This window comes from Hibiscus syriacus, unplaced genomic scaffold (genome assembly GCF_006381635.1).
Source record: "Hibiscus syriacus cultivar Baekdansim isolate YM2019G1 unplaced genomic scaffold, ASM638163v2 tig00110050_pilon, whole genome shotgun sequence".
Lineage (NCBI taxonomy): Eukaryota > Viridiplantae > Streptophyta > Magnoliopsida > Malvales > Malvaceae > Hibiscus > Hibiscus syriacus.
This window is the reverse complement of record NW_024062576.1, coordinates 239,897-381,183: the sequence shown is the minus strand read 5'-3', so window position 1 is coordinate 381,183 and position 141,287 is coordinate 239,897. Positions and strand designations below refer to the sequence as shown.

The 141,287-nt window shown below is 33.8% G+C and overlaps 4 protein-coding genes, 1 long non-coding RNA gene and 2 pseudogenes across 5 annotated transcripts; all 7 read right to left on the bottom strand.

Annotated features, from left to right (window-relative positions):
• Positions 1 to 39,870: 39,870 nt before the first annotated feature.
• LOC120214022 lies at positions 39,871 to 60,486 on the bottom strand. Its single transcript, XR_005524825.1, has 5 exons — positions 60,423 to 60,486; positions 59,889 to 59,919; positions 59,680 to 59,803; positions 52,438 to 52,442; positions 39,871 to 39,881 (listed from the first exon to the last, which is right to left on the bottom strand). It is a non-coding gene; the product is annotated as an uncharacterized LOC120214022 (long non-coding RNA).
• A 2,103-nt stretch (positions 60,487 to 62,589) lies between these two features.
• On the bottom strand, positions 62,590 to 64,397 carry LOC120214036 (glutamate decarboxylase 5-like). Its single transcript, XM_039212036.1, has 5 exons — positions 64,076 to 64,397; positions 63,786 to 63,986; positions 63,247 to 63,715; positions 63,110 to 63,162; positions 62,590 to 63,021 (listed from the first exon to the last, which is right to left on the bottom strand). Exons 1-5 carry the CDS (start codon positions 64,358 to 64,360, stop codon positions 62,590 to 62,592), a joined length of 1,440 nt encoding a protein of 479 aa, XP_039067967.1. The 5' UTR covers positions 64,361 to 64,397.
• Positions 64,398 to 65,249: 852 nt separating this feature from the next.
• LOC120213993 lies at positions 65,250 to 68,928 on the bottom strand. Its single transcript, XM_039212011.1, has 6 exons — positions 68,833 to 68,928; positions 67,512 to 67,569; positions 67,066 to 67,131; positions 66,434 to 66,799; positions 65,631 to 65,965; positions 65,250 to 65,523 (listed from the first exon to the last, which is right to left on the bottom strand). Exons 1-6 carry the CDS (start codon positions 68,926 to 68,928, stop codon positions 65,311 to 65,313), a joined length of 1,134 nt encoding a protein of 377 aa, XP_039067942.1. The 3' UTR covers positions 65,250 to 65,310.
• A 202-nt stretch (positions 68,929 to 69,130) lies between these two features.
• LOC120214035 lies at positions 69,131 to 94,325 on the bottom strand (annotated as a pseudogene).
• Positions 94,326 to 99,609: 5,284 nt separating this feature from the next.
• LOC120213987 (kinetochore protein SPC25 homolog) lies at positions 99,610 to 102,482 on the bottom strand. Its single transcript, XM_039212009.1, has 8 exons — positions 102,299 to 102,482; positions 102,161 to 102,226; positions 101,878 to 102,024; positions 100,878 to 100,991; positions 100,704 to 100,793; positions 100,494 to 100,616; positions 100,012 to 100,286; positions 99,610 to 99,720 (listed from the first exon to the last, which is right to left on the bottom strand). Exons 1-8 carry the CDS (start codon positions 102,465 to 102,467, stop codon positions 99,709 to 99,711), a joined length of 996 nt encoding a protein of 331 aa, XP_039067940.1. The 5' UTR covers positions 102,468 to 102,482; the 3' UTR covers positions 99,610 to 99,708.
• Positions 102,483 to 103,477: 995 nt separating this feature from the next.
• Positions 103,478 to 106,344, bottom strand: LOC120214034 (tryptophan aminotransferase-related protein 2-like). Its single transcript, XM_039212035.1, is given in 6 exon segments — positions 103,478 to 103,860; positions 103,930 to 104,225; positions 104,307 to 104,550; positions 104,553 to 104,586; positions 104,679 to 104,982; positions 106,130 to 106,344. Coding segments are annotated over 6 exon segments (1,257 nt in total). The 5' UTR covers positions 106,330 to 106,344; the 3' UTR covers positions 103,478 to 103,681.
• Positions 106,345 to 135,105: 28,761 nt separating this feature from the next.
• LOC120213985 lies at positions 135,106 to 136,956 on the bottom strand (annotated as a pseudogene).
• Between the last annotated feature and the right edge of the window lie 4,331 nt (positions 136,957 to 141,287).

The following is a 141,287-nucleotide window of genomic DNA, read 5'->3' as shown; positions in this document are numbered from 1 at the left end:
TTTCAAGGGGAAGGCATTCATCTGCAAATCCCTTTGACCTTAATATGGAGATCCCATCGACGCAACCATCTGAGCAGTTTTCATTTGACGCGATGGCTTCAAGCTCTAGGAGGAGGCATGCGACTGCGAGCTTTTTCAATCTCAATGTCGATATGCCTTCCAGTTCAAGGGGAAGGCGTGATGTAACACCCCCAACCCGTATCCGATCCGGATACAAGTCTGAAGTGTCACATTGACTTTTCAAACATTTATTCGTATAAAATAATGAGTAATTTAAAAACTTTGATAACATTTAACTTATTCAAAACGTTTACAAAATATATATCAGAGTTCATACAATTTATATCTTTAGACTACATGCCAACTACACTCTATATACAGTACATATATTTTCTGATCTGACATTTGGTAAGGAGAACTGACATGTCTTGCTCCGCATTACTCTTTACTCTTCTCGAAACCTACGTGTGAAACAATCACACGCTAAGTCGAAGACTTAGTGAGGCATAAAGAAAACACATCTAATGGAATTCATACCCACTAATCATGCATGACTGTTTTATGCTATCAAATTATACAACTCATTTACATATACATCAACATATATTCGTGCATATTATGTAACAGATACCATTACCCCTATCACAGATATATCATATCATGCACATATCATATCACAAATCATATACATATATCACATACATTGTTCTCATATCACCAATATCCATACCTGTAAGCATATTACTTTAACATTCATGAATTTGTATTAATGAGTTTATTGGCCCATGATATCATATTGAGAACCTAAGGTATCTGAGTATTGTGAGGTTGTGCACTATGCTGTCACCACAGCTCGTATAAATGCACCGAAGTGCCGCGTAGAATTGCACCGTAGTGCCATATAATGATGTCTATAAGGACCACATAGAATTCCTTAAGAATCATATACATATGCTAGGGATCATATATGTGTCTCACCAGACTTCACACATGTTCCAAAGAATATATATATATCCCGAAGGACCGCGTAGAATATTGTCCCGAAGGACCGCGTAGACCCTCTACTCTTGGCATGCCAACTATACCCCTAGCTCTCAAGACACATAACATGGGCATTTTCTTTTATACTTATCATTTCACATAACACATAGTTCAATTACTCATAGAACATTTTCATATGAGTCACATTTACATGTCACATAGCTTATATACTTTCTCACGTAGTTACATAGATCCATATCATATAACATATCTCACAAAGTGCACATAATCACACATATCATATTATATAGCTTAGATCATTTCTCAGATATTCATATAAACATACATATCATATCGTGTTCACATATGATCATATATGCTTCATATAACACATAGAACACTTTCTCCTAGCTTATATCAATTTTCAGAGTTCTTCCATATTACCTGATGACATATATCATATAGATATATAATAACGGATATCATATATCTACCTTATGCTCTATTTCTTTGTATTCCCATAGATTATAAATTATGCTGTATTCTAAACATATATCATTTAATAGTATTTTTATTTAGGTACTAATTTAATCTCTTTACTTAATTCAATTTCATATATTCATTATAATCTTTTCATATAGCTCCATTATACTAATTCTCATAATAAATCATACCACTAGGTACTGGTCCAACTCATGTTTCCATGATGCATATACTGTTACCCATGTTTACCTAGTTCATATCACTTCTTATAAACTCACTTTCATCATATTTTCCTATTATTACATATTTTATCTCATAACCATGTATCCACATAGTCTTATATTTCATTACCATATTACATATACTTGTTCTCCTATGACCCTTAATAAACATATATTTCTATTTCCCTACATCTCTCGACTTATCTTCTATATTCCTATAATTTCATAACTTATTTTATATCATTTTCCCTTTTTATTCACATAAACCATCTATTTATTTAGTTCAATTTCTCATGACTTCCACAATACTCTTTAATAAAACTTTGTAGCTCTTCATAATACATAAACCATAGTTTCCTTTAATTTATCAATATTCCCTATATTACTTATGTATCCTTATTTATGCCTTCGAATTCATACTATTCTCTTAGAGTCTCCTAACATTTCTCGTATAATCACTTATACCATATCATATAACTTATACTTGATTATCTTATTCTCTCATGTTCATTTCATTTCTTATGACTCTATCATATAACTTATCTCATGTTCTTCCATTATTACATATTAAAGTCTTACATACATCATATAGCATATACAAAGCATATCATTATCTTTAGTCATGCATACATACAATCAATGTAATACAGATAATCACATATAATTATAACCACACATAATCATGTCCATGACTTCATGCATATTACTCTAGGAAATAGACTCATCACAAGTCTTATTTCCATTAAACACTACATATCACTAGTATGCACTCACCTGGCCTCACTAGTCAATTTCAATCTCTTATCTTTCCCTTGATCGATCTTACTTGCCAAATGTTCCGGAATTGCTTTACGCGCAGAATCTACATAAATGTACATTTTGAGGCAATCATTAGATACCTACACCTTGTAATTAGATACTAGCAACTTAAACGAACTTATTAAACCCATATTCACAATTTCCTTTAGGGGGAATCGGTTCCCTACTAAGGGGGTATCGATTCCCTCATGACATTCTGGAAATTTGTGTTCGTTTGAAGGGGTATCGGTTCCCCTTGAATGGGTACCGATTCCCCTTGCCCAGAAATCATATTTCAGCCCGAAAATTACTTCATTTTCTCTCAAACACTTAATATATCATCCCCTTTTCATTCTTAACTCTAGTATACATACTTAAACCAATCTATATTCATTTATTTCATCTTAAACCTTAAAATCCTATCTTCCATATGAGATTCAAAAATCATACCAAATTTTCAATGTGTTCTAATTCCAATTCTAACACTTCATACTTCTTAATTAGATTGATGACAAGTCAAATTCATCCATAAAACTTCAACAACCATACCATATCAAAATTTCATCTTAAAATTCATATTACAAATTCCTTCTTAATTCCTTTATCTTATTGTTTAAATCCCATATAAGCTTTCCTTAAGCTTATTTAATACCCAAAGAATCAAAATTAAGCTTAAAACTCAAGAATTAACCAACTGAAATTAAACTTACCTATTGTAGCTAAGCCCCACGTGAAGAAGAGAAAGCAAGAAGAAGAAAGCTTCCAGATAGCTCTCTTCCCACGTTTTTCACTCTTATAAAAGGGGGAAGAATATCTTTTAAAGGAAAAGACCATAATACCCTTAATTTCCTTTAATAATTACTAAATAACCTTCAATATATATTCAAATAATCATTGAATTATTTTATTCTTCTACTTTAGTCATCAAATTCTAAAACTTTACAATTTGATCACTAACCCGGTATTGAGGATGTTACACGTGCAAGTAGTAGGTTCTTTGACCTAAATGTGGAGAGCATGGAGGAACCATCATCTCCACCAGAAGAACCGCTTCGTGAGCCTGGTGCGGATGGTGCTGAGACTGGACTGTTCATTGACCCAGAATCACCGCAATTCAACTCCGATGATGATGAAGTTCCAGGAGATGTGGCACAAACTGACCCTCCTGCACACATGTATAAAGGTGATTATGGTGCAATGTACGGGCCAGAATTTGCAGATATGCCTCATCTTGGTGACTATGAGTATTACTCATCAATAAATAATGGTGAGTTATCTTTAGGCATGGAGTTTTCAAGCAAAGAAGAAGCGATGATGGCTATAAAAAATTACAATATTCGTAATTCTGTTCAGTCCAGAGTAGACCGCTCCACGACCGAAAAATATGTATGTTACTGTGCCCAGCGCAAAAACGGATGCAATTGGATGGTTCACGTATCGAAGAGGAAGAAGAAAAACAACAGATAGGAACTAACAGTATACAACGGTCCTCACACATGTTGTACTGGAGGGGTCAACCAAGATCATCCCAACTTGGACTCTAAAGTGATATGCCAAGCCATCATGCCCATGGTCAAAGCAAGCTCTCATATAGTTGTTGCAATGTTGATTTCAGCTATACAATCGCAGTATGGGTACACTGTCTCCTATAAAAAAGCTTGGTTGGCAAAACAAAATGTCATTGTCAAACTTCATGGGACAATTGTGGAATTCGAAACCTCCTATGCATACCATAATGATCGAGTTCTTCGCGATCGATGCCAATTCTATCGGGTTTTTTTGGAGTTACCCACAGTGCTTTAATGCTGTCAAATTCTGCAAGCCTGTGGTCCAGATCGACGGGACTTTCTTGTAAGGAAAATACAAGCAAGTTTTATTATTGGCAGTTGTCCAAGATGGCAATCGCAACATTCTTCCAATTGCTTTTGCTCTTGTCGAAGGAGAAGATACAGCTTCTTGGGCTTTTTCCTCCGAAATTTACGTGCACATGTTATCACGAGGGAAAACATCTGTGTCATTTCAGATCGCGGAGCTGGGATCAAAGCAGCAATGGAGTCTTTGGGTCCAATGTGGCAACCACCCTTTGTCCAACATAGGTATTGTCTTCGACACATTGCCGCGAACTACCATGGAAGGTACAAGAAGAATGGTGAGCGTCAATTAATTGTGCGCATGGGTAAGTGAAACTTAGCAAGTTTGTTATCTTTCGATTGTTTTAATTTTGCAAAGACAGCAAGTTAGTAAGTTATATATTTTTTGATCAGGTTACGAACTACTTCCTTTAACGTTTGAATCAATGTTTCAAGAGTTGCGGGCGAAGAACGAGGAAGGATATGATTACATTAGCCTCATCGATAAAGAAATATGGACGAACGCATATGATGGTGGATATCGATATGGACACATGACGACCAACTTGGCAGAGGCAATCAATTCAACCTTAAAGGGTGCACGTCACTTACCTGTAGCGGCTTTGGTAAAGACTACATATTTTCGTTTGGGGGCGCTTTTTGCGAAACTCAGGGGACAAGCTCAAACATGGATGCAAGGCGGTCATGTCTATCACCCTAGATTAGTTGCAGATCTACAGAAAAAAATTGATGCATCAAATGGAATGTCTGTAACAAGCTTCTCTAGAAGGCATGAAATGTTTCGTGTCACAGAGTTACCGCGACCTCTTCAAGGAATTGAAGATGTGTCGTTAAGAGTAAATCTAAGGGACAGAACGTGCGACTGTGGGGTTTTTCAAGCTCTGAAGTATCCATGCTCTCATGTGATAGCAGCTTGCTCGCATACACATCAAGACTATAATCATTTTGTGGATCCCGTATACCTACTATCTGAAGTTTTTAAGGTATACAAATTTGAGTTTCCCCCCATAGGTAATGACAAATACCCTAATGAGGTTCAAGATTGGCTTCCGATTGTACCAAATCCGAGTTTATTGAGGGAGCGTGGTCGTCCAAAATCCAATCGAATTCATTGCGAGATGTATATTAGAGAAAGATCTAGACAAGATAGAAGATGTGGGCATTGTAGAAACCCAGGACACACTAGAAAAACATGTCCACTTCTATTGTCATCAAGTAACAATTGATGAGGAAATGATGTATTTTATTATCAAATAATAATTCTTCTACTTTAATTTGCATTTACTTCAAGTTAATGTCATTTGATAATCACCGATGAAGATTAAAAAAACAAACACAATCATTAAATTTTAACAAACTAATAACAATAAGTATTAAATGGTAAATGATAACCAAATTACAATAATTGATATTAAATGGTAATAAAAAAAACGAACTGAAATACATTAAAAAACAAAATAAAGTAAGTATTAAATGAGAAATAAAAAAAATTACAATTTAACAAAATAAAGTAAATACAAATATAATAAAAAACAAAATCTATCGATGCATGCGACGCGAATATGTTGCGCAGGGCGGTGGCTGTCGGTCTCGAGGAGGATTTCTTCGTATCACTGGTTCTGACTCCTCGCTGTCATCATCATCACCATCGTCATCGTCGTCGTCGTACATGTGGTGTTGATGACGATGAAGCACCTCCATAGAATAAGGACCTTGGAGGTGTATGACTGACTATCCCACCGGCCTGCGAAAACTGGGAAAAGTCATAAAACCCAGACATCGCTGAGTGTGAAAACTGTACAGGAGGCGGTGTCTGTGCTGCGGCCATGGGTGATGAGGCTGAACCCGCCAAATATCCAGCATATGAACTCCAAGTCGGGTATGTAAACATAGGCCCATAATAGCCTCCAGGAGGGGTCATCTATGACGATGGCGGTGGCGGGGTCATAAAACCGGGTGAAGGCGGCGGCATCTGGTAATGGAAAGGCGATGGCGGCATCATATATGGTTGCGGTAGCTGCTGGGAAGGTCCTGCTGGTGCAGCTGAGGATGAGCCGGAAGCACCTGCTCTCCGTCCACGAGTCGGGGGACGATGGTACTGTGTCGGTGAACGTCTCTGTCGACGTCGTGGAAAGGTCTGCCCTCGTACATCCTCGAGAAGTAGAAACGGTTTCCCGTTACTATTGAACCACTCATAATAATCCTCAGCATACATCAAGAAGTCAGTAAAAATGGGCTCTCTACGTGGAAGGCGCCGATGTCGATCCTCCCACAACATGACTCACTCATGATGCCTCATCAGCCAATATGTATCTGTCTTGCCGCGTCTATCTAAGCTATACAACTCATCCATATTACGAGGTGCTTCCGGAATTGGTTGAAAACAACCAAACTGTCGGAGCACGCGATCAGTGGAGTACTACTCGACGGTCGCATAACAAATCAGAGGGACCATCGCCATCCAAACATCTAATGGATCCCTCAACTCAGGTGGGATCACCGCCCTCACATCATCAGTAGAATATGACACCCATTCAAACTAAAACAAATAATATATAATTTTTATCAAAATAATAATCTAATTATATAACTATAATCTAAAATCAATTTTTAAACATTAAAATTCATACCTGTGTGCCAGCCTTCTGATCGATTAGCACCCTAATCTTTTCTAAATCATCAGGTAGCTCCTGATGATTTTTCCTATCAGTAGACCACCTATTCAAGGAAAAAAATTTGTTTTACGCTGTATAAAATTATTAATATACAAAATCAGTTTTATAATTGCCTCAGAAGTAGTGGAAATACGAATGGGTTCTTCACAACGGGACATAAAAAGGGCAATCGATACCATGCCTAAGACAGCAGCAGAAGGAGACATCCGCTGATAGCATTACGCCTGTAGTCAGTGGCTCCACACATCTCCCTGTACAGCAAAGCCAAAACTACCGAGCCCCAACTGAATAATTCAGCGAGACGAAAGTCTCTAAGATGTCGCAACCACATGCAATGAACTAGGTTGCGCGATTTGTCCGGCATCAGTAACCCTCCTATCAGCTGCAGTATGCATGCCCGTGCATACATCTTAACCTCATCCTCAGAGCCGTCTACGCTCAACTCCCGAAAATTGGCATCTAACCAATTTAACGGTATCCTACCTCCGATAAAATTTTCCGGGACACGTCCTAGACTATCCCGACACAAACCAGTCCAAGAACCGGAAGCTATCTCTGATATCACATCTCCATCCACCGGAAGCCCCAGGTGCATAGAAACATCCTCAAGCATGATCGTGCACTCTCCGCACGGAAGATGGAATGTGTGGGTCTCCGGCCTCCACCGCTCTACTAAGGCAAAAATCAGGATTTGCTCTATCTTACAGTGACCCTGATATCTACCTATGTAACCGAATCCAGCCTCTACTAAATACGGCAAGACACGACTGGGTATCACTAACTTAAGATTCCTAATAAAAGGATCTAATACATGGCCCTTCTCCTAAAAATAAATAATTACAAAAATTAATTCTTAATCTAATAATCATGCATTAAATGAATCAACTAATTATTAATAATAATTTAAATTAAGTTAAAACGTTAAAATGTTATCGTATTAGCAAAGCGTCGAGATATTTAATTATTAATATAATAATCATGCATTAAATAAATAACTAAATATTACTAATAATTTAAATTAAATTAAAACGTTAAAATGTTACCGTATCAGCAAAGTGTAGAGATATATGATTTCCATCCGAGCGAAGTAGACTGCCTTCCATTATATATCTGCAAAAGAATTATATTAGTAAAATATTAAATAAAGTACAAATATAATAGTAAAAATATTATAAAATATACCTTAAAAAGAGAGTATTTGAGAGAAATTTAGAGAATTTGAGAGAATTTGGTGTGATAAAATTGATTGAGAATGGAGGTATTTATAGGGAGGAGGGGTCGGTAGTTAGGGTTATAGCGAGCCCCCTGCACCGCACTATACCCCACGTGTCAGATATACAGGTATAGCGCACTGCAGGGGCCGCGTTATACCCACGTGGCACTAGCTCACCGTATAGCGCGGTGCAGGGGGCGCGCTATACCCCACGTGGCGCCAAATCATCGTATAGCGCGGTGCAGGGGGCGCGCTTTACTGCTAAGGGTGTTAGATCGGGAAATATAATTTGATCGGTGTTAGATCGGTAATATTACTAAGTTTTGGGGGTGTTAGGGTTCTGGTCGAAGAACTGTTCGGAAGGAAGTCAGATAAAAAATGTGCGTTTTACAGATGGGGTTAAGTTTAAATTTAAAGCACGACATTTTTCGTTATAAAATAGTTGAGTAAACTACAACATTAATCACTCAACTATTTTGTTACTACTATTTTTGTCACTAAAGTTTAATTTTTTAAATTTAAACACTCAACTTTTATATTGTTCATGTTTGATACTCTACGACATTAATTATTTTATAAAATAGAGTAAACTACACGTTTAGTACACTGATTATTACTTTTGTTCTGTTTTGTTCACCTAACTATTTTTATAAAATTATACCTAACGTTACATTTTGGTTTCATTTTGATCATCCATCGTTAAAATTTAACAGTACTGTTGACATGATATTTTTCAATGATGTTTGTCACATGCATCATTCGGGTGGGCCCAAAATTGGGCTTCGACTTGAATTAAAAGTGTTAAAGCCGCCTCCGATCATTTAAAAACAATGTTTAGGTTGATCGGACACCATTTTACCTGATATATCTTTTAACAGAAATGTGTCAGGTTCGGGAGTCGGTTACAATCAAGGAAGGATTAGTACCCTTGTACTTCCCTTTCGGTATCAATTAATTTTTCGGTTGTCTTAATTGAGAAAAATTAAAATTAAAATTTAAAAATTCAATTCGAATCGCTTACCTTTGATCAATTGAAATTACTAGTGAAAAAAAATCGAAAATATGTTATAGGGTAAAATAAAAGAAATATCGAATAAAAATTAATTAAATAAAAAGAAAAATAAATAAATAAATCAAAGAAGAAAAAAATGTAAAAAAATGTTATATATAAAAATGTTAAAAGAAAAACGTAACAAAAGAGGAAAATGTTAAATTTCAAATGAAACAAAATAAACAAAATAAATGTTAAAAGAGAAAAAATAATAAATAAAACAAAACAAAAATGAAATAAAAAATTAAAAAATAAAATAAAATAAAATAAATTAAGGTTAGGATACTTAAAATAGCATAAACAGAGAGTTGAAGGACTAATATGGTATTAACAGAAAATAAAAAGACTAAACAATTATTTCAAAATAAACCAGAGCTAAAATCACAAACATTAAAAAGTACAGGTACTAGAAACGCAAATAAGTCATTAATAATGTTTAGGACTAAAATAAAATCAAAATAAACATACATGTTAAATTCAAGATTTAACTAAAAATGAGAAATAATGACCAAATTGTAAGATTAATAAATACGATGCATGAAATACAATTTAAATAAAATACAATAGGTAACCATAACATGATATATAAACACATAAGCCCCAATGTTTAATTTACCCACACTGAAAATACACATAAGGTCCCTAGTGAAACGACTTCGTTTTACTGTTGATATATAAGCCCAATCGAAGGGCTTATTTGCTCCCATTTTCTCATTTGCTTCATTCTAAAAAAACGAGAGGGCTGAGGGAGTTTAAGAATTCTCTCAACTCCCTCATCGGAGAAGCAAGAGACCCTCTCCGCCGGTGGTAGCCACGGCGGCTCACGGCGGAGCCGACGGTTGCCGGAGAGAAAAATATCCCCAAAGTGCTCCTCTTTCCTTCCCCAACCCGAAAACCAAATTAGTTTCACCTAAAAATTACCCTAGACTCGTAGATCTAGGAAATACCTTTCGGAAAAAACCGAGAAACCGGTGACCTTTGGCGTTCCCGATGTTACTCCGAACCTCGGTAAGCTTCTCCTCTCTTATTTTCTCTTGTCTTTCTTTTTGGTTTTGTTCTTTCTATTTCGCTTGTTATTTTTCTCTCGGTTTTTCCTCCGATTTTTTTAATCTCTGTTTGAATCTCACCCCAAATACTCTATTTTTTTCTCCAAAATCTCCCGTTACCCTGGCTCTCCCCTTTTTCTTGCATGAATTTATAGTTTTACAAACACATTATTTTCGGTTAGATTAAACTCCTAGTTGAACTAGGATACTAATTTTTGTTTATGTTTTTTTGACTTGGTTGTGTGCCAAATTTCTCGGGGAGGTGGGTTGTTGCTACTGAGACGAGGAGTCTTCAAAGTTTGACCCGCAGCTGGTTGAGATGTTGGCGGCGGTAGCTTGAGAGTGGGGTACCAAACCCTCAACTGGATCCACTTAGACCGTTGGATCAAATATGATCCAACAGTCATAGAGAGGCGGCTGGCTGCTTGGTATTTTAGAACCCTAATTCTAATCCGGGTTACTGAACGGGTCGGGTTCAAATCCCATGTTTCTGGGCCGGTTTGGGTTAGACTGTTGGGTTTAGTGTGAAATGGGTCAATAACTTTGTAATGGGCCTTGAGCTGTTTGGGCCGTACAAAATAAGTAAAAGTGTGTTAGTTTAATAAATAATAATAATAATACATAATAATATATGTATTATGCAATGTAAATACAATAATAAAATAATAAAAATGACACGTGTGTCAGACGAAAATGAATGTCTATAATGATATAGCGTTATCTTATGGTGACATGTCAGCATCACCATTAAATTAACAGTGGATGAACAAAATGAAACTAAAATTGAATATTAGATATGATTTTGAAAAAAAAAGTTTGATTTGACAAAATAGAACAAATGTGATAGTTGGAATAATAAATGTGTAATTTTAAATTTAAAATCCTAAATTATATTCTAAAACTTTAGAACCAAACCCTAAACTCAAATCATATTACAATCTCTATATCAAATCTTAAATTCCAAATTACATCCCCACTTTTATCCTCGAACAAATCCCATGACCACAACTTGACAAGCTTATATTCCAAGGATGCTATTAACATGGTTGAGGTTCTGGTTATTGAGGAAGTCGAGACCACCCTTAGAGAAGATTTGAGAACTAGCCTTGAACTAAATTGTTTCTCTAAACTTGACACCATTCTTTGGAAGAATTTTGGGGAGAACACAGTCGAGAGATATATTGCACTGATAAGGATACGGGGACGAATATGGAGACGGATACAAGGACGAAGACGGATACGAGAAACTACAATTTCTAAAATTACAGGATATGAAAACGATAAGGGTATGACATATAAAAAATTAAAATTATAAATAGATGTAAAAAATCGTAAATAAAGTCAATACTTCATAGAAAATTAGAAAATAAAATTCATAAGTAAATACCAATATTAAAGTGTTAAGTCTCAATACTCAAACAATAAATTAAGTATAAAATAATATTAAACAAAACAAATCAAACATTGTTAACATCTTCCATGATCAACTCACTCTCCATAAATTAACCATAAACAAATCTCAAGACTCAAACCACAATATTAAATCTAGAACAATAAAATTCATAAACAAACCACAATATTAAGTCTAGAACAATAAAATTTATAAAACAAACCACAATATTAAAATATCCAATCTCAAGATTCAAATCACAATATTAACCCTAGAACAATAAAATTCATAAACAAACCATAATATTAAGTCTAAACAATAAAATTCATAAACAAACAATAATAGTAAAGTGCCAAATCTCAAGACTCAAATCACAATATTAAGTCTAGAACAATATTAAACAACACAAATCAAAAATTGTTAACATCTTTTGAGATTAACTCGCTCTCTGAATGCAGCTCATCAAGCGAGAGTTCGACAAACTCTAAAAATTCAACATCTCCTGATGAATCAAAATCATCTCTACCAACATCCACGTCTTGATTTTCTCATCCTCATATTGACTAGAACTCCTTGATAAAAGACGAAGATTATAGTGGATGTAAACTAAATCTTCGGCACGACTCAAATTTAACTTATTCCTCCTAAGCGTGTGGATAAAAGAATAAGTACTCCAATTTCTTTCATAGTAAGAGGATGATGTAAGTTGTCCAAGCACTTTGAAAGCCAAAAATTGGAGCAATGGAGTTTCGGCACCAAAGTTAGCCTACCAACTTTTTGGATCCGAAGAATACCTCTTTGTAAGAGAAATCAAATCTTCAAAAAGCCCACTCTTAAGCATGAAACAAATATTCACCAAGACTTAGTCATAATGATCATCATTTGGAAATAACTTATGAAAGCACTTCATTATCTTCATTCTCTCTCGAGATATTTCACCATTTCTATGAGGAGCAACTCTGTTAGAATCCTCGGTTCGCCAACCATCACCATAAAACCTTCAACATATTAAAAATAAAATTACACATATATCAAATAACTAGGAGTTGAGAATATAAAACTCAAAACTAACAAAGCTATGTACCTTGGATTTAGTGAATGAGCTTGACAATGAAGATGAGTATAACTCTTTGTCTAACAAGCTATAAGAATCCCATAAACAACATGATAAAAAGGACTGAAGTCTAAAAGAGAACATTTTTCCTTCTTGTAAATTTTACACTTCACTTTCTCAATCATGGAATCTCACATCTCATATACCAAATGAAGACATGGCTTATCAGTATCACGTACTCTAAACATGTTATAGATGGGCTTTGTGAAATCAATAATGTAAGCTATTTAATCCACCAATCATCACTCACAAGTTTTTCCTTCAAAAGTTTGATTTTTTCATGTCATCCTCTCTATAAGAATTCCAATCATCACTTATGATCATTGCTTGAAGTCCCTTCTTGATAAGCTTAAGCCTCTTAAGTATCACAATGATTGAATCAAAAAGAGTATTGACAACTAAAACTAACTTAAGAGGACTAAATCTTTGGAAGATTACCAATTTTATGTTGTGGTTCATGATGAAATTCTTGATTTCTATGACATCCCCATTAATTTCAATAAACCAATGGCACAAGTCATATGTTTCCTCATCTCCCTCGATATCTTTTCCAAAAAAAATGTTCTTCAAGGCAAGATTAAGTATATAACAACACACTATGTGTGTAACCCCCTAAATTTGACCTAGAAAGAATTAGGTTGAATCTAGATAGTCATGTTAAAATTTATCCCTCATAAAACCCTTTTTGATTTACAACTTTAAAACAACCATTTAAAGCTTAGGAGTATTTCGATTCCAACTTCAATAAATATTATTAAAATAAAGGTTGAGGATGAAAAAATAAATATTTAAAACATGTATAGCTGACCAAATTAATAATATTGTCTAGAGTCCCAAATATAAGTGAAAAATAAACCCAAAATATTGTAAATAAAGTCCAATAAAGAAAAGTCAATAAAATTCATAATAAAATAAAGTTTTATTCTAAAAATTGAATGTAATTCTCCAAGTATCGATTCTTTTAAGTTCAGGTATCTGAAAGAAGAAATGATGGGGGTAAAATATAAAGCTTAGCGTGTCTCTAAAGTGAACAAACACAAGTAATAACATAGTCTAAGTCAAATAGTAATATCCATAATTCAATTCATTAGTGATAAACATAAGCTTGAATGTTATGCAAATGATAATGCACCCATTGACAGGCGTCATTTACTATCAAATATATTTCTTTATCTCAAATAAAGAAAAAATAGTGTAATATAGGGAAGAATGGTCGATTGTAGGGACTTTGAAAATTCTGATGTTGATTATTCTTGATTATGATTTTCAAGAAAATAAATAAAATATGGTTTTTTAATGTAAGAATAAAATAGAAATAAATAAAATGATTATGTAAAAGTAAATATATAAAAGTAAAATGTGATGGAAATTCAATCTAAGTAAAAATAGCCTCAGGCCTCGGTTTGCCTCAATTCCAATTGACCTTGAATAAGATTTTTACTTCGGATTAATGTCAGTTACAGTCTAAAAGGTGTAACCCTTGTAATTTGTTTTTCTCTTTAGTAACCAACAATCCAAAATCAATCTTTGAATCTCAGTCCTTATGTGGACTAACTATGACAATCGTCGCCAGCGCCAACTCAGATTAAGATTTGGAAAAACCAGACTCGGACCATGTTGTCTTAATGAGATTCGAATCCGATCTCGATTTCCCTTAGCAAACTGTCGCTAAGTGTGTTCTTATGAAGTCAAAACTGCTACCCGTCGATTCTTCCTTTCAATTTTAAATCGAAACAACAATCAAGCCAACAAGCTCTTTTTGGAATAAAATCATTTTGATTTTAAAGGAAAGGTTGATTGTCAATCAAGTTTGAAGAAAATTGAGAATATAACCCGAAGGTATTACATGTTTTTCAATTCTCACAACCCTAATTGAATAATCGCTTCAGCCTTTGGCTTATTGGAAAATTAGCTAAGCATGACATGTAACACCCACAGACCAATGCGGGTGACCTGATTCGATCTAAGGTGTCACATTAGGGCCACCGAAATGACCCACAATAAGAATCCAAGAAAATTTAATTTTTTTGTTAAAATGTTTAAAATCATAAAACATTTTATAAATACATAAAAGTTCCAGACTCATTATAAAAAAAATCAAATGTGACCTACATGCCTCCTAATTTAACTTGTATCGTACTCTGCAAGCAAAGTCGAATTGAACTCCCAAAACTGAAGTTGATAGTTGCACTGGATTAATTCCTTTAACCTGAAATGGAGAGTAAAAAAGTGAGCTTTGGGAAACTTTTTATACAGTACTACCAAGTAATGCTGAAGGACATGTAGATAAATGGAAAAGCATAAATTCCTTGTTGATTCAGACGTCTACAGGTTTTGGGATGAGCTGTGGTTCCACTGATATTTCTTCGAGTAAAAGACATGAAGATTTCAGTTCAGAGGAAACATTCATAGAAACAATTTCAGGAGATCGGAATAGAATGTCTAGTGTATTCCAATAAAATAGGGTAATGTATATAGGTCCTTTAAAACGTTGGTAGTTTAAAACATATTTTATAACTAAAGTAATACCCTCCAACTGAACACCTCTATGTAGTTTCTACAAAACTGCATCCATAAGGACTTACCCTAAGCACACAACAAAGATGCCACCCTAAGAGAGTGCCTTAAGGCCTGAGAGCCTACCCAAGAAAGTTTCTCGGGGCCTTGGAGCCTACCCAATGGTCACCTTAGGTCCGTAAAGAATTAACAGCTCAATCGGTCTGAACATATATAAGGAATTATTAGTTTGAATGAGCTGAACATGCATACTCTAGCCTACCCATACAGTCCCTAGTAGAAATCAGATTTAGCAGTACCTATAATATCAAAATCATGATCCAGTGGTATATTGTAAAAATTATCATGTAGTTATTTAAATCACATGAATGCCCTCCACCCATACACCATATGCAATCCAATGATTTACCCAAGGGAGTGCCTTGGGGCCTGAGAGCATACCCAAAAAAATTTCTCGGGGCCTCAGAGCCTACCCAAGGGTTACCTTAGGTCCATAAGGAATCACCAGCTAGATCAGTATGAACCTATATAAGGAATTATCAGTTTGACTGAGATGAACCTCCATACTCCAGCCTACCCAGATAATGCCCCAATAAAAACAGTTCAAGTAGTAGCCAATAGATCCCATGATCCATAAATCAAGAACGATTATATTTTCTAGTGAAAAAAAGGTAATCAGAGAACACATATCATGTAGCCATAGTTCCTTAATAGTAAATTAGAATATCAGTAAATCCAAAATTTTGGAAAATCACGTTTTAAAATAGGTAAAACGATTACATGTCACATAGGGAACACACTAGAGGATCTAGTTATTCTTTTGAGTTACTTGGTATTTATCAGGTAGGGAACCATGAAACTTTTGTAATTTAATAGGATTTCAAAATCAAGATCCCTATAAAAACGGGTTTGATAGCTAAAGAATTCATTAGTCATTCGGGAAGTGATTTATCAAGATCATGAAGGAAAAATGTATAACTTCTATAGATTGATGAAAATCAGATTCGAGGTCCCTATAAAAAGGGTTCATTCATTAGTAGATCTAATCAACATTCAGAAACAAGTGTTTCAAAAATCATTTAAGATTCGAGTGTATTAAAAAGCACTCAGGAACCATTACATCAGAATTTTGAAGATCAAGATATAATATGAGTATTTCCATTATTAAGGTAATTAGGGTTATTTCGAACATTTTAATTTATGATGACTCCTTAGAAACTAATTTAATAAGGGTAAAATGGTAGTTTGCATTATTCTGAATTTATATTGCATCATCATGACTTCGAGTCAAATCGTACTAATTGATCTTCACCCTCTAAAACTTGTCAATAATCTAGACTGATATACTTCACGAATAATCATTTCTTAATATTGATTACACTGGTTGAGTCGATCACTTTCAGAATCACCACTGAACGAAACTAGAGGAGACGATTAGGAATTCGATTGTATTATATTTTTATGTGATATATCAGTATCTATAATACCTAATATACTTGAGTTATGCTCCATAGCCTTTAGAGATGATACATCATAAGTTTATTGGTGTTCCTAGAATTTATCCAAATATATTCATTTAATCCAAGTTCGTTAGGATATTTTGGTCATTTCAACACTCGAGATTACTTCAGTCATCTTGGAGTTTAAGGTTTTTAATCCTTTGGGGTTTAGGATTATTTCAGTTATTTGAATATTGGAGGTTAATTTAATTATTTTTGCAACTCGATGATATTTTGGTAATTCCTTTCAATCTAAACATATGCAATTTTTTTATAATTGGTCAAGTATGTCATTTCTGGGTTATTTTTCACCTTCAGGGGAAATCTTTGTCTTTTTGCAGTGAAAGGGCATTTTGGTCAAATTACAATTCAAGGTTATTCTAGTCATTTTCTTCCATACAATATTTCTACTTCAAACATATAGATGTTTGCGGATAAATCAATAATTATAGGCCTTGTACCTTATCGAATGTCAGGATATGATTATCAGCGACATTTCGATCAGATCAAGAATTTAACAGGTGGATCAATAGCTTGTCGAATTAAATACAAATTCTCAAGGTATTTTCGCTCTAAGAGTTAGTCTGGGTCATTTTTACCTCATAGGGGCAATTTTGTAATTTTATAATCAGGTAATTTCAGTATTAAAGTTTTTAACGATAATGAATAGAATTTAGAGATTCTGAGGTTATTTTCTCCTTAGACTAATCATTGTACTTGAAATCATTTTTATATGTCTTCTTGTGTCTATGCATGTAGTATGGATCTTATTCAGTTTAAATTTACTTTATTTCACATTTCCATACAGCTTGCATAAGGTAATAATGTATTACCTCAATTTTCGTGCTCTACTGATCAAACATTTAAACTCCACTCGATCACTCTCGATCTTGAATCCAACGTCCAATAATATCTCGAATACATATAAATAGAAATTACATCATAAATGTGGCTTAATTGCGAAAACGGATCGAAACGAAAGGTAAAATGCTAAAAACAGCTTACCAAAATTGAATTTGGAGAAACAGACTTCAGATTCAGACTCGAGACGTTGAAAAACATAAAATATGTCTTTTTGAAAATTTTGACTTTTCGGTCAAAGTCAACAAGTCAAAGTCAACAGGTTGACTCGAACAAATTGACCTAGTCCAGGTTGACTCAGGCGAGTTAACTCGGTTCATACTGGTTTGACTGGACCAATTCCAGAAGCTTCCTAGACCGGCGGACGAATCCCACGTGCATTATCGGTACGTGAAAGAGCGTACGGCGACGACGAGGACCATTTTGAACGGTTGATTCTCCCTTGAGCAACAATACACTTAAAATAATCCACAATAGCCCAATATTCAATCCAGAACATCTTAAATCAACTGAAAATAACATTTGAATCCATACCCAAACTGACGATCGGCGAAGGAGCAACGATGGGCAATGATCTCGGTCGGGTTTTGGGCGCACAACAGCGAGGAACCTAGCTACAATCGTGGTGAGGCGAACCACTGGTCGAGGTGGCCTAAAAACTCAAGAAATTGAGGCAGAAGAAGTCAGGTTTTCGACAAACTATCAAACATTCCTCGACGGTGGACGGTGGGGTATTCCGACGAGTGATCGGCTGGGGTGGGTCGGAGCTTGATGGCGCTTCCGTTGGGCAAAGCGGTGACACCTACCGACGAACCATAGCGTCGAATCGAAGAGGCAAGCCCACGAATTCTTCTACTCCTACGCGATGAATGACGATCGGTTGGATTCGGTGACGGTTGAGTTGAGGTCATCGATTGCTGCTGAGGCCAGTGACAACAATGGTACACTCAACCCCTGATTGAAATGTTGGCTGAAGGTGCGACTGTGGGGCCGTTTGGTTTGGGTTTGGTTTACCAACACATGTGGGTTTCTCTGATTTTATTTATTTTTCACTGTCAAGGAAAAATAGAAAAATTCATGGTTAAGTCCCTAAACTTCCTAGAGTTTCAAAATCAAGTTACAAGTTTCTAAAACTTTCACTTTAGCCCCTTAAATTTACTTAAATTAATTTGAAATTCTAAATTTTCTTTTATTATTATTATTTGCCCATAAATTAAGGTGTGACATGATAAAAATCATAATTAACATATTTTAAAGAAAGAAAATAAACTTAAAAGTAAGTAAAAAGCAAAATAGAAATAAATAAAGAAAACTTTTATAAAACTAGAAAGTAAATAACAATGCTAAAATCGAGATATGTTTCATTCTTACCCCGAGGGTATATTTATAGTTCTCAAAAACCCCTAAAAACGAAGAATAAATGACAAGAGATAATTCTTGGAAAATATTCAAATTAAATCCTAAAAATAAAAGATAATTCCTAATTCAAATTTAAAATGCATCCGAGTCATATGCCCTTCTAGAAACGCTGACTGGACCGTCTTCTAGAAGCTACTGACTGGACGCCACATCGATGTCATATCGGACGTTGTCATGCCCCGAGTCATACCCACTATTGCAGACTTAACTCAAGAAAAATAAAATTGTAGAATTTCGCCTTTTAATATTGTTTCTGTAATTCAATGTCCTACATAGAAAACAAAACAAACGAAAACACTCAAATCAACAACATCACTTAACCAACAAGGAGTTATTAAAGATGAAATTATAACTAAACAAATCACTCATCACCTGTACACATGTCATACTATCCGAAAAGTAGGTTCCCCAGAACTACACTAACTACAATCAAATCACACCATCTGAAGTGGAGTCCGCCACAAAGGCAGAGGCTATAAATCCGAAAGTGTCATTCACCTCGTCAAGTGGATGCACTGCACTTACTCTATCAAATTCCAACCCAATATGATATGCATAATGACATAAAAATTCGAATTTTGATTTGATCCGAATAAATAAAAAAAGAATATTACATAATTAGATATTTTGAAACATATAATCTGATTATGAGAATTCCATACAATCACATATTTTGTATGCACTTCACCTAATATGCTTCCGACAATTCATCATGCATCACATAGTATTTTCTGAATTATATTAAACATAATCAATTTCACATTCAAATATGCTTTTAAATATTTTATCAAACAATTAAGCAAACAAGCAATTAATCAAACATATGTAGAACCGATAGAGACACACCTCGACAGATAACTAACGTTGATGATAATGTTTTCCACGATCGACTCAAATAGTGAATCGATCCGAATCAATACCTACGACAAATATTTAATATTTAATAAATTATTCTAAATTAAGGACAGAATCAGACGTACTAAATATTATCAATTAACACTCACAGTTAACACGAGTTAAACGGGCCGATTCAAAATATATAGGTAACAGCGAAGGGGACGATAACTCGGTTCCCCGTTCGATTTCTCCTGCAAAATTTCATTGACCGATTTAAAATCCCAATAAACTAATCTTAGGATGAAATAATAATTTACGAAGAATAAATAAAATAAATTTCATATTTATTTGGGGAGCTGGTACCGGTTCTATTCGAATAAAAATTTTGCCAGTACATCGAAGGGGACTGCCGGCAACGAAGATGCACCAGCAGCAGTCCCCATGGACTGGAGACGACACGGCCAGCCTTGCTACGGCCTTAAACGGCTGGAGACGACCTCATCAAGAGTTGGCAGCAAACGGCAACCCGAAACAAAACCAACGGTGGTGTTTTTCATAGCCAACGACACCACTCAACTACGACTCAGGCTACTTGGACCTTCCCCGGTGAAGGTCCGACCTTACCACGGCCATAAACGGTCGACGCGAGGCCACCACAGCGGCGAGAATGAGCCAAGGCTCGCGGGTTTCATGATAATTTGCTCCAACGACGACGAAGAAAACAAGGTTACGATAGGGAGGCTTAAGGTCGAAGATCGACGACGGGATTTTCCGGGAACGACGTGAACAGTGGTACGACGGTAAGGGAGGGTTATAGCAGCGATGAGGGTTTGTGAAAAATAAAAAGGAAAATCGAGAGAGGGAGCGCTGCACCACTTAAAATCTGCCATGGTTAGAGTTATACTCTAAATAAAATTGGTTTATTACAACATTGGTCATCGTACTATCCAGAATTTACTAATTCGGTTCAAACTTTATAATTTTTTAATTAGGTCACCAGAAATTGAATTAAGAATTTAAGAAAAATTCTCAAATTCTAGCATTTTTTATTTGGGCTTATTTTGGGTGTTATAATGTGCAATAATAATGAGGATACATGCTCTCAATAATTTACCCTACCCCTTACAATTAGTTGCATTATCAGTAATAATTTGTACCACATTTTGATGTCCTACCTCATCAATCACTTTTTTCATGAAATTAACAATGAATAACTTATCTTTAACTTCACCAAAACAATTCATAACTTTAAGAAGCATAAGCCCAATATTCAAAAGTAACCAAGAAATTAATAAGAGACTTTCTCGTTAGATTACTCCAACCATCACACACAATAATCAACCTTTTTTTCTTGCAATGTTGTTTCAATCGGTTGCACAGTTTCTCAATATTATTTTTTCTTGTTGGAGCAATGTGGTTCTTTATTATAACCATGGAAACATAATCAAATATATTGTTAGTAGCACCAAAAGTGAAAGTCCTGTGATAATGAGGACTTCTAACAAGATTAAAGGGCAAACTACCATGATAGAGCATTCTTACAATTTCTATATCTAGTTGGGCCTTAGTATTCATGTCGAATGATCTAGCAAGAGGTGACAAGCTGGGTTTTCTATTCTTAGAAGACGAATCAATCTCAAGTTGGCAAAGAAACTTCTCTAGTTACTCTTAGTTTCTTTTTATTCTCTCATTCCTCTACCAACCTTACCCTTTTAAGTTTTTTATTTTTAGTTACTTTTTTTTCCTTCAAATGGCAACTCCTTCACCTAAAATTTGAAGCAAATATGTCTTTATCCTATTTTTATTTTCATTACGAGTTTCACCATAAATGTCACATAAGTAATTTCAAGTTTCTTCATTAGTCTCATGTTTTTCTATCTTTGTCACATAATCCTACAATTGAGATAAATTCTCATTTTAGAATGATGAAATTAATTCACTCCCACTAATACTTCCAGTCCCACTATCACCTTTTGTAATTATCTTTGCATTAAATTTGAACTATACTACTCAATAACACAGGTTTTTTCAGGCTAGAAACAATAGATTTCTTAACTAAATTTAAATACCCAAAATCAATCATTTCAAGATATTTTCACTTATTATAATTATCCCATTAATCAAGAAATGAAAAATTCAACTTGTTTTTGTATGGAACATAGTTTGTAATAGATGAATACTCAAAACTAAAAATGTAAACTTGATGTTTCAATCCAACTGATATCAAACAGGTACAAAAGAGATTGGAAAAATATCCATCAAAATAAGAACAAAACCATTTGTTTAAAAAAAAGAAATAAAAAATAATAGAGAGAGCGAGAGCTTACATGTAATGAGAAATGGGAGTTGAGCTTAAGAGTGAGTGTTGAGAAGAGAAAGATAAAAGAGTAAATATGTGATAGTCACATGTCATCCCTGAAACGTCCTCAAGTAAGCATCAAACGTCTCCGAGTTCGTTCAATCGTACCCCACCACTATGACACATTTCTGGTATGTACCCCAGCTATCATTGTGCCGAGACGTGACGGGTACTTAAAACAAGATTCCTTTATCGTCCCATGCTTCATAGGTCAAGGGCACCTAGTACAGCCCACCTGCAGCGGATCACCTCATTCTCACGATTCTTAGTAAATGTGTTGGTTTCATTTGATAATCTAGTGGTGTTTCACTTGTAGTCATCGGAGAATTCACTGGTTAGGTATGATGGGGTATGGTCGAATAATAAACCCATATACCTTGGAAACACGGTGGAAACGCGATGGCCATCGACGAGGTTAACAGTTCTATGTTGGTCAGAGATAAAATATACTCTCAAACTTGACCAAAAAAATTAACTAGGTCCTCAAACTTAATTAAAAAAAATCAATTCATCTCCTCTTTCATGTTATTATTCACACATAGGTTGTCATATCAGTATAGTAGACTGACGTATCAATATAATTTTTTTTGAAATAAAGTGGACCTCTCTAAAACACCTTATAATCGTCATTAGAAAAAACCAACGCCGATCAACGGAAAGAGGAAAAAGTACCCAAATGATATTAGTAATAGTGCCAATGCTATCCAGTACAAATTCGTTAGACATTTCAAATACAATGGAAACCCTGGGAAGACAACCGAACCTCATCTTTAACAAGAAAATTCTAAAAATTATTCCGTTTGCCCGACCTCTAGACTACTTATGCATACATAGAAGAACAGATCATTACAACCAGGAGCTATAAGTCGACCAATACCCACCTTAGCGAGGCCATCTTCTTCAATGTTTAAATACCTCAGAATATGATGAACAATCAGCCATGACCCTGAAATGTATTCAAATATTTGCAGAACCTCCTGTAGGACAAAAGAAGGGGCTTTAATGAGGTCTTCAATCCAATCAACAATAGTTTTCGAGTCACTTTTTATGATAAGTTTGTATTTTTCATACCACTCCGATTTCATGAATATACTCAACCCATGTTTAATGGCAAAAAATTCAATCAAAGGGACTGAACTAGCGCCAACACGATGCGAGAAAGACAGCAAAGATTGGTCATTTTCATTCTTAAAAAGATTTCTCCATTATAAAAGAATTAATAAAGCAACTTTTTCTTTAAAGTAATTGTTCGGTTGAATAAAAATGTAGAGATTATTTCAAAGTGACGTAATTAAGAATGATAATGCAACTTGTTAAACGAAAGATAGATTCGTTGATTATAATGCCCAAGCAAATTGAGCATAAAAGGAATTATGAAAGATTCATCCAAATAAATAATAAAAATTTAGGCAGGGTTATCGCCAGCTTTACTAGTCATTTCGTCGTGCCATGACTGTTGTATTTGAAAATTTCCATCCAAATTAACCTTAAAAACGGTATGCCCAATTGATTAAAAGTTGGGCTGTTTTCGTACACAGATGCTTCCAAGAAAAAAAAATTAATGCATGGAGGTCGAAGTTTGATATCTGACCACATTGATAGTAAATTATTTAGTTTGACCCCTACTTGATTAAATTTTTTATTATTTAAACTTACAATGACTTAAATTATAATTAGACCAAAAAATTGAGAACACATGCTTATATTTTTTGTATTTAATAAATGTTTATATTTATCAATCAATGCAGCAAAAGCCTCTCTTATTTCGGCCAACAAGAGCATGAAGGCCCAGGTAATTTTCCGGACAATTTGAGGTGCTGACTCTCAGATCCGACTAACATCACTTTTATTTGAGTCGAACTCGATCACATTCAAGCCTTGTCAAAATTTACAAGCTGGCCAGAACTCTGAGCATAGACATGCCAAAGATTCTTTGTAGCTGAAGCTCTAGTGGCGTTTACTTCCCAAAAATTAAACAATCATCCGTAAACAACAGATGAGTAAGCAAAAGAGCTCCACTGGAAACAAGAATACTAGTAAGATTGTCCAAGGAAGCTGTATTGTTGAGAAGTGTGGTTAAACCCTCTGTACAAATAAGGAATAAATATGGATTAATAGGATAACCTCTGTGTAAATAAGTGATAATATTACTCGTATTATCTTTATTTTTAATTTAAAAAGATATTATATATTTAAATCATTCAAAATTATAATTTTTTAAAAGTTTGTAAAAAACTTAAGTTTTGTTTTCAATATTTTTATCGTCTCTTTTTTTTCCCTTTAATTTTTGTTTAGTCTGCAGTTACATGAATCTTAACATTGGTTGTCGATCATCGGTGATTATTATTTTTCTTGTTCTTTTTCATATTATGTCTTTTGTTTTTCTTTTTTCCTTTTGAGTTTTTTTTTATTTTAAATAAGAATTTGTCCTTGTGACACGTTTTCTCTGCTCTTATGGCATGTTCCTTATGACTTTTGGTATGTTTTTTTGTATACCTTTATGGTTGTATTGATGGTTATACAAAGATCCTCACGACATTTATTTTCTAATTGTTTTGTTGATGGTCATGTATTGTCAGATCCCTCTTTTGTTAAAAGGTTGTTTCTCGATATAATCATAATTGTATAGCGAAACAATCTTTCAAATTATTTGGTTCGCTCACTCTTAGATTAAAATCCATAATTATGGGCACATATTTATAATAAAATATGACATAAATTAAGTGACCAATTATGTTATAAAGTCATAAGGTATTAGAAGTGTAATGAAAATAAAAGTGTAAATGATATTAAAGTTGTATTTATAACTTGATGAGGGATATAGTTATAAGTATAGACAATAAATGATTCTTAAATCAGCTATATAAAGTGGTTATGGTCCCAAGAAATAGACAATTTCGTATTTACTCTTATACCGTCAGAGAATTTATATTTAAGGAAACTCTATCTTCTTGGAAGATCACAACCAAAGAAAAACAATCAATTTAGGTACGCTTCTGCATCAAGAAAGGTTCTACAAATGGTATTATCATCTTTCGTGTTAAATCATTGAGAAATAATTGATTTTAGGGTTTATGATTTAGGAATTAAAATTATCGTATAAATTTTTTTGTATAACTCTTATAAATCTTGATCGTTTAACATTTAGGATTTTATATTTCTTATTATAAGATTATTTTAGTAGTTTCATTATAGAAACTATGTGGTTATTTATGATGAAAACTGTTGGAAAATAAACAAGTAATTTCCCTATAACCATATTAGTTTGGAATACGAAATAAAAGCAGAAAAATAATACCTGAAATTGATAACGGAGTTCAGCCAATTATGCCTACGTCTCCGGACTGCTGCAGATCTTTTACTAAAGAGAGAAAATTTACAGGTGTTTACAAAACACTCACAACTCACAAGAAAGATCTCTAGTTTTGGGAGAAAAAAATGATTTGGGATGATTTGAAGCTAAATCGGTTAGGGTATTTATAGTTGAAGCTTAAAGACTAACCTTGTAATACCCTAAAGTGTGCATGGACTAAAATGCAATTTTCCCATTTCCATTTTCAATAGAAATTAAATGCATCAAATTCAGTGCCCCCTTAGCCCCCTTAATTGACTTTTCTTAACCCCCTTAATTGACTTTAAACAATCTCTCACTTGAAGACTGATTTTAATCTGTCTTCACACCTCGATCGATGCAGCAGTATTTCTGGTCTTGTTACTCTAGCATGCCAACTGAAGCTGAACACAACTTCAGTTTGTCCGTAGTCACCGTCCTGTAAACCCACTTGTTATTGGGCAGTTTCTCCGTGGTTGCCTTGTCCCTCAACGTCTTGACTCCCTTAGACTCTTGTCCATTAGTCTTTGAAGGATTGTTCCTCACTTGAACATCCTCGGTGAGCCCCTGCTTCAACCCTTCTCTTAAGATGGTCTCTGAAGCCATGTTCTCTACACGAACATACTCGACAAACTCTTTGGACATGGACAACTGTTCATGCACTTGGCTTCTACTCGCCTTGGCAGAAATGAACCTTATTGAGCCAACTCTCAACTCATCTTCGATCCTAGGTTTGTCCTCTTCTCTGGACAACTCGATCTTGGGCTCATCCATCACCTTGGATGACTCGGCTCCCCTCGGGTAATTTTGCGACACTTCTGGCATCTTAAGTCTGCGCCCCCTCATTTTCTCGACTCTTACCTTTATCTTAGCATCTTTGACACTCGAACTTGTGCCAAGATTGCACACATCTTCCCCAGACTCACCATCTGGTTAATCATTGAGTGGATTTTCTCTGCCACTCGAGGAACAATATTCCTCATCTTCTAACTTGTCTTCATCACGAAATCTCTTGCTGCTATCCTCGGCTTTCGACTTTGCTTTAGAAGTCTTGTTCTTCTTGACTCCAAATTCTTTGATGGACTCAGCGGTTGTTAAGGCTTTAGATAACTCCTTGACTTCCCTTCACTCCAACACTCTCTTCGCCTACTTCAATCCGAACATAAAGGTGAAGAATCCATCTTCTTTAGTTAAACTTGGGCCTTTGACTCCTTAAGTGTCCCTTTATGCCTGAGACGCCTCAACTTGGACTACGCCTCCATCCTGACATAATATGAGCAGACTTATTAACTTTGCACCATTGCTTGATGACTTTATCTCTTGTTATCGCACCGGGTCCCTTCTTGTGCTCGACTGCTTTGACACCTGCAGTCTCGTCACGTTTTGATCCTGAGTTGACTACTTGAGAACTTGTAGTCGCACCACTCTCGCTGCTTGATTCGGCTACTTTGGAACATGTAGCCTCACCAAGTCTTTCCCCTGTATTGATTGCTTGGATACTTGCAATCTCGGGCTTTCTTCCAGGTTCGGCTGCTTCAACATCAATAACCTTACCTCGTCTTGATCCTTGGTTGGTCGTATTGATCCCATCAATCGGGCTAAGTCTTTTTCTTGGCTTAATAGCTTTAACACTTGCGACTGCGCCAATTCCTGCTACTTCTCCTTCTTCCATCCTCTTCATGATGGCTATAAGGCGACGCTTCTCGGGATATCCTCTAATCAAATGAGGACCATCACAGAAGTAGCACTTCAATTTTTCCTTACTCGCCTTCTTCTTTGCACCGGACTTAGCCTTGTCATTCTTTCCCGATGGCTTTCCTTTGCTACGAACAGTCGATGGCTCACCTTGGCCATTCAAAGAGCTTTCTCTACATCTCCCTGCTACACCTTTTCCTGGTCTCCACTACTGTTGCCACTATCTCTGGGCATGGGCCTGGTGTAACACCCCAATTATTAAGGCCACATGTATATTGGCTGGTAGTGCTAATTAGTTAGGTGTGTTAGGCAAAATGTCATTTTTAGACACCTAAGGCCATATAAATTATTATGGTTGAATTTAACAACTTATCAATCAATCCCAGAAGTGGGTTTTGTTTTTCAAATTCTACTTTCTATAGCAAACGCACTCTATTTTCTATAGCAAACGCACTGATCAGTACATGCCCTTAGACTGCAATCTAACCTCTCTGAACCGGAACTCCAAGGTTGAGTCCCTATTTGTAATAAGCAAATCTAAGTTTTTATCCATTAGGACTTTATCGTTTTATAAAGGAATACGAGTAACGTCTGTTTAAATTCTGTAAAGTACCACACGAGCCATGTGAGATTTACTTATCTGAGAAATTCTGACCCGACTTTAGAAAGGAAATTAGGATATGTTACTGCACTATGAGCCTATTCTCGTAACCAAGACTGAATTGATTCTTCAAGGAATTTTCGTTAGAATTCCTTTATTAGAATAAGACAATTTCTGATAAGAGTGTATACTCAACTGGTTAAGGATTAGTAGAGGACAGGTATTTTTTAAGAGCTACTTGAAGATATGAAAGAACTGATGAAAGTTTTATTTATCCAATTATGTGACATGAATGAAATTCAAGGACAGAATTCTTTTAAGGATGGCAGAATTTTAACACCCCAATTATTAAGGCCACATATATATTGGCTGGTAGTGCTAATTAGTTAGGTGTGTTAGGCCAAATGTCCTTTTCAGACACCTAAGGTCATAGTAATTATTATGGTTGAATTTAACAGCTTATCAATCGATCTCATAAGTGGGTTTTGTTATTCAAATTCTACATTCTATAGCAAACGCACTCTAATTTCACTTCCATTCAACCGCTCCTTCGACATCATTACGTTTCTTTCATCTTATCCTCACCATGGAAAAATCGCCTTCGTCGAAGCCACTTTCGGTCGCCAAATCTCGTTTTTCGGAAGTTTGACGAGTGGTTGATTTCGTTTCCATGTGTTTATCGGGTTTGGGTATAAGGTAAGGCGACGTCATTCTAATCATCGCACTGAATTACATCTTCTTCTCCATCGTATGCCTCTCCGTGATACATCTTGGAGCGGTTATAACCACCGATCAACTCGTCCCGAATCTGGCTGGTTCAGGTATTCTCGTCGTACTTTTTGACGATGAGCCAATGACGATTGAAACCGCCAGCCAAGTTAAAATATTAACTACTCCAGAGAAAACCCATATTTGCACCGTTCCTATGTTCCACATATATGGATTCGGAGCTTTCGCCATCGGGAAAATCGTGAATGGAACCAAGGTCGTGATTTTATCAAAGCTCGACATGAACGGAATGATGTCGGCGGTGGAGAAGTTTCCAATGGTAAATATTCATTAGGGGTACGCTTTAACAGAGACAATAAGGGTTGGAACGTCAATGCTTACGGCAAAGGATGGCCGGAAGTACGACAGCGTAGGGTTGTCGCTGCCGAGCTTGGAAGCCAAAATTATGGACCCTGTAATCGGTAACACCTTGACAATCAGAGAGGTGAGCTTTGGCTAAGGGGTTCCTCCATTATGAAAGAAGAAAGGAAATAAGAAAGTATGAATGATATAGAGATTATGTGGGTTTTAGAAAAAATTAATAAAAATTTAAGGGTAAATCACAACATGAGTCATCCAAGTTTGGTGAGAATTCAACCCTGTCTTCTAGTTTTTATGTAGTTATGAATATTTTCTAATGGTTTGAATAAGATTATTTTGGTCACTTACCTTGGTAGCTAAGTATTAAATTGGCCCTTTGAGTTCTTAATTTTATCAATTAGGCCCCTCTTATATGAAAAAAGGATTTTTAATAAGTTATTTTTATGGCGAGGAAATTTATTTTATATTTGGGTTTGTATATTTGAAGGTTCGGGTTCTTGAGAAAAAGATTGGAAGCTAGAAATTGAGTTGGTGAACTTGAATTCAAGAGTTATTGTTTGGGTTTTATCGACGTTCTCAGTCTAAATATGAAGTTCGTTTTGCAAAAATTCGAACCCGATAAGCTGCTTTCACTAATTTATCAACCGATTCGATCCATTTTTTGGAATTAAGCTCCGTTTTTTATATAATTTATGTTGATATGTATCTGAGGAATTATTGGAAGTTGAATTAAAGATCGAGGGCGTTCGAATAGAATTTTTATGGTCGATCAGTATGGCACGGAAGTCGAGGTAATACTTTACTACCTCTTTATGCTTTATGGAATATGTGAATATTGGTAAAAGCATGAATAAGATAATATTGGTCTCATATGTGTAGTTAATTAATTTCTACACTCGATCCGAATATGATAAAAATTCGGTAACTGATTATGGTTCAGATGACTTTTATAAGAAATTGATGGATTGTTAGAATTAAAATTACTAGTTATGTGTTTAGTCATAAAGGAATCAGCTTGGATCTGTAACATATAAATGATTTCATCAAAGGTACTTGGATGGGAAATTATGAGAATATTCCGATAGGGTAAAATTACGGAAATACCGTTACATTGTAAGATGACAAGAATTGTCCCTAGAAGTTGACTAATAACTCTGAAAGGATATATTGATCTGAGAAAACTACAGATGTGCATAAGAAATGCTAGTTTGCTTAGAAAATTTGGATAATCGGGTTTTAACCCAATAAGGTTTATGCAAGATACTAGAAGTCTGTTAAGGAATCATTTTGAGAGCAAAGAATGTTTGGGAAAGCAATTAACCATTGGATCTATAAAGTATAATTATTTTTGTTAAGAGTTAATACCGAAATTATCTGGTTAAAAAATTATGAAAATGCCCTTGAGAGGTATAAATAGTCCAAATTGACTCTAAATGAGAAAATAACATGAGAATTTATTTTTAAACCGATAAATTACTGATTTGATTGTTGAGATCCTATTTTTGTATGGAAAATTCCTAATAATCCATCAGTAACATCTGAGAAAGCATTTAACCTGGAAATCTCTGACTTGAGTAAGTACATGAAGAATAAAAATTTATCGATGGTGATATTTTGTCAGAATAGTTCGAAGGGACTGATATAAATGATAAGTTTGAATTAAATAATAAGACCAGACGGAAGGAAATAATTGAAATATTCTAGATCTATAAGATGACCAAAATACCCCTGTAAGGGAAATGATTAAAGAATATCACCAAGACAGGAATGAATGAATATCCTCAAGCTTTGAAATGAATGGAAGATCATTGAGCATAAAAGGGACCAAAATACCTTTATGTCCTAGACTAAATAAATGTCTTGGATTATTTAAGAAATTCAAATAAACATGGATGTTGTACTGCTCTTAAAGGTTATAGAATGCAACTTAAGCTGGTCAACCAATGCTAGTGTTGTATCAATACTTGAATGGCATAGGGATCACTTGAATGCTTGTTCGTTTCCTCAAGTTTGAATTGATGATAATTTTGGAAGTACTCAACTCAACTCAACTCAACACTATAGCATATTCAATTGTAAGTAATGGATATTCGTTAGACAAATTTTCCACGAAACCTATGATGAACTGGACGGAAGTACTATATGTATTCGAAATTTAGAAACATCTGAATTACTTTAGAAAACTCTGAAGTAACTGAGATAACTTTATTTCTAAAGGAATTAGGTAATCTTTATGACTGAGGATTAAATAAGTGATTTGGATAAGTCTGGGAACACTAATGAACTTGCATAATGTATTGTTATTATGGTAACGAATCACAAATCAAATACGTCAGCATTTTTTTGATACCGTTGAAACGTGGAAATAAAATATAGACTATTGGAGAATATATTCAGCGATGATTCTGGAGATGATCTTTGTATATATATTTTGGTATTAAAGAGTTAATACCATAGAAGGACAATGAATTGAGCAGTCGACAAGTATCAGTTATAGAGTTGTTTAATAATTCGATCGATTATTATAAATGGTAAATGTCCTTAATCTTCATTTAGTCTTTATCAATTCAAATCACTCCAAGCGTTCTTGAACACTTTCCTGATGCACATGAAAACATAGTGGGATTCTAAGTATCAACTCTGAGTGTCCGATTAGATTGGTTAGTAATCAATCCTCTCCAATGGAACCTCGTTCTTGTAATCCGATCAAATTGCACAAGCTTTATGTTATCCATACTGATAACTATAAAATGCCTCTGAAAAATACTTGGATACTCTAGTGTGTTCCACATGTACTACATGACTGTTTTATATGTTTTGAAATGAGTTTTAACAAAACTATTGATTTACTGGTTTATGAACCATGGCAACATGGTATGTGATATCTGGTTATGGTTTTCATCGAAAACTATGAATTGTTATTGATTTATAGACCATGAAATATACTGGTTACTTATGGAACAGTTTTATTGGGATATTATATGGGTAGACTGGAGATACAGCTCTGATCAAGCTGGAAATTTCTTACGAACCTAAGGTGATCCTTGGGTAGGCTCTCAGGCCCCAAGGCACTTCATTGGGTTAATCATGGAACTACTTATGGTGTACATGTGGAAATCAGTCATACGATTTATTTCATTATTATGATTATGACATATTACTGGATAACGGTCCAGGTATTATGATTTATGGCTAAAACTGATTTCTACTGAATTTTTATATGGATAGGATTCTAGTGTATGGAGGCACAACCCTAATCCAGCTGGCCTTACGAACCTAAGGATACCCTTGGGTAGGCCCATGGGCCCCAAGGCATATCCTTAGGTTGGCTCCCTTTGCTGTGTGCTTAGGGTAAGCCCTACGGAAGCAGTTTTGGGGAACTGTATAATGGAGTTTGGTTGGAGGGTTCCACTATGGTTTTGGAAAGAATTATATCTTTTCACTGGTTTTGATTGGAACACACTAGACATCCTATTCGATCTCCTGAAAACTTCATACCATGAATACTTCTTATGAACTGAGATCTTTATAGCTTTTACTCGATGAACTACTAATGGAATCCCAGATTATTCCGTAAACTGGTATACATCTGATTCAATAAGGAAATTATATGGTTTCTCATTTATCTGCATGTCATGTAGCATCATCTGGTAGTTATATATTACTGAGCTTTTCGAAGCTCACTCTATTACTCACTATTGCAGGTTAAAAGAATTGTATCAGCGCAGCTATCGACATCAATAAGGGAGTTCTTCCGGCGTTGCTTACAGAGTATGTTACATATGATTAGGGGGGATGTAATTGTAGTTTGTTATATATATGAGTCCAAAAATCTATTTTATTTTGAATAATGATAAATTTTATTTTATATTCATAAATGATTTTATGAGTTTACATGTTTTAAGAAAAGTTTTAAATTTTTTGCTATTTTTACGGTGGGTCGCTCCGGTAGCCCTAATGTGACACTCCAGATCAGATCGAGCTACCCGTATTGGTCTGAGAGGGTTACATTTAGTGGTATCAGAGCTATGGTTGAGTCAAAATTTTCATGATAGATCGGTCGGTCGAATGTCAAAATATGTATGATCAGTACATGCCCCTAGACTGCAATCGTACCTCTCTGAACCAGAACTCCAAGGTTGAGTCTCTATCTGTAATGAAAAAATCTAAGTTTTTATCTGTTAGGACTCTATCATTTTATAAAGGAATACAAGTAACTTCTGTTTAAATTCTGTAAAGTACCACACGAGCCATGTGAGATTTACTTATCTGAGAAATTCTGACCCGACTTTAGAAAGGAAATTGGGATATGTTACTGCACTATGAGCCTATTCTCGTAACCAAGACTGAATTGATTCTTCAAGGAATTTTCGTTAGAATTCCTTTATTAGAATAAGACAATTTCTGATAAGAGTGTATACTCAACTGGTTAAGGATTAGTAGAGGACATATATTTTTTGTAAGAGCTACTTGAAGATATGAAAGAACTGATGAAAGTTTTATTTATCCAATTATGTGACATGAATGAATTTCAAGGACGGAATTCTTTTAAGGATGGGAGAATTGTAACACCCCAATTATTAAGGCCACATGTATATTGGCTGGTAGTGCTAATTAGTTAGGTGTGTTAGGCCAAATGTCATTTTCAGACACCTAAGGTCATAGCAATTATTATGGTTGAATTTAACAGCTTATCAATCGATCCCAGAAGTGGGTTTTGTTCTTCAAATTCTACTTTTTATAGCAAACGCACTCTATTTTCACTTCCATTCAACCGCTCCTTCGACATCATTACGTTTCTTTCATCTTATCATCACCATGGAAAAATCGCCTTCGTCGAAGCCACTTTCGGTCGCCAAATCTCATTTTTCGGAAGTTTGACGAGTGGTTGATTTCGTTTCCACGTGTTTATCGGGTTTGGGTATAAGGAGAGACGACGTCGTTCTAATCATCGCACTTAATTACATCTACTTCTTCATTGTATGCCTCTCCGTGATACATCTTGGAGCGGTTATAACCACTGGTCAACTCGTCCTGAAGCTGGCTGGATCGGGTATTCCCGCCGTACTTTTTGACGATGAGCCAGTGACGATTGAAAATGCCGGCCAAGTTAAAATATTAACTACTCCAGAGGAAACCCATATTTTCACCGTTCCCATGTTCCACATATATGGATTCGGAGCTTTCGCCATCGGGAAAATCGCGAATGGAACCAAGGTCGTGATTTTATCAAAGCTCGACATGAACGGAATGTTGTCAGCGATGGAGAAGTTTCCAACGGTAAATATTCATTAGGGGTATGCTTTAACATAGACAATAAGGATTGGAACGTCAATGCTTACGGCAGAGGAGTGTCGGAAGTACGACAGCATATGGTTATCGCTGCCTAGCTTGGAAGCTAAAATATTAGACCCTGCAATGGGTAACGCCTTGACAATCAGAGAGGTAAGCTTTGGCTAAGGGATTCCTCCATTATGAAAGAATAAAGGAAATAAGAAAGTATGAATGATATAGATATCACGTGGGCTTTAGAAAAACTTAATAAAAATTTAAGGGTAAATCACAACATGAGTCATCCAAGTTTGGTGAGAATTCAACCTTGTAGTTATGAATGTTGTCTAATGGTTTGAATAAGATTATTTTGGTCACTTACCTTGGTAGCTAAGTATTAAATTGGCCCTTTGAGTTCTTAATTTTATCAATTAGGCCCCTCTTATATGAAAAAGGATTTTAAATAAGTAATTTTTATGGCGAGGAAATTTATTTTATATTTGGGTTCGTATATTTGAAGGTTCGGGTTCTTGAGAAAAAGATTGGAAGCTAGAAATTGAGTTGGTGAACTTGAATTCAAGAGTTATTGTTTGGGTTTTATCGACGTCCTCAGTCCAAATCTGAAGTTTGTTTTGCAAAAATTTGAACCCGGTAAGCTATTTTTCACTAATTTATCAACCGATTCGATCCGTTTTTCGGAATTAAGCTCCGTTTTTTATATAATTTATGTTGATATGTATCCGAGGAAATATTGGAAGTTGAATTAAATATCGAGGGCGTTCGAATTGAATTTTTATGGTCGATCATTATGGCACAGAAGTCGAGGTAATACTTTACTACCTCTTTATGCTTTATGGAATATGTGAATATTGGTAAATGCATGAATAATATAATATTGGTCTCATATGTGTAGTTAATTAATTTCTACACTCGATCTGAATACGATAAAAATTCGGTAACTGATTATGGTTTAGATGACTTTTATAAGAAATTGATGGATTGCTAGAATTAAAATTACAAGTTCTGTGTTTAGTGATAAAGGAATCAAGTTGGATCTGTAACATATAAATTATTTCATCAAAGCTACTTGGATGGGAAATTATGAGAATATTCTGGTCGGGTAAAATTACAGAAATACCCATATATTGTAAGATGACAAGAATTGTCCCTGGAAGTTAACTAATAACTCTGAAAGGATATATTTATCTGAAAAAACTACAGATGTGCATAAAAAAATGCTAGTTTGCTTAGAAATTTTGGATAATCGGGTTTTAACCCAATAAGGTTTATGAAAGATACTAGAAGTCTGTTAAGGAATTATTTCGAGAAGAAATAAAGTTTGAGAAAGCAATTAACCATTGGTTCTCTAAAGTATAATTATTTTTGTTAAGAGTTAATACCGAAATTATCTGGTTAAGAAGTTACGAAAATGCCCTTGAGAGGTAAAAATAGTCCAAGTTGACTCTGAATGAGAAAGTAACATGAGAATTTGTTTTTAAACCAATAAATTACTGATTTGATTGTTGAGATCCTATTTTTGTATGGAAAAATCCTGATAATTCATCAGTAACATCTGAGAAAGCATTTAACCTGGAAATCTCTGACTTGAGTAAGTACATGAAGAATAAAAATTTATCGATGGTGATATTTTGTCAGAATAGTTCGAATGGACTGACATAAATGATAAGTTTGAATTAAATAATATGACCAGACGGAAGGAAATGATTGAAATATTCTAGATCTATAAGATGACCAAAATACCCTTGTAATGGAAATGATTAAAGAATATCACCAAGACATGAATAAATGGATATCCTCAAGCTTTGAAATGAATGGAAGATCATTGAGCATAAAAGGGACCAAAATACCCTTATGTCCTAGACTAAGTAAATGTCTTGGATTATTTAAGAAATTCAAATAAACATGGATGTTGTACTACTCTTAAAGGTTATAGAACGCAACTTAATCCGATCAACTAATGCTAGTGTTGTATCAATACTTGAATGGCATAGGAACCACTTGAATACTTGTTCGTTTCCTCAAGTTTGAATTGATGATAATTTTGGAAGTACTCAACTCAAGTCAACGCTAGAGCATATTCGATAGTAAGTAATGGATATTCGTTAGACAAATTTTCCACGTAGACCATGTTGAACTGGACGGAAGTACTATATGTATTCGAAATTTAGAAACGTCTGAATTACTTTGGAAAACTCTGAAGTAACAGAGATAACTTTACTACTAAAGGAATTAGGTAATCTTTATGACTGAGGATTAAATAAGTGATTTGGATGAGTCTAGGAACCCTAATGAACTTGCATTATGTATTATTATTATGTTAACGAATCACAAATCAAATACGTCAGCATTTTTTTGATACCGTTGAAACGTGGAAATGAAATATAGACTATTGGAGGATATATTCAACGATGGTTCTGGAGATGAACTTTGTATATACATTTTGGTATTAAAGAGTTAATACCATAGAAGGACAATGAATTGAGCAGTCGACAAGTATCAGTTATAGAGTTGTTTAATAGTTCGATCGATTATTATAAATGGTAAATGTCCTGAATCTTCATTTCGTCTTTATCAATTCAAATCACTCCAAGCGTTCTTGAACACTTTCCTGATGCACATGAAAACATAGTGGGATTCTAAGTATTAACTCTGAGTGTCTAATTAGATTGGTTAGTAATCAATCTTCTCCAATGGAACCTCGTTCCTGTAATCCGATCAAATTGCACAAGCTTCATGTTATCCATACTGATAACTATAAAATGCCTCTGAAAAATACTTGGATACTCTAGTGTGTTGCACATGTACTACATGACTGTTTTATATGTTTTAAAAAGAGTTTTAACAAAACTATTGATTTACTGGTTTATGAACCATGGCCACATGGTATGTGATTTCTGGTTACTGTTTTCATTAAAAACTATGAATTGTTATTCATTTATAGACCATGAAATATACTGGTTACTTATGGAACAGTTTTATTGGGAGGTAGACTGGAGATACAGCTCTGATCAAGCTGGAAATTTCTTACGGACCTAAGGTGATCCTTGGGTAGGCTCTCAGGCCCCAAGGCACTTCCTTGGGTTAATCATGGAACTACTTATGGTGTACATGTGGAAATCAGTCATACGGTTTATTTCATTATTATGATTATGACATATTACTGGATAACGGTCCAGGTATTATGATTTATGGCTAAAACTGATTTCTACTGGATTTTTATATGGATAGGATTCTGGAGTATGGAGGCACAACCTTGATTCAACTGGCCTTACGGACCTAAGGATACCCTTGGGTAGGCCCATGGGCCCCAAGGCATATCCTTAGGTTGGCTCCCTTTGTTGTGTGCTTAGGGTAAGCCCTACGGATGCAGTTTTGGGGAACTGCATAATGGAGTTTGGTTGGAGGGTTCTGCTATGGTTTTGGAAAGAATTATATCTTTTCACATGTTTTGATTGGAACACACTAGACATCCTATTCGATCTCCTGAAAACGTCATACCATGAATACTTCTTATGAACTGAGATCTTTATAGCTTTTACTCGATGAACTACTAATGGAATCCCAGATTATTCTGCAAACTGGTATACGCCTGATTCAATAAGGAAATTATATGGTTTCCCATTTATCTGCATATCCTGTAGCATCATCTGGTAGTTCTGTATTACTTAGCTTTCAGAAGCTCACTCTATTACTCACCATTTCAGGTTAAAAGAATTGTATCACCGTAGCTATCGACATCAATAAGGGGGTTCTTCTGGCGTTGCTTGCAAAGTATGGTACATGTGATTAGGGGGCATGTAATTGTATTTTGTTATTTATACGAGTCCAAAAATCTGTTTTATTTTGAATAATGATAAATTTTATTTTTTATTCATAAATGATTTTATGAGTTTACATGTTTTAAGAAAAGTTTTAAATTTTTCACTATTTTTACGATGGGTCGCTCTGGTGACCCTAATATGACACTCTAGATCGGATCGGGCTACCTGTATTGGTCTGAGAGGGTTACACCTGGACGACATATCACTACTTGGCTTGTCACTTTTAAGCTCAGTCAGTTTTCCAGCTACAGCCATAGCCTCCGAAAGTCTCTGGGCATCACCTTGCTCTCCCCCGAGCATCGCCCATGGTCTAAGTCCTTCAAAGATGGTCTTGAGCACACCCCATTCACTCATTTCTCCCTTGCATATGAGCATATCCTTCTTGAGCTCATCCATTTCGTTTCTCAAAGCCATCGCTCCCACTCGAATCTGGCTTCTTTTGGATCGTTTCTGACAATTCTTGCGAACCACCGTGTATTAGAATACCTTCATCGACAAATTCTTATCACCAACCAAATTTTACTATTCATGAAATTCACTATTCATGTAAATAGTAACCTCGTAGAAAAACTGAAAAAATTCACCACCAAAAGCTCCTAATACCAGTTGTTGGGAAATAAACTTGTACGAGTAATTTCCCTATAACCATATTAGTGCGAATGCGAAATAAAAGAGGAAAAATAATACCCGAAATTGATAACGGAGTTCGGTCAATTATGCATACGTCTCCAGACTGGTGCAGATCTTTTATTAAAGAGAGAATTTACAGATGTTTACAAAACACTCACAAGAGAACTCTCTAAACTCTTTAGTATTGGGAGGAATAAATGATTTGGGATGAATTTGAAGCTAAATGTGTTAGGGTATTTATAGTTTAAGCTTAAGGACTAATATTATAAATACCCTAACGTGTACAGAGACTAAAATGTAATTTACCCATTTCTATTTTTAATAGAAATTAAATGCACCGAATTCGGTGTCCCTTAACCCCCTTAATTGATTCTCCTTGGCTCCCTTAATTGACTTTCAACAAAAACTCTTCATGATTTTATTATTAAATTTTGATTTTTATTACCCATAAATATTCGTGTCGTACAGTTGAATTTTTTATTTAGTTACAATTGGTTTCAAACTGTGACAAGAAAGGCACATGTTTTTAGTTGTGAAATCATGCCGTCATAATTTCTTATGGTTAAGTTATTTGGCTGTTAATTGATATTTTATTATGAAAAAACTTCTTAAGATTCTAATTTGGATTACTCGTAATATTCATATTAAAGTGAAGTTAAGCAATTTGGTTTTTTCTATTAAAAAATGAGGTATATGTTTAAGAATAGTAAATGCTTTGTATTTAGTTAAAGTAATTGAATTTGTTTTCAATATCCTGTTTGAGTTTAATTCAATGAATTCATTTTTGAGGAATAGTCGAAGATTTAATTTTTTTATAGTTTCTAATAACATCATTTAGACAATCATATTATGAGTTACTTAGAAAATCATGACGTGATTAGAAAATTTAGTTTTGGTTTTTAACTGTTACGCATAATAATATATATTTGGTATTGATATATTCGATTCAGTTTAATTAAAGTTTCAATTTACTTCGACTTTGACTCTTGGTTAAATATTGATTGTTTTACATTCAGTTTGTCTTTGATAATTTAAGAAGTTATGAATTGATTGCTTGTTTAAGGAATTCTTCAGAAACAATCAAAGACTTGAGTTTTTTTATTTTTGATAGCACCATTTAGGCAATCTTATTTTGGGTTATTTCGAATATTGTAGTGCAATAAAAAAATTCAGTTTTGAACTTTGATTGTTATAGAAATATTAAATTTGAATACTAACATTTGCTTTGAGACAACTTAATTAAGCAATAAGTCATTAAAGTGACATCAATTATGAAAAATATTTTATACATGTTTTGTACATGTAACTTAGGATATGTTAGTATTGATCGATCCAGAGGAAGATTAATACTTGACATAATCACATGTACAACTTTGGTAATAAGCATGTTATAATGATTCGGTTTGATGTGTGAGTAACAAATAGGCCCAAAGGAAAATTTTTGCTTGACATGTTCTTATTATTAGTGTTTGGTTACCGCATCATATATCACTTAAAGTGAATATTTTGTCTAAAGATGAAATATTAATGGAGTATTTGATATCTTGAGACAATGTTTTAATTATATTGTTAATGTAATATATGCATATTGTAACACCCTTAATCCACATTTATTTTCGAATACAAGTTAAGGATGTCATATGTTTCTGTTTAACATATATTGTTCGAAAGAGGAATATTTTTTCTTTTAAAATCTTCTAATTTAACATTTATTATCAGACTATTTAACCGCGTAAAATTATGGTGTTATATTTTAATTTCCAATTTACATATGCTATTGCTTAACATTCAGTTTGAATCCATATCAATTACTTCCACATTATTTTCAATCTAATGCATTAAGTTATATATAATTATCATTTTACCACCAACTTTTCTAAAACTTACGAATTGTACCTCTATCTTATACAACTTTCCATATTGATCTAAATTCAATCTCTCATCTTTTAATTATAATTTTCAACATACAAATTTTCCAACATTTACATATTAATTCTTCAATTTCTCAAGTAATGTAAAAATGTCATTTACAACTTAACCATAATTTAATTTACGTTTCAAATCCCTCTAATAAACATTTATTATTACTATTCACTTAAACCTCTCGTATAATCTTACACTAAATTTTTATTTTGATCCGATAATTTCTCCACCTTTTCAATTTGATCATTTGGCTTATACATATTTCCAAATGAATCTCAAATAATACTTTAATATCAGAGTCACCATTCTATTATTTACTGCTCAAGTACTTTAATTATTCATATTTATTATGTAACCTTTAAACTTGCCATTTAAGCATTTTATGTTTTGGTTCCCAAACTTTAACAAACTTACAAACTAGTCCAAAATCAACATTTCAATATTAAATCAATATTTTAATATTTGATTCCAATATATTATTTAAAATATTTTTTAACAATTATACAATTTTCATTTAAGTCTTCAATCTTTTTCTATTTTGTGATTTAACTCTTATACTATTACAACTTTCAAAATTCAATTCTAAATCCATTATACCATAATTTTAATCATAGGATAAATTCTTTTTAAAATTTCATCTCAATTTTTCTAGCATCATAAAACAAATTCAAACATTCCAACAATATGTTAAATTTTCACTCATTAACTAATACCAAATTTTTGTTTCAAATCCACAACTTATAATTTAATCATCAATCTTTCAAAAAAAAATTACAATTTAACTTCAGTTCAAGATTCACTTAACATAATCAAAATTTCCAACATTTAATTAGAACCTAATACCTCAATAATTACAAAATTTTCACTTAAGTCTCTACTTTTCCATAATATACAAATTAGTCCACAAACTTTATCAAATTTTCAAATTAGTCCAATTTCACATTTTAAGATTGAATTCAACATTCTAACATCTAAATTCCATCATATTACTTCAACTATTAAACGATTACATTTAATCTTCATATTTCACAAAGTATGTGATTTAGTCCTATAAATTTTATAAATTTCCAATTTTAACCCAATCAACATCCTAATGTCAAATTTATCATTTTAACATTTTAATTAAACATAATGCAACACTTATTAAACAATTTCACAATAATCTCCATGTTTCTCTTTTCATACAATTACGTCCCTATACTTTCACAATTTTATAAATTGGTCCATATCACATTCCAAAACATGTAGAATTATTTTAATATCATTTCTAACCCATAGGAATTTTTTATAATTTTCCCTAATTTCTTTCATCATGATCGAATATTTTAGGTTGTGGATTCATTAATTTTCAACTTGATTCAAGTATAATTTCAACTTATCAACATCATTTTCAGGCAATTCAAATTAATTCCATATCAATTCAATCCAAAATCAATCTTTCCATAAACCCTAGGTTATGGCCAAATCCTTCTCTATGCATTTTCAATTGATTTTAATCATCATCCAAGCTTGAAAACATCTCTACAATAATAACAACATAAAAATCCATCCTTAAAGCATTAAAATCCTACTTATTCATCATTCACTCTAACAATCAAACCATTGATTCAAGCATGGAAACCATATAATATTCTTATCAATTGATAGAGAACTTAATATAGATTATTTTTCTATTTCATAACTTAATCCAAAAATCAAATGAAAAAAAAGACTAAAATGAAGAAAAAGAAAGAAAACATACATTGTTTCTTATTTTATTTATAGTGCACGAAATTTATAGGGAGAAAAAGGAGTTTTATTGATTTTTCTACAAAAATATCTATGTACACTTGTTAACATATTAATTAATATTAATTTAATACATAATTACAACTTTGTCCTTTAAAAATCATGATAATTACCATTTGCCTGAATAATATATTCCATTTTAATAATTAAAAGGTCAAACATGAATAAATATAATTCACTTTCCGCCTTTGCCTTTTGTAATTTTTGAAAATTACAATTTAGTCACTAAAATTTATAATTTCAACTTATCATGGAAAATCCATCTAAATTACAAGGATCCATGTCAAATTTCATCATTCTAAAATATAGAAATAATATTTATAACTTTTTTCTTAAATACATAATTACAACTTTATCCTTTAAAAATCATGATAATTACCATTTGCCACAATAATATCTTTCATTTTAATAATCAAAAAGTCAAATATAAACAAATATAATTCACTTTCCACCTTTTCCTTTTGTAATTTTTGAAAACTAAAATTTAGTCACTAAAATTTATAATTTCAACTTATCATGGAAAATCCATCTAAATTCCAAGGATCCATGTCAAATATCTTCATTCTAAAATATAGAAATAATATTTATAACCTTTTTCCATCATCCTTCAATTTTTGTAAACTTTTGAATCGATTTAATTATCCAAATACTTTATCAAACTTTATTGCTTCATAACTTTGCATACAAATTTTGGATCAAAATATGAATTTCATAGAGAAATCATTCTTAAGGATAAACTAATTATTTGTGGAATAAAATTTCTTTCGAAGAAAATTACCACTTTGGTCTTTAAATTTTTCCCAATTTTTTACTTTAGCCACCAACCTTTCAAAAGTTACATTTTATTCACTAGTCAAATTTTTAGGGTATTACATATATATTCAATTCGGTTTTTTAGTTTTGATTGTTGGTTAATAGAATATATATATATATTAAAACAAATTAATTCATATTATGACTATGTCTTATATTTTGATAGATTAGTTGAAACATAATACTGCCAAAGTGACCTCTTTTGTGTAAACTAATTTATTTAGAATATCAAAATGATTATGTGTTTCTTGTAATTTATGCGTTTATTAATAGAACCAAAGGAAAGTTAATATTTGGCCGAATTTCAAGAGATAATTGTGGTAATAATATGTGACAATTATAAGGTACTTTATGGGAGCATTACATTCGTCTATTGTTCGACATAGTTTATTGTCAATGTTGATTACTACAACAAGAGTATCGTTTACCGTTAATATGATTGTCCAAAGACTTAATATTGATATAGTGTTTGGTATCTTAAGATGGGAATTAGCCATAATTTTAAATTTATTTGTTTACTTAAGATGTGAGCTTCAATTTTATTTATGTTTTGTTTAGTATTCAACTAATTATTTATTTATTTCCATAAAAATATTTGATATTATACATTTCCTGCTCATGCTTAAGAAAATGAATCTCAAGGAATGATAAAATGCACTTATATAAAGTTTTTGGTTGTATGAACATAAACTTTGCACTAAGAAAAGAACAATTTTCACCTCTCATGGGGGATGACATCCTTAATTGGTATAAGAGATTTTGAGAGGAGAAATTTTTAAAAATTTCATAAGTTTAATGGTCATGAAGCACACTATTTAGAAGCCTTTAGGAGCACATAATCTAAAAAGGTTACTAAGGCTAATGGTTTCCTTGATGAAATTGAAAAATGTTTTCCCAAAAATAATAAGGTTTAAATGACATCGTTTTTTTAATTTTTTCATGTCAATAAAGTATAAGGGTCAAGGAATTGTGAGGGAGTACATTATGGATATGTTTCCTATTGCTTCAAGACTTAAGACACTTAAGATTAAAATTTTCTAAAGAATTACTCATTCTTGTGATTTCACTATAGAGTTTAATAACCTTAATGGGAGAAATGAACTCTAAATTAACTCATTTTTCATTGTGTGCAAGAGGGGAAAAAGGAGTTATGGTTCTCAAGAAATAGACAATCTCGTATTTATTCTTATCTACGACAGAGAGTTTATACTCAAGGGAATTCTACTTCTTGGAAGATCACAATCAAAAAAAGATTCAAATATTTCAACCTATCAATTAATTCAAGTACGCTTCCGCATTTAAGATTTTTATTCTTGATGATTTGACATGAATAAATCATGGTTTTTATTTCATATTTATTATGATTTGGTTCTAACACTCACCACTCGTTTATCACTACGTAAAGCGACCCATTTGATAGAGATAAGGAATTTTTTTGAAGGTTACTGGATTTTCTTGATGTTGGATGTCATTCTCAATGAAATGTTTCATTTTTTTCTTCACATTTCTGTGTTATGTACGAGTTTTGGGTAACTGTTGTCCTAATTTTCTCTTTGAATGCATTATAGTTTTAATTTCTTCATTATTTTTAATAATAAAATCGAGTCGTTATTGTTGAAATAAAATTGTAACAACGTCAATACTAATCACATTTAATCTACATTTAAACTCAACTTTAAAGCATGATACGTTGACTTAGAATTCAAACCTTATCAAGGTCAATGTCTTACCGGTTAAATGTCCATTATAAAACTATTAATAATTCATTATTTGGTTGAATAGAAACTTAAAGATTATTTCAAAAGTAATTCAATTTGTTAAATGAAAACATAGATTCGTGGATTATAATCTCCAAGAAATTTGAGCATTGAAAGAAGTTTGAAAATTTCCATCCAAATTAATTATAAAAACGGTATGCCCAATTGATTAAAAGTTAGGCTATTTTCGTACACAGATGCTTCCATGAAAAAAAAATTAATGCATGGAGGTCGAAGCTTGACGTTTGACCAAACATGAATAGTACATTACAACCATACATCATTTATAAATACTTTAAAGCAACGTACTGAAATGATATCAATTATTTTAGTAGCTTTTATTGAGTTGGATTCCCTAACAACTTCAATGGCATAGATGGTTCAATTATTTTAGGAGTTCGGATGGTTCTTCTATCTAACCCAAGATAATGCCCCCTCTTCTTTTTCACCCAAAATGGAGTCCGAATGGGGGACCTTACCACCCTCTTTTTTTTCTAGCATAAATGGCAAAGATAATGCCCCACTCTTCTCTTTCCAACCAAACCAAAATGTTATTCAACCTGTTTACGTGCACATAATATCCCTTTCTAAATTCATCCACTCACTTCACTGTCTAAAAAGAATATTTTTTTTCAAGTCATGAATTCGAGTAACTACATCTGTAAAGTATTTAGACGTTGTAAATAATTAAAATAACTTATAATCATCTCAGACTATTAAAAAACGATCCTCGGATAACAATCATTTAAATTCAACCCAATCCTTTCTAATTAAAATATAGATAAATTATCTATTTGGTCACACACATGTTATTTAGTTTTGATTTTGGTCATCCAACTAATTTTTTTAAATTATACTTAATGTTATATTTTAATTTTGTTTTGTTCATCACATGTTAAAAAATTAATGATCATGATGATGTATCATCATAAGATAATATCATATTAATATTTAAAACTAATTAAAAATAGAGAAAATAACCTCAGTGACTAAAAATGCCTTATAATATACGATTTTAACCAACTTTTTTTGGATTTGCCAAAATGACCAACTAAATCGCAATGCGATCGATAATTCGCAACGCGATCTCTGGTATCGCAAATCAGTTTCCAGATTCGCAACGCGATTCTGACTATCGCATTGCGATTTCCCAAATTCGCGTTGCGATTTTCCTAATTCGCAATGCGAATACGTAAATCGCAACGCGAATACGTAAATCGCAACGCGATTACGTAAATCGCAATGCGAATACGTAAATTACAATGCGAATCTGACTATCGCAATGCGATTTACATAGCGCCATTCGTATTAACGCGTATTTTTTTTTTCAAATTCCAAACACGAATATATTAATATATCGGAACACTGAACCGTCCACAGTATATCCCGTAATCGTAACTCATAACCTAAAACCCTAAATCACAACTCAGTCTAATCTCCATCTCTCACTCTCTAAGGCAACATCCGTCCCCATCTCCAACGAAATCAGTCCCCACGACGATAACAGTCTCCATCTCCGGCGAAATCATTCATGGTCAGAAATGGAAAATCAACCAAATCAACCACCGAGGGTTAGTTTTTTTAATTATTTTTATTTTGAAATTTTTGCATTATTATTAGGTTTTTCATATTGAAATTGATGATAAGTTTACTGGTGTTTTCAATAATAGATTAACCATTTCACTTAGATTGCTTATTATATTCATTCGATTGCTGCCAATACTGCTAAACTGTTTAGTCTTTAACCCTGTGAAGTTAGTATTTATCTTTGTTTTGTCTTTTGGTTGAAGTAATGCAATCTATTCAAGTTTCTTTCAATTTTAGTATTTGAAACCGAGAATGACTATCGCAACGAGTGAATCGCAACGCGAAAATGACTATCGCAATGCGAATTTGACTATCGCAACGAGAGAATCGCAATGCGATTTTTATTTCGCGTTGCGATAGTCAAATTCGCGTTGCGATAGTCATTTTCGTGTTGCGCTTTTCATTTTCGTGTTGCGATTTAAAGTTTCAGAAACTATTCTTCTTCTGCAAATTGAAACTTGAATGAATTGCATTACTTCAACCAAAAAACAAATACTAAATTCACAGTGTTGCAAATTTAAGTTTGAAGAATAAACTACTACTCTTTATTGTTCATATCTTCACAGTGTAGTTTTTGGTATATCTAAATTGGTATGTTTATTGTTTTTTCAGAACTTTTATTCGGCTCAATTGACCTTAAGAAATAAAGTAAGCCTGGCCAAAACAATTGCGTCGAAGCTTTCACCTGCACAAAGAAAAATATTTGAGGATACTTGCTTCGGGCCATGGCTGAAAGTACAACATCCGGGTGGAGATGCTATGTTGACCCATCTGTTTCTTCAAACCATGACTAGCGATCTACCAGAGACTATGCAACGTCGTGATGAAGAGATATGGTTTAATTTTCTACCGGCGTATACGTGTTTTGGGCGGGAGGAGTTTTGCTTAATCACCGGTCTACGCTTCGGACACGATGATGTAGATCGGTACACTAGACATATTACCCGCCTATCATGGTTTTCCCGGGTTTTTCCTGAGCAGTCAACGGAGAAGTCGAATTTACACGTGGAAGACTTGACAAGATTATTGAATAAGAAAGATGGTTTTACTCGGATGGATGACGTCGATGTTGTCCGAGTATGCCTTCTAATACTTTTGCAAGCCGTCTTTTTAGGCAGAGAGGCCCGACAACCTATTCCTAATGATCTAATTAAATTGGTAGAGGACCTAAATGCATGGAACCTGTTTCCGTGGGGTTCGTATCTATGGAGAGCTATATGGAATAAGTTGTCGTCTGCCTTTAATGATCGGAAAAGTTTGCGTGGCGATGGTTCCAAATACACTTTGTCAGGCTTTATTTGGGACTTTAAGGTAATAATTTTTATATAATGTTCCAAATTATAATTAATTCTTTAACAATTACTAATGTTTGTTATTATATTGTTTGTAGATTTGGATATTTGAGGCCTTTCCCGCCATGCAGACATATGCATTAAAAACTTCTAATGATATTCCTAGGGCTATTTCCTGGAAGAGAAAACGGTCCTTGCAGCAATGGGAAGATTTACTACCGTATACTACAATAAATAATGTAAGTTAACACAAATACTATCATATGTTTATAAACAAGTTATTACTAGTACACATTTAACTTTGTTTGAGCTTTTATATTGTTAGGAGGCCAACACTCCATTACAGAGGCTGACACCAACGGAAGCTGAGCTTGCCACTGATTGGTGGCAAGCTAGTAAGCTTTTTTTTTATGGCACGGATGATGAGCAGCCACCACTTCGAGAGCCGTCACCTCACCCAGAGCCATCACCTGATCGACCCGAATATACACATCCACAACAAGAGTTATCACCTATTCTGTCACATCATCGAGCCTCTTCTCCACCATCACCTCATGATAGGCGACCGGCAAAGATGCCATGACGTTTATCTCCCTGTTCTCCACCTCCACGGGATGAGTTAGGGGAGTTACGTAATGAGGTCAATGCCTTGCGTAAGGAGGTCGGTACTTTACGCGATGACAATGGTGCATGGCGTGTTGAGGTGTCTACTTTATGTGGTGAGGTAGCAGCTCTACGTGAGATTATAGCATCGTTGCAGAACGAGGTTCATACTCTACGCAACGAGGTAAGTTTAATATTTTTCATATTTAACTTGATGATAAATTTACTCGTAATTTCACTTAGATTGCTTAGTAAATTCATTCGGTTGCTGCCAATACTGTTTAACTGTTTATTCTTTAACCCTGTCAAGTTAGTATTTGTTTTTGGTTATCTTTTGGTTGAAGTAATGCAATCCATTCAAGTTTCAATTTGCAGAAGAAGAATAGTTTACTATCGCAATGCGAAAATGACTATCGCAACGAGAGAATCGCAATGCGAAAATGACTATCGCAATGCGAAAATGACTATCGCAATGTGAATTTGACTATCGCAACGAAAGAATCGCAATGCGAAATGAAAATCGCATTGCGATTCTCTCGTTGCGATAGTCAAATTCGTATTGCGATAGTCATTTTTGCATTGCGATTTTGTTGTTGCGATTTTCATTTCGTATTGCGATTCTCTCGTTGCGATAGTCAAATTTGCATTGCGATAGTCATTTTCGTATTGCGATAGTCATTTTCGCGTTGCGATTTTAAGTTTCAGATTCTATTCTTCTTCTGCAAATTGAAACTTGAATGAATTGCATTACTTCAACCAAAAGACAAATACTAACTTCACAGTGTTGAAAATTTAAGTTTCAAGAATAAACTACTACTCTTTATGTTGTCATTGAATCTGCACTAAACCTATATGTTATCCTTTTAAATGTTTATATAAGTGCTTACTTCTGGAATGTTATCTGATGCATTTTGTGAACAATGATATAATAATGACTTGGGTGAATACCGTGCAAGTTTGAAATATATTTGTCTTTGTTCTCACTGTTTAATATCATGTCTGTTTATTTACTGATTTATGTATTAATTTATTTTTAGCGGCCCGCTAAGGTGGATGCTCTACGTCGGGTTTTTCTTGCAAGACGGAGTTCACGCATCAGACGGCGTGCACGTGCCATTACGTCTTCGTTCACCCCAATAGTGCGAAGAATCCGTAAAAAAAAGCCCGACTCACCTGTCATCGTTCAAGAGGCCCCTATCATCCCTCAAGAGTCCCCTCCCACCGTTCAAGAGGCCACTGTCATCATTGAAGAGGTCCCTCCCAACATTCTAGAGCCCGATTCACACGACGTAATATATCGAATTATTGAGAAGCCCCCTCACGTGCCGGACATGATGGATGACAGTTGGCTTTTGTATAAGTTACCGGCCAGTACCATTCCGGCAGATGAAGTGGAGAGGAAACAACTACCGGAAACAATTATGGATAATACCCTTTGGGCTAAGACCGCAGTTGATTTTTATCTACATGAGCGGAGCCAAGGGTGTTACGCTGACATATACAAACTCAAACGATGATATCATTTGTTGATTGAACGGTCTTGGTGGGGTGTATTATTAGGGGTTGAAGACAACGGCTATTTCGATGGGGGGTAAGTCTTTTATTTCTTATATTTCAGTTTGATTAATTTTTTTTTAAAATTTATGTAATTCACTAATATATGTCTTTTTTTGTAAAACAGCATATTGATGCATGGGTGACACGTCTTCTAATAGTAAGGAAATTGAAGGAAAATATTAAAAAATGCGATATATAATTATGCCGACGTCTTTTCACGTAGTTCACTTGAAGAATCAACGACATGAATCATATGTGTTGGCTAATGGACAAGCTAAACTTTATCCTGCATGGTGGGAGGTCGATAAGGTTAGTATATTTGTTTAAATATTTTAAAGGTGTTCATAAATAAGTGCGCAATTTGAATTATTACATTTCGATGCAGGTGTTTATCCCTGTTTTGGACCGTACTCATTGGCTTCTCGTCGAGCTTCAGCTCCCATCCCTAAAGACAATTGTATATGACAGCATGATAAATTACATATCATTGTTTGATTTGAGAGATATGATTAAGGGATGGAGCTCCCATTTGGCTAAATTCTTGGATGCAATTAATTATTGGACTAAGTCTGGAAACAAGAAGCCAAAGAAGTTCAATGTTATAGTTATCAGAGACAAGATCGCACCACAACAAATGAAGGAAGCCAGAGGGGATTGTGGTCCTCTCGTATGCATGTGCTTGGAGCATTTGACGATAGGAAGTACACATTTTCTACCTCTCACCGATAGAGATAGAGGTACAGTAGGCTTGTGGTTTCGGCATTTTATGGCTAGAGCGATATATGCGAGACGCTGCCTACCTGCATCCGCGTTATGAAAGTGTCCATAAACAATTTGTAAGTCAAATGCAAGTGTTGTTAAACATATTTACTCTTTTTGGTTTGAAAATGTTTGGTTAAGTAGCTAGAATTCAATAATTTGTTGTTTGTAGGTTTTAGATGTGTAGAAAGTGTTGTTGATTCAATGTTTGGTTTCTGCAGGTTAATCCTGAAGTGAGCTGCGTGAAATGGATGTATGAGTGCAAAAGTTGATTTCATTATTATTTTTTGATTGTTTAATTGATTTGTAAAAGATGATTTGTAAATGTTGATTTGTTTAATTGATGTGTACATAATATTTGTGCTTGTTTAATTGATTGAAATGTAATAGTTGATTTGTTGATTTCAATCTGCATTATGTTGAATGCAAAACAGACTATCTGCATTAGTTTCGCGTTGCGATTTTCATTTTCGCATTGCGATTCACTCGTTGCGATTTTCATTTCGCATTGCGATTTTCATTTCGCATTGCGATTCTCTCGTTGCAATAGTCATTTCTGCGTTGCGATAGTCAATTCCACATTGCGATAGTCATTTCCGTGTTACGATAGTCATATTCGCGTTGCGATAGTCAAATGAATGTCTAATAAGTGATAACAACTAAACATATCATAGCAATGTTCAAACTCAAGTTACTAATACATGCCTAACTGAAAATGTTAAAAGTTCACACATAATATACACATAATACAACGTTTGCATTTAAAAATCACCTAAGTTAACAGTCCCAAAAGGTGAAGCCGGTTGTGATTGGGATTTTGATGAGGATCCATATTTTGGTAAAGGAAAAGATGATTGTGATGGCACTGGTGATCCACATGTCAACCTTGTATGACCACTTTCCTTGCACCGACTACATGTCGATCTCTTCTTCTCTTCACCCTTAGACGGTATACGATCGTGACTTTTTGGTCGGCCAGGTAGCCTTCTGTCCATGGCTGGTGGCAAAACTGTTTGTAAGTCATCTGGTATGTCCCACTCAGAAGGATGTGGAATAGGGTAGACAATCTCGCCATAAGTCTGTCGATATACTTCTGTAGTGTAGCAATCCATAGCGTATGCGCTTGAATCATCTTGGTTTAGATGAAGAGAAACTTTTATAACATGGTCACACGGATAACCAGATGTTTGTCATTTCATACAACTACACGTCTTTGCATTTAGATCGACAAGCCCATTTAAGTTATTATCTAGTACTTCAAACAAAGTGTTTGAACATGGTTCAACTCTCCATGACGTTGACTTCACAACACGTTTCGTTATCTTTTTTTCTGTCCATGGTGTAACACGATGTTCCAATGTTCCTGTAAATTTAAATAAATAATACTTAGTAAAATATATGATAAGTTACGAATTTAAAGAAATAATACCTGCATGGTTTCTTTTCTTGTAGTACTACTGTTGAATAGAGGCTCGAAAAAACTCCATTAACATAATAATGGGTAATTTCCGGGAATGACGACTTAGAGCGTTGATTGATTCTACACTATTAGACGTCATGAAACCATATCTTGCTCCAAGTTGATGTACTCTTGACCATCTTTCAAATCCGACATCTTCTAGTGTTTGAGCACACTAAGGTAAAACACGTCTTAAACAGTTTACATGCTTATTAAAATCCACTTCCCGATAAGCTTTTACAGCCTTCCAGTATGTCCATTTATGATTTTTTATACCAGCAGACCTTGATTTTAGATTTCTATACAAATGAACACCACAAAGTCCATGAAAAGCATCTGGGAAACACCTTCTAAAAGCGTTTTCAATTGAGTTTGCCCTATCGGATATGATTGTCAGATTGCTAATAGGACCTATGCAATCCCTAAGATGCCCCATAAACCATGTCCATGAATCAGAGGTTTTAGATTTGCCAACCTTGTAAGCTATTGGCAGTATCCCATTGTTACCATCCATGGCTACTGCTAATAAGTTTACTCTAAGGTATCGACCTTTTAAATGTGCTCCGTCAACTATAATAACTGGGCGCATGCAATTAATAAACGAACGAATCTACAAAATCATATACACAAGAAATATAATCATTTAAATGTGAAATGCATGTAACTAACAAAAATGAGTCAACGAAATTATATTGATTTACTAACCGCAGCACCAATGGCGATAAACAGCAACTCAAAGCGTCCATCTCTATCTGTTTTGATATGAGTTACCGACCCAGGATTTTTCAGCTTTAAATTGTGACAATAAGCCGGCAGTTGGGCAAACGATGCTTCTGGCGACCCCTCAACAATTCCAAGGCATAACATTTGGCTCTCCAAGCTTGAGAATATGAGATACTAATCTTGAACCGAGCATTCATGTCAGTCATAATTTCATGTCCCCGATATACCCTACCATTCAAAAACATTAACTCAGCCAGAAAACCACCCAACACCTTTTTGTTTTCCTGTCTATGGTGAGGAAAAACTTGGGTTCTTGAACATGTATGTTTATCAATAAAAGTCCTAACTTGAAATATTTCGCAATCTTTATCCTCTTTGCAATCATACGCCACATACAGTTTTTGTCAATCATCACCTTGTTTCGAAACGATCTTTGCTTGATTTGTTAACTTTTAGTTGATAGCCATCTTCCACACATTTCGTATACAAAGCTATCTTCAAGTCTTCATTTGTATCAAAACAATCATCTTTATTGATACGAATAATTTTTGTGTAACAATCAACTGCTATCTTTACCAACTCTTCTTCCGGTATCTGAAGTAATTCTGGCATATTCCAGTTATACTCCCGTGGCATTTTCTTCGGGGACTTTTCTTTGGGGATTTCTTCTTCTTCTTCTTCTTCTTCAGTGTTATATGAATTACAGAATGGATGTTCAACATGTTCATTTACAGTCTTAACTTCCTCCTCATTATCATCAACAACATCTTCCTCGGCAACGGCTGTTTCATCATCAAAATTCGGGTATTGACCAATATCAAAATTATTACACGCAGGGTCTGTTTCTTCTTCTGAAAAATCATCAAAATCCGAGTATTGACCAAGATCAAAGTCCGGGTATTGACTAAGATCAAATTTCGAATACTGACTAGTACTCACAATTTTTTCTGTTGGCTCATCATCGTCTAACTGGTCAATACGAAAACCGGAATTTGGTGTTGAAAGTTGATTGGGATTTGGATTAGGGAAAGGTTGTGGGTTTTGAGATTGTGTTTGGTATTGGAAACGTGGTGAAATAATATTTGCTTGGTGATGAAATTGTGGTGGAACCATTAAATTTTGAGCACCATAAACTGAGGTTGAAAAACTTAGTTGATTACTACCCGCTACTGACCCAACTTCACTACTTCTAGGTTCAATAACATACAAAGTAACATCATCACTTGAAACACTAAAACACCATGAACATTCTCCCATGACCCTCCAAAACACAAATCTATCCAAACATGATCAACATTAGATGATTTCATTATTGTAAATTAATTTACTAAACAAACGACCTGCGAAACTAAAACCTGTTGCCGGATGGGGAAGGATGTCGTTGGATATAGGAACGAATGTCGCCGGAGAGAGTGATAGATGGAGATGGAATGAGTTGCGATTTAGGGATTTAGGTTATGAGTTGCTGCTGCTGCGTAGTTATATACCCAAAACATTTGTGTTGCGAAATTAAAACCTGTTGCGAATTCAAAAATCGAGTTGCGAATTTGAAATTCAGTATTGGGATAGTCAGAATCTCGTTGCGATTTACAGATTCGCATTGCGATTTACGTATTCGCATTGCGATTTACGTAATCGCATTGCGATTTACGTATTCGCATTGCGATTTACGTAATCGCATTGCGATTTACGTATTCGCATTGCGATTTACTTAATCGCATTGCGATTTACGTATTCGCATTGCGATTTACGTAATCGCATTTCGATTTACGTAATCGCATTTCGATTTACGTAATCGCATTTCGATTTTCGTATTCGCATTGCGAATTAGGAAAATCGCAACGCGAATTTGGGAAATCGCAATGCGATAGTCAGAATCGCGTTGCGAATCTGGAAACTGATTTGCGATACCGGAGATCGCGTTGCGAATTATCGATCGCATTGCGATTTAGTTGGTCATTTTGGCAAATCCAAAAAAAGTTGGTTAAAATCGTATATTATAAGGCATTTTTGGTCACTGAGGTTATTTTCTCTTAAAAATATCACATTAGCATTATTGTTAATTATTTTAACATCAAATTATCAAAACAAAATCAAAACGTAACATTAAGTATAATTTTGAAAAAATAATTATTGAGTGCCAAAAACATTAACCAAGTAATAAGCATCTGATAAAATAAATAGTTTATCCTAAAATTAAATATTTTTTAATGATTTCCCTTTTTTTTCTTGAAATATTAAATTAAATTGATTTAAAGTTAAATATATGTAAAATATTTATCAAACTAAGTAGATTTTTTTAAATAATTTAATATAATTATAAGATCATATCTACTTAAAATTACATAAGATTTTAGAGGTTAAAGCTTCCGAATAACAAAATTATGAATTTTTTAAGGTAAATTATAAATTTCATCATTAAATTTTACTCTCTCTCCTATTTTTTATTGAGTTTTAAAAGTTTTTAATTTCTTCACATAACTTAATGCATTGGATTATTTTGATCATTGAACTTTATTCTCTCTCCTATTTTAGTCACTCTGCTGTTAAATAGTTAACGACATTAAAAATATGTCGTTTTAAAAATTAAAAATTTCACCAAAATGATGTCGTTTTGTATCTTCATAACAACCCATTTTAATTTCGTTAACTATTTAATGACCTAGTGAACAAAAAAAAACCCTAATGTATTAAATTTAGTGAAGAAATTAAAAAGATTTAAAGTACAATAAATGAAATATGAGAGAATAAAGTTTAATTACTAAATTTATAATTTACTCATTTTTTAATACAGGACATTTGTAGAAAAAAGGTTCTAGAAGTTGGATAGGTGGTCATCAAATTCCTTTTTTCTAACTATTTTTCAATGTTATTTTTAATTATTATTTGTCAATGATTATTTCATTTCTCCACAAATTTTTTCCAGGATTATTTCTACCATAAATCCTTAAATTATGATTAAAATATTAAATTAATATTTAAATTTTAAAATTATTTAATAAAGTCCTTAAATCATAAATATTATATCAATCTAATCATTCTACTAACCTAGACATGTGTTAAATATATCCCTCATTAAAATTGATGTTAAATATCAACTTGAATTTAATATAAAATATATTAGAATTTATGGATCAAATTATAAATATATGTAAATTAAGTGATCTGACAAGAGGATTTAATGTGGTAAAGGAAGAAATAACTTTTCAAATTTCATTGACACTATTTTTTAGTACATCAAATTCAAATATGATCTATGTATTTTTTGTTTGAGATGTATTCTTATAAAATGATCATTTATCGGTTATTATTTTAACAAATCTTGAAACACATCAATAGGATATCCAGAATTTAAAACACGTCTACTTTTAGTAAAGACATCGCATGCAAACACTAGATAGATGTCCGATACATTTTTAAAAAAATTATTATTAATTTTTTGTTATGTTATTAATTTTTATAATTCAATCCAATCAAAAACTTTTCTTTATTTATTTTAGGTAATCCTAGTTTAGATTCATCAATATCTTCTTTTTCAAAAATAAGTTTACTTTGTGCTAAAGTAAAATTACTTTGTATTTAAGTAAAAGTATTATTTTCTCTCTTTTGTAAATTTGGCATTAATGTAAAAGATATTAAAATTTTCTAAGTAAGCGTTTGTAATAAAAGCACAAAATAAAACTAATAATTAGAGGAAACAGAGAAGGAAACAGAAATTCAACTTAGGGATAAATCTTAGTCGACTCCTCTATGACTCAAGTCTGAAAGAAACAAGAAGAAATAAAGAATATAAACAAAAAAAACCATAAATTAAACTATTTTTTTCTTTTACTTAAAAAAATTCTAAAAGGAATAGAGACAAGAAGAAATCATTATGTTGGGAATTTCCCTAATATAAAGGTCATGGTCATTAGAGATAATAGTGAACATGATATCAATCATGATTGAAATATTCTACCTTAAGATGTTTATGATAATTCCACTAACGATTTTAAGGGTGATACTCAAGTACTGACACAAGATATTTTAGGAAGAACAAATTTATAAAATTTTAAGAAGATAAAAATAAATTATCAAAAGAAAATACAAGAAAATGTTTAAAACATATGAATTTAAAGTTTTAGTCAGACGATTATCCCACTCACTCTTCTCAATTCATCAGGTGATATTGAAGGACATGTGGAATATGGAAATGGTAAACCTTATTCTATGACTATTAATAGTGAAAGTTGCACTAATGTTATTACTTGTACTTTGGTTGAAAAGTTTGGACTACCTTGTGAGAAGTACACTACACTTTATCAATTGTAAAAATTGAATAATAGAGGAGGAAAAGGTTTCAAAGCAAGTATTAGTTTCTTTGACCATCGGAAATCAAGTACTTTGTGATATTGTAGCCAGGCAAGTCGGATACATTTTGGAAGAAAAATTGCAATTTGATAGAAGGTTACACATTATGGGTTTTAGAATCAATACTCGTCCACTTTTAAGGGTAAAAAATTATCTTGGCTCTATTGGTCCTTACAAAATATTTAAGAGGATGATTAAAGGGGTGGTTGAAGGGATCTTGGTGTTTAAATGGACGATTGTTATCTCTAGAGGTTTCAGATTCGAGCACAACGTCTATTGGGGTGTTTGAGTACTCATTGTTAAATGGATGAAAGTCTTTCGAATACATATTATCTTGTAATCACCTTAGATTAATAAAAAAAAGATTATGCTTAAATTGATTGTATTTAAACTAAATTGATAAAATCTATAAATTTTAGGACTATAAGTATTATCATATCAAATCACATTGTTATCTCTTTTATTTTTGGGTAAAATACACAAATGATCTCCAACTATAGAAAAATGTTCCATTGAGTCACTTTACTATTAAAAGTTATAAAATGATCTCTCGACTAAAAGGAGTTGTTTGTTGAGTCCCTAGACTATTAAAAGTTACAAAATGATCACTCGACTATTCATTATGTTCCAAACTCATCTTTTTCCGTTAAAAAATTAATGGTCATTTAAGTTGGACGTTAACATGCTGACTGAGATATGATAGTCGTTTGAGATTATGAGATCAGATTTTATCACATCTCAAGAATTGTCTGTCCATCTCAGTTGGTAGAGTACAAGGCTCTTAACCTTATGGTCGTGGGATCGAGTCCCACGGAGGGCAATTCATAATTCGGAGGTCTCTCACAGAAGCTGCACTCAACCTGGCGTTGATGGCAGCCTACTATCCTACCTCCCCCTTACCCTATTACATATGGGAAAAAGGGTCAGCTAATTTTTATTTTATCACATCTCAATCATCATGTTTACATGCAACTAAGATTGTAGTCGAATTTCTAACGGAAAATGACGAGTTTGGAACATAATAAATAGTCGAATGACCATTTTGTAACTTTTAATAGTCAATGGACTCAACATAGCAACTCTTTATAACCAGAAAATCATTTTATAACTTTTAATAGTCTAGAGACTTAATAAGACAATATTTTATAATTAGAGGACCATTTATATATTTTATCCTTTATTTTTTTGAAGATCGGTGATTAAAGCATAACATCAAACAATTTTATTAATTTGTACCCAAAAAAAATTTATTAACCAATAATTAGAATACGAAAACATGAGTATAAATAAAATATCAAATCGTTATTTTACTAAAAAAAAATATAATTCGTATTAAAACAATTTAACGGTTACAAAAATAGCATTACAATAAATTCAGCAATAATTATTTGTATTGTGATAAAATACAATAACACATGATCAAATATAAGGTGCCAAATGCTCCATGCATTATTTAAAAAAACATTTTTAATTAATTTAATTAATCTATATTGTTTATGTAAATGACATAATTAGAAAAAATAATTTAACCAAATCATTTCATTGTTTTAACAAAAATAGATTTTATTTTATTTTCTTCATTCACTATATCAAAACAGGTTTTTAGCGACAGTTTTTAGTCATATAATGACGTTTTTAAGCATCACTAAAAATCCTTATGGCGCAAAAACAAACACAGCAAAAGTTTGCGGCGTTTGTGAACGCCAAACGCCGCTAAAGGTTATGCTCTTTAGCGGTATTTTTTTACAAAGGTCGCTAAAAGTTATGATCTTTAGTGGCGTTTGTTCCAAAACAATGCCGCTTAATGCTCTAACATATAGTGGCGTTTGTGAATGTAAAACGCAGCTATTGACTACATATATAGTGGCGTTTTCTATATAAACATCGCAAAAGATATTAAACTTTAGTGTTGTTTTGTTTTACAAATGCCGGTATTGACTATGTATTTATGGTGTTTTATTATACAAACGTCACTAATTAAAACTAATTTTTATCTTAAAATCCCGCTAAACGAACCTGATTTGCAAATGTTATTTTCTGCTATTTATTACCCAAATTTAATATCATATAGCAATATACAATAACAACCACCTTAAAATTTAATTATGACTCGAATTAAGTAAAAATAGTTGACATAAATAAATCAAAGTTTACAAACATTCAAATTAAATGTAATGTACTTCAACATCATTAACTACTTACAAAAATGAAATTGATAATCATATGAAAGATTTTAGCATCAAAGATTCCCAACAAGAGCGGTCAACTACTTACAAGGCTCTAGAGCCATATAACCATAATCCTTGATAACATCAGCTATGCCTCATACACGCATTTGCAACAACTTCCTTGTCATGATCTTCAGTCATAGTCTTGATGTAGATATTCATCACCATATCTACAAAATCAACGAGCTTAGTCAGAACTACATTACCAATTGCAATCTAGGAAAAACTTAGACATAAAAAGTTTTAAGTTAATACCTAGCACTTCTCTTGCCTTCATAGACCCATCCTGGACAGTAGAAAACAAGGTCACCACTAGTCTATCTGTGTGACCCTGCATATATACAATTTAGAGTGTATGAGCAACTGTTCAACTCTGTAGCATATGTCACAGTTTTGGCACACACTATTCTATGAAAATGGACATGTGTCAGAATGTGCATGCGTGGTTCCTCTCTAACTAGCTAGGTAAACAATTTATCGGTTTATCAGAAGAACTTCATTAAAAGCATCCGTGAATTGCCAGTGGGAGTAATTAGTAAATAAATATTTGTGCTCAAATTTGGCCAAGTTTACCATGCAAAATTTTGAACTGCATCGGAGTAAAATTATTGCTTTAAATTGCATATACATATATCATTTTGAGGAAAACTTGGCAACCAGAAAATTTACCCACTCCTCAGCTCGAACCCCTTTTTCCTGCACTCTAGATGGAAAAAATTAAGAGAAGAGACCACCATGGATGCTAGTGAAAAAAAAGGAAGGGAAACGAAAGGAGTCAATGTAACTTACATTCTGTCACTGAAAGATTGCATGTGCTGCTGTCAAAATATCTGCAATTTCAATCAGCAACGAAAGTTAACAGTTAGATTTGGATACATGAATGTAAGAGATAAGTGCTATTCAACTCATGAAGATAGTAAACTTGTACAAGATCACAATGCAGTAGACTTAATCTGGCAGACAATGGAGGAATTGTAGAGGGACAGAGGCTAAAACAAACACTTTTCATAACAGAAGACATATTAATTGACGTATAGAATGGCTTTTTAGGTAAAATGTGTCCACCAAAAATTAATATTAATTTTAACTATTTAAACAAAAAAATACACATATCATTTCCTTTAATTTTTCCCCTTACCCTTTTCTTTAAAAAAAATTAAATCCCAAACATAAGGTTAATCAATTATAACCTTTTCCCTTTGGGTTAATCTTCAGGTTCATTGCTTTTAACGACATAAACAAAGTGGCTTAATTTTGTTTTTAAAATGTTTGACTGAAAAATGTAAAATAACAATAAGATTAACGGCAGGGCCGTGGCAGGGTTTTCGGGGGCCTTGTACAAATTCGTATAAAGGGGTCCCTATTTTCTAGATATATTCGATTTCGGGGCAATAATAGTGGCGTTTTCTTGACAAACGCCGCAATAAATTCATGCGTTTTATCAATAAAGCCGCAATAATAGTGGCGTTTTTTGAAAAAAACGTCACAATAGATCTATCTATAGTGACGTTTATTGATAAAATGTTACTGTATATTTTTTTTGGGGCCCATTTTTTGGGGGGGGCCTGCGCGGTCGCGCAGTTTACGGCCCCCCAGCCACGGTCCTGATTAACGGTGAATAATATATATATATATAAGTCAGAATTTATTTTTTTAAGTAAAACTTATCAGATTCAAAGTTGGAGGGCTGCATTTTGACAATAAATTAATAAAGTAATTATATATTTTTATATAATATTTAAACAACTCGATAAGTAAAACTTAACAACAGTTTGAATAAATAGTAAGCATGAAAAATATTAGTAATTAAACAACGTTGTCTTTTGTCGTTAACTAATAATTCCAACCTCTTATTCCGCGTATGACCAGCCTTGTTACAGTTCGAGTTATACTAACATTATTAACTTTATTTTATTTTATTTCTAACATCACTAATCCCTTACTACTGACTTTTATTTTATGTTATTTTATTTTTTATACCACTAACCGCTAACCTTTAACTTCTTGCACTCGAATTATTGTACGACCTTGCGGTGATTCGTCCCAAGATATGACCAGTCTTATTATGATTCGGGTTAAAAATTAAAATATTAATTTTCTAACCATATTTTATTGTTATTTATATTTCAGTATTTTTAATCTTTAGTTTTCATTATTTTGCTCTTTAATTTTTTTCAGTATTTACATTTTTGCCCTTCAAAATTCCAGCACTAACGTTGATGTTTTGTTCTTTAATTTGAGCTTCACACTTTGCTTTATATCATTTTATTCCTTCATGATTTATAAGTTCCATGTCATCTCATTACACGTAATTTACGTCATTTGCATGATTAATCCCTATATTTTATATTGTTTCACTTCGGGTCTTTTTGTACATTTGTTTAATATGCTTTGACTCATATTTAGATGTATTTTATAGTGTTAACCTTTAAAATTATTATTAAATACGCATTTCACTTGATAATATATTCACGACGTTCAAATGAAAAGTAAATTTGAAATGATCGAGTGTGTTTCGATAAATGATGAAATAAATCAATGTTCGATAAGAGGACAACTTTTTAAATTTTGATATGAATCTACAAATTTCACCATTACGACAACGTTTAAGCGATACACACGAAGTTATACAGTAGTCTTGACCATATTAACATGATAGAGTCTGAATCTCCCATTTTCTATCTCAAATATAGATATTCCTCTAAGGGGGCGTTACACACGAAGTTATACGGTCTGAAAATAAATAACGTAAGAAAAAAACAATCTCACAAAATCTAAAATTGATATTTATTGAAACAATGAAGAGAATGAATGTGCATTTAGTACAGAGTGATGACCTTACACTGCAAATTCAAGCATCAGGGACTGAAAAAACATACATATTACATGAATTCATATGTTTATTCAAAACAAATAATAACATATAATCATCTCGGATCTCCCTCCGATGACAAAATCAACAGACACCTGTCTTCTTGCGGTCGACGAGCCGCTTCCAGTACCTAAAGATCTCTTCTTGAGTCTCCCTCTCCGTCTTCTTATGTGGAATGCTTCGACCGGGCAGGGCATCCATCTCCTTTAGGACCAGCTGGATGTGTTCCACAAGTCTTTTCGCCAGGCCGTGGCTGAAATCCTCACGGATCACAGCACGTAGCACCGCGATGTGTTGAGCGTCAGCGGGCATCGTGTAAGCCGGAAGGATCCATCCGAATCTCCTCAGGTTCTCGGCTAGCTCGAAAACCGTATGTTTGCTGCCTTCCTTTAGACTAAATGCAACCAGGGGCACACCTATGTCCTTGGACACAATGTTGAACCGCCCGGTGTTTTCTATTCCTTGTTTAAGCACTTTCATATTCTCCATGCAGTTCTCAATTATGTTCTTGTAACCCTATAGCATCAGCAATTTCATTCATGTACATATAATTATCGGGACAGATACATGATTTTATACTATGGTCGAATTTATTGGAAATTACCTCAAAACCCAGTCGTAGAAACTGGTAATACTGAGCAATAATTTGACAAGAGCCTGAGATCATATCATTATAGGAAAATTATCATCTGTTTAAGCCAAAAGATATGAAGAAATGTATGAAATTAATGTGTCGATTACCTTTGGAGAAATTGAGGGTGAAAGTTGGTTGATCTGATCCGAGGTAGTTAATATGAAAGACAAGATCATCAGGCAAATCCTCTTTGCTCCTCCATACAATCCAACCAACACCAGCATATACGAGCCCGTATTTGTGGCCACTAACATTTATGCTTTTAACCAATGGCAACCGAAAATCCCATTCGAGATCCGGGTAAAGGAACGGAGCGATGAATCCTCCACTAGCCGCGTCGACATGGATCGGGGTGTTCCAACCGGTCTCCTCATTTTTCTTCATGAGTAGCTCGTTCAATGTCTTCACGTCCTCAAACTCTCCTGTCAGAGTCGATCCGAGAATAGCTGCTACACATATGGTGTTCTCATCCACTAGTTCCACTGCTTGTACCGGGTCCATAATGTAGTATCCCTCTTTCAATTTCACTTCCTTCAGCTCTACCTCAAAATACCTAGCAAACTTCTCCCAGCAAACCTGTTGCATACAATTTCATTAGTACTGTTCCATGTTCAGACATATATTCACCGTCTCGAACATGTCTCACCTGTACATTAGCTCCAGTAACTATGTTGGGTTTCTCAGTTGATTTTCCCTCCGTCCTCATCTTATGTTGCCACCTCCTTTTAAAAGCTAATCCGGCCAACATTATAGCCTCGGAGGAACCTACAGTCCCCACACCTACGGCCGTCTCTTCCTCCCCAACCGGAGCATGGAACAGGTTTGCAATCATGTTGACACATCGATTCTGCATAACCGATACGATCACTATAAATCAATGAATATCGAACATAGTATACCGATCATAATGAAAGTGAACAAATAAATGAATGATACCTGGAGTTCAGTGGTGACGGGGTACTCATCCATGTCAACATAGTTCTTATTGATGGCAGCCATCATAAGCTTATCGCACTCGGGTTCCATCCATGTCGTGACGAAGGAGGCCAAGTTCAACCTCGGGTTACCGTCGAGCATAAGCTCATCGTGTATGACTTGATACGCCGCGTCCCTAGGCATAGACTTTTCAGGCATATGGAACCTGGGAACAGGGCTGCGTGTGTATCTAGAAGCAAATGTGGAGTGCACATGCTCGTCTGTAGGGATTGTAGCTGCCAACATTGTTTTTCTTTTTTTGTTCTTCAGTAGAGAGCTGAATGTGTTGAAGCATAGGTGTATTAGAGTGTTTATATAGGGGAAGGGAAGATGACGATGGAGAAAAATGGGAAGCCGATCCATGACTCACTCAAATCACCCGTTTGGTTCGGAGAAATTATAGGAATACCAGTAGAGATTTTTACCTCTTCTTGCTCGCTCGTTCATGTTCTTCTAAAAGTATTTACGTACCTTCACAATCCTTTACTTGGCATCTCATCATACACATGCTATTTTAAGTTTTGATGTAAAAATTATATATTTGTTAAAATTATCACTTAATTACGTTTTTTAACAATTGAGTCATTTTAAAAATATATATATAATTTAAATTTTGGCGTAAAGGTAACTTTAGTCCCTATAGTAGACCCAATTTATTACTTTCGATCCTATTATATTTTCACATCAATTTAACCATGTTACTCAATTACATCATGTTATACCTACCCCAACTTTAAATACTAAATTATAAACCCTAAACTATAACCACATAACCTCTAAATCATAAACCTTAAACATAAACCATATCTTAGGGTTTTAAATTAGATGTTATAGAATAATGTAATTAAACAACTTTGACGGTAAAATTGATGCAAAAATAAAATAAGGGCAAACAATGATAAATTTACTACAGGGGCAAAAATAACTTTTAAGCCTTAAAATTGTGATTAAAATATTATTATAAACAGCCTATTGATGTTAAATATTAAATATAATAGTGACGTGATTTGGTATAATAATAATTTGTCTTCAAAATTTATATATTTGTGATTTGGTATAATAATAATTTGTCTCTAAAATTTATATATTTCTATCAACTCTAACTCAAAACAATTCAATAAATTTCATTTTTTTTTTCATAAGATAAACTGCTCGGCCTGTGTTTCCAGATACTCAAAAGTAACCTTTTCGATATGCTATGTAATCCGGGAGGTGGGAGGGTAGAACCTCATGAGGAAACTTGAGAGTGACCAAATGCAGATAACCCCAAGGCACTGGAGGACATTCAAAAGTGTTCCCAAAGAGTCGTTTATTGCCAAGTTGTATGTAGTCATTTCAGCACCTCTCACTGTGTATGAAAGGGCTGTCACTAGTTGAGCAGCTCTATTCAGTTGATGCAATCTGTAAACCTGATGAAGTATAACCAAAAACAAAAATCTAAGGACAAGAACTCCTCTCCGATTAACGACAATACTCAGAGAAAGGGGGTTTTAAATTAAGTCAGAACCGCCCTTACTTGAAAGATTATCGGGATGACAGGCCACGAAGGTGACTTCTGATATCTTGCATACTGCTCAAAGGCAAACTGTACAACAATACCAACCAGGTAAGGAGCTAGAGTAGCAGATGCAGCGGGACCAGTCCAGGGCCAGACTAGACCCATCGTCACCATGGGAATGATTAGACTAAGCACAAGAGTAGCGACAGAAGAGATACGTTGACCCAAGTGAGGGGCCAAGGTTTCTGTTGCGGAATCTGGCCCGGTAGGCCTCCTTTGACGATCAATTAGCAGAAGAAAACCAGCAACACCGCAATAGAAAAATGCTTCCGTGAAGAACAATATGAGAAAATCTGTAGCAGAGAAGAGCAAGCTATTTAGAGAAGGATTACATTTATCTATATCCAAGAGGAAAACAAGGAGAACCAGTATTCAAGTTTAACATATCATATGCATGTACATCTAGAAACAAACATAGCATCAAGTTTAATAATTGAGTGCACTCTCTTCTGAATATAGGATTTATATTTTTTTTTAAACTTTGTCTATTTTCAATTCTTTTGCCTTGCCATGATCTGTCTGATATCAGGTTCATATATCAAATTGAGCTCCAATTAACAGACTAATTGCCATTGGTCAACAAGACAGTCACTGCCGATACCGAGTTTCAAATAACTCCATTGGTCAACAAATTGTGCATCATTTTGTCCATTTGGTTGCTTAAGTGGCTTAGTGTCAAATGCAATCCCAAAGTAAGAGAAGTTGCAAAAAATAAAAATAAAAACGAAAGAGGAAGTCTCCATACATGGCATTGCACTCACCTGTTAGTAAGGAGTCCTCAAATATGGTTAAAAGTATTCTACGCAAATAAAGCGAGGGTAAAATGAAAGAGGTCACAAGAACTGCTGGACCAATAAACCATAGCAAGCTGTTTTGATTCCTCTGCACATTAGAAATGATTTCATCGTCGCTTTTGTATGGTCGATTATAAAATGAAATAAAACCTGGTCTTCCATCACTTCCCTCAAAATGAATAGATGGTAAGCCAATCGGGGTTATCTCTTCAGGATCAGGATCATCTTGTAGCAGTTCTGAATCAACAGATTTGATCTCAGTGTACTGAGATTGGTCCTTGAAAGTAGCGAAAAGCACATTTTGTCTCTTTTGAAACCCCTTCAACTTAAGGACTACAAGTAAGAAGCATCATTAAGTAAGAACTTATTACAGGAGTCGATTTTCAAAACCATTGCTAATACGACCTGATTTCATTGCTATTCTAAAATTCAAAATGGGATAATCTGAAACTACTGCTACAGTAGACTACAATATAGGGGCCGAATATATTCGGATTTGGGTAATTTACACTATAAAAGAAAGCACTTCAAAGGCATCGAAAATGGTTAAATCCCACACCTAGAGAATAATTTGTTATGCAATTAGTTAAAGAAGCTACCTTTAGTATTTCTGGGCTGCTCAGTCCTCTCTCGCTGGTCATTATATGGTCTTCTAACAAGCTTACCTGGATGGTAAAACACAAGATATCAAAAGAGGAAAACAACACTGGACTTTTTCAACTAAGAGATGTCTTTGAACACTTCTAATAACCCTAAAATGGAATTGCAGGATGTTGAATTTAACAAAATAACTTGAAAAAAAAACATAGATTAATTACTTACAATAGAAAGCCTCAGACAGAATAATGGAAGCATACCTTGAGCTAATGGCATTCAAAATTTACAATTCAAATAGATTTGACATCAGAAATTAAACAAAAATCCAATAAGGTCAAGATTTTCCAGGTCAGAATATCTAATGAAATGCAACACAAACACTATAAATCGCACACATACTAAACACTTGGCTATATACGCATTGTTATACATGGAAAAGAGGAAACACCCGGAACTGAAATGAAGAAGGAAGGGATGAGGCGACATGAGAAGTTGGAGCAGAAGACCTAAAAGCCATAAACAAAAACGTATGTAGCTTGTATATTCGTAGTGGAAAGGGTAGGAGAGAGTCAAGCAGAAGCAGCGCATGTTGATGGATTCTGGGGAATACCCAAATGAATGGAAGGGAAATTAAGCAGATCCATGGCGATACCAAATGAATTGGAGAAAATCATCAATAGGATTATGTTTGGAAGTTGGAGGTAGTGAAGGGAATTACTAAGCGAACCAGTTTGTCTTTTCTTCTTCCTTTGCTTTTATTCATTTTTGGCTTATTTAAAGAGAAAGGTATTTCCTTTTATAAAATTAAAGATAAACTACGTATTTAATCACCGATACATTTTTATAATTTTATTTCAATCACTTAATTATATTTTAATATCATATTTAATATAATATTTTTATTTTAACAATCACGTTAAAAATTAATAATGATGTTAACTTGATTTATAAGATAATATCATATTATTATTGAAAAACTAAAAAATTCTTACATCAACAGTTATATTTATGATGTAAAATTATTTGGGGTAAATAGACACTTTCAAGTTTACTTAAATAATTTTGTTTAAGAGTCTTTTAAGCCTCGTGAATTTTAAAGTCGAGTAAATTGATATCTTTAGAAAATAAGAGTAATTTAATTAATTTATATTTTGAAAGTGAGTAAATAAAAATTATATATGATGATGTTGATATTCTTCATTAATGCATAATACATACCTAATTATGATTAAATAAAAATAATTTAAACTTTTATATGTTTTTATTATCTTTTTCAATTACTCTTATTCTCATTTTAAATTTAAAAATGTTAATTAAATATTTTAAAGAAAGGAATAGACATGCGTTTTGAATGCCAACTCTTCCAACCAAATATATATTTTGTTTACGAAATAAAAAATTATAATTAAGAAGATAAAATATAAAATAGATAAAATTATAATGTTTGATAGAAAAATTTTAAGATTATTTAGAAGTTGACTTTACTAAATTATCTTTATTGTGAAATTTATTTTTTAAATAAAATTAATTGTTTTAGTATTTTAACTTTAAGCTAATTTATTAAAAATATAAAAATATAAAAGTAAATAAAACATCAGTAATTTTATTCTCTCTCCTTCAACCGTACTTGATTTTCAGTATTCTAATCCCAAACATCTTTTTATCAGAATTCTAATCCCCGGAATAAACTTGAGATAGTTTTTTTATTGTCAAGAACAGTAGCGCTATTAGCTCAGGGACTGATTATCATCTTGAAGGATAGCCAACACCTCCATGGGACGATAATCATAGGTTCTCAGACCATGCTTCAACGACCAAGCGAGCTTCGTCATGCCGTCAGCCGTTATGTTGTCTTCCCGAACCATGTGCACGAACTACAACCTCCAAACACGATCCATGAGATCTACCAAATGTGGATAAGATTCAATTACACTGTGTAAAACTCTTGTAGTTTTACATGTATTCTACAGACGCAGCTGTCCTGCTCGAACTCAATTCCTCTAGGAGTACTCCATTCTCCTTTAAAAGATATTGATTTCCCAAAATTGAAAGAATAAGGTAATTGCCTCATTGTCTAAAGATGATTGGTACGGTTTCTTCTGTAAAGTATTCCTTCCTCACAGTTTCCATTGAGCAGAATCTCACCTTCAAACACCATACTAAATATCTCAACAAAATACACAAATCACATCAAAGCAATCAAGCATACATTACATACTTTCCAAGCTTCATTGTGTAACCCCTCAGATCGATGTGGGTAATCCGATCCGATCTCGAGTGTCACATTAGGGCCACCGGAGCGACCCACTGTAAAATCTCAGAAAATTTAAAACTTTTTATCAAAACATGTAAACTCATAAAATCATTTATCAGTATTTATAAATAAAATAGATTTTCATACTCATATTTAAAATAAAATACAATTACATACCCCCTAATTACATGTACCATAGTCTGCAAGTAACACCGGAAAACTCCCTTACTGAAGTCGATAGTTGCACTGATACAATTCTCTTAACCTGCAATAGTGAGTAATAGAGTGAGCTTTGGAAAGCTCAGTAATACAGAACTACCAGATGATGTGAAGAACGTGCAGATACAGATAAACATATATTTCTTTATTGGTTCAGATATTTACAGATCTTTATGTTGAGCTGAGGTCATATTGATATCTCGGGTAGTAACAGATAATATTCAGTTCAGATGGAAATATTTCAGTAAAATCAGATTATGTAACATGTTTTAAAAAAACATGAACACTACCCCCATCCGTCAATTCCAAAATATGTAGGTTTCCCAAAACCATACACCCACCGTCAAGTCCAGTAAGGCCCTGAGCACACAACCGAGGAGCCGGTAAGTAAGGCCCTGAGCACACAGCCGAGGAGTCTCCAGGTATACTTCCTCCAACATTACCCCCAAATAAAACATGTCCATCCGTAAACGGATAAATCAAAAATCAAAACATAGTCCAGGTCAAGTATCATATCAAAATCCAGGTCAAGTATCCGTTCAGAATCCAAGTCAGGTATTATAACATGGATATTCAATTTACCGATAGAATGTCGAAAGTTAGAATCACTATTGGAAGAGATCAATAACTGATGTAATCATCAGTTATTCAGAATGAGACTTGAGTTGATAAGGAAGAAATGAATATTCAATACATTTACAGTCTATGTCGATTGATTTCATTATCAAACAACTCTAAATGAATATCTCCCAGAATTAATGCTTGTCGATTGGTAAATACATTATCCTTCCAGGGTATTTACTTTTTAATACCAAAAAATCTTATCCATAGACTATCTTCGGAATCATCGCTGAATAGATCTTAAGGAAACTAATAGATATTTCAATGCTCTTTATTTCATTTTCACGCTTCCACGATATCATGAAATGCTGACGTGCTTGATTTGTAGTACATGTCCTATAAGAACATTACATCATGTATGTTCATTAACGTTTCCAGACCCATTCAAATCACTTATTTAATCCTCAGTCCATGAGGTTACTTAATTTATTTAACGGTCAAGTGTATCCCAGTTACTTCAGAGTTTTTTAGAGTAATTCGGACGTTTCTGAATTTCGGATAAGTATTGTACTTCCGTTCAATTCAATTTGGTCTTCTTGGTTGATTTGTCTAACAAATATCCACTTCTGAGTACCGAATGCGATCCAAAGTTCAGCTGAGCTGCTTACTTCCAAAATTATCATCAATCCAAACTTAATGAGACGAACCAACATTCAAGTGATACTTATATCATTCAGATAATGATATAGCACTAGCATTGGTTGACCACTTAAGCTGCGTTCCAGAACTTTTAAGAGCAGTACAACATCCGTGTTTATTTGGATTTCTAAATTAATCCAAGACATTTACTTATTCTAGGCCATAAGGGTATTTTGGTCATTTTGGTGTTCAGTTATATTCCATTCATTTCAGAGCTCGAGGATATCCAATCATTCCTTGGTCATATTCTTGGTCATTTGCATTCTTAGGGTATTCTGGTCATTTTACAGATCCAGTGTATTACAATCATTTCCTTACGTCCGATCTTATTATCGAATTCAAACTTATCACTTATTTCAGTTTCTTCAGGTTTTTACTCATAACTCAGATATTTTCGGGTTAAGTGTCTTCTCATATTTTACAAACAAAATATCATGAATTTTTCTGTACAAAGACAGGATCTTAACAATTAAATACATATTTAATCGAGTTAAGTACGAATTCTCAAAGTATTTTCTCATTCAGGGTCAACTCAGACAATTTTACCTCTCAAGGGTATTTTCGTAATTCTTAACCAGATAATTTCGGTATTAATTCTTAACGAAAATAATTATAATCTAGAGATCCTATAATTAATTGATTCCTCGAACATTCTCTAATCTTGAAAAGATTCCTTAACATACTTTTAGTATCTTGCATAGACTCTCTTGGGGTTAAAAACAGTTATCCATAATTTCCAAGTAAAACTAACATTTCTTATGCACATCAATAGTTTTATCAAATCAATGTCTTTAAAAACCTCTTATCCAACTTCCATAGTTAAATCTTGTCTTTTTATAACATAAGGGTATTTTCGTAATTTTACCCTACCGGAGTATTCTCATAATTTCTCATCCAAGTACCTTTAACATTTAACCTTTGATGAAATAAATTATAAGTTACATATCCAGGTTGATTTCTTTATCACTAAGCATATAACTTGTAATTTAATTCTAACAATCCCTCAATTTCTTATAAAAGTCATCTGAACCATAATCAATTACTGAACCTTTTTACCGTATTCAGATCGAGTGTAAAAATTAATTAACTACACAAATGAGACCAACATTATCTTAATCATGCATTTACCAATATTCACATGTTCCATAAAGCATAAAGAATAAAGACGTAGCAAAGTATTACCTCGATTTACGTGCCATATTGATCAACCATTAAATTCCATTCAAATGCCCTTGATCTTGAAATCATCTTCGAATAATTCCTCAGATACATAATAATAAAATTTGCATAAAAATGGGGCTTAATTTCGAAAAACGGATCGAATCGGGTGATTAATCAGTGAAAACCAACTTATCAGGTTCGAATTTGGCAAAACGGACCCCAAAAATATATTCGGGACGTCAAAACATAAAATATAACTTTTTGAAAATTTTAACTTTTCGGTCAAAGTCAACGGGTTTGATTGGCAATGTCGAGGCCTTCGGGTCCAAATTTCGAAAAACTGAACCTTTTTACCGTATTCAGATCGAGTGTAAAAATTAATTAACTACACAAATGAGACCAACATTATCTTAATCATGCATTTACCAATATTCACATGTTCCATAAAGCATAAAGATGTAGCAAAGTATTACCTCGATTTACGTGCCATATTGATCAACCATTAAATTCCATTCAAATGCCCTTGATCTTGAAATCATCTTCGAATATTCCTCAGATACATATAATAAAATTTGCATAAAAAATGGGGCTTAATTTCGAAAAACGATCGAATCGGGTGATTAATCAGTGAAAACCACTTATCAGGTTCGAATTTGGCAAAACGGACCCCAAAAATATATTGGGACGTCAAACATAAAATTAACTTTTTGAAAATTTTAACTTTTCGGTCAAAGTCAACGGGTTTGATTGGCAATGTCGAGGCCTTCGGGTCCAAATTTCGAAAAATGGACTGTGGAATCGGACTCAGAACGTCGAAAAATGTCAGGATAAGTATACCCGGTCAAAGTCAAAGCTCGTTTAACGCCAGATCAACGCCGGTCAAAGTTCAGGTCAATAATGGTCAACGCCGGTCAACGGTCCAATAGTTGACCGTTTTACACAAATATCACCCTAACAGAAATTAATTACAAAATTAGCCACATTCTGTAAATATATACAAATTAACACCCAAGTTTTTACACAAATAGCACCCAAACAGAAATTAATTACAAAATTAACACCTTGCGGCCAGACGATGCCCACTCTCGGGGGGTGGCGCGTGAACAGTGATACGGTGTCGAAAAATTCCCAGAAAAATTCTTAAAAATTAGTTTAAGTGATTTTGAGGCACTTACAAAGCTCGATTCACAATTTTGAACGGTAGAGAGCTCGATTTCAACAAATATGAAACTTTGACCGCTTCACCTCCTCACTCGCTACCGCTGACGGAGACAAGGAGGACACCGGCAGACTCGGAACGACACAAGGAACACGATGGTGCGGGAGGTGTCGAAAACGGATGGTCGGATTGAAACACCTCTAACTCGTATCCGACCCGAATATGAGTCCGATGTGTCACATTGACTTTTCAAACTTTGACACTTAAAGAAAAACAGGGACATTTTAAACTTTCATTAAAACTAAATATGTTAATTTACATAAGAGAGACCATGAAATACAAAATCGATCAGAGCATTCGTAATTAACAACTTATTACATACCAACACTCTATGCATAACTCAAAATACCTACTTTTTCAATTACTTCTGATATGATCTTTTAGTAGTGATGATGTTCTTGTCACTTCTAGTACTGCTCTTCTTGTTTCTTTGTACCTACGTGTAAATCACTTACACGCTAAGTCATAGACTTAGTGAGACAATAAATGAACATGTAACAATAGATTCATGAATATGCATTCTTACCATTTGATCATGACATTTCAATATGCATGTATATATTTCATTATAACATATACAATCATGTCATGCACATATGAAACTTACCTCTTGTATCACTTTCATTTTAATTTATCTTTAAATTGCCCATGTACATTATTGAGAACAAAGGTATATGAGTACATTGAGGTTGTGCACTAACGCTGTCACCACAACTCGATAAATTCCCACTAGGGGCAGTGAATATTTATCCCGAAGGACCATTACGTCCCTAAAGACCACTGGATATGTCCCGAATGACCACTACATCCCGAAGGACCATTAGATACGTCCCGAAGGACCACTAGATACGTCCCGAAGGACCACTGGATATGTCTCGAATGACCACTATAAACCCTCGACTCTTGGCATGCCAACTATACCTATAGCTCTCATATCATATAACATGGGCTTAAACATGAATACATTTCTCATTTCATATCTCTTTCATCACTTTTCATATAAACACATATAATCATTTCCATTATTCCACATACCTGGATTGTTTCTCTTGTAATGGCGTTCGTTCACATAATATCATATTAAAGCATAATAAATTATGCATGATATCACTATAACAATAATATATGTATGCATGTACATGAGTATAAATCATGAACTTAACTATCAGAGATAGACTTATCACAAGTCTTGTCTCTATACACTTTAACTATAAAATACACTCACCTTAGCCTTGTTTTGATTTGATTCTAGTCCTTTGATTGTTTCGGAACAAGATTATGTTCTATATCTACATAGTAATACATTGATACGTATCAGAATACTAATTGATATATTCTAAACTATTACTCCTTAGGCTAAAAAGGAAGCTATTTTCATCTTTTAATGAAGGTATTCATCGATGCACTCTACAGTGTATCGATGCATCCCTTAACGGGTGCATCGATGCACTACTTGTGCATCGATACACTGATGGCATTCGATGTTTTTATTTTAAATGAGTGCATCGATACGCTTTATGCATCGATGCACCTTCAACAATTTCTGGGATTTTATCCTTGATGCATCGGTACACAATGGATGTGTATCGATGCACTCTGCCCAAAATTCACTTCTTGAACCCAAAACCTTATCCATTTTAGCTTAATTCCTTCATCTTTCATTCCCTTTTATATTCTTAACTCCAGCACACATACTTAAACCAACCTATACTCACTTATTTCATCTTAAACTTCAAAATCCTATCCTCTTCATGAAATTCAAGAATTATATCCACTTTGCAACATGATTTAATTCCACTTCTAACACTTAATATGTCTTAACTAGATTGGTGACAAGTCAAATTTAACTTCCAATTCTAGATATGAACTATATTCCAAGATTTCATTCAAGAACCTCTAGTCTTTAATCTCTTCTTACTCTATCATCCTTTGATTTTAAGATAACTTAAGTTTCCTTAAGCTTAATTATCATCTAATAATCAAAACCCAATCTTAAATTTAACAAGAAACTCAATAATCAGAAAACTCACATTTGTTTTGCTTTACTCGTACAAGGAAGAAAGAAGAAGAAAAGAACTCTGGAAGCCTTTGTGTTCTCCCCTCTTCAACCCACGTGGATTAATATATAACCCTTCCTTTCTTATTTTCTTGTAAATAACCTCTTTGCCCTTCCATTCATTCATTCTTCTTTTCAATTCAATTCTATACAATAATTTACAAATAAATCTTTATACTATTCAATCATTTTATTTTAATCACCAAATTATAAGACTTTACAATTTAGTCACTAACCCGATATTAAGGATGTTACAAATCTCCCCCTTAAGAAAATTCATCCTCGAATTTTCATTACGCAAAGAGGTGGGGGTACTTAATCCTCACGTCCTCTTCACACTCCCATATTGCTTTCTTTACTTTGTGATTCCTCCACAAGACTTTAACCAATGAAATCGTCTTGTTCCTTAGTTGTTTAACCTCATGAGCTAAGATTTTAACCGGTTCCTCTTCATAAGTCAGATCTGGTTGAATATCAATCTCTTCTGGAGTCACAATGTGGGAAGGATCAGATCGATACTTTCGAAGCATTGAAACATAAAAGACATTGTGAATTTTCACCATGTCAGATGGCAAAGCTAACTGATATGCTATTGGTCCTACTCTCTTAATAGTCTCATAGGGTCCAATGAACTGAGGACTCAATTTTCCTTTACGTCTAAACCTCAGAACCTTCTTCCAAGGAGAAACTTTAGGAAACACTTTGTCTCCAACTTGATATTCTATTTCCTTTCTCTTTAAATCTGCATATGATTTCTGTCTATCAGCTGTTGTTTTGAGGTTAGTCTGAATAACTTGAACATTTTCTTCCATTTCCTGAATCAACTCGGGACCAATAACTTCTCTATCATTAAGCTCAAACCAATTCAAGGGCGTATGACATCTTCTCTCGTATAAAGCTTCATAGGGAGCCATTTTGATACTTGACTGATAACTATTGTTATATGCAAATTCAGCAAGTGGCAAATACATTTCCCACGATCCTTTGAATTCAATTACACAAGCTCTAAGTATATCCTCCAGAATTTGGATAGTTCGCTCGGATTTTCCATCGGTCTGAGGATGAAATGCTATACTAAAGTTCAACCGAGTTCCCAACGCTCCATGTAATGATTTCCAAAATCGCGATGTGATCCCGATCAGAAATTATAGAAATAGGTATACCATGCAAGCGTATAATTTCTCTAACATATAGCTCGGCATACTTATCCACGGAGAAATCAGTTCACACCAGGATAAAATGGGCTGATTTAGTCAATCTATCTACAATCACCCAGATTGGATCCCTTTTGTTCGGAGTTAAAGGCAACCCAGTCACAAAATCCATTGTTGCATTCTCCCATTTCCACTGAGGAATTGATACTGATTATAACAATCCCGATGGAACCTGATGCTCAGCTTTGACTTGTTGACTAGTCAAACACTTTGATACAATCGTAATGTCTTTATTCATTCCAGGCCACCAATATCAACTCTTGAGGTCCATATACATTTAGTTTCCTCCTGGGTGCATCGTTAATGGACTACAATGAGCTTTCGTTAATAAATAATTCTTTAACTCATCATCATTTGGAATCACCAATCTCCCTTGATAATACAAGTTCCCATCCAACTTGATTTCATAATCATTTAGCTCTTCATTCTTAAATTGTTGCAATTTCTTCAAACACATTTCATCTTTTCTTTGCAATTCCTTAATTTGATCTAGCCATGATGGCTTGATAGTCTATTCCGCACAAATTGCACCGTCTCTGCCAAATGATAGTTTGGCATCCAAAGCTCGTAAGGCTGGAAACGTCTTTCTACTTAAGGCATCCGCTACCACATTTGCTTTTTCGGGATGGAAATCAATCACAACATCAAAAACCTTGAGAAATTCCACCCATCTTCTCTGTCTTAAATTCAACTCTTTCTGAGTCATTAAGTACTTTAAACTCTTATCATCCATATACAAGTAGTACTTTTCACCATACAAATAGTGACGTCAAATCTTAAGTGCAAACACTACGGCCGCCATCTCCAGATCGTGTGCAGGATAATTCTTTTCGTGTGATTTTAGTTGCCTATAAGCATAGACCACTACTTTGCCCTCTTGCATTAACACGCATCCTAAACCGTTATGAGAAGCATCACTGTACACTACAAAGTTCTTGCTAGACTCAGGTTGGACTAACACTGGAGCTTATGTCAAATTCTTCTTTAATTTTTCTAAACTCTCTTGGCATTCCTGAGTCCAAGCAAATTTTACTTCTTTTCTCAATAAATTAGTTAGAGGTAACGCTATTATCAAAAAGTTTTTAACGAACCTTCGATAATAACCAGCTAACCTAGAAAACATCAAACTTCTTACACATTCTTTGGAACTTCCCACTCCATAATAGCTTTAATCTTTTGAGGATCCACTCGAATTCCTTCTATAGAAATTACATATCCAAGGAATGCCACTTCATTCAACCAAAATTCACATTTAGAGAATTTAGCATAAAGCTTTTTATCTCGTAAAATTTGCAAAACGATCTTTAAGTGTGAAGTATGCTCTTCTTCTGACTTTGAATACACTAAAATATCATCAATGAACACCACCACGAACTGATCCAAATATGATTGGAATATTCTGTTAATTAAATCCATGAAAGCAGCTGGTGCATTTGTAACTCCAAATGGCATCACGATAAATTCATAGTGACAATACCTCGTTCTAAACGCCGTCTTTGGAATGTCTTTCTCTTGAATCTTCAATTGATGGTAACCTGAACGCAAATCAATGTTCGAGAAAACTGAAGCTCCCTTTAATTGATCAAATAAATCGTCAATTCGGGGGAGAGGATACTTGTTCTTGATGGTCACTTTATTGAGCTGTCTGTAGTCGATGCAGAGACACATTGAACCATCTTTCTTCTTAACAAATAGAACTGGAGCTCCCCAAAGTGATACACTTGGTCTAAGAAACCCTTTGTCCAGTAGCTCCTGTAATTGAATCTTTAATTCTTGCAACTCTTTTGGAGCATTCTGTATGGTGCATTGCAATGGGTGATGTTCCCGGCATTATCTCAATCTGGAATTCTACCTCTCTGTCCTGAGGTAAACCTGACAACTCTGCAGGAAAACATCGAAGAACTCTCTCACTATATGAATTTCTTTAATCTCTTTGTCTTTGGCTCTTACATCCAACACATTAGCAATGAATCCTTGACATCCTTGCAGTAGTAACTTCTTTGTAGTCATTACTGATATCACATTCGCCAATGGATTCCATCTTTCACTAAATACAACAACTTCTACTCCTTCTGAACTTCTTAACGTTACTATTTTTAGTCTACAATCAACATTAGCATAATAATGATATAACCAATCCATTCCCAGTATCACATCAAATTCGTCGAAGGGTAATTCCATCAGATTAGCAGGGAATTCAATTCTCTGGATTCGTATGGGACACCCTCGACTCACCATATTTACCCGAGCATTGTGCCCTAACGGATTCGCCACTATCACCTCATTGCTAGTAGTTTTTAACTGAATATTCAATTCTCTCACTAACTTACTAGTAATGTATGAATATATAGACCCCGTATCAATCAATACCATAACATGTTTATCAAACAATAAAAAGGTACCTGTTATAATCTCCAGATCATCCCGATCCTCATTGGTCTTGAGATTGTACACTCGAGCAGTGGAACGTATCTCTTATTGAGCAGAGGACTCTGACTGATTTCTTCCTCTACCTCTACCCCTTTGCCCTGCAGAAATAGACCTCTCCGGTAGTGCAGATTCATCGGCTCCCCTGGGACAATCCCGAATAAAATGTCCGGTCTCCCACATCTAAAGCAAGCTCTGAAAATCATCCTACATATCCCTGAATGATTCCTTCCACAATGTGGGCATTGTCTGACTTGACTCTGATTAGATCTCCCAGATCCCACTGACTGAGTTTGTCTACCTCTCATCGGATTTGATCCTCTTGCGGAGGATGTCACTGACTCTGATCTAGCTTGAGGTCGAGAACCAGCATCTTTGCTCCTTTTTATGGTGCAGAACTCGAAGAAGCACCCGTTCTTTTGACTGTCTGAGCTCTTGAATTTTCAAATCTCTCATTCTAAGCTCTTTCCAAAGTTGAAGTAGTAGGAGGTTGGAAACGCATCAATACCGCTTCTAACGTTCTAAAAAATACATCTTGATCATTCACAGGCACTCCAAAGGGTGTCTGATCTTCACTCTGCCTGGCCAGGACAGGTGAGTTGCTACTTTCAGCGGGTCTATCATCTCCCGCTTCATTTCTAGAACTACCATGTCCGGACATCTATTAAGACACAATAATAATTCTATTAGCAAAACAACATACTTACTATTCTATCATATAAGAATTTTCACTATTTTATTAGTATGTATACATTATAAGACACTCTAGACTTCAGTTTATGCCGAGAATCGACTAAACCTTAGCTCTGATACCATTAAATGTAACACCCCTAACTCGTATCCGACTCGAATATGAGTCTGAGGTGTCACATTGACTTTTCAAACTTTGACACTTAAAGAAAAACAGAGAAATTTTAAACTTTCATTAAAACAAAATATGTTAATTTACATAAGAAAGACCACGAAATACAAAATCGATCAGAGCATTCGTAATTAACAACTTATTACATGCCAACACTCTATGCATAACTCAAAATACCTACTTTATCAATTACTTCTGATATGATCTTTTAGTAGTGATGTTGTTCTTGTCACTTCTTGTACTGCTCTTCTTGTTTCTTGTTACTTACGTGTAAATCACTTACACGCTAAGTCATAGACTTAGTAAGGCAATAAATGAACATGTAACAATAGATTCATGAATATGCATTCTTACCATTTGATCATGACATTTCAATATGCATGTATATTCACTATAACATATACAATAATGTCATGCACATATGAAACTTATCTCTTGTATCACTTTCACTTTAATTTATCTTTAAATTGCCCATGTACATTATTGAGAACAAAGGTACGTGAGTACATTGAGGTTGTGCACTAACACTGTCACCACAACTCAATAAATTCCCACTAGGGGTAGTGAATATTTATCCCGAATGACCATTACGCCCCTAAGGACCACTGGATATGTCCCGAAGGACTAATACGTCCTGAAGGACCACTGGATACGTCCCGAATGACCACTAGATACGTCCCGAATGACCACTATAAACCCTCGACTCTTAGCATGCCAACTATACCTATAGCTCTCATATCATATAACATGGGCTTAAACATAAATATATTTCTCATTTCATATCTCTTTCATCACTTTTCATATAAACACATATAATCATTTCCATTATTCCACATACCTAGATTGTTTCTCTTGTAATGGCGTTCGTTCACATAATATCATATTAAAGCATAATAAATTATGCATGATATCACTATAACAATAATATATGTATGCATGTACATGAGTATAAAATCATGAACTCAACTATCAGAGATAGACTTATCACAAGTCTTGTCTCTATACACTTCAACTATAAAATACACTCACCTTAGCCTTGTTTTGATTCGATTCTAGTCCTTTGATTGTTCCGGAACAAGATTATGTTCTATATCTACATAGTAATACATTGATACATATCAATACTAATTGATATTCTAAACTATTACTTAGTCTAAAAGGAAGTTATTTTCATATTTTAATGAATGTATGCATCGATGCACTCTACAGTGTATCGATGCATCCCTTAACGGGTGCATCGATGCACTACCTGTGCATCGGTACACAAATCCCATTCGATGTTTGAATATTAAGAGGTGCATCGATGCACTACTTGTGCATCGATACACTGATGGCATTCGATGTATTTATTTTAAAGGAGTGCATCGATACACTTCATGTGCATCGATGCACCTTCAACAATTTTTGGGATTTTATCCTTGATGCATCGGTACACAATGGATGTGTATCGATGCACTCTGCCCATAATTCACTTCTTGAACCCGAAAACTTATCCATTTTAGTTTAATTCTTTCATATTTCATTCCCTTTTATATTCTTAACTCCAGTACACATACTTAAACCAAACTATACTCACTTATTTCATATTAAACTTCAAAATCCTATCCTCCTCATGAAATTCAAGAATTATACCAACTTTGCAACATGATTTAATTCCACTTCTAACACTTAATATGTCTTAATTAGATTGATGACAAGTCAAATTTAACTTCCAATTATAGATATGAACTATATTCCAAGATTTTATTCAAGAACCTGTAATCTTTAATCTCTTCTTACTCTATCATCCTTTGATTTTAAGATAACTTAAGCTTTCCTTAAGCTTAATTATCATCTAATAATCAAAACCCAATCTTAAATTTAACAAGAAACTCAATAATCAGAAAACTCACATTTGTTTTGCTTTACTCGTACAAGGAAGAAAGAAGAAGAAAAGAACTCTGGAAGCCTTTGTGTTCTCCCCTCTTCAACCCACGTGGATTAATATATAACCCTTCATTTCTTATTTCCTTGTAAATGACCTCTTTGCCCTTCCATTCATTCTTCTTTTTAATTCAATTCTATACAATAATTTGTAAATAAATCTTTATACTATTCAATCATTCTATTTTAATCACCAACTTATAAGACTTTACAATTTAGTCACTAACCTGGTATTGAGGATGTTACACGGATCGTCGTGAATTAATTGAAAACCAACGAAAATCAAGTTAATACTGAAAATACTTCTGACTGAAATTAACGATGATTCACAACAAAAGGTTTGAGGGGTTTTGTTCTTCGGTTGACAATGAACACGATGGTGGTTTTGGTTCGTCGATCGGACGTCGGACAATGAGTAGATCGGAGTTGAAAGGAGGTTGAGGGAGAAGAGAAAAACTGGAAATCTGCAAAAAACACAAGGAGGAGGGGTTATAATTCATCTCATAAAAAATAAGTAAACCATGAATTTAGTCACTGAACTTCCTGCACTTCTTAAAAAGGTCTGACAACTTTGAAATTTTACAATTTAATCCACCGTTTCTTTCAAAATACCAATTAAATTCATCACTTTATAATTTCTAAAATTTAGCCCCTAAATTGGGGTGTTACACATTGATTACTCAATTAATGTGGCATTGATATCCTTTTATCTGAAAATTGTAGAAAACTAAACATAAAACCACAAACAAACACGATCGGACCGGAAAAAGCAATTACTTCTGCTTCTACAAAATGCCCTGATTTTGATGACTAGAAAGATGAAAATAAATGCAAATAAAGGTTCGGATGCATTAGAATATCAGAATCGATGTGTGTCAAGTTTTTGGAGCTATTTGGTGATAAAAGACTATGTGTTCACAACGAAAAGTAATGATATCCATAGAAGTAACTGACTAACTGCATGTTCCATTAATCCTATTCATGCTTATCTAAATTTCGCTCCACATTGGCCAACTGATAAGAAAATGTAAACAAGAATATGTTGGTAATAGAGTGAATACAGTCTGTAAGGCGTGAAAGTGCTTTTGAAACTAATGAATATTCACTTTAACAATAATAAGCTTTCCGGAAACAAGTTCATAAGTAGTATGCGTACCATGGATGCGTATGCTTTTAACAAGGGTTTTTTTATCTTCCAAATTGGCTGAAATATAAAAGCCCCCAACCGCTTCAGATAGTAATAATAGAATACTTCAAACTGCCAAAAAGATGAAAATTTGTATATTGATCATAAGTGATATTGATTAATCTAACATAAAGACTTTCACAACCTTATTATCCAATAAAATAAAACAGGTTATTACAATCTCTTCCTCTAAATTATATATATATATATATATATATACACACATCCCCATTCTACCTTCACTGTAAGAAACTAATTGTACAAAACTTCGAAGCTAACACAAATGCTCTCATTTTTCTTTAGAGAAAATAACTTCAGTGACCGAAAATGCTTATAATATACGATTTTAACTAACTTTTTTTGAATTTGAGAAAATGACCAAAAAAATTTGCAACACGAACTCCAATTTCGCAACACGAATTTCCCAAATTCGCACAGTTTCTGCAATGCAAATTTCTTTCTCGCAACGCGATTTTCCAAATTCGCAACACGGTTTTCAAATTCACAACACGGAATTTCAAATTCGCAACTCGATTTCTGAATTCGCAACGCGAATTCTTTTTCGCAACGCGAATTTTTCGCAACACAAGTTTCTTTTTCGCAACAAGATTTTCTAAATCGCAAAACGAATTTTGTTTTCACAACTCGATTTTCGAATTCACAACACGAATTTTAATTTCGCAACAGCTTTTATTTTCGCAACACAAATGTTTTGGTATATAAAATACGCAACAGCAACAACTCATAACCTAAATTCCTAAATCACAACTCATTCCATCTCCATCTATCACTCCCTCCGGCGACATTCGTTCCTATATCCAACGACATCTTCCTTCATCTCTAATTTTTTTTACATAATTTTATTTATATATAATTTTTCAATGATTTCTCTCCCAAATTATCAACTATCAACTTAATAAATGTATATTTTTCTCTAAGTTAGTGATGATATCTAGTTTATAGCTCGTTTGTTTAGTAAATTAATTTATAATTTGTATAATGAAATCATCTAATGTTGATCATGTTTGGATAACTTTGTGTTTTGGAGAGTCATGAGAGAATATTCATGGTGTTTTACAATATATGCCTTTACCCATGAATCTTCAACTAAAACTGTCATTAAAAAAGTTAACTTATGAAACTATAATGTTACATGTTGCAAAGAAATTGAATTTAGAGCCTCTAAGTGGATTTAGGTATCTTATCAGAGAAAAGGTAAAGTTTATTTGTTAACAGACAATGAATGTTGAACGATTCATTGCTTACATTAGTGTTTCGCAAGAATATGATGTTACATTGTATGTTGTTGAACCTAGAAGTAGTGAAGTTGGGTCAGTAGCGGGTAGTAATCAACTAAGTTATTCAACCCCAGTTTATGGTGCTCACAATGTACAACGTTGTTATCAACCTCAAAATTTAAAGGTTCCGTCACAATTTCATCACCAAGAAAATTTTGTTTCACCATATTTCCAATACCAAACACAATATCAAATGAAATCTCAAAACCCACAACCTTTCCCTAATCCAAATCTCAATCAACTTTCAGCACCAAATTCCGGTTTTCGTATTGACCAATTAAACGATGATGAGCCAACAGAAAAAATTGTGAGTACTAGTCAGTATTCGAAATTTGATCTTGATCAATACCCGGACTTTGATCTTGGTCAATACTCGGATTTTGATGATGTTTCAGAAGAAGAAACAGACCCTGCATGTAATGATTTTGATATTGGTCAATACCCAAATTTTGATGATGAAACAGCCGTTGCCGAGGAAGATGTTGTTGATGATAATGAGGAGGAAGTTACGACTGTGAATGAACATGTTGAACATCAATTCTATAATTTATATAACCCTGAAGAAGAAAAAAAAGTCCCCGAAGAAAAAAGAATAAGAAAATGCCATGGGAGTATAACTGGAATATGCCAGAATTACTTCAGATACCAGAAGAAGAGTTGGTAAAGATAGCAGTTGATTGTTACACAAAAGTTATTCGTTTCAAAAAAGATGATTGTTTTGATACAAAGGAAGACTTGAAGATAGCTTTGTATACGAAATGTGTGGGAGATGGCTATCAACTAAAAGTTAACAAATCAAGCAAAGATCGTTTCGAAACAAAGTGTATGATTGATAAAAACTGTACGTGGCGTATGATTGCAAAGAGGATAAAAGATTGTGAAATGTTTCAAGTTAGGACTTTTATTGATAAACATACATGTTCAAGAACCCAAGTTTTTCCTCACCATAGATAGGCAAACAAAAAGGTGTTGGGTGGTTTTCTGGTTGAGTTAATGTTTTTGAATGGCAGGGTATATCGGGGACATGAAATTATGACTAACATGAATGCTCGATTCAAGATTAGTATCTCATATTCTCAAGCTTGGAGAGCCAAATGTTATGTCTTGGAATTGTTGAGGGGGTTGCCAGAAATATCATTTGCCCAACTGTCAGCTTATTGTCACAATTTAAAGCTGAAAAATCATGGGTCGGTAACTCATATCAAAACAGATAGAGATGGACGCTTTGAGTTGCTGTTTATCGCCATTGGTGCTGAGGTTAGTAAATCAATATAATTTTGTTGACTCATTTTTGTTAGTTACATGCATTTCACATTTCAATGATTATATTTCTTGTGTATATTATTTTTTAGATTTGTTCGTTTATTACTTGCATGCGCCCAGTTATTATAGTTGACGGAGCATATTTGAAAGGTCGATACCTTGGAGTAAACTTATTAGCAGTAGCCATGGATGCTAACAATGGGATACTGTCAATAGCTTACGGGGATGCAAATCTGAAACCTCTGATTCATGGACATGGTTTATGGGGTATCTTAGGGATTGCATAGGTCCTATTAGCAATCTGACAATCATATCCGATAGGGCAAACTCAATTGACAACACTGTTAGAAGGTGTTTCCCAGATGTTTTTCATGGACTTTGTGGTGTTCATTTGTATAGAAATATAAAATCAATGTCTACTGGTATAAAAAATCACAAATGGACATACTGGAAGGTTGTAAAAACTTATTAGGAATTGGATTTTAATAAGCATATAAATTGTTTAAGACGTGTTTTTCCTCAATGTGCTCAAACACTAGAAGATGTCGGGTTTGAAAGATGGTCAAGAGTACATCAACTTGGAGTAAGATATGGTTTCATGACGTATAATAGTGCAAAATCAATCAACGCTCTAGGTCGTCATTCCCGAAAATTACCCATTACTATGTTAATGGAGTTTTTTCAAGCCTCTATTCAACAGTGGTACCACAAGAAAAGAAACCATGCAAGTATTATTTCTTTAAATTCATAATTTATCATATTTAATATATTTTACTAAGTATTATTTATTTACATTTACAGGAAAATTGGAACGTCGTGTTACACCATGGACTGAAAAAAAAATATAACGAAACGTGTTGTGAAGTCAACGTCGTGGAGAGTTGAACCATGTTCAAACATTTTGTTTGAAGTATTGGATAATAACTTAAATGGGCTTGTCGATCTAAATGCAAAGATGTGTAGTTGTATAAAATGGCAAACATCTGGTTATCCGTGTGGACATGTTATAAAAGTTGTTCTTCATCTAAACCAAGATGATTGAAGCGCATACGCTATGGATTGCTACACTACAGAAGTATATCGAAAGACTTATGCCGAAATTGTCTACCCTATTCCACATCCTTCTAAGTGGGACATACCAGATGACTTACAAACAGTTTTGCCACAGTCATGGACAATAGGCTACCTGGCCGACCAAAACATCACGATCGTATACCGTCTAAGGGTAAAGAGAAGAGGATATCGACATGTAGTCGGTGCAAGGAAAGTAGACATACAAGGTTGACCTATAGATCACCAATGCCATCACAATCATCTTTTCCTCTACCAAAATATGGATCTTCATCAAAATCCGAAGTTCATATGGTGCCAAGCAAAAGGAAATCAAAATCGCAATCAAAATCAAAATCTCAATCACAACTGGCTTCACCTTTTGAGACTTATTAACTTAGGTGATTTTTAAATGCAAACGTTGTATTATGTGTAATTTATGTGTGAATACAAACATTTTCAGTTAGACATGCATTAGTAACTTGAGTTTGAACATTCCTATGATCTGTTCAGTTATTATCACTTATCAGATTGTTATCTGTTATCTTTTTTAATTTGTTTTCCTTGAATTCGCAACGCGAAAATCAAATTCGTATTGCAATTTTCGCGTAGCGATTGTTGCAAAAGTCAAATTTGAAACGCAAAAATAAAATTCGCAACGCTAATTTGACTTTCGCGTTGTGAATTTGATTTTCGCATTGCGAAAGTGTACCTTCAACATGTCTTTTTTTGCCTTCAACATAATGCAGATTGAAATTAAACAACAAATCAATTAAACAAAAAAAACAATTCTTATTTACACTTGACAGCACATTGATACAATTAGCCCCAGACAGTACATCCAAATGCTTCTAATATGTTAACAACACTTGCTCAAACTTACAAATAACAAATGGTTGTTTATGCACACTTTCAGCACGCGGATGCAGGTAGGCAACGTCTAACATATATCTCTCTAGCCATAAAATGTCGAAATCATAACCCTACTGCACCTCTATCTCTATCTGTGGGAGATAGAAATTGTTTACCTTCTGTCGTCATTCGTTCCAAGCACATGCATACAAGAGGACCACAATCCCCTTTGGCTCCCGCCGTTTATTGTGGCGTGTCTCGTCTCTCATCATTGTAACTTTTAACTTATTTGGCTTTTTGTTTCCTGAATTAGTCTAATAATCAATCGCATCCAAGTATTTAGCCAAATGAGCGCTCCATCCTCTACAAATAATATCTTTCAAATCAGACAATAATATGTAATTCAACATGCTGACATATACTATCTTCTTCAGGGATGGGAGCTGAAGCTCGACGAGAAGCCAATGACAACGTTCCATAACAGGGATAAACACCTGCAATCATAAATAATAATTCAATTGCGCACATCAAATAAAATTTATGAACACCTTTAAATATGCAAAAATGAATACTAACCTTATTGACCTCCTACCACGCAGGATAAATGATAGTTTTTCCATTACCCAACGCATATGAAGCGTCTCTCTGATCCTTCAAGTGAGCTGTGTGAAAAGACGAATGCATAATAGTCGATCGCGTCTTTTTTATTTTCTTCAATTTCCTTATAATTATAAGACGTGATACCCATGCATCAATATGCTATTTTATAAAAAAATACATATATTAGTGAATTTAATAAATTTTAAAAAAATAATCAAAATGCAATATAAGAAGAATATAAGACTTACCCCCCATTCGAAATAGTCATTCTCTTTAACCCCTAATAAAACACCCTACCAAGACCGCTCAAGAAACAAATGCATATTATCGTCGATTTTGCATATGTCAACGTAGCACCCCTGGCTCCGCTCATAGATAAAAATCAACTACGGTCTTAGCCCAAAGGGTATTATCCATAATTATGTCTGGTAGTATTCTCCTCTCCTGCTGAAGAATGGTACTGGCCGGTAATTGATATGAAAGCCAACTCTGATCCATCATAACGGGCACGAGAGGGGGTTTATCAATATGTCGACATAGTATGCCATGTGAATCGGACTCTTGAACGATGGGAGGGGCCTCTTGAACGATGAGATGGCCTCTTGAACGATAGGAGAGGCCTCTTGAACGATAGGAGAGGCCTCTTGAACGATGACAGGTGAATCAGGTTTCTTCTTACGCATTCTTGGAACTATTAGGGTGAAAGGAGACGTAATGGCATGTGCATGACGTCTGATGCGTGAACCCTGTCATGCAAGAAAACCCCGACATAAAGCATCTACCTTATCGGGCCGCTAAAAATAAATTAATACATAAATCAGTAAATAAATAAGTAAATAATGCCGAAAAAGGTTATTTGCATTTTTAGTATAGTATTAAACAAACTTACCTCATTGCGTAGAGTATGAACCTCATTTTGTAACAATGAAACAATCTCACGTAGAGTGGCTACCTCATCACGTAGAGTAGATACCTCACCACGTAGAGCACAATTTTCATTGTGTAAAACATCTACCTCACTACGTAAAGACCGTACCTCATCACGCCATGCACCATTGTCATCACGTAAAGTACCGACCTCATCACGCAAAGCATTGACCTCATCACGTAACTCCCCTAACTCATCCCGTGGAGGTAGAGAACGAAGAGATAAATGTTGTGGCATCTTTGTCGGTCGCCTATCATGAGGTGATGGTGGAAAAGAGGCTCGATGATGTGATGGAATAGGTGATGGCTCTCGGTGTGGAGGTGTATAATCAGCCCGATCAGGTGATGGCTCTCGATGTCAAGCTGTAGAATCGGATCGATCAGGTGATTACTCTTGAAGTTGGGGTTACTCATCATCCGTCCTATCAAAAAAACGCTTACTAGCTTGCCAGCCTCTGTGAGTGTCAGTCTCTGTGGGTGTCAGCCTCTGTAATGGATAGTTTGCCTCCTAACAATATAAAAGCTCAAACAAAGTCAAACGTCTACTAGTAATAACTTGTTTATATATGGTAGTATTTGTGTTAACTTACATCATTCATCGTCGTATATGGTAATAAATTTTCTCAATCCAACAGTCGGATCCTCCTCCAGGTAATAGCCCTAGGAATATCATTTGACTTTTTGATGGCATATGTCTGCATGCTGGGAAAAACCTCAAATATCCAAATCTACAAACAATATAATACACAAACATTAATTTTAGTAATTGTTAAATAATTAATTATAATTTTGGAAACATTATATAGAAATTCTTACCTTAAATGCCCGAATAAAGCCTATCAAAGTGTATTTGGAACCATGGCTACGCAAACTACGACGGTCCTCAAATATAGACGACAACTTTTTCCAAGTAGCTTTTCATATATATGAACCCCGCGAAAACACGTTCCATGCATCTAGATCCTCTACCAATAATATTAAATCCTCATAAATAGGTTGGTTGCCCTTTTCCTAAAAAGCCGGCATTCAAAAGTAATAAAAGGCATACTCGGACAACATCAAGGTCATCCATCTGAGTAAAACCATCTTTAAGAAGTAATCTTTTCAAATCGTCGACGTGTAAACTGGGTTTCGCCTTTGCCAGCTCAGGAAAAACCCGAAATAACCATGATGGGTGGGCAATATGACTAGTGTACCGACCTACTTCATCGTGTCGTCCGAAACGTAGACCAATGATTAAGCAAAACTCCTCCCGCCCAAAACAAGTATACGCCGGTGGAAAATGAAACAATATCTCTTCCTCACCACGTTGTATCCTCTCGGGTAGATCGTTAGTCATGGTCTGAAGAAACAAATGGGTCAACATAGCATCTCCACCTGGATGTTGTACTTTCATCCATGGCCCGAAACAAGTTTTCTCAAACAAATTTCTTTGTATAGGTGTAAGTGTCGACGCAATTGTAGTGGCCATGCTTAATTTATTCCTTAAAGTCAATGAAGCCGAAAAAAATTCCTAACAAAAACAATAAACATAACAAGTTAGATATATTAAAAACTACAAATTATACACTATAAATAGACATGATATTAAACAGGGAAAATAACCAAATATGTTTCAAACTAGCACTATATTCACCCAAGTCATTATTCTATCATAATTCACAAAATGCATCAGATAATACTTCATCGTGTCGTCCGAACGTAGACCAATGATTAAGCAAAACTCCTCCCGCCCAAAACAAGTATACGCCGGTGGAAAATGAAACAATGTCTCTTCATCACCACGTTGTATCCTCTCGGGTAGATCGTTAGTCATGGTCTGAAGAACCAAATGGGTCAACATAGCATCTCCACCTGGATGTTGTACTTTCATCCATGGCCCGAAACAAGTTTTCTCAAACAAATTTCTTTGTATAGGTGTAAGTGTCGACGCAATTGTAGTGGCTAGGCTTAATTTATTCCTTAAAGTCAATGAAGCTGAAAAAAAATTCCTAACAAAAACAATAAACATACCAAGTTAGATATATTAAAAACTACAAATTATACACTATAAATAGACATGATATTAAACAGGGAAAATATAGCCAAATATGTTTCAAACTAGCACTATATTCACCCAAGTCATTATTCTATCATAATTCACAAAATGCATCAGATAACATTCCAGAAGTAAGCACTTATATAAACATTTAAATGGACAACATATAGGTTTAGTGCAGGTTCAAGGACAACAGAAAGAGTAGTAGTTTATTCTTGAAACTTAAATTCGCAACACTGTGAAATTAGTATTTGTCTTTGTTTTTAGGTTGAAATAATGCAATTCATTCAAATTTCAATTTGTAGAAGAAGAGTAGTTTTTGAAACTTAAATTCGAAACACGAAAATGAACTTCGCAATACGAAAATGAACTTCGCAATACGAAAATGAAAATCGCAACGCGATTTTCGTGTTACGAATTTAAGTTTCAAAAATTATTCTTCTGCAAATTAAAAACTGAATGAATTGTATTACTTCAACCAAAAGACAAATACTAACTTCACAGCGTTAAAGACTAAACAATTTAGCAGTATTGACAGCAACCGAATGAATTTACTAAGCAATCTAAGTGAAATGATTAATCTATATATTGAAATTACCAGTAAATTTATCATCAATTTAAATATGAAAAATCTAATAATAATACAAAATTTTCAAAATAAAAATAATTAAAAAAAACTAAACCTCGATGGTTGATTTTCTATTTGTGACCGTGAATGGTTGTGAGGGTGACTTTGAGAGATAGAGATAGAGGGGGTCGTCGGATATGGGGACGGATGTCGCCGGAGATGGGGACGGATGTCGTCGTAGAGAGTGAGAGATGGAGATGGGACTGAGTTGTGATTTAGAGTTTTAGGTTATGAGTTATATTGTCTACATTTGTATTGCGAAATTAATATTGTGTTTGAAATTCGAAAATAAAATTCGCGTTGCGAAAATAAACGCGCTTTGCGAATTTGACTTCCGCGTTACGAATAACAAATCCGCGTTGCGATTTATATATTCGCGTTGCGAATTTGAAAAATAGCGTTGCGGAAAAGAAATTAGAGTTGCGAATTTCAAAACTGAGTTGCGAAATTGGTGTTTGCGTTACGAATTCGAGATCGCGTTACGAATTTGTTGGTCATTTTCGCAAATCTAAAAAAAATTAGTTAAAATCATATATTATAAGACATTTTCTGTCACTGAAGTTATTTTCTCTTTTCTTTATCTTTAGTCAGCCCAACACATTTATTAATAGCTTAATGCTGATATATTGGTGTCAATACATGATATGATTTAAGTTACAAAAAATATTCTGCGACTAATTTGTATATTACCAATAAAGTCAAGAAACCGAGATTTGCATTTTCATTGCCAAAGCCTCGGAGGTCAACTATTCCAAGTATTTGTTCTTTCCCAGGTGGGTGCTTGCTCAATGCCTTCTCAATCAAGAATACACACAATTTCTCATCCTGACGAGAGTTGTGCACCTGTGATCGACAAAATAATGACTTTTGTTGGAAGCTTAATCATCTTAGAAGCACATTTAAAGTATAAGGACAATCCATATTAAACTCTATTTTGGTTTATCTTATAAGGACATGATCCTTAGAAGAAAAACAAGGATTCAGTCTATTCAAATACCTAGAAAGCAAGGTGGTTAACTTAAGGAGGTTAGATGAGCTGTGTCCGGACACCAGGAAACTGCCAAAGAAAAAAGGAATCTAATTCATGAAGCAGTGATACATGTCTTACTTCTCATTTAGACTCCAATTCAATGGCACAATTAATTAGCACATCGGTCATTTGAAGAATGGTCTCATATCTGGAAAACGGGATAAATGAAGCATAGCTGTTGTGAATCAACATAATCAGGGTAAAGCATCCTAATTCCTACTTTCTACATTTGGAAATCGTTTATATTATGATAGCAAAATTTTTCTCTTTTATCCGGAGATGCACCCAGAAAATCTTTTAAAGGAATTCCGCTAAAAGTTATCAAGCAAGAAAAGTATCCTTCAATGCAAAAAGTCTAAACAGACGTACATGAACACAGGCAGTGACCTTCAAAACTTACAGCAGGAAGGTGCTTAGATGCCACAACAATGAGAACTGGTCTGTCATTAACGTCAAGAAAGTCATGCACATAGCTTTTTCCGGTTGCGGCTATATTTTTGACATCATCTTCAGACAGATCAGAAACTCCAAATTCTTGAGGCCATCTCTAGAAAAAGGCTTTAAGGGCAACAGGATAAGGGTTTCAGGTAAAGAATCAAATTACAATTCTCAAAATTTTCATCATTTTGATCAATGAAACTTGCAATTGAGAAATGTGGTTCAACAGTCAAGACAATAGAAAAATGAAAGAAACCGGTAAGTTTGTTCTTTTTTCAGGAAAAGATTACACAGGCAGTATTGATTAAAATCAGCTTCCATCAACTTCAACTACTTTATAGCCAAATTAATGTCTCCCATTAAGGCATATTAAGGTATCATTTAAATGCACATTGTTAAAGCTCTTGTGCTACAAAATATGAACGCAAAGATAAAGGATACAATAGCTTTTGTCAACTTAGTGACGGCTTCTTCAATAGAAAATCTCCTATCCTTAAGAAATCATAGTATCATGTCTTCGTTGTCTCTTCCATTATTTCCAACCGGCAGACTAGAATGCTCCTTTTCAAGCTTGTCCTTAACTTCCAAAACTAACTGTAAGGTTATGCGACGAATTCTCAGGATCAACAGACAGTTGATTATGCATTTCGGCAAATACATAAACAAGCTACACTGATGCTTAAAGGGGTAACGTTTATCAATTAGAAAGCATGTTAAGTTCTTTTTGCCTTAATTTCCAGCATAGATGAAACCAAATTTCACTCTCAAAAAGTAACAAAACAGAAGTGAAGCTAGCAAACATTAAATTAAACAAAAAGGACTGGCAAATCAAGTGAAATTCATCAAAATGATCGAACTTCCTCGTCACAAGACTGAAATAAGAAACTAATAATCCAAAGTAATTCTGCGCCAATTTCCAACATTTTCTCGTCATTTTACTGAGATTTCACAGAAACCAAATAAAATCCAGTTGCAACGGAGACGTATTAAGAGAAATGAAGTACGAAGTTAGTACCTTTCGTGAGCTGTTTGGGTCTATCATAGAGCTTTGAACAGAGAATTTGCAGTTTCGAGAGCGTTGAAGGATGGACTTAGATGAAAAAAAAACAAGGGAGGTCGACACGCACGAAGAGCTTGACACGTATGGGTCGTCATTTCCGTTGAATTCACAGCTTTTTCCCCTTAGCTCAGCCCTCAAAAGTTTGTAGTAAGCGAGGCGCAATGACAGTGAGGTGTTTGTTTCCGGGGAAAATCGGTGGTAGAAAATGTGGGTTGAACTGAAAAGTGGTACTTGGGCTGTAGAAGCCGGGATTTGTTGCTTGCTACCCTCATCCATAAGCATTTTGGGCCCTTTTCATTTTTCTCTCAACTGTTTTGCTCCTAAAAAAAAAACTGCTTTGGTCTCTAGATATACCCAGCAGCGGGTGTGTATAATATTTTTTTAGGTAAATTACACGTTTAGTTTCTCAACCACCATTTTTATTCTGTTTTAGTCATGCAACTATTATTTTTTAAGATCATATCTAGTCACATTTTGAATTTTATTTTAGTCACCCGTCGTTAAAAAATTACATAACTGCTGACGTGCATTTTTAATAAAAATTTAATAATAATGTGACATTATCTTTGGTAACACATCAACATCACCATTAACATTTTAACAGTGGGTGACCAAAATTAAACCAAAACGTAACATAAGTATAAATACTGGGTGATAAAAGTGAAACTAAAACATAATAATATATATGATTTTAAAATAAAATATTAAAATCTAAACCTATATTATTCTATAGTTATCGTGGATTATTAAAAAATATTGATAAATAAAGCTGTAGGAAAATTATCTAAACCAGTGTTATTAAAATCGGACCGGATCGGCCGGTTCGACCGGTTGAATCGGGAACCAGTTGCCTATCCGGTCCGGTCACTCTATAAAACCAGTTTTGTAACGAACCGGTCAAGAACCGGCCGGTTCACCGGTTCTGTTTTTTTTTTTAATTAAACCAAACGACGTCGTTTGTTATGATTTTTTTCAGCCCCAAATTTATTTTTCTGATTATGATGATTGATACTTATATCAATTATATACTTTTTTTATTTAGTTGTTGATGAATTTCATTAGGTATTGACCTTAAATATTATGTTGTAGTTGATTTGAATCATTTTGTTTAACTTGATTTTATGATATTTAACTTATATATGTTATGACTTGTGATATTTTTATACCTTTTAATATTGTCAACTTAAAAAGAGTATTATATATATATATATTAATATTACTTTTAATATTATGTAAAATTTAAAAAAAAATTATTTTATATAAACCGATTCAATCCGGTTCAACCACGATTGAACTAGTGAATCAGTATCTTCACCGGTTTAAGGTCCTGTCTAATTTTAAAAACATTGACATGGACTGAATATCTATTTTTGTGCAAATGTGAGTCAAAACTCAAGCACGCAAAACGAAACTTGCTGGATTTAGCTTCAATCTTTCGTTACGTTGAAATCATGTATCCAATATTATTATTTCCTTTTGTCTTTAGCCAAGATTAGTTAAGGTTTCTGCCCGATTCATTACATTAATGCAATATGTTAAACGAAATGTAGATAATGTTTTGTTAGTGAATCACTGAAACGCATATGAGGAATAAAATCTATTTCAGTTTTGTCAAAATCTATGATTTTCTGACTTAATCTGCATACTGGTCTTGTCGAATATCCAAGGCTTAATTAGAAAATAAGATACGAAACTATTTTTTTTTTCAAATAGATACCTAAACTTTTTTTCATTCATCTAAGTGTCTAACGTTACAAACATTATTATTTTAGGCGTTCAGGTCATAATGATCGTTAAATTCTGTCATTAAAGAACACGTGTCGCATTCAAGAAATTTTGAAAACTTTATTTAATATAAAAAAACTTAAACTTATATTTTTTAAAAAATCTTAAAAATTCCCTAAACTTTAAAAACCCTAAATCTAATTACTATACCTACATTGTCACCACCCTTTACCGTTGCCTTTGTCGTCGACTGAACCTACCCCCGATCGTGCCTCCACTCAACGACCACCCACGCGACGAATAGCCACCAATGGTGCAATTTAAATCGTTTGTCAGCCCAAAATTTGCACGACCAGACGGCGTGAGCGACGAAAAAGACGATGTCGATCGAGAAGGGAGGAGGCATCGACAGCTTTGACGACATCGATCACTGATAGAGAAGCGACAAGGGATGAATGATTGTTGATCTTGTCAAAGAATCAAAATGTAACACTATAATCTAGTACGACCCAAAAACCGATGGATTTGCATGTCACATGAAACCACCGAAGTGACTAACCCAATTTTTTCTTTAAAACTGATTTAAAAACCATATGATGAGATCTATCCATAATAACATAAACTAGAACATAGTAATAAAATTTACAAGTACGAGGGAGTTCCTAAAATATCCAAAACAATATAATATTGAATTTAAATCAAAAAGAGTTACAACTGAATACATAAGGGTCCATAAATAGTACATGTCCTCTAAGAATAACTCAAGACATACTCTGAATGCCTCAGTTGATCTGGAACTGCTCTCGACGATAATGTTCTACTATTGGTCAACTAGGAACCTATGCACGAGAACACTTTCCAAACTTTGAGCTTACGAGCTTAGTGTCACACCAATAATTGTACTATATTATGTGCATTCACTAGCTGAGCTGGCTAGTGGCATAGGTATAAATACATGTAAAATACTTATATGTACTGCTGAAATAGGCATTATGGTGCGCCTGAAGGTTCTTCATCTCAGAGCTCACACACCCCTCTATCCCTTCTAAGGCACCCTCGGGGTATCTGGGATGAGATTCGAAACTGCACCGAAAACGTACACCCATCCAACTTACTCCGTTGAGTCTTGAGGCATCTGCGCCTAGTTGGTAGCTGAAGTGTCTAGCGCACTAACTGAAATATCCAACTAACTTTCGTATTCTGCTAAAGAGACTTAGGTGTCATGATACCTATTTCAACAGTTGTTGAGTCAATCGATAAGATAAAATAGTCAAGAGGGGGTGAATTGGTAATTAACAATTTTGTGGAAGCTTGACAGAAAAATAGAAATAATTTGCACATCGATTTAGAGTGGTTCGACTTTCTCAACCAAAGTTTATGTCCACTACCTTAGCTATCAACACTAAGGATTTGCACAAATTCACTAATTTGTCTTTCTTTTGAGGACAAAGAGTAACCTTACAACTCCCTCAAGAATTATACCCCAAATTCTTGAGACACTCTCTCAAAGAGAAAATTATAAATTTGCAAACTTATAAGAAACCTCACAAGGAAAGATTGTTTGCACAAATCAAGAACAAATAAGAACACTCAAGAAATTAATACAAATAAGCACAAGTAGTGTTCTTTGGAAAGCAAAATGAATATAAATGAATGTTGACTTGATTTTGCTCAAACTTAAAGTTTAAGGCTTTCTCAATTGTTTCTCTTCTTTTTTGTTTATCTTATTGATCACCAATGGCTTCAAAACTTGTTTATATACTCCTCAGATCAATTCTAAACGTTGGAGATGTTTTGGGAGTCAGTAGAGCCGTTGGGATATGTTTTCCACTCAAAATAGTTGTTGGGAGTGTCTTGGTATCGGTACTCCATTAAGGGATATTGATACTACTTGTTATAAATTCAAATATTTTGACTGTTGGAAGCCAACAGTATCGATACCGTCCAAGAAGTATCGATACTATCATATATAGTAGTATTGATATCATATCGTGGTATTAGTACCATTTTGAGATTCTATTAAAATTTGGAGTCAAAAACAAAGGAGTAGTGTCGGCACTACTATAGTGTATGGTATCGATACCGTGCATGGTATTGGTACCATTTTGGCATTCTGTTTCCATGGTATTGATACTTGTTAAGGCAGTATCGATACTACCATGTTGAAATTTAATTGTTTTAGTAATTTAAGGAGGCTTGAAAATATTTTCAGAACTATCTTCTTGAATCTTGTAATTTGATCCTGAATTACTTTCAACTTGTGTTGCTGAGATCCAAATGGATGTGGGAGGAATGATGAGTGGGTTTCCTTCCTTGAATTCTCTAGTCTCTATGTGGGCTTGGATTTTTTTGTTTATGAAGGTTTGGACTGAAGTCTTGAGCTTGTCCTTTAGGATTTTGGCCCAACCTCTTGCAATTGGTAAGGTTGTTCATGGACGGTTAACTGTACCGCTTAACCTAAACGGTCGTTTAACCGTTTAGCCTAACCGGTCGTTTAACTGTTATAACAGTTATGAGATTTTTCTAACATTAACCTAACCATTAAGAAATGGTTAACCACTAACGGTTAATCGTTATTAACAGTTCGATTACAGGTTAACCTATTACAATTTTTTGTCAATTTTTCTTCATAATTCATACTACAAAAATATAGCACTTAAAACATACTTAAACTGATGTAAGTGAATAAAAATAAACAAATGTAGCTCTTAACACATACTACACCGGTGTAAGTGAATAAAATAAAAAAAGTGTAGCACTTAACACATACTTACACCGGTGTAAGTAAATAAAATAAAAAAGTGTAACATTTAACACATACTTACGCTAGTGTAAGTATGTACATCTCCCAGTAATCTTAGTACCTAACAATAAACATATAATTATATTGGTGAAAGCATGTTTCTATATTTTCAAAGAAATGAATAATAAAAATATATATTAAGTTATTTATATACAAATTTTATTATATATATATATATATATATAAATTATAAATAATAGAAACTTATATCAAGTTACTTGTAAAAATATAATAAATTAGAAATATAATTATAAATTTAATTTATTAACTATTAGCCATTGGTTAATCGTTTATCAAAATTTGTAATTATAACCTTAATCGTTAACCATCATTTTTAGCGGTTCGGTTAACCAAAACCGTTTAGTACTAATGGTTTGATTAATTAACCTGTTAAATATAACGGTTATACCGGTTAACGGTTTCGGGTTTTTGTGAACATCCCTAGCAATTGGTCTAAGTGAAAGAGTTTGTCCATCTTCCTTAGAGTTGTGATGTGTGGTGCATGTATTAATCGTTGTTAAGATTTGAACTTGTTAGTTGCATGCAAAATAGAAACATTCTTTCCAAATGTGCTCTTTTTTAGGATTGACATCGAGTATCAAAGCTCAGACAGCTCGAATGAGAGTGGTGGTATCACCGAGGGATCCAATGAAGGAAACCTAACTAAAGGAGAGAATTCACGAGGATATATTAATCCAAATGCTTAATTCTACTTTGAAGCTTTCTCTCCAATTCTTGTATAGGATCAATGTTTGTGATTGCTTCGATGTATTAACCTTGTATTGAAATCATATTCAACGACCAAGAGATTATAAATTTCAAAGAAAATAATACAAGGTAAGTAAGCTAAAAAAAAATCTCTACTGCCTTAAACAAAATGTTTACGTATTCATACAATTGTTTACACACACACTCAATCGCATGGGCAGAACATTAGGTTTTCAAAATAATATACAGATTTTATCCTTGTATTGGACTAACCAAAGCACCAATCATTTTGTATTGCGACAACAAAGAAAATGCCTGAAAGGTTACCATGCATCGAATGAGAACTGCAACACAAGCTACTAAGATGTTAAATATCAGCTGTTACGTTAAAATCAGCGAAGAACGAAGGTACATCTGATCCCCCGTAGTAGCCATTGTTTAGCTTCATTTCTTAGCCTGCCATATGTTCCAACAGAAATGCTCTTATCATATAGTTTCATGTATGAAAAGAGAGCATATAACATACAAAGGTCATCATGTGTGCAAACTCCCAGCAAACTGATCCTACAGATGCCTTAATCTACATATTTCATCAACTTATGTCTATTCTAAAGAAGGTAAGAGTGCTCGGTATTTAAAGTTGTTCTACTCATAATGTGGTCCCTAAACATATAAAAAAGTTATGTGCCACTGTCTGCAAAATGTAAAGAACAGGCAGGCAATACGAAAGTTCGGAGATAACAATACCTCAAGCAGAGGGGACCGACAATTAATGATTTGATTTGGCTTCCTGGTCTGTCTACTGAATCTTCCATCATAAATTTTGTTTTCATTTGTCTTTGCTGAAGATTTACTTCTGCTGTTCACTTCCTTGACTGGCTTGTTTACTTCTTGAATTGGCATGTAATGCTCATTTTTCTTGGTAGAAGATCTGCTTCTATCAGTTGAAACAGACAAAGCTGGACCAGACATAGAGATTGCAGAAGAGCCTTGATGAAAACTTGTGGATTGGGGCTGCAATCCTGATGAATCATAAATTATGGAAGAAATTCAGAACAATGAAACTAAGATTGGAGGAGCCACATGGGGAGAATTTTTTGATTTTTTTTCTCTTAAATTACTAGCAATGACAGAAATTTTCGAAAATAAAGAAGATTTATCGGCTTGAATTGAGGAGTGTCAAATTTAAGCACCCAGCATGCAGGGTTAACAGTACAACAAAATCATACCAAGTGTTGCTGCTTCTTGAAACTTTTCTCTCATGATTCTAACAAATTTGAACAAGCCATTTGTTCTGTTCAACTCATTAATCAACTCTTTGATGCCATTCAAGGGCGGATCACAATCCAACACTTAAGATCATAAGAAGAAATTAAAATAATATGTTAGAATAGCACCAATTCAGAATACAGCTAATACATAAGGAGGAGATTACTTACAGGAGTAGGCATCATCTGCATGCCGAATGGTAAAAGAATATTCTTGCTTTGGATTTTCTATATCCATATTATTGAATGTGAACCTCACCCCTAGAAAAAGAGAAGAGCAAGTGATAATGTAACAGAGGAATTAAACGGGTTCTAAATGCAGTGCAACAAAACTACATCGCATACCATGACCACCTTCAATCTTAAAACCAAGAACCCTGTTGTACCATGAAATGGCTTCATGTATTTCTCCATTTTCTTCAATTGCATGTTTCACCTTCTCTTCAATTTCTGTCAAAGCTGTGGGTAACGCCATACAGAGACAAGAAAGTAAACTTGAAATAAGCAGTAGCTTAGGAGAGAAATGGCATTACGGAGTGAAAACATCATAAATACCCAGATAGATTTTAGGAAATAGCAGAAAACTAGAAAATTACATATGTTCCAGTAATTTATATCACAACCAATACGTTTACTTGCTACTGCTCTCAACGGAGAAGGTTAATTGGACTATCTAAGGAGCATTGTAATCCAAAATAACTACATAAGCCGAGCTCTTCATACCACAACTATTCCTTGCTACTCAGGTTGTACAAACTCAAAATACCAACACTTGCTTAAGAAATCAGAGGCATATGAAGAAAGACAGTAAAAGGGGGAAAGGGGAAGGAAGCAGGCTCATCAAGGAATGGAGACATAGTAGTATGATTGTGATGTCAATATATCCATAGCAGCCTAAATACCATGTGTGTTCGCCAAGACCACAATGCATGAAATGCATTATCCATTATATGAGAACTGTCCTCAGTAATATCCTTAGGGACCGACATAAGATTTTGTCATGGGTGCGAATTTAAGAAATTATATTAGAAATTTAGGGAAAGCAAAATTACATCATCAATAGAATACACAAAGAAAACACCTAAACTATATTGAGATTTGAAATTTTCATGGGATGCAACCACACCGCAGCACACCCCTCGGCTCTCGGTCCATCTGTGAATATCCTCAAAACTCTAGTCCCATATAACGACCAAAAAGAACAATAATGACAATGTGCATCAAGAAAGCTCTATAATTAGAATGTGAAATGCAAGACTACAAGATGTTAACCATAAATATGAACCCCAGTTGTGCAATACGTGAACCATAAACATTAAGCCATCATACAGGAGTACACAATTACCTAGTGATTCTTGAGATATAATTGATCCATACTCATCTCTCCTAGCTTTTTGTACTTGGACGCTTCTTTTAAGTTTTTCTACTCTAGCTTTTAAAGCAGAAATTGACTCCCTCGTATCCATCTGCTTTGCCTCTTTATGCGTTTTTGCTATACAGAAACATGTTAAAAAACATTTATAAACCACAGAAAAACCGCCATAAATTCTGCTTTCCAATTCATAAATAATAGGTGTAATGTCAAATCCAGCAAAATCAAAAGCTAAAAAAAAAAAGCAAAGCACTACCTTCTAAAACTTTGACAAGCTCATTCTCCGTTTTTCTCAAAGCAGCTTTCATCTTTGCGAGCTTAGCTGTAGCATTGCATAAAAAGAAAATCTTCAAACTCACGATCTATCTATTTTCACTCAAGTTGGGTTACTAACCGTGATTTTGGGCGGTGTCCAGCGTCAGGGCTTTGATGAAATTAAGAGAAGTAGGAAACGATGCCGCAAAAGAATCTATGATCTGTTGTTGGACACGGATCTCTCCGAAGCAGATCGACCTCCGGTACTCCATTTTCGCATTCGGATTTTGCTCTGTTTCGTTCTCCATTTGCAAGAGAGCTTTGATTTTGAAAGAAAAAGGAGATTGAATTTAGATTTTAGCCCGCCATTTTATTCTATTTTATCATTTTTAGATTATTAATCAAGCTTTACTCTTCAGTTCTTTTATAATTAAATAATGGGTAAACTACACTAGTGGTCCCCTTACTTTTCAGAATGTTTTATTTTGATATCTAATTTTAAAAACGTTACGTTTTGGTCACTTGTGTTTTCAATCAGATCTTACTCTTAGGATGCGTTTGGTTCACGGAATGTAAGATTACCAGTGGGAATAAAAGATTATCAAGGAATAGGATTACTGGGAATGTTGTATTTTGTATTTGGTTAGTTTAGCAAGAATGTAAGATTACCGTGTTTGGTTAAAGGAATAAAATATTATTGGAATGTATATTTGACTAAATTATCTTTATTATATATTTATTTTTTAACAAGTTGGAAAATATTTATATATTTTCTTTAAAAATTTAAATTTATATAATTTCTTTTACAAAATTAAAAATATAAAAAGGTTTAATGAAAATGTTCAATTTTATTTTAACCCTTAAACTTTATATAAAATTTTAATTATAGATTTTTTTTTAAATTTAAAATAGTTTAAAGATAAATTTATAATTTATCCTTTGTAGAATTTTTATTATTCAATGACAGAATAAAAAGATATTTTGAAAAGAAAAAAAATTAAAAGCATTTTAGTCTAAAACGTCGATAATCCAATGATACTTAAGGAAAAGGAGGTAATGATATTCTCGAAAATATACCCTAAAAAATTCATTATTGGTAATATAAGATTACCGAGAAAGACATTTCCGATCAACTAAACGAAAAATATAAATTTATTCCAATGATAATCTCACATTCCTCCAACCAAACACACCCTTATAGAATCTTTCACGATCACTTAGCCGTTAAATCTTATAGAATCTCTCAAGTAGCCCATGCAATCTCTCCCTATTTCTGTAATCAATATTGGATGATGTGTAATATTTGCCATAGAAATAGTTTCAACCCATAGAACAAGAGCTAAAATATACGGTAAATTATACTCCAAAACTTTTGCTTTGACCATGAAATCAAGAATACAAGTCACATATGTTTATGAAGAAAAATGATCTATTACTTCATTTGCTGCCCAATTACAAAAGAATTCCGCCTGCCCCCGAGTCTCCCTTTGTTGTGCGAACAGATGTGTGTTCGATGTCATGATCAGATCCTAGACAATCTTTCTACAAAGGTATCATAATTCCGGTCTCGATCCAACATGCTTATCCTGACATACTTGGGACTAACCCCAAAGTGCTTGCCGCTCCGAGTCAAAATCTTCTTCCCTCGAAGGAAGCTTTCACAGTCTTCGATCTCTCCTTCGCACTTCACCCATGCAAAAGCTGCAAAGAACAAAGTCGCCGTAAGTCCGGTCTGTGAAATCGACACACATATGTTCTCCATTGTCTTACCGGGTTGTGGCTCGAATATCACATTGAGAAAGTTGCAGAGCTGTGGGGGGAAATCAGGCACACTAAATAGGCCACTCTCATGCACTGCTTCTCTCAATTGCTTCCACCTCTTGGCCATAACATGGTAGCTGAACTCGAAGAATGAGTTGCCTGCATTCGGTCTTTCGCTGTTGTCGGATATAACTTTCAAAACCTTGGCCGCTCTAAGCTGCGAATCCTTCGACACGCCGATCGTGTTGATCTCTATGAACTTTGTCATTTTTCTTGCAACATCTTCATCTTTAACAAGAGCCCACCTGGAAGATGTCTACAAAGTTAGACGAGATAGATATCCTACGGTACATTCAAGAAATTTCAATTAAAACAATAAAAGCTACCCGATTCGCATCCCGGCATGACCAGTGCTCTTTGAGACGGTGAATAGCATCAAATCATAGTTCGCTGCAGCGGATATGGGCGTATATTGTGGCCAATAATAGGCAAGATCATGAATTAGTATTCCCTCACTACCATTAACAACCGAACGCCGAGCAAATCCATCGGGATTGTTTGGGGAGGTAACGAGTTCAATGTAAGGCCCGGTTTTACTAAAGCTCTGGGCATCGCCTCCCCACTTATAAGCCCAGACTTGACGCAATCGGTAATCAAAGGATACGACTGCAGATCAACACAACTGATGTCAACCGAACACATTGGATATGAATTAAGTCATTCAACCAAGTTAACATAATATGTAACCTAACACATACAGAGTAATAAGGAGCTGCTGAAACCACACTGATGGGGTCGGCATCGGCGTCGGGAGACAGTGCATAGAGCGCAGCTTGATAGAGTTGCGTCGATCCGGTTCCCACAACGATGTGTCGGTTCTCTGTCACCGCATTGCCGACGACATTATGTAATCGGACAATTTGGTTGGCAAATTCAGGCTCTAGGAACCAGCAAAGTCTGGTGGGATCCGAAAAGTAGCTCATGAACTGCCATCCGGGAATAACAACGGTGGTCTCCTCCCCCATCTTTTGCCAATAGCTTTCGTACATCGTCGGATCGCCACTGCAGTAAATACAAGCATTAGGGTAAAAAGCAAAAATAGGTGAGGTAAAAAAACGATGGTAAAACTGGGGGAAAAAAAGAATCTGACAAGATTTGCCATTCCCATGGTGGGTCCATGTGATCAGCAGATCAATGATTATATATGTATGGATGGGTCACATCAGATGGACACATGATGAATCATGGTGCTACGTGGCAAGGGTGAAGACCAAGCCAGATGGGTTCATTATTGGACCACCAAAGCAACACAGACAAAGGAGTTGGATTTCAGACAACCCGACTTTCGCATTTCGTTCTGCCACCAGCAAAAAAAAAAACCAAGGGGAAAATGATAGAGGTTCTGGTTGGTTTACAGGCACAGCATAGGCCGCCCTTGGTGCTTGTAAAATTTTGAAGTCAAAAGCTCAAAGACAAACCAGATTAGTGTTTTTTTAGGGCAGAAAGTGGGTTACAATGGGTCACTCAGGGCGGTTCATGGCCCCCACTTACTGCAAATTATGCACAGTGGAGAGAGGAATCCCCCCACTTGCTGCAAATTAAAAGCTGAAATACCCATTTTTGCATTGATTTGTGGGATTTGAGTGATCCACTACTATCTATAACTTGATTCAAATAAAATATATATATGTATTTTTGTAATTTAATTTTACTTTAAAAAACTTTTAATAAATTAGTAATATAATGTTATAAACATTTAAAATTAAATTTAGACAGTAACAAAAACAACTAAATTAGATTCAACTCGTTCACAAAATTTTAAATAAAATTTAAATTATAAAATATGATTTTAAGAGTTAATTAATTGGGAGTAGATTTGATAAAATATTCACTCAACTACCACACAAGATGTAAAGGGCAGAATGATGAGGAAGTTGTGAAAAACGTCAAAAATGTGTTAGAGCACCTGTGGTTGGGAACAAAGACAAGACAAAAATTGGTCTTCAATTTTCCCTGACAAGGTCACCATGGGGAAAAAAATTAACTAAACATAAAGGCCTGCATTTGTCAACTGATATTTACTTGTTTTTTTCCCACTAACTATTGATGATCATTAGTTAGCAAAATGCCAAAATCATACTGACAGCATCATTGGAAATCTTACCTCCACGAAATCACGAATAAAATAATAAAGTTTAACAAGACTTACTGATCAAGGTTGATAACCCTATCTTGGTCCATCGAAAGAGAGGAAGAAGAAGATGATGGAACAGTGGAAAACAGAGCCTCTTCTTGTTGTCCATTTTGAGAATCATGCAAAACCAGGACTTTAAAGATTAAACTCATATTCAGAGCAAGTGACAAAACCAGTAAGTTCTTCACTGTCAAAACACTCAACAACCCCACCATCTCTCTCTCTCAAAGAAACAGATGTTAAAGAAGAAGAAGAAAACAGCAACTGACTTTGTAAGTGATTACAAGAAAACCATGAAAATGAACTCAAAATCACATAAACAGAGAACCCATTACCCAGAATCCTATTTTGTGCATGAAAAAAGAAGAAGAAGCTGAGAACTGGTTTCAAGAAAGAAAGGCTCTCAAAAAAAGAAAGGAAGGAAGGAAGTTTTCTAGTTATCCAAACAACAATGGATAAAATCAAGAAAAGGCATTTACTGTTTTCTTCAACAAACCAAAACGTACACAATCGTGGGAAAAGAAGCCAAGTATTATTTAACCGCAGAGTAGAGATTTTCTCGGAAATCAAGAAATCCCACCGTGCTGATTTTTCAAGAAAAAAATCCCAGATCTCGAGAACAATTGCAAGAAGCAAGAAGAGTAGATTCGGTGTTCCATATTTAGATGAATAATGGGGGCTATATAGAAGTACGAGTGCTCTGTTTCAAGAGAAAAAATATGCTTTCATTTCATTTAAATTTTTAATCTTATTTCAGCTTTATTCTTGCTTTAATCTTGTTCTGATGCTGTCTTTTTGAGTTGTAAGATAAAATAATGGAGTTTTTTTATTTAGCATCTGAGAAACAATCAATTAAAGCTTACTTAAATCAACACCTTTGTAAAAGAAGTATCTGCCAGAGCTTTGACAAGCTGGGAAGTATTTTTAGTATTTAAATTATTAGTTTTAATTTTTTTAATTTTTAATTTTTTAAAATTATATGTACAATTTAATTTTTATTTTATTTTAGTGTATATTCAAAATTTAATGTTAAGTTTTGAAAAAAATAGAAAGTTTAAATATTAAAATTGATCTAAATTGATAGTTTAAGTATTAAATACGTTAAATTTTTAATGACAATGTATTAAAATGAAACAAAATTAAATATTAGATAGTATTTTGAAGAAAATAAAAATTTAAATACTAAAACGATCAAAATTAATAATTTAAATATTACATATGTAGTTCACCTTATTTTTTAGGGTAAAATATAGTAATAGTCATTGAATTATCTAAAGCTTGCATTTAGGTCCCTCAACTTTTTAAACTTACAATACAGTCCTCCAACATTTAATAGATTTGCAATATGGTCCCCGACATAACCGACCGTTAGTACTTTTGCAATATGGTCACTGAACTTTTCAGACGCTTGCATTTAGGTCCCCAACTTTTAAAACTTGAAACACATTCCTCAATTTCATTCTAAACCCTAATTTCCTTTTCAATCTCGAATTTTCTTTTTCGCTTCTCTCTTCTCATTTTCAGCGTAACTTTTCAGTCGGGGATGCATGGAAAATTCTAATCTAACTTTGAATTATCTAGAGGTATTGACTTGAATAAGGGTTCATTGAGAGAAGACCCGACCAATGGACTATCGGGACTATCAATGATTCAATGTGTAATGTTAGATACATGTCATCTCAGGTGAAGCATAGATGTTCAATGAAATTTTTGTGAGAAAAAAATGAGGTTAGAAATGCAGAGTTGACAAATATTACTAAGATGAACTAAGTATCATTGTTGAAAGTCACCAACAAAACTGGAATTATTTTTATATAAATGACATATAATAATTTCTTCGTTTAATCCTTGTGGTTAAAAATTTTCCAACAGATGATCAAATATAATTAAATCCCAAACAGCGCCTTCACCTCTCAGTCTCTTTCGCTCACATGCACTCTCGTTTGGTTTTTGTTCTTCAGTTTTCCGCCATGTAAAATTGTAAACTAAAGCAGTGCTCTGTCTTTCATCTTTTTATTTACAAAGAAAAATGGAGGAAGAATTGTTAGAACGCAACACCGATTGAGTTTATTTCTTAGCCTCTCCCCTCACTTACAATAAGTTCATGTTGATTATGGGACTGATATATCATGAACGAATTCAATTTTTTACATGTTTTAAAAATTTTACAGTTGAATCTGTATTGAATTATAGCTTTAGAAGACAATTTTGCATGTATGCAACTCGAAAGGCATCATGGCAGGGTAGTATATTTGGAGCAGCTACTTGATGTTGCCCGGTCATTGCACATTTGCACCTTCACTTCTGGCATATATATGTTTGTTGCAATGTATTTTATTGCTGACATGCCATGAATTTACAAGAATTATGGAGTCCTATGATTTTAGTTCCGATAACTACTTTAGATTTTCATCATGTTTGGCTATTAAGGAACATTAAACATGGAGCATTAAAAGCAATTATATGTTAAAAGGGTAGGTCATTAATGTATTTGCAACTAGTAATGTTGTAATTGGCATCTAATGTCTATCTTAAACAACCCATTTGAAACCTTAACTTTTGGAGTAACTATGATCGAACCTCTTTCCCTTTATTTATTAAGTCATCCTTTTGAATGAGTTATTAATTTATATTCTGGGTTTATTTTAGTTATTGCTTAGATGTATGTTTTAGTTCTATGAACTAAAACTCTTTACTATTTTCGCAGTCGTTGGATGTGCATGCTCAAGTTCCATCCAAACCTATTGGATTGTCATACCAAAATGTGATAGCTATGAACAAGACAAATTGACCTTGTTACTTTTACTTCAACGGTTTATGCAATAAAAGTGATAGGTGCACTTCTCATGTTCAAAGTGTGGTAGCCGTTGGATGTGCATGCAACACACCTCAAATTTATATTGAGATAAACACTGTCAAATAACAAATTCATGTTCAAAATTCCAAAATAGGTCAATTACATTCTAAACCCCAAATTCTAAAATACTTTAATTATATTATAAACCCTAAATTAAAGTATTTTAGAATTTAAGGTTTAAAATGTAATTGAATTATTTTGGAATTTGGCGTTTAGAATGAAATTGATGAATGTGTTGCAAGTTTTAAAAGTTGGGGGACCTAAATGCAAGCGCCTGAAAAGTTCAGTGACCATATTGCAAACAAGCTAAATGTTAGAGGACTGCCACATCATCTTCTTCTAACGACAGTGTAACGGAGTCAAATGGCCGGTTACGTCGGGGACCATATTGCAAACGGACTAAATATTGGAGGACTGTGTTACAAGTTTTAAAAGTTGAGGGACCTAAATGCAAGGTTCAAAAAAGTTCAATGACCATTATTATACTTTACCCTATTTTTTATTATTGAAAAACAAGTGCTCTTAGTTTACTTAATACATAGGGATTGTGAACAGTAAACTATGATTTTACGTTTTTCTTTCATAATTAAACCCTTTAACTTGTTTTAAAATTAGTTTTAAAACTAAATGAATTTCTAATTATCTTACTGAGCTCTACGGTGCTTTTACCGAAATATCACCCTTACACAAAATAATTACATGTCAGACATCATTTCTATAAATATTATCGATCTAGCACCCTTTCTGACAAGGTGGTAATAAAGTGTGGATCGCCATCCGGGACTTCGTGGAGTTCTGTCCGAGCTTACGGAGCGTAAGGGGAAGGCGCGGATCACCATCCTTTTATTTCCCCAACTATCTGTCTACCACATTAATTACCACCTCTCTCCCCCTCCCCTATCCCTATAAATACCACACCCAACACAACATTCAAACCACACTCAAATCTCAAATTCTCTCCTTCTTCCTATTATCAATCTTTATATTAAGAAGGTAAAATATTTTCTATTATATTAGAATTATTTAATAATTTATTATTTTATTAAATTTTATTATACTACTTTTTTTATTACTTTTTGCAGTTATAAAATGGAAGGTGGGTTACTACGTTTAGATTGGAATCATATCTCGAAGCATTTTACCGATACAATAACAATTTTAAATTGTGTTGTTATTTTAATTATTATGAATGTTTTATTTATTTATTTTTTTAGTATTAGTTTATATTTTAATTTGTAAACTATTTATTAAATTAGGAGAGATACCTACTCGTGTCTGACCATATTTTGCCGAGACTGGATTCGGTTACTTAGCGAAATATGAAGGGCATTGTAACCTTAAATCAAACCTTATTTATGCGCTAATTAAGAGGTAGAGATCAGATACACACACATTCCATCTTCCGTGTGGAGAGTGCACGATTACGCTGGAGGATGTTTTCATACATTTGGAGCTTTCGGTAGATGTGGATGTGATTTCTGGGGTGACGGATGATGACTGTGATTCCTTGTGCGAGAAATATCTTAGAGGTATCCCACCTAATTTCAATGGTAGTCAAATACTGTTAAATTGGTTGGATACAACTTTTAAACATTTGAGTCGCGACGCTTACGAGGAACATGTTAAAATGTATGCATGGGCTTGCATATTACAGCTCATATGAGGGATCCTAATGCCCGTCAAATCGCGCAACCAAGTTCATCGTATGTGGTTGTGTCTCATCGCAAATTTTCACATTGTCGGCACATTCAGTTGGGGCTCTACAGTTTTGGCATTTATGTGTAGGAAAATATGTCAAGCAACTGATTATCGAAAAATTCTATCGGCGTATGTCTCATTCTTCTCCAGTCTTGGGCAAGGTATCGCAAGCCCTTTTTATGTCCAGTCATAAAAACCCCGTTGGTCTTCCCGCTATTGTTGAGGTAATTTCAATACTGAATTCGTATATAAATAATTTTGTTTAGTATATAATGATTTTTTCATTGAATAGGTGGTCAAGTGAAAGAGAATATCATAAGGATTTACCAGATAAATTGAAAGAAATTCATTACTCATTGATCAGAAGGTTAGTACAAAGGTATGTATTTAAATTTTATTATTTAATTTTAATTATCGTTATAGAATTAAAATATTATTTTGATAAGAATTATATATATTTGTTTCAGTTTCAATGGGCTCCTTATTCTACTGAAAAAATGAGGATTTGCATCCCACAACGCTTGAGAGGCACATTAGATGTCTGGATGGCAGTGGTCCCTTTGATATGTTATGCTATTGTCGACTAGCATCCTAGTGATCGTGTGCTCCGCCAATTTGGTTTCGTACAATCTATTCCGGAAGCACCTAAGAATCTCGACGATAGGCATATCATCGATAGACGAGGAAAAAAAGAAGTCGATTGACTGCTGAAGCACATAGAGTAGGTAATGATATAAGAGGATCGTCGTGGACGCATTCTCTGTACGGGACCCATTTATGTGGATCATTATTCAGTTACAAATGATTATTATGAGTGGTTCAACACGAATGGGAAACCGTTCCTACTTTTCGATGAAGCACAAAGCGGGAGCATCCATCGATACTGAAAAAGACGTCCACGGTCACAATATCATTGTCCCCTGACTCGTGGACGAAGAGCATGCGCTTTCAGCTCATCCTCAGTTGCATCACCGGAACCATCACAACAACCACCATATACACTGACGTACGTGTCGCAGCCATTTCAGATGGTACCGCAACCATTTCAGATGCCATCACAGTTGAGTCAAACATCACCACTTCCATATCTGATGCCACCGTAGCCATATCAGATGCCATAGTAGCCAGGTCAGATACCACCGCCGCAGGGTTTTATGACCCCTCCTGGTGGTTATTATACTTCCATGTTTTTTGATCCAGCGTGGGGTTCATATGCTACTTATTTGGCGAGTGATGATGGACCACATACACAAACACCTCCAGTGTAGTTTTTGCACTCATCGATGTCGGTGTTTTCGCAGTTTTCAAAATTTTCTATGAGCGGTAGAATAGTCAGTCATACACCTCTATGGTCTTTATTCCATGGAGGTGATACATCGTCATCCGTCCCTCATCTGCAAAATGTAGTTGCTCCTGATGATGATTAGAGTGAGGAGGAAGAATCCCTTAAAGAGGTCGTGGCATCTCTGTGACACGAAGTAATTCATGGGTTCTAGAGAAGATTGTTACAAACATTCCATTTGATGCAATAATTCTTTTTTTGTAGATCTACAACTAATCTTGGGTGATAGATATGACCGTTTTGCATCCAAGTTTGAGCTTGTCCCCCGAGCTTGACAAAAATATATCTCAAACGAAAATACATCATTTTAACTAAAGTTGTTACTGGCAAATAGCCTGCCCCCTTTAAGGTCAAATTGTTAGCATCAGCTAAGTTTGTCGTTATGTATCCATATTGATATCCACCATCATATGTATTTGTCCATATTTCTTTGTTGATGAGGCTGATGTAATTGCATCATTCCTCATTCTTTCATCGCAAATCTTAAAGCATGGACTCAAATGTTTCAGGTAATAGTTCGTAACCTGAGCGTCAAATGTAAAACTTACTATTAAGTTTCCATAAAAAATGAAAATAATTGAGAAATAAACTTAGGCATTTTTACATACCCATGTGCACAAGTAATTGACGCTCATCATTCTTCTTAAACTTTCCATGATAGTTAGCAGCAATGTGTTAGATACAGTACCGATCATGGACGTAGGGTGGTTGCCACATTAGATACAAAGACTACATTACTGCTTTGATCTTAGCTCCGCGATTTGAAATGGCATAATTTTTTCCATCGTGACAACATGTAAGCGTAAGTTTATGAGGAAAAAACCTAAGAATCTGTATCTTCTCATTTAACAAGGGTAAAAGCAACTGGAATAATGTTGCGATTATCATTTTGGATAACTACCAATAGTAAAACTTGCTTGTATTTTCTATACAATAATATACCATCAATTTGAACCACGGGTTTGCAGTATTTCACATCATTAATACATTGTGGGTAAGTCCAAAAAAGTCGGTAGAAGTGGCATCGATCGCAAAGCACTCGATCATTGTGGTATGCATGGCAAGTTTTGAAGTCAACAATTGTCCCAAGATTCAATCTGCGCACTACCCTAAACCAACTTGGTAGTTCATTGTAAGATGCATCCCACTCGCCCTGAAGTTTTTTAATGGCATTCTGCTTTGTCTTCCATGCTTTCCTGTATGAGACGGTGTACCCATATTGCGACTGCATAGCTAAAATTAGCATCACAATAGCTATATGGTAGCTTGCTTTGACCATGTGTATGATGGCTTGACAGTTAATGTCATAATCCAAGTTGGGATGATCCTGGCTGATCTCTCCAGCATAGCATGTGTAAGAATCGTTGTATACTGTTAGTTCTTATATATTGTTTTTCCTTTTCCTCTTCAATACACAAACCATCCAGTTGCATCTGTTATCACGTTGGACATAGTGGCAGGCATACTTTTTTATGGTGGAATGGTTGACTCTATATTGAACATAATTACGAATTTTGTAATTCTTAATTGTCATCATCACTTCTTCTTTGGATAGAAACTCCATTCCTTTATATAACTCACCATCATTGACTGATGAGTTAAATCTGTAGTCACCAACATTAGGCATATCCGCAAATTTGGTCCGTACATTGTACCATAGTCAGCTTCATAAATGTATGTTAGAGGTTCGGTGTATACCATATTTGTAGGAACTTCATCTACATCATCATCATCAGAGTCCATGTTGAACTGCGGTGATTCTAGCTGAACAAATAGTCCATTCTCAGTATCATCCACACCTGCCTCATAAAGATGTTCTTCTAGTGGAGATGGGGGTTCCTCCACGATGCCAGCATTTAGGTCGAACAAGCTGGTAGTTGATTGCCTTTCCCTTGAACTCGAAGGCATCTTGACATTGAGGTTGAAGAAGCTCACAGTTGAATGCCTCCCTTGGAACTTAAAGGCATCGTGTCAAATGGGTACCGCACAGATTGTTGCATTGAGGGCATCTCCATATTCAGCTCAAAAAATTGGCATATAAATGCCTTCCCCTTGAACTGGAAGCGATATTGTCATATGAATTGTTTGTGGAGCCACCTCAGTACAGATCGTAAGAAGTTGCTGATGAATGTCTCCCCAATGAACTTGATGGGATGACACCATGATGTGGATTTTCCATTAATGAGTTAAAATCATTACACATTACTTGGGTTGGGCTGTCAATTTCATCAGCTTGTTGAGTCAGCCCATTGTGGAAAAATAATGATATACCACAAATCGCAGACACTTCAACAAATATCGCATACATCTGTGTATCATTGTCTGAATATTGATTCTGAAGATCAACCATCATAGCAACATCGTCATCGTCGGAGAGTTCAAACACTGTATAATTTAACATAAATACTGCGGTTGGAAATCTATATTGAAGTGAGGACAATCTTTTAATACTTCCAACATGAACCTTCCTTGAAATTTTAGTGATCAGCTCCTCAAGAGAGATGTTTTTCTTGAAGATATTCTGACAGAATGATTTGATGCGAAGACGACGCTGGTTTCATCTTCTCGAACTTCTCTATCATAGTAAACAATAGCTGAAATGTGTGTCATTTTGAGAGTTTGAAAGATCGATAGTCTTATATAGGAAATATTTCTAATTAAATAAATAGTATATGAATTAAAATATAAACTAAATTTTAAAAATTTCACAATAATTTAAATAACACAATTTCATATGGTTACCGTATCAACAAAATGTCTCGAGGTATGATCCCGCTTTCATATTTTACAACTACAAAAAATAATATAAAAATAATTAGTATAATAAAATTTGTTCAAATAATTAAATATAAAATAAATATAATATAATCAAAAAATAATTTTACCTTATAACAATAATAACAAAATATACTTAGCTTTATAGAAGGAATTGATAGAAGTGAGAATAAATAAGTAATTTTGGTGTGGTGATGTTTGCATTCAGATGGGCTGTTATTTATAGGGGAGGGGAGCGTTTAAAAGCCGAGTTTTCAGGCTCAGGTAATAATGGAGTACCAATAATTCAATGTGCATAATGGAAGGCACGGATCATGATCTCTGCCTTTCATACATGTCAGAACCCCGCAAAAGGCGCAGATGCCCTTACGTGGCGCTAGCTCGGACAACGCGAAGGTATGAATGACGATACGCGAATTATTGACATCATGTCAGAAAAGGTGCTAGATCGATAATATTTGAAAAAATGGTGTATGACAGGTAATCATTGTGTGTAAGGGTGATATTTTCGGTAAAAGCGTCGAGATCCACCATTATTGATAAGTGGGGCTAAAGGGAATAAAAGAGCACGAGGCATAACCTTTATAAATCAATTAAGTTTATTTCTTTATTTTAGATATTAACTAAAGCTCGGTGATAAAGAATTGTTGTTATTTATTAAAACTCAGGATTCAATTATAAAAAATATTAGGGTTGTGAGGATTTAATATCAAATAGTTGAAAGTTATTTTTGAACAAATATTACTTTGTACTTGAAAAATTATTAGATGAACTTGACTCACCACGTCATCAGTGATTTCAACCAATAACGTTTTTCCATATCATTTTTTTCCAAAGTGAAACTTCATCTCTTTCTTACGTATAAATAAAGAATGAGCAATTATTTAGAAATTATTTTAAAATTGATGTATGTAATTCGCTTGGACCACGAATGAAGTAATCAATCGAGACCATAAAATAATTTCTTCTTATACTTACTTTATATTAATGAAACAAAAAATGTTCATTCAAATTTTATTTGCCAATATTTCATATGGATTATATTGTTACAATGCTAAACGTATTACATCAAGTTACTCATTAAGTACATTTTAATTCAATTGTGTAATCTGCTATTGGTCACATATTAAATATTTTTATAAGATAAAACTCTCTAATTTTGTTAAAAATAAAAAAAATGTTCGAAACATAATGAAGTTTATAACCACAATCATGAACTAAAATTATAATAAGAACATTTTCCTATAATCATCGTAATAAAGTTTATAACAACAATCATGAATTAAAATGTATAATAAGAACATTTCCATATAATCATTAAAATAAGAAACTAGTCACTTAAGATCACGTAATGACCATAAAACAAAAATGTTAAAAATCTAACAATATACACTCGAATAAAATATAGATTTGATCGCATAGAAAAACAAACAACAAAAGGGGATCAAGTTGTTAGAATCAAACCATAATAAATATGGAAAACTAAGCAGGATATAATCATGCTAACTCATCAGGAATAAATTACTAGATGCAAAAATGTACCTGAATTAATTGATAGGTTGAAATCTTTGAGTCTTTTCTTTGTTGTGATCTTTCAAGAAGATAGAGATATATTGAGTATAAACTCTCTGACGGGATAAGAAAAAATACGATATAATATATTTCTTGGGGACCATAACCCATTTGTACGGTTGATTTAAGAATTAATAATTGTTTATACTTATAACTCTGTCTCTCATCAAATTATAAATACAATTTTAATAATATCTATAGTTTTATTTCCATAACACTTATAATGCCTTATGAATTTATAACATTTTTTTCATTTAATTTATGTCATATTTTATGATAACAATATACATTAAAAATATGTGCTCATAATTATGGATTTTAATCCAATAATCTTCCACTTGTACAACATATGCTTCCTAATAAATGTATAACTTAATAAGGTCAAAATTTGTTTTCATGTAATAAGTATTCTATAATAATCTCATCCATCAACTATATCTACATGGAATCAAAGCGGCCTTTTTCATATCAATCATGACTTGACCCATCAATGATCACATATACAAAAATAGTTAAATGACATAGATCAATTATGGAGCGTTGCATAGAAATTACATGTAAAGTGAACCACACATGTCTATTTTCACCTGGTCCTCTTTAAGCATGAGTGAAATCAAATTTTATCAAAACCAAAGCATGAATAAATCAAAACAAACTTTATTTATACATAAAATAAACTTAAAATAAATATACTTAAACTAAAGTAACTAAAATTGTGTTTATAACAAAAAAGTAATTTAAAGTTACAAACTTTCATTAAAACTGAATATCCTTAAGTGATATTACACTCACGTGAGTAGTGTGCACATGAAAAATCTTGGGTGACAGTTTCGTAGAAGGTACGCTATAATCAGGTTCGAGTTGGGTCGAGTTCTTTTAGATAATATGTTCAGGTCAAGTAAAGTTTAGGTTTAGGGTAAAAAAATACCCGGCCTGACCCTATCCAAAAAAATAATATAAATTTACCTTATATATTTAGGGGTGATTGCAATAATAACCCTTTATTTATTACTTTTCAATTAGATCTATATTTTTATCGAATAAAAATAATATTTTTATAAATATTTATTTCGAATCGGGTTTTATCTCAAAAAGTTATATCGAGTTCGAGATGGGTGAAGTCACCCCTAAACTATGGTCGGGTCATATTTTGGATGGAGGGTATATATTTTTGAGTCAGGTCAGGTTGACCGAAAACCTTATCCAACCCGACCCACGTATATCCCTAAATATGTTTTATAAACACAACCACTGCAAATTTTCTTTAACAACCAGAAACATAATATTTATGTGCTTAGACTTCGTGGTGTTTCTGTTGTATATGGAATAAATGATTGTAGCTTAGTTGTCACAAAATAACTCAAGTGGTTTTTCTTATTAATCCATAATCAGCAGTTTATGTGAAAACTTTTTCATCCATATTCTAATAAGTTGGAGTCCATAAACACGATAATCTCTTACTTACTAGACCTCCGATATGTGAGCATGTAACATTTTTGTTCTTAAATGTATCGTATGAATCAATTTGGCTACTATCCAATGATCCATACCCAAATTGCTTAAATACCTACTTAATATCTTAAAATCATATGGTTGAATACATATAAACCTGAGTATACACCTTTATTTATTTTGAAGCATAAGAATTTTTTTGTATTTATTTAGTTTCAAAATCACCCTTAGGATGTTGATCAAGACTAATCTTGTTTCCTTTAGAAGTAAGAGGTATCATATAGTTTACTACCACTGAACTTATAGTATATACAATTATCAACCAAATTCATCTCAAAACCAAACGAGATAATCACTTAGTGAAATTTGTTATACAAGTAATGTGAGTCATGCTTAAACTTGTAAATGAATTTCCTTAATTTTCATATCATTAATTTTGTATCATCAGACACAATTTTCTAATTGCACCATATAAAACATCTCATCAATGTTATCATCGGGAAACACAATTTTAAAATCCAACTTATGTAATTCAAGATTAAATATGAGTAATAAGTACCATGATTATCTTGAAGATTCTTTCAATGAAACCAACGAGAAAGTATACAAAATTAATACATTCTTTATGAGTATATCCTTTAGATACAAGACATGTTTTATACATGTTAACATCTTACGATATTTTATAGAACTTATACTCTTCCTACATGACATTAATCCATGATACATACACCACAAGGCTCACATCAAAGGAAGATGGACTATCTCTCCCAATCAATCCACACAACCAAGCATTGAAACAGAAGACCAGTACAATAGCATACTTGCAACGAATTTTTGAATGGGATACGTGTGTTATTTGGTCGACATGTCTCATTGAGGTACGACCAGTACGTGATTAATATGAGATTTTGTAAATATTACGAATTATCAATATTTTTTTTGATTATTTATAATATAATGTAATATAGGACGATACATTATCTTTTAGAATTAGATTTAATATTTTATTAGGAACTAAGATATAGTTAAAAAATTATTTTTAGTTTATTATTATTTTATTAAGAATTATGATATAATCAAAACATTAACTTTAGTTTATTATTTTGTTCAGTAATTACTTAGATTCATGGAACTTCTCACCTTATATAAAGGAGGCTTCATTCACCATTGTAAAACATTTCTTTGATTAATAATACAACGAGAGTTCATTTTTGCAAGTGTTAATTGTCTTGTGCCTTCGAAGCATTCTTCATTATTAAATTCTTCAAGTTCTTCGTGAGGGAAATCTTCACACTTCAGTTTGGCTTCTTATTGCGATTAAGAGGGCTAGTTAGTGACGATTATCGAGTTTTCCTAGTCAATTATGATTAGGAGGGTTTGTATGACAACTATCTATCAATCATCATCATCTTCATCATCGTCAACATCACCATTATTGCTTATCATCACCAAAACCCTAATTTTGACTAGGAATTTCTATCTTTATTCATTCATCGTCTTTGTTCATCTTCTTAATCTTTCATTTATCTTTATTATCTTAATATTCATTGTATTAATCTTGTGTTCTTATCTTAATTTTCAAGCAACTTACTCTCCCATTTAAAACCCTAGATTGTGACAACAGTCTAATCCATCTTCTATCTCGTTGTTTGATTAATTCTAGACATATAGGCTTGATTCTTCAATTACGAGAAACATTCATCACTCCACTAACAACCCTTACCAATTGGTATCATATTTGGATTGATTATTAGAAAGAATTGATCATTTTCAAATTCTTTTTACATCATTTTAATTTCATTTTAGTTTTTATTGTTATTTTATTACTTTTTTATCAAAAGAAAAATATAAAAAAAGAAAAAGACAAAAAAAAAAATACAAAAAACACAATTTAAGAAATTTGGAGCTTATTTTTAAGGTAAATCTTCATCCTAAGAGTGATTTCCAGTCCAAAATTTAGGTCAATCTGACATCAAAATACCACTCAAAAGCATCATTCAAAGTTTTTGATAGATTTAGAGTTCTTCATTGAAAAATTTTCAGAAAATTTTATTGATGAAATTTTTATTTCAAATTTTCAAGGCATATTCCCCATCACAATATCGATTTCTAGAAAGAAATCATACTATTTGGACATCAACAACCCCTTAAAATGCGGTGATCAATAAAAATTGACAAAATTAGGGTTCATCTATTCAAGAATTTTTTGAGATACCGTTGAAGGTATTTTGATTTGAAATTTTACAAGTTGTTTCTATACTCAAATACTGACCCACATAAAATTCAAGGTTATTTGGACATCTACAACCCCTTCAAAAAGTTGCTAAAGTTGATAATGTGTTTTCTAGGTTTTTCGGGTTTGGTTTTCTAACTTTTTTATTCTTATTTCTTTAGGTTCTTTTGTTTTTCCCTTCTTTAGTCCTTTACATCATCCAACAAATTTTTTCCTTGTGTTAGTATGACTAAAAGAGTTTGAATACTTCTTCTTCCTTGCATTCTCGTTCAGTTAAAGTCTTACCTTTTATTTGAATTCTTAGAGCCACTAAGTGTTTCTTTTCCTCTTTGCTAAAAATTGAACTCCGAAATGAACATTGTGAGAATTTTTTGTAAGAGAATTTTAAAGAGTACAAGATCGGCTAACTTACCTATCAGAGTATTACTTTCTTGGATTGATTTATGACACTTCTTTTTTTCTTTGATTTTCTTTTTCCACTTGGCATGTTGCTTTAAGTGTTATGTTTCTCACAATGTTTTGTATACAAATATATTAGAACCACAATTCACAATTTCACCCTTTCAATGAGACTATGATCCAGATGACTACATTGATTAGGAAAGCCAAGTTGACACATTTTCTACCTACTATAATTATCCTCTAGAAGAATAGGTACCATTAATAGTCTTGAAATTCAACGACTATACACTAACATGGTGGATACAAGTCCAATGAAACCAAAGATTACATCGAATCAATTCTTGAGATGACCTTAAATTTGAAATAAAAGAATGGTTTGTTCTAAGTTTTTACACTCAGGAAAACAAACGAAGACTTCGAATACTACAACAAGGTAGTATATATGTGGAGGAATATTTCAAAGAGCTGGAGTCTTGTAACATCCCAAAATCAGAGATAGTGACTAAAATATAAATTTTGAAAACTTTGTGCTTAATTTTGAAATAAGTTAAAAGTTCAGGGATTAAAAATGTAATATTCTGGTAATGGATTAAATGGTAATTATGAAAGGATAAAAAGGGTAGTATTGTAGTTTAGCTTAAAGGATATTTTTATCTCCCTATTTAGGGAGATAACACGTGGGAGAGGAAGAAATTCTCCAGAAAACTCTTCTCTCTTCTTTCTCTTCACCGTGGAACCTAAAGGCAAAGGTGAGTTTCTAGGTTTATTGATTAATTGTTAAAATTAAGTTGGGTTTATGATCCTTAGGTGACAGTTAAGCTTAAGAAAGCTTAAGTTGTCTTAAAACTATAAGATGAAGGAGTTGGAAGAGATTAAAGAAAATGAGTTTTTAAGTGAAATTTTGAATAAGAAGGTTTAAATGAATTTAGAAGTTGAATTTGACTTATCATAGGAATGAATAAGAAGTTATAAGTGTTAGAACAAAGGTTGGAGTATATGGAAAATTTAGTGAGATTCTTGGTTTTAATAATTTGGGAGATATATGGAAGATAATAAGGTGTTGGAATGATATAAGTTAGTTAAAGTGTTTATAGTTGAGTTTGGTAGTATAAAAAGGACTTTATATGATGAAAGTTAATGAAGAGTTGATGAATTTTTGGGTGAAAAAGTCTGTTCTGGGCAGGATGTATCGGTACACTATGAATAGGTACCGATACACTAAGACCAATTTTGAAGAACAACTTCATAGTGTATCAATACATTAAGGAGTGTATCGATACATGTGAATTTCGAAGCTAATTTGGGTACCGATATACCAGTAGTGTACCGATACACTCCTAAAGGGAACATGAATTTTGGTTTATTAAATTAGCTTAAGTTATTAGCATCGAATTAAAATGTTTAGGCTTCTGATAATCTTCTTGGAAATTATATTTATGTAAATGTTGAGCCTAAACAAGTTCCGGAACGATCATCAAGTTAAGATTCGATCGAAAGAAAGAAATCATAAAGGTGGATTTGGAACTTAGTGAGGCCGATGTGAGTGCGGATTAGTTATTATATGATGATGAATAGAAATAAGACTTGTGATAAGTCTATTTCCTATATTGGAATGCATAAATCCATGACCATAAGCATATGTTTGATATATGTATATGTGATGTATGTTATTGTGTATGTTATATAATTGTTGTGAATACATGTTGTGTGAATATGATTTTAAGGTATGTGAATACATGCTTATGAGATAAATTACGTAATAATATGAGAATAATATATAAATTAGGAGATTTGAACATAAATAATGATACAATATATAAGATAAGCTATAAGGGGAAGATTCATGTGCTTAAATAAAATTATGACATATGGGTTATATGAAATTGAACTAAATAAATAAATTAGATTAATATATAAATGGAATAATAGAAGTGATATGTGTTTATTAGTATGACATAGGTTACATGATATAGGTGAATATAAGAAAATGAAGCATAAGCTATAAGAATTATATAATATATTTAGGTGAACATAAGATAATTTAATGGTAAGATATATGATATGGTATAAGGGATTACTCAAAGAAGGTTATGAACTCAATGAGATATGAATTATGTGATCTAGGCGAACATAAGAGAATAAAATATAAACTATGTGATATATGGGGATTATAAGTGAACAAGATAAGACATACATGTTTATATGAACACATGAGAAGTGTTATAAGTTATGTGAGACATGGATATGAGATTATATGAAAAGTGATATGAACTATGTGAAAATAAGTTACATGATTACATGTATATATGAATGTTCCTATGTGAGATGTGATATGAGACTCCATGAGAGTATTACATGATATGTGTATATGTGACTGAGATAAATGACAATGCCAATGTTATGTTATGTGAGAACCATAGGTATAGTTGCATACCAAGAGTTGAGGGTTCATAGGTCTTTCGAGACATACATATATCCTTCGGGATATACATAGGTCATTCGGACAAATTTCACATTCCCCTAGTGGGACTCTATACGAGCTGTGGTGACAGCATAGTGCACAACCTCAATGTACTCGCATACCTTAAGTTCTCAGTATTGTACATGGGCAAATAAAAAACAATATAAATAAACTTGATATGATAATGTGTTGAGTTTTGTGTGAAGTGGTATATGTGATATATGATGTGCATGAATATAGTTGTCATATGAATGGTTATATGATAATTGTATTAAATTAATATTTGAAATATGTTACAGAAACATATATGATGATATGTACATATTTGGTTAACAAGGTTAGGTACAAGAGCCCATAACTAAGAAATATGATTGTTAATCATATGAATAATGATAAGCATAATAATAAGAATAATGAAATGATATGTATATGTATGTGTTTATGTTGATGCATAATGCATTCTATAGTTTATGAGGATTATATAAAATGTGCATAGTAGAGACTAATAATGATATGTCATAAAACATTTAGTTATAACTCACTAAGTCATCGACTTAGCGTGTGAGTGTTTCACACGTAGGTTTCGAGAAGTAAGAAGATGAGTAAAGCAAGGGTAGGCAATACAAGACAGTTCAGCTTTCCTTCCTGATTATCAGATCAGAAAAGTCTTTTATTAATATGTGTTGTGTTATCTAAAATTGTAGTTGGCATGTAAGATAAATGATTTGAATTGTATACGCTCTAATAAGTTTTGTAAAACCATATGTTTTATATAATAGAACTTATTTGGTTTTATTGAAAATATCAAACTGAATTTTTGTATTTTGCAAAAGTAAATGATTTGAAAAGTCAATGTGACACCTCAGACTCGTATCCGGGTCGGGTACGGGTTGGGGGTATTACAAATCTTTAATAGGATGATCAAATATTTTTTTGAGTGAAGATGTCATCGAAACCAAGTTCGTGTTAGGCCTCAATCCAAACATTCTTGATGAACTTAATACACAAGGCTACATAGACCTTTCGGATGCACTACAAAAAGCCATCACAATTGAAATCAAACAAATAAGACATTGGCTTAGAGAAAAAAAAACCAAGGTACATTGTTTCCTTTCACTTATACTACTCCTACCATGGATAATGAATCGGATACTAACAACGAAGAATACAATGTTAAAGTCATTGTAATGGAAGATATCAATGTTCAACAAAACATATTTTAGTCCCTTACACTAGTGGAAATAACAAATGTGCTTGAAAGTCAAGTGATAACATTTTGTGAGGAGGGTGGAGAAATAAAAAAAAAGATGAAAAAGACACAAAAGCAAAAGAGGTCACTAGTCACTAAGGCCAAAACAATAATGATCCACGGGTGGTGTGAATGAACCTATTGTGAGAAGAAAAAAGTATCTTAAAATCTATGTGTGAGCCCAAAAGAATTGCGAGAGAACTTTCTTCATAAAAAGCCTTGCATATTTCGAGAAGTGAATTTCGAGAAGTGACTTAAAAATAATGATCCACGGGTGGTGAGTGAACCTATTTTAAGGAATCAAATGTTCTGATTTTTAACATTAATAAAAGTTTGCCTAGTTTACTTCTATTTTACATGATTTTCGAGAAGTGTTAAACAATCCATCTAATGACTTGCCACCAAAAAGAGAGATAGAAAAAAATCAATTTAATTTAAGGTTCCCTCATACCTAATGAAACAAACAATCTTAAGGAAACCAAAGAGTTAGAACAACATGTGAGAATTGACTACATCCCGAAAAGGCTTAGACCTTGTAATATTTCAATGATGAATGATGTTTTTACAGGTAAGTATGTTATTATTCAATTTTATGATATTTTTATCTACTTATTTTCTTTTAATAAGGCTAAGACACTTGAAGTTTGGCAACACAACATACATCGGAGGAAGGGTATCATGCATACTAACCATAAATCCTTTAAGTGGTGAAAATATCAAGGTAATAATAACATAGTAAATGCAGTACCATGAAGGTACACCTTTATCTCCCAAAAGTATACTACTATTTTGGGATTTGAAGACATTATGGATATATGTCCTAATGACTCAAATATTTTTGTTATACATACACATTCTTGTAAATGTGATTTTAATTAGTTATATTTTGAATGAGATGCTGGTGTTATTTGGTCGACATGTCTTCTAGAGATATGACCAGTTGTCTTATAGCTTTCCAACAGTACTTGAAACACGTCAATTCAATGTCAAAAACTCAAGATACGTCTATTTTTATAACACCCTCGAATCGATACGGGTGACCCGATCCGATGTGAGATATCACATTAGGGCCACTAGAGCGACCCATAATAAAATCCAGAAAAAATATAAATTTTGATAAACCATTTAAAAAACATAAAGAAATTATAAATAAAATACAAGTTCAAGAATCATACATATGTTAAAAATAGAGTTCATTAATGTCATACATCAAATCAAATTACAGACTTCGTATGAAAAAATGTGACTTACATGCCCCTTAATTACATATGTACCATACTATGCAAGTAACTCCGAAAGAACTCTCATTATGATGTCGACAACTGCATATGATCGATTTTTAACCTAAAATGGTAAGTAACAGAATGAGCTTTGGGAAGCTCAGTATACAAAACTACCAGATGATGCTAAAAGACAAGAAGATATAAGGCAAAACATGAAACTTTGTTATTGGTCCAAGTATCTACATGTTTTCGTGACGAGCTAAGAGTTATTTAATTTATTCTCATGGTAATATAGGGGAAACCTACTGTCTAAAGGAGGCATTCAGAGAGACATATTAAGAATATTGAAATAGGATGTCTAGTGTGTTCCCACGAAACCATGTAATCATAGTTTAAAAATAATAGTAGTTTACTTTAGTAAAATATATTTTTAAAAATATAATAAAACCTCTAACCGAATACCGATATGCAATTCCCCAGAACTGCATCCATAAGGACTTACCCTAGGCCCATTGGACGTAGGAGGCAACCTAAGGGAACACTTTAGGTCTATAAGGACTTACCCTAGCAGAAGTGTAGGAGCCACTTAAGGGGAGTGCCCTTTGGTTCATAACAACTTACCCTAAACACAAAGCAAATGAGCCACTCTAAGGGATTGCGTTAAGGTCCATAAGGTCTTACAACTAGGTCTATTGGGCCTAGGATCCCACCCAAGGGTCGTCTTAGGTCCATAAGGAATTACAAGCTTGAGCAGAGTTGAAAATGCAGAACTCCGTAACACATCCCACCCAAGGGTCGCCTTAGGTCCATAAAGAATTACAAGCTTGAGCAGAGTTGAATATGCAGAACTCCGTAACAGATCTCGGATAGTAACCAATATAAAACAAGTTAAACAATAAATAATAATATCATAATTAGGTACTAGATGTATCTAGTATAAAAACCAGAGACCATAAACCATATTTTTATTCCAAATATTAGAATCATACTTCTAAAATCAGAGAGAATATCCATATGTATATGGAACACAATAGAGGATTCGGTTATTTTTCAGAAATGCTTGGTAGTTATTAGGAAGGGAAACATGAAACTTCTATAAATTGATTGGATATCAGAAACAAGATCATTATTAAAATAGATTCACTTACTAACAAATCCAATCAAACATTCAAAAATTGATGCTTCAGGAGCATTTAGGATATCAAGTGCATTAAAAAGGTATTCATGAATCTTACATCAGAATTATCTAAGATTCATATGTAAAATGAGTGAATTGATCATTCATGCTATTAGTGGAATTTTGGACATTTTGATTTCTGAAGAATTCTTAGTAACTTAATCTAGTAATGGTAACACAATAATTTACAGTATCTAGGATATATATCGAAATGTCAGAACTTGAGTCAGATTGAATTAACAGATCTCAACACTGCCAATCATTTAGACCAAGATACTTCGCGATTATTCACTTTCTAATACTGAAAACATTAGTTGCAATGATCACCTTTAGAATCATAATTGATCGAATCTCGAACATGTATTCTTTCCCATTATTGTAATAGTAACAGGGATGGCCAACATATTTGTACTCCAAAAATCCTTAGGGTTATTACAACATTTAATATTTCACTGGTGCTTTCAGAACTCATCCAGAAGCATTCCTTTAATATAGGTCATGAGGGTATTTTAGTTATTTTAGTACTCAGGGTTATTTTAGTCATTTCAAATAATTCAATAACGTGACGTACATTTAGTAATCTAGTCTTCAAATGATCAAAATATGAGTGCCCATCTCGTTTCCTTTATCAAGGTTGCGAGGGGAGTCAGCGTTCATTCTAGGGTTCAATTGTTTTTTTTTGCAGAACTTGCTCTTTAAACACTATTTTCTAGAAATTAGAGTCCTACACGGAATTGAATAAAAGCATCCCCAATCAACAATATCAAAGAGACAACAAGGAGTAATTAATGACAAAATAGTAACAAAATAAATCACTCATCAGTAACCCATAATAAGGTTATTTAAAGGACGTTATTATAAACCAAAAATCTGAGTCTTTAACTATTTCTCAAGAATTTCTTGATCATGAATTCACCAAATTAAACCAAAAGTATAATTTTAAACAACATAAACCATAGTAGAATTAATCATACATTAAAAGAATTAATGGTAGTGCGTTCAAAACTAACTCGATTTTAATATTACTGAATCGATTCAAGAAAAAATAATTGGAATGTACCGTTGTATTCATTCATCTCTTGCCATTGCCTAAACCAAATAATATGACAATTAAATTTAGGTAGTTATTTCAAAGTATAATTCAAATTTGGTTACCTTTGGTTAAAAACCCTCCAACTTAACAATTAAAATCAATTACCCAAATATATATGCTAACAACATAAACCAAAATGTGAATGAGTTATAAGAACATAACCTAAAATTTATAGCACGAATAATCATATTACATTCGTTAAATCAAACTAAATAAAACATAAAGGTTCATCAATTATAAGGTTGAACACTGATATATATATAGAGAGAGAAAACACAAAACAAAACTTGTTATCAGAACATATATATTCATGACAATAACAAAAACTATGCTCTCATATTTCTTTACACAATAGATTCTTGTATTGAGAATTTAAAGTACCATAAAATATTCACCACTACCAAGAAAAAATATAAGAATCGATAAGACTTAATCCACGTGCACACATGCACGCACGGACATAAATTAAATATAGATGAAATCTATGAAATTAATGCATTCGAGCATATTAATTTAAAACCCTAAATTAGTAGAACTTATAAAATATCGAACCTGAATTTCAACATCATTTGAGATATCAAACCATAAGGTTTTAAAAATGAATCAATTTAAAAATGAATAAATAAATTCTCAATGATTCAATATGACGATACTCCGATACCACTTGTGAGAACCAAACCAAAATAAATATGAAACATTAGCCAGGATCTAATCATGTTAAATCTTCTAAGAATAAATTACTATATGTGAGAGCGCACCTTAATTAATTGATAGGTTGAAATCTTTGAGTCTTTCTTTGGTTGTGATCTTCCAAGATGATATAGTTCTCTTGAGTGTAAACTCTTTGACATGATATGAGAAAATACGAGATAATCTATTTCTTGGGGATCATCAAGAATCAGTTATTGTTTGTACTTATAACTTTGTCTCTCATCGAATTACAAATACAAATTTAATAGTATCTACATTTTTATTTCCAAGATACTTCCAATTCCTTATGACTTTATAACATAATTGGTCATTTAATTTATGTCATATTTTATGATAACAATATACATTAAAAATATGTTTCCATAATTATGAATTTTAATTCAATAATATCTCACTTGAGCAACATATGTTTCATAATAAATGTATAACCTATGAGCTCAAAAGTTGTTATCATATAATAAGTATTCTATAACAATCTAGTCCATCAATTATATCTATATATGATTAAAGCACCTTTTGTGATATCAATCATGACTAGACCCATAATAGTCACATATATAAAAATATGAATATCAGTGATCGACGATCAACACTAATATTAATATCGCCGTCAATCACATATATAAAAAAACTAATGGTAACACACACACAAAAGAAAAGAAAAAAACTAGAAATTAATATTTTGTTTTTGACAACTCTAGGATTGATGAAATACAACATTAACATCTAATTGTACAACATAATATTACCTCTATGACCAATTAATATAATGTCATATCTCATATCAATATTGTAACAATACGTATTAATCATCATATTCAAAATAAATTATAATTTATTTACTAATTACATATTTAGATATTTAGAGTGTAATAAACTCAACTCAAATGATTTGTTAATTTTTAAGTATTACCTACATGTCAATAATTACGTATAAATTAAATTTTAAAATTTATTAAGTTAATCTATTTAATTTTATAAATTGAATGAAGTAGATAATGAAACAATTACAAAAAAACTCGAAGCTTTAGCTAATTCAGTATTTTAAGGGATATTTATTATCTCTAAAGATTTCAACATCAATATATGTAAAAATATTTGAGCGTATATTATCAAAAAGATGTTTATTCTCATAAGATGCTAATATATGTTATCATTTTATTGATGAAACAAAATTAATGAAAAATAATAATGATATATTACACATAATTCTCGTTATTCTTAATGTATTCAAGTGAATCTTTCCATCCATCAAAAGAGAATCTTAATTTAATTTAGTAATTTTTATTCATGGACTTGAAATATATTTGGGATTATATTGATTTTGGGAAGATATTTGGAGAAAACAGTAATAAAGATGAGAGGGACAAGACACCTACATTCCTAATCTACAAATAGGTTGGACCTCAAAGGCCTATCTGGTCAATGGTCCACAAAATCAGCACTGTCGAAAACGAAAGGCAGGACCAGAATCAGACCGCATTTTATCACGTCTGCGAGCAATGCTAAAAGCAAGCCAAACCCTATGTTCTACAGGCTAGGTTTTTAGGGCACTTAAGTCTGGTCACTGTCCCTGCCCCTACAAAATTTAAAACAAAAGCTCTATCCCCACTACCCTATGGATGAATTAATGAAAGACTATGCAATGTTGAGGTTTAATTATTAAATAAATGTCCGATATATACCATTTTTTAAATAAATATATAATTTTTTGAATCATTCAATTATTTAATATTATAAATATTATCATTTTAGATGTATAAGATATAACTGTCGTTAAGAGATACGTGTCATATTTTGATAATTTTTTTTAAATATATATAATATTATATTATAAAAATTCTATTTTTCTAAAATTATAAAAGAATCTCAAATCTCTAAAATTTTCTAACTCTAACCCTAATCCTAACCTTTGATGTCGGTAGAGATGACAAACGGACGGGTTGAGTGCGGATACCTCCATCCTCATACTCACCTAATATTTTTCAATCTACCTAATATTTTCCAATTCACCACCCATGATGGGTAAAAAATTTCAAATCCACACCCGCCCACGCGAGTACATTCTCAAATTCATCCACACACCCACTACCCAACTGGAGACGTACCCAGCTAGACATGCCTAACATCAAACTCAAGTTATACATGAGCAACAAACATAAAACAAACCATGGCTCTCAAAAGCTGATGTGTACTATAATACAATGAGTGTAAATTCTAACAGAATGTCCTCATGTTATAGTTTAAATTTTAAAATACATCCCCAAATTTTAAATTATTCTAATTGATTTTTTTAAGTATTAGTATTGTATCCTATCAATCATGGTATTCTGTCAACTTAGTTGTTTGTTGGGACATTAAAAAAATTAGTTTGGATATGAAATAAACCATTTTAATATAGATAATTGTACAAATACAATATGTTAAAAAATGAAATATTCTTAAATTTTAATTAATAACTTTCTTCCGACCCGACATATGCCATCCAAATAAATTTCTTCATCTTTGTTGTTGAAGTCTTTTTGTTCTCCACTCTTGAACCGAGGGACACTGTCTTTTTGATTTCATCTCTTTCCCCACACCAGGAACCAAAAATGCTTATACAAATCTAATAAAATGATACAGGATGTGTAAAATATAGCACGGTGTTTGGATATTTACCTTTGCATTATCACAATCTAGAAAAAGAAGATCAAAACAGAACTAAGAGGATTAAATCTGAAAATCAGAGTATTCACCTTACGACAAATTTAAAGCGGCTACAAACAACTTCGATGCAGCAAACAAGATTCGGGAAGGTAGTTTTGAATCTGTATATAAGGTGACATACAACACTACTACACATAGAGGAGACCAGAGCAAAGACTAAAGAAGAAGAAGAAGGCGTACCTGAATGAGCTGGAGACTAGAGTTTGAAACTAAGAGTAGGAGAACTATCAGAATATCGGTGCAGTAACAAGCAAAGCACGAGAGGTTTGAAAGAAAAAAATTATTCATAAACTTATCCGTAATATTTGGTTAAATTATAAGTTATATCTTATACAATATTAAGATTTATAAATTAATCTCTAAACAATAACAACAACAAAACCCAATTCCCATATGTATGAGGTAAGGGGGAGGTAGGGTAGTAGGCTGCTCCCAACGCCAGGTTGAGAGTAGCTTCCGTGGAAGACCTCCGACAGTCAGAAAATTAAAAATATAGATAAAATGCAGTGCATATATAAATAAATACATAGCTAAACAATATTCATATGCAGTCATTAAAATCATATGTGCGTCTGTAACGGGAATTAATCCCTGCATAATAATCCCTGCGAAAGAATCTTTGCATATAGACAGAAACATAAATTAATCTCTAAAATTATACCTAAATTCATAATAGTCCAAAATTTAATGGATATTTAGTGGGCATGCAGATGTGGGGCAGACGGATGCGGGGCGGGTAAGGTCTCAAACCCTTCACCCGCCCACTACTCGTGACGGGTACCGCTTTCTAAATCCACACCCGCCCACTACCCACTAAAGTTATACTCATCCCCGCCCCAATTGGAGCGGGTATGGTGCAGAATCCACGAAATTGTACCTGTTTGCCATCCCCAGATGTCGGTCACTACTGTCGTCGCTGACATTATCCTTAACGTCTCTACTGTTAATCATCCTTGCCATGTCGTCATGGTTGAGGTCAAAATCGTCGAGTACCTTTAATTTTGCGATTTTGGCATCATTTTCGTTGAGTTTAAATCGTCGATTAAGGGTTCTTCATGTGACTGTGTCATCGATGGCGGTCGATCAAGTGGAGGTTCATTGACGACAATGACGATGAACGGGGGTGGCCAGCGTGGGTATAGGAATTGGAATAAAGATTTTCAAAGTTTGGATTTTTTTATAAATTTTCAAAAGTTTTGGGTTTTTTAAATAAAATTATATTTTTAAATTTTTATTTTAAATAATTTTTATAAAAATATCAAAACATGACATGAGTCACTTAACTGAGTTTTTTAGCGGTCGTTAAGTCCTGGACACTTAAAATGGTAACGTTTGTAACGTTAAACACCTGGATGTTTAAAAAAAAAGTTTGGACACCTATTTGAGAAATGTGATATAATTTAGATACTTATTTTATCAGTTAGCCTAATTTTAAATAAAACATTATAAATTGTTGTGCATCTTTTGAAATTTTTCCACAAGACTGATCCCTGCTTCGTATAATTGAAATTTTTGGAGAACATTTTAGTAGATGAAGTACCGAAATAATATATCTAGATATAGAGTTTTTGAAACCCTATATCTTTCAAAAAAGTTATAATCTTTTAACATGATTTTTAATAAGTCTACAGAATATGTTAAAATTGACATCTAATCTCTTCAATAAGCCCACATACCTCTACTAACTTATAAATAATCATTTTGATCTTACGACATCGATACTAAAAACCATTATAAGATATCTCTATTAAAATCAAGAGAAGATATATAAGAGTCTAACTTCAACCTTAGCTTTAGTATGAATTAGGAAATTCCATCATCAACCAACGACTATTGCATCACCGATTGGATCTCTCCATTTAAATTAAAAAAAATGAATCATTCATGGTAATTGTGATTCATTTATTTCTATCAACGAACAAAATAAAATTAAGTTGAAATATTATTCATGGTATAAATTTATAATAATTAATTAACTATTAATAAATCTGATCTATATCAATTCAGAGAATGGTCCCTCGCTCAACTTGGAAAAATTTGGCAATCAAAATCTTGTTGAAAAGGCCATTATTTTTGTCCACTTATGACTTGAATTTTACTGGGTAAAACATGAATCTCGGCTCTTTAAAATCTTCCACCGCCACAATCTGTTCTTCCAAGCCCAATCTCCGCCGGATACGTTCTTCCATTTTGATAGAAATAAAATGATATATACTTGGTTATGGATATTCAATGAGTTAAATCAAACTAAAAAAAATAATTTATTCGAGTTGATAGATTTAAATTTTATTTAAAAGTTTTTAATACGTTTTTGTGACACGTTTTTATTTAACTTTTGATATTTTTCGATCGTTTGAATGTTATATTCGTTTATCTTTATTTCATAGTTGATTTGACATCACTACGACTGATCAAGATAACAATTATTTGTTATCATGTTATTCTTCCTTGCTTTAAACCATCGGATTGATTTGAATGCGCGTTTTGTGTTTGTGGACAGTTTTCACAAGTTGCTTGACAATGGTTTGCAATTTATCAATAGTCTTTTAGTAGCTTGATCCCCTTTTATGTTCATTTACTGATATAATTAAATTTATTCATATATTTATTTTGTTCGAACATTTTGATTAAGTTCTCTTAGTTTTTTTTATTCTTGTGTGACTTAAGTCGTTAGTTTTTATATTAATAATTATAAAATAATATCATAATTATAATTTAATTTACATTTACAATTATACTTATAAATATTTTTATAAATTTTAGTATAACTCCAAATATTTTCTATTTTAATAAAACCAACGGTTTCTATAAAAAAAGTGTTTTTGTTAAAATATAAGTAGTAAATTAAATATTTTAGATATTATATTAAAAACATGGGTATTATCCCTCACAAAAGTTTACCATCCCTATGACCAAATAATCAAATAGCACCTTAAAGATACAAAACTATTTTATTTAAAAAGCATTTTTATCGGGAAATTCTACCGTGCTTAATATACGATTAAGAAAATGAACTATCGGTTTTGTTATTATTTTTTAGCAAAATCGATAAAAAAATTACCTAAAATATTATTATTTCTACCTAAAACATTAATATTTTTAACAAATCTGGTAAAGTGGCCAACAATAAAAAAATCAGTAGAAAAAATAACAAAACCGGTAGCGTTTTATCATATATATTAATAAAACTGGTAAAACGCCCCATAATAACAAAATTGATAAAAATAATAATATTTTTGATAAATTTTTACCGATTTTATTAAAATAATAATAATAAAATCAATAACGTATTTTCTTAGTCGTATATTAAATGTGCTGCACGTGAGAATTTCCCATTTTTATCTTGTCAATTGGTTTTAATATTTAAAAAAAAATCCCATTTACCAATAAAATCGCCATGAAACAACTTTTGATTTGAAGTGTCCCAATTCTAAAAGAAGCATTAAAGAAAGATCAGCGCTATGGGATCCGAACTACAGGTTTAGTCTAATAAGGTCATTAGAAACACACAAATACTAGCCTTAATGTCAAGCTAATACCATAACACTTGAACCAAGGTTAACCGAGTTAAGCACACTAAACAATAACTTAAGCTGAATGGTACTCACACAGGATAGGTTTAGTCCAACAAACGAGCAATAATACCATGAAATTATACAGATAGGCACCCCTAACAGTAAAACATAACCCGCCTGACATTTTCCTTGAGGGCGGGCAGAGGTCTCACGGCAGCACTGGCAGCAGGTGCTCTTGTGCTTCGTGCACCTCCACACATGCCTCCTCGCCCTCCGGCTGTACCACTTATCATTGATCCGCTATCTGAAGTCTCTGGTTCCATGTACAAACGAGCTCGGAATGCACGTTTATCAGTTAACTATGTTGTTAATCACAATAAAAGCAGGAAAGAGGGTGAGGTGGGGTGGGGTTGAAACTAGTTCACAGCACTCAAAGATCATTTGTACATTGAAGATGAACGAAAAAACTTACCGAAAATGTTGTTTGTAAGACTGAATTCGTTAAAGACCGAGATAAGAACTTACGTATAGCAAAGGTTGTTTGTAAGAGACTGCAAAGCATCAGCTGAAAACTTGTTCTCATCCCATAACACATGATAATGAGCTGGACGGCTTGTACCCTGTTTACCGAGATTGATAAAATATTAATCCAATCCAAAAACCAATCCAAGCAGAAACAAAGAAAAAACATTCTAACATATATGAATGAAGAAGCAAATAGTATATGACCTGAATCCCAGCATGGCTGCATAAGTAGAAGTCAAACTCCGTGGGGTGACAGATTTTGGAGTCCACCACTGTGCCTGCAAAATACATACAACAAGAACACGATTAATCATGTTTCGAAGGTCAAATAGTTGTCAATTACAACTGAATAGTAAATACCAGGCAAAAATATTCCCACTCTTGTCAACAGCATTGCGATCATGATGGTTATTAGCAAACAATCTTGTATCATGTCGCTTTTGTACAACGACAAAAGTAACTGAAGGCTGATAATTTGGCTCCAAAGAAGCACATGCCTGAGGTTAACGACTAAATGAGAAACTGAAAGTGAGAATAAAATGCAGAGATTTGGCGCTACAAGCAAGGTCAACAAAGCAGCCTCACCTTTCGAATGGCATCAAGTTCATACAACAGCACTTGATAAATCTGGCCTTCACTAACACCATCCCTGTATATAGAAAATAGAAAATAAATCACTAAACCTAGAGGGGGAGAATAAAACAGACAGCTGCTTGACTATGCCTGTAGAATTTGATGCGCTGTGGCTTATGTCCAGTTGCTCTCCGGAAAGAAATTAGGAGCTCCCTGCATTACCATGAAAGCAAAGTTGGTGTTCAGACAAGCTACAATTGAAACCTACCAAAGGCAAAATGGAATTCAAACTAGAGGCAAATGGAGAAACCCATACTTAATCATTCCGCCTGAAACAGTACCCCTTACTGGATCCTGCAATGTCTTGAATAAATCTTGAATGAGCTCCTGGCGTTGAGATTGAGCCCAAACAAGACCAGCAAACTTCGTGATCTCCGGCCAATCTTGGGAAGCAACAACCTGAACATTTAATTAGATATTATATTAATGGATAAAATTTCAAAGAAGCCAATTAAAGAAGCCATGAAATGCATGCACCAAAAGCAAAAAGGTAGTAATAAAGAACATACAGCAGCAATAGAAGGGCTTGAATCCTCCCCAGGATGAGGATGGGTAACATCAGCACCAAAAATTATAGTAGGCCGGTCACTGACCAGAGGTATTCGTCGTGATATCGCATCAACAAGAACTGTATTTCTTCCCCCAACCTTGACATTAATCTTCAATGCCACGTTAGCCAAATATTGTTTACTCATTTTAAATGCATGTTTAGTCAAGCAGCATTGAAAAACAATTCCGAGATCTGTCACACAAATCCTGCAAGGAAATAGAATATTTTAAATAATTGTGTGAATTTTCTTTAAGAAAATAAATACAAATTTATACCATATAGAGAGCCATTATTATCCGGGAGAACAATAAGAAGGTCAAGCTCTTTGTTCTGGGGTTGGATTCTAGTCATAGCATGGTATCGGGTTTTCAAGACCTTCTCCACCTGCTCTGGACGAGAACTAATTGAAGGAAGCACTGGTTCAGGAGTAAAAGCCTACAAATGACAAAAATATCAATGTTGAATGTTAAAAAAAAAACTATACAAAATAAAATTGTTCAACAAAACTCAGAGCAAAAAGACATTGATGTTATGTTATTGCAACTCTTACCATGCCAGAGATACAACACATTTGTGCAACACTATCTTGGACTTGCCGAGAAAAGTTTATGCAGATCCAGTTCTTCACTGTTCCACCATTAACCATTTTCTGCAACATAATCAGACGTCAAAAAATGTACCAAGAAAATTTTCAAGTCAGCATTCCAAGCAGAAAAGATGAACTTCATGCACCTGCCAGTAAATCATTCATTCAAACTCATGTCAATAGGCGCAGAGCAGTCATTTACATGATGAAACACAAAATTGTAGACACTAATTTCCGTCCATATTTTTTTATTTTATTTTATACATATATACACATATATATTATATAGTTTGCAAATTGTTTTTGAAAATACATATATAATATATAGTTTAAAACATTTTAAAATATATATAATATATACTTTTGGAAACGTTATGAAAACATTTATATAATATATAATTTTTAAAAACCATTTTGAAAATATATATAATATATAGTTTTTTTTAAAACATTTTAAAAATTTATATATTTTTGAAAACGTTTATATTATTATTATTTATTTTTATTTTTAATTTATTTATTTCTCATTTATATTTGTGCAGGGTCCATGTCCAATAACAGTCCAAGTCTGGTCCAAACACTGGGCCTGAACCAGCCCAGCAGCAAGATAGGGTTTCATCTAAGTCCAGCGCCGCATAATTCATAGATGTTGGATCAAGATGGAGATCAACGGTCAAGGTTGCAGTTGTCTAGGGTTTCATTTAACCCTCAACAGCGTCGCAAAATCAGGAGGTCAAGAGCCATGCGAAACGGCCGGACGTTGGCCGAGGATCCCGGGACTGAACCATCCCGGGATTTCAGCAGTAACGTTCATGACCCCGTTATCATCGGAGTAGACCACCGGTGGGGTGGGTATAAATACCCCACCACGGTGACCGACACAGTGGGGGGGAAAACGAAACCAAACATAGAGATCATTGGCCAATACAGAGCCAAACCACCATCACCGGGCATCAACAGTACCCAACAGGATCCACAAAACCCACGAGGACGTCACTGAACAAAATCATCGAGACCCACGTCGGACATCAAACACAACCGGACCAACAGACAACACAGTAAACCAAAACCATCATCGGTACAACACAGCCAAATATCACAACACCAAAAACCACGAACCACAAGGCAAATACAGAAACAAAACCCAAAAAAACAAATACCAAAATACCGAAGGTAGCCCCGATCGAAGCGTTGGAACCGAGAAGAAACCACCGGAAAAGGCGAAAGGTCTCCGGAAAAGGTAAAAACCCGAAGGGTTTTTCTTTAGATCTACTCCGACAAGGGGGTTGTTTGGGTATTTGAGTGTTGATTTTGGGTTCACGGGGACGTGAGGTTTATTTTGGTGGGGTTCGGGTTTTCATAGGCCGCCGGCAGTGGCGGCCGGCGCGGTGGCCTGAGTGGCGGAGGAGACACGAGGCGGCGACCGGAAATCGCCTAGGGAGAGTTTTGAGAGTTGAGAGCATTCTCTCAGCTGAGGGAGAAAGAATTCGAAGAGAAAATGTGGAAATGGAATAAAATGAGGGGTTTTGCGTATTTATATACCAAGGACCATCCTGCAAATACAAGATTCTTAAATCCCTTCCGTCATCCCTGAGATTTTGAGTCGCAGTTCAATTTGGTCACTACCTGTAAATTGGCCTCCATATTTCTGATTTAATCAATTTGGTCCCTATTTATATTTTTTTATATTCTGTGAATTGGTCCCATAACTTTTTATTTGTTCTTTTGCAGTTCATTTTCTAATTCATTAAGCTCAATTTGTTCCAATTTGATCCTAAGTTTTATCTTTATTTTTTATTTTACTTTTTAAATATTTTTTTTAAATTTAACCTTTTATTATTATTGTATTATTTCTTTCTTTCATTATTACTATTATTTTTTATATTTTTTATTTATTAACATTTTGTTTTCGCTTTTTATCTAACATATTTTCAGTCATGATTTCAGCCGATCAAATGGTAAGTAATTCGGATCGAATAATTTTAATTTTAATTTAAATTCTAATTTTCGCAATTAAAGACAACCGACAAATTAATTGGTACCGAAAGGGCGGTTCAAGGGTGCTAATCCTTCCTTGACTGTAACCGACTCCCGAACCCGACACGTTTCTGGTATGACGCAGATCAGGTAAGATGGTGTCCGGCCCACCTAAATTCGTTTTAAAGTGGTCGGTGGCGACTCCAATCCATTTTCCTAAGTCGAAGCCCAATTCCGGGGCCCAACCGAAAGACGGTTACGACAGCTTGGCGACTCCGCTGGGGACAGGTAAGTGAGTCAGGCCGAAATTAATTTTTGGTTATCTTTTTATGCGAAAATGGTAAATTTAAATTTAAATTTATTTATTCGATTCCAATTATTTACCTTTGATTATTTTTCAAATAAATAGTTGTACTAACATTTTTTTTAATGATTTCAGAGATTTTTGAAAAGTTTTATCTCAAGCTCTATACCCGAGCTCCAAACCCTTTTAAGTGGGGGTGAAAGCGACGCATTCGTGTGAATTTATTCACCGCATATGCCTAGCAAGTAGCCTTCGGGATTCATATACCTTATGTCTTCGTGTGAATTTATTCACCGTGCGGGCATAAGGGAATGTTTCCTCTCGAGTTTAACTTAGTCCACACAAGCCTGTGATGGGTTTAGGACTAAGGGTCTGGCAAGCCCAAGGGGGCACCAGCAAGGAGAACTCGAGTACCGTTTTTAGGACCTAAACCGGGAGAGTGCAGGGAATTAGAGCCCACCCCAAAACCTCATTCCAAACCCTAGGTGTTTTATTTCCTACTTTATTTTCTGCTCAAAACATGCGAACTAGACAAATATGCGGTTAGGATTTGTTTGAAATTAGCATGCGGGATAGAGATCATGTCCGGGTAGGAATTAAAGCATGTGTGGTAGATATCATGTGGGGTAGGATTTTTTCATTTTTATTATTGTTTTGATTTACCTCACTAACCCTTTTATTTTTTGTTCTTTTTTATTTTGTGTTCATCGTTTGCATAATTTAAAACGATGTGTTGATCCACCAAAAATGTGTTTGTTAAACATGAATAATCTGCATTAATGGACAAATGGGTTATAATACAAAGAGATAAAAAAAACTCAGAAGTCCAACCGTGGTCAAAGAATACTCAAAGGTAAAGTTGCAGGGGCAATACGAGGAAAAGGTCACTGACCCGGTCGCTCCTTTCGAAAACTACAAGAACAAGATGGTGAAACACTAGCTGAGCTGGATGCCATTACTGACGAATTCAAGAAGCAAGCTTCGGATAGTTTCTCTCGATGGAGGGCTCCAATGACACTTTCGTTAGAAACAAGCTCGGTAGAAAGTGAAAGTCGAAGATGCAGTCCTTCGAGATCTTTTTTGGGGCAAGCATCTCATTATTTGCACATTTTAGCCAAAGGAGCCGGAATGGTTCGACAGGATATTCAACTAGTGAAAAAGACGAATCAACTTGTCAGAAGCTGTACAGGATTCGTACCATCAAAAAGAGTTTTTTGTCTCTTCAGACGTAACACTTTTGTCACCAATAAGGGTTATTCAGAATAACAGGCACATTTTTTTGGATCAATGCCTCGAACATTTCATGCATCATATATTTAGACATTTTGCATTTTTTTATTTTCTTTGCATTTTATTATTTTCTCTGCATTCACATTAACTAACATAAACATGTCTCATCAAAGGGAGCAAATACTGGATACACCGCCTCAAGTATTGGACACACCCCATCCACATAACACTCGTTTGAAAAAGAAGAGGATGGAAGCCAGAATTACACAAATCGATGAGAATATGTTAAAACTACAAAAGGAGTTAGAGGACAAGATAAACCAGAACAGTCGAAATATTCTGGAAACAATCACAAAGAACCAAGAGTCCTTGGTTGACCAGATCGTTGCCAAGTTAGTTGGCCTACAACAGACCAGTGCGCCCAGGGCAGGTTCACCGGAAGGGGTAACTATACAACCTACCCCGCAAGTGGTTATCTCACCTGAAATCCTACCAGAACTTCGAGGGGATTCATCTGCTGCAAAATCAAAGCCCTTGTCTTCTGTATTTAACCCTAGGAACAATTTGGGTTATTACCATGTACCGGATTTGGACGAAGAGGAAAAAGCGAGGAAGATGGAGGAAAAAATCAAACAATTGGAGGACCAAATGAATATAGTCAAAGGAGACCGTGACTACCATGAAATTGATGCAGCAGAACTTAGCCTAGTCCCGGACTTAGTTCTTCCTCCGATGTTTAAGTCCCCGGAGTTCGAGAGGTTTGACGGAAACAGTTGTCCATCCGCTCACATCACCATGTTCTGCCGAAAGATGACAGGATATGGAGGAAACGACCAACTCCTGATCCACTGCTTCCAGGATAGTCTGTCGGGCTCAGCCATTCGGTGGTACAACCA

Bases quoted from the DNA above. Each gene is read 5' to 3' on its own strand.
- LOC120214036 (XM_039212036.1), bottom strand. From the start codon at position 64,360: ATGTTGGCAGCTACAATCCCTACAGACGAGCATGTGCACTCCACATTT. The intron at 63,716-63,785 runs GTGAGACATGTT...TGTATGCAACAG, and splicing joins TTACTGGAGCTAATGTACAG to GTTTGCTGGGAGAAGTTTGC. The intron at 63,163-63,246 runs GTAATCGACACA...ATATGATCTCAG, and splicing joins CACCCTCAATTTCTCCAAAG to GCTCTTGTCAAATTATTGCT.
- LOC120213993 (XM_039212011.1), bottom strand. From the start codon at position 68,928: ATGGTTCGGGAAGACAACATAACGGCTGACGGCATGACGAAGCTCGCT. The intron at 67,132-67,511 runs GTGTTTCCTCTT...TTTACCATCCAG, and splicing joins CTTCTTCATTTCAGTTCCGG to GTAAGCTTGTTAGAAGACCA. The intron at 65,966-66,433 runs GTGAGTGCAATG...TCTCTGCTACAG, and splicing joins TGAGGACTCCTTACTAACAG to ATTTTCTCATATTGTTCTTC.
- LOC120213987 (XM_039212009.1), bottom strand. From the start codon at position 102,467: ATGGAGAACGAAACAGAGCAAAATCCGAATGCGAAAATGGAGTACCGG. The intron at 100,992-101,877 runs GTAATTGTGTAC...CGTTACCCACAG, and splicing joins TATATCTCAAGAATCACTAG to CTTTGACAGAAATTGAAGAG. The intron at 100,617-100,703 runs GTAAGTAATCTC...TATGATCTTAAG, and splicing joins TGCAGATGATGCCTACTCCT to TGTTGGATTGTGATCCGCCC.